At 42.3% G+C, this 144,179-nt stretch overlaps 3 protein-coding genes across 5 annotated transcripts in view; 1 reads left to right on the forward strand and 2 right to left on the reverse strand.

Moving 5' to 3' along the window:
• Positions 1-14,696, reverse strand: part of LOC127639439 (zinc finger and BTB domain-containing protein 44-like) — a 19,739-nt gene extending 5,043 nt beyond the window's left edge. The window contains exons 1-5 of one of the 3 annotated variants that reach the window (XM_052121488.1): positions 14,650-14,696; positions 2,648-3,765; positions 1,980-2,064; positions 928-1,079; positions 1-100 (exon numbers count right to left, since the gene is read on the reverse strand). The exon at positions 1-100 is cut by the window's left edge and continues 201 nt beyond it. In XM_052121488.1, coding sequence (XP_051977448.1) covers positions 1-100; positions 928-1,079; positions 1,980-2,064; positions 2,648-3,734 — 1,424 coding nt within the window. In that variant the 5' untranslated portion in view covers positions 3,735-3,765; positions 14,650-14,696. The other 2 variants (XM_052121476.1, XM_052121497.1) reach the window with 2 other exon arrangements.
• Positions 14,697-31,661: 16,965 nt separating this feature from the next.
• LOC127639412 (A disintegrin and metalloproteinase with thrombospondin motifs 8-like) lies at positions 31,662-49,773 on the reverse strand. The gene is made up of 9 exons (XM_052121428.1): positions 48,780-49,773; positions 46,934-47,173; positions 45,380-45,512; positions 41,689-41,856; positions 38,470-38,768; positions 36,131-36,317; positions 35,800-35,972; positions 34,711-34,886; positions 31,662-34,154 (listed from the first exon to the last, which is right to left on the reverse strand). Exons 1-9 carry the CDS (start codon positions 49,494-49,496, stop codon positions 33,419-33,421), a joined length of 2,829 nt encoding a protein of 942 aa, XP_051977388.1. The 5' UTR covers positions 49,497-49,773; the 3' UTR covers positions 31,662-33,418.
• An 8,533-nt stretch (positions 49,774-58,306) lies between these two features.
• LOC127639411 (A disintegrin and metalloproteinase with thrombospondin motifs 15-like) lies at positions 58,307-97,462 on the forward strand. The gene is made up of 8 exons (XM_052121427.1): positions 58,307-59,752; positions 67,287-67,419; positions 68,155-68,322; positions 88,608-88,894; positions 89,441-89,618; positions 89,927-90,102; positions 93,993-94,168; positions 94,487-97,462. Exons 1-8 carry the CDS (start codon positions 58,793-58,795, stop codon positions 95,301-95,303), a joined length of 2,895 nt encoding a protein of 964 aa, XP_051977387.1. The 5' UTR covers positions 58,307-58,792; the 3' UTR covers positions 95,304-97,462.
• The last annotated feature ends 46,717 nt before the right edge of the window (positions 97,463-144,179 follow it).

Consider the following 144,179-nt stretch of genomic DNA (forward strand, 5'->3'; position numbering starts at 1 on the left):
CGGAAACAGCGTTTACCTTCGTGCTTCAGCCGGTGCATCTTCAGCGAGTATGCCCGTGTAAACTTTTTCCCGCAGCGGTCACATTGGAATGGCTTAATACCTGCAGAGGAAACACACAAAAGATTCAAGTCTATCATATCAGAAAACAGAAGATATTTATCAAAAAGAGAAAATAATGAGACTGAAAAGAATGTAACTAGTATTTGCTTTTTATTATTAACCTGAGCAACACTGAGATCTTTTATGATAACCTACTCATGCTAATAACTTATAATGCTAATTGTGAAGGTTTCATTTGTTCAAAATCCCTTTCAAAAGTCTCTAATGCTACGTCTGGATACAATTGAAAACTGCGTTTTTGAGACGCTTTCTGTCCACATTGACATTTTCAAACGTTTTCCAAAAGTTGCTCAACCACACTGAAACATCTATAAATGCTAAAAATCCCCTTACTGCGCATGTGAAAAAACGGTCATGTACGGTCTGAAAAGCGGTTGTCCTTGTGTTCCGTCACCGAACACTAATTCGGAGTAATCTTCCCGTCATCTTTGAAGGAATGCAATGTGAATGCTGTACAAAGTAAACATTTTCTTTAACAATGCTATCAAAGTGAATCTCAGGGACAACAGTGTCACTATAACACTTTCTTGATTGTTTTGGTTGAATGGATCACATGGCAACAAATATGTAATTGTTTTCACATATATTTGTTTTCCCAGTGCACACTACAATGAGAAGATGGCATTTTCAAATTAATTCACATTCAAAAAGCTCAGTTTTCACAAACAAAAATGCCATCTCAGTGTGGACGCAGTCTTGATGTGAGGAAAAGGCAACAAAATACCATCAATATTTAAACTAACTGGCACATCAGTGAATCATGTTGTACTGTTTTGCAACATAAATTAATAACAAGAGCTCTCTCACCAGAGTGGATGAGCATGTGTTGCTTAAGGTTCTGTATTCGGGTGAAGCGGACGCCACATGTTGGGCACTGGAAGGGCCGTTCAGGGCCATCAAGTCCTGGGCGGGTGGAGGGGCTGATATACAGGTGGTATGGGTATTGGACATTTTCCAGCCTAGAGGAAGAGTGACAAGAGAAGAAAAAATGAGCTAATTGCACATCGACTCTTGGTAGTTTAAGAAAATTTTTTAACATACATCAGATGCCTGATACCACAAAGTATTCAACCGCTATTCATGTAATTTGTTCACAGACAGATCTTTGAATTAGTTTTTTTGTTTTTAATACAGATTATAAAATGTACAGATTTCTTTTCCATGAATATAAAGTAATTATTTTAAATAAATAATTCCATCAACCCAATATACCTGGGCTAGAAAATAAAAATCTGCTTGCCTAACCATTATGCATATTATTTTGATTCATATTATTTTATATTAACATGCCATTACCTTCTTTAATGTTAGTGCAACAGACCCATTTTTTTGTTTTGTCTTCACAAAATGTAAATATTATGTGCAATATTATTTTTAGATGGAATAGCGGTGTCATACTCATGCTACCAATACCATTTCCTCTAGTTACAGATCCACAAAGATCACCCCACAAAGGTTTAAGGCTAACATATAACACGTTTAGTCAGGCATATCAAGTTTTCATATAAAAGCGGACTCCTCTCCTGAGATGGACAGCAGTGTCTTTTTTTACCCCATTTGTTTTGCATCATACCATTTCCCTACTCTTCCAGTATTCCAAAAGGGAAATTTAGGTCCAAGAACTTTCCAGAAAGCCTGCCAACAAGCTTTTCTGGCCTCTTGGCAAGAAATCTTCATTCTAATAGCACAGAAGCCTCTGCTGCTTTTAAATAAGTATACATGAGGAAAGATGACGATGGAAAGCGTGAAAAATGATGTCCCTCCTAAGAGGGGCTCTTTTAGTTAAATCGTAAAAGTGAGACATCATAAAAGGATACTCTGTAAAAACAACACAGACACCTGACCCAAATGGGTCTTACCTTTCATCCTCCTCCATGTGGCCAGTAGCGTTTTGAGTACCCTGCATGGACTGGAGACACTCCGTCACCCCCTCATCCATGGAGCCTGAAGAGAGAGCAGAATATTCTTTTTAAACCTCTTAATCATAAAACAGTGTCTTAATAAGGCTTAAAAGCTCTTTGGCATCTATTTTAGTCTAGAAAGATAGTGCCTCAGAAACTTACAAAAGTTTTCAGCAGTGCATATTATGACCAGTGAGTAACAATTTTACTGAGAGAGGTGAATTTGGCTTGTAATACACCAATATATTGGCAAGGCCAATAAAGCAGCCATTATTTGGCAATGACAGCCAATTATTAAATTTTTTTTGCATGAATGTAAAAAAAATATATTTTCAAATAAAAAATTGCATAATTAAAATATACATTTGATTATATTTGCCTATATTAAAAATATCTGGATTATATTGGCCATCTTTATCTCTAGTTACTGGCATCAGCCAATGGAAAAACCCATATTGCTCAACCATTAAATAAAATGTGTTAAAATCCGTAATCATGAAGTCTTTTATTTTTTTATTTTTAATGGATAACAACAATTACATTAATTGATAATCTACTGATAGCTCACCAAGAACAGGTATTGCTATTATAAATGTGTGGATATCTGTGTTGTATCTGAGTCCTACCAATTGATGAGGACTGCGGGCTGATAAGTAGATCTTCTTGGGTGTGTTCATTGCCAGGGACAGTCTGCTGGTCACTCAGAGAACTGTGGGGAGCACTGATGGGTTGAGAAGCCCCTTCATGCACTTCTTCATCACTCAGCCTCTCCACTTTCACCCGCACATCCTCTTCTTCTTCCTCCTCTATACTAGCTGCCCCCCCGACACCCAGGCCACGTGGGCCCTCACAGGCAAGATACTCCACCAGGACGCGTCCGTTAGAGTCCTGCCCTGTGGCTCCGGATGGTTCCAGGAGACCTTCTGGTAGTTTTGATTTTTCTGGTGTAAAACGCCGGTCCATCCCAAAAGGGTATGTCCAGGAGAAGGCCAGGGATGGTTCCAGAGCCTGCGCCGAACTCTCTGGGTAGGAGGAAGAGGAAGGAGAGGGGTTGGGGACTTGTGGAGAGGTAGAGGTTGCTGGCTGTGGGCTAGCAAAGCCTTTGCGCTTACGCCTAGTCTCACGGCACACCGGGATGGGCCTCTCCCGAACGCTGCACTCTGATGAGACTGGGGATGGGGAGAGGGCATCTACATGGGCAAGGGTGCAGCTTGTATGGCCTTCAGGGTTCTCTTGGGGCCTTTGTAAAACAGGGGGCTGATTACTACCGGTACCTCCTGCTGCTGAGGATGCCGAGTTCCACAGGATACTCGACTTCATGAACTCGGAGCAAGTGTTGGCAACAGCAAACATCTGCATGTAGCTAGCTGCAGCTAGTACATCGATGATATTCTCTGTACTAATAGACAGGGTGGAAGTGTACGCATATTCCAGAAGAGGAGCAAAACCGGCAACTGTCACATGTTGAAGATCCAGCACGTGTTTGTTATCATCTCCGACAATTACAGTCTCTTCTTCAGCTGGCTTCCCAGACAGCTTTGCTCGAAGGAAGTCGCTACAGCAGGCTAGCACTACTTTGTGGGCAGAAAACAGCTGACCTTGTACACGAATTGTGATGTCACAGAAGTGGCCCTCACTGCGCAGGTTGTTGAGCTTATCCAAAAGCTCCTGACTGTGGCTAGGCGAGTTGTGAGTGAAGGTTTTCACACCCATCCTTCACAGTAGGTGGAGGATTTTGGGTTGCCTAGAAAGAAAAAGCTACATTAGTACAAAATGGATAAAGAGAGGTTTATTTTAATATTTCCAGCTTGCATCTTGACTTGGGTTAAAAGAACCTGCAGACCTAAACCATACATGTAATAAAAGAGTTAAAAGACAAACTCTAGAATGATCCATTACTTTTTCCTGGACATACCATTTGTGGACTTGATTGGAAGAGGACCAATGGCTTGTTCCAGAGAATCACAACAAAATAAAATATGGCCTTAATTCTTTATTAATCTTTACCTTTTTAAAAAAAAAACTTTAACAAAACCTAAATACTAGGGCTGTGAATCAGTTAAATTTTTTAAATGAATTAATCACACATTTTCTATTATTAATCCATAATAAATGATGGTACATCCCACATTACAACACACATTATTAAAACGAAATAAATCTCTACTTTAAACTTTGTCTCAATAGATTGGTTAAGAATTTGGCAAGAAATTGGTTAGTCTTTATTTTATAATTATTTAAAGATTTATATATATTAATATGTTTGTTTTTGTTTTTTGGAGTTAATTAGATACATTTTTAGAGTTATTAATCTTTGATACAAGTATATGTATACATGCCATAAAATCAGTGGACATGATGTAGTTACAATTTGGGCAAATTCTTCTAGCATTGTACAGTGGACTTTAAAAAAAATAATAGGATCAAATGGGCAGATAGTTCACATCAAACTTTATTGGCAAGAGAAACTAGGGATGCACCGATCACACTTTTTCTCTTCCGATCTGATTCCGATATCTGAAATCTCAGCCGATACCAGTGTTGTTTTTTCATAATCAGTGTGACGGCCCTATCAACCGCCAGCATCTAAAGTGGTGGCTCCTGCTGCTGAGTCATCTGCCAAAGGGAGAGCTGGAGTTTGAAACTGCCTTTTATGCTCCACCACAGGAAGTGGAAGGAACCAACTCCTGGCAGTGGGCAGGGGGACTCTGAACTACAAAATACTTAACACAGCAGCATGTGGATCATTTGTTTGGGTTAGATTAATATTGGGGTTTGGTAGTTTTGTTTGTGTAGTAATTTCTTATGGTTAGTTGTTGGGTTTATTTTGGGTCTTGGTAATTGTAGTAAGTTAAGTTTTCTCCCCTTTGTGTTTGGTGTAGGCTAGCCTTTGTGTATTACCCCTCCTACAATGTATCATTGTATCATTAAAGACCCACTTTAAGTACTTTTTGTTTAAACTTTAATTGACATAGTTGGCTAAATAAAGCCTAAACTTTCTTAACAACAACCGTGTGTCCTTGCCTTTACTGCTTGGTCCCTGACAATTGGTGGCAGTGGTGGGATCTTTCAGTAGAGGACACAAGAGTTTTTTTTTGTTTTTTTTCTTCTCTACACCACCCCTTCTTTGTTAGAAATGTGAAGAGAAGGGAATAGAACTGAAGGTGAATGAGGGCCGCAACCAGAAACTGAAGACCGAGCAAACAATGAGGCAGATGAAGGTGGAGGCACTGGCATGGAGGACAAGATGTAGCAGAATCAACCATCGCTGACCTGGTAAACCTCTTTCGGACTCACATGGGGCAGCAGCAAGCCTGTGAGACCCGATGGGATCAGGAGGCAACCAGGCAAGAGAAGAGGTTCAAGGCAGTTCAACACCAGTTCAGTCTTCTTCAATTGGAGGTTCAGGCAAGGACCTCACCTGAATCTGGATCCTCCTCTCCCCAGCAAAATCCCCAGAGTGACGAAGCCCAGGTCAGTTCACCATTTCAGGCGGCTTATCCACCAAGAGCCCTCCAGCAGGGTGAATCTTAGTATGGTCAGTCTCAGTAACGTTTTTTTAAAGAGCCTAAGCTTCAAAAATTAACCGATACAGATGATATTGAACATTTTCTTGTTACCTTTGAAAGGATAGCCGTGGCCTGTCAGTGGTCAAAAGAAGATTGGGGCTTTCGGCTTATTCCATTGTTGACTGGTAAGGCTCGAAGTGCCTATGTACACATGGATTTTGATGACTCTCTTGATTATGATAAAGTTAAATGTGCCATTCTCAAGAAATATAATATTAACTCTGAAGCATATCGGCAGAGATTTAGGTCTCTTAATATGGAGCCTGAGGAGACCCCAAAAGAGCTGTATGTAAGACTTAAGGAGCTTTATGAGAAGTGGTTTCAACCAAGGGATAAAACTGTTGATGAGATTGGTGAAATCGTAATTCGTGAGCAATACTTGTGTATGCTGTCCCCTGAGCTGCAGGTTTGGATTAAAGAGCATGACCCACAGACTGCGGCAGAGGCTGCTTCATTGGCAGATGTGTACATGGCTGCACCCAGTAAAAACGCCTCCTGGGTTTACAGGTCCTGGAATGCTTCAAAAGACGGACAGAAACCTGTCTTTACTCCGCATGGCCCACGATCGACAATGAGTAAGCCACCTGTGAAGGAGAATCAGCCACCTGCTCAAGGTTACGGTAAACATTTTAACAAAGTGGTTTGTTATTTATGTGGGCAAGAGGGACACACCAAACCAGCTTGTCCGCAGAATCCCGTAAAACTTACACAGATGTGCTATGCACCCCGGAAGACATATGAGCCTGGGCTGCAGGTTAGGCAATTACTTAAAGAGACATCAGTCGAAATAAATGGTCAGAACCTGAGGGCACTTATTGACACTGGAAGTAATCAAACACTGGTACACAGACGTCATGTTCCCCCTCAGGCTGTCTGTACCACTGAGACGGTCCCTATTTGTTGTGTCCATGGGGATGAAAAACGTTATCCAACTGCTGATGTGTATGTTAAAGTGCAAGGACAGACTTACCTGTTAAATGTTGGTGTCCCTGATAATCTGCCTTTTCCAGCGGTGTTAGGCCATGATTTGCCAGTGCTTCTTGATCTGATACAGCAGCGTCTGACCTGCAATATGGCCTTGACCAGGGCTCAGGCACAGGCATCAACACAGCAGCCAGGTGAGATAGATTGCACTCTGCGTTCCCTACCTTTTTATGAGGCCGAGGTTGAGGCAGAGCCAGGAAAGTCTTGTAAGTCTCGTAGGCAGAGACGGCAGGAAAAGTTCCATCATGCAGTGATAAAATCCCCTGTGATGTCAACTCCTGAGCTGCCAGTGGGTTTCCAATTACCTGTGAACATGATGCAACTGCAGCAAGAAGATGCTAGTTTAGCTGACTACAGACAAAGAGCAAAGGCAAATGAAGGGAGAGTTGATTTGGAGCATGGGTTTGAAGGCTTTACCTTACAGAATGGTCTTCTTTACTATCAACACAGGTCAAGAAAACAGCTGATGGTTCCTAAAGTAGCCAGAGTGTCAGTGCTAGCTTTAGGTCACTCCATTCCCTGGGCTGGCCACCTAGGGAAACATAAAACATCAGCTCGTATACACCGCTATTTTCATTGGCCTGGTTTACATAAGGATGTAGACCAATTCTGTCGGAGTTGCTCTCAGTGCCAGCAAACATCAGCAAAACGTACAACCAGAGCTCTCCTTCAGCCTCTACCAGTGATCACTACACCGTTTGAACGTCTTGGAATGGACGTTGTTGGCCCAGTGGAGCGAAGTAAGTCAGGAAACCGATTTATGCTTGTTGTTACGGATTACGCTACAAAGTACCCAGAAGTGTTTCCCCTAAAGTCCGTTAAAGCAAAGGCGGTAGCATCTTGCCTTGTCCAGTTTTTTTCAAGGGTTGGGTTTCCCCAGGAGATACTCACTGACCAAGGCGCCAACTTTATGTCTAAGCTGTTGAAGGATGTGTATCAGTTGCTGGGAATCCGAGGTTTAAGAACTACACAATACCATCCACAAACTGATGGACTAACTGAACGGTTTATTCAGACACTCAAAACAGATGCTCCGTAAGTTTGTTGATGATACTGGCTCTGATTGGGACCAGTGGCTTCCTTACCTGCTGTTTGCTTACAGAGAAGTGCCACAAGCTTCCACTGGGTTTTCACCATTCGAGTTGATATTTGGTCATGAGGTGAGGGGGCCTTTAACCCTCCTGTAAGAAATGTGGGAGGGACCCCCAAGTGGTAAAGAAGCTTTGAATGTTGTTTCTTATGTTCTTCAGATGAGAGAGAAACTGGAGAAATGACTGCGCTTGCACAGGAGCACATGACAGCTGCCCAGCTCAAGCAGAAGGACTGGTATGACTGGTTGGCGAGAGAAAGGAGTTTTGAGCTGGTGATGCTGCCTACAGAGGAGAGCAAGCTTCTGGCTAAATGGCAAGGACCCTATGAGGTAATTAGAAAGATCAGCACTACCACATATGCAATCTCCACTCCAGGTCGGAGGTGTCCTAGGGTTTTGCATATCAACCTGCTGAAAGAGTGGATGCCTAGGCAAGAGGAAAATGCTGTGGAGAGACCTAGTGTGCTGCTCATCAGGAGAGTAGGGGATGAGGAGGTGGAAGAGCAGTATTTGCCAGTGCCTGCCCCTTCAGTGCCGAATCTGGATCACCTCACTGAGGCCCAGCAGTCACAGGTGAGGTCTCTTTGTATACCAGAAGTCTTTCAGGAAAACCCTGGCCATACAACACTGGTAGAGCATGACATTGTTTTGAAGAGTGATGCCCTTGTTAGACGTAGGAGTTACAGGATTCCTGAACGCCTGCTGGGCCCACTGGAAAAGGAAATTGATCTGATGCTGTCTCTTGGAATAATTGAGCCCTCAAAAAGTGAGTGGTGCAACCCTGTTGTCTTGGTGCCCAAAAAGGAAGCCACAATCCGGTTTGCATTGATTTCAGATATCTGAATGCCATTTCCAAATTTGACTCCTAACCAACACCTCGCATTGAATGCTTGGGCAAGGCAAAGTACCTTACTACTATTGATCTGTGTAAAGGCTACTGGCAGGTCCCTTTGGCACAGTCATGCCGTAAGTTAACAGCCTTCAAAACCCCCTGGGGACTCTATCACTTTAAAGTTATGCCTTTTGGGTTGCATGGGGCCCCCGCTACGTTCCAGAGACTTGTTGATCGAGTTTGGGTGGCCTGTCACGTTTTGCCATGGCTTACCTGGATGACATTGCTGTTTATAGTAACACATGGGAAGAACATCTAAAACACCTTAAAGTGGTCTTTGAGTGTCTCCATGCTGCAGGACTTGCGGTTAATGCTGCCAAGTGTACCTTTGCTAAAGCAGAAACGGAGTACCTTGGCCATGTCATTGGAAGAGGGGTCATCAAACTACAGGTGCAGAAGGTACAGGCTCTCCAGTCGTGCCCACTCCCACAAACAAGAACCCAGCTCAAGTCCTTCCTTGGCATGTCAGGTTGGTACCACAAATGTATACCTAACTACTCTGCCAGAGCAGCTGTGCTTACAGATATGACCAGTCCCAAAAAGCCCAATCATCTCTGTTGGACAAAAGAGGGCGAAACGGCCTACAAGGACATCCAGCAGGCACTGAGCAGCGATCCTGTGTTGTACTGCCCTGACTTCAAACAACCATTCATCCTGTAGACTGACGCTTCAGACCGCAGGCTTGGTGCTGTGCTCCTTCAAGGCCCAGAAGGGTCCCGTCAGCCAGTGGTGTATGTGAGTAGAAAACTGTACCCAAGGGAGGTGCGCTACTCAACAGTAGAGAAGGAATGTTTAGTGATCAAATGGGCTTTGGACTCCCTCAAATACTACCTCTTGGGGAGGGAATTTAATCTTGAGGTGGACCATAAGGCGTTGACATGGCTGGGCAGGATGAAGGACACAAACAGCAGAATAACCCGTTGGTACCTGGCCATGCAACCTTATAATTTGAAGTGCATCACATCCCTGGTAGACTGAATGCTACAGCTGACTACCTTTCCTGCTGTTCCAGCGAGTCGCTAGAGGAGGGGGAGTGTGTGCCGGCCCTATCAACCGCCAGCATCTAAAGTGGTGGCTCCTGCTGCTGAGTCATCTGCCAAAGGGAGAGCTGGAGTTTGAAACTGCCTTTTATGCTCCACCACAGGAAGTGGAAGGAACCAACTCCTGGCAGTGGGCAGGGGGATTCTGAACTACAAAATACTTAAGTTTTGTTTGTGTAGTAATTTCTTATGGTTAGTTGTTGGGTTTATTTTGGGTCTTGGTAATTGTAGTAAGTTAAGTTTTCTCCCCTTTGTGTTTGGTCTAGGCTAGCCTTTGTGTATATATACCCCTCCTTTTGTATCATTTGGGAGGTCAGGTTTGTTATGTTAAAGGGGTCATATAATGGTACATGCACTTTTTCAAGTTGATTGTACTGAAATGTTTGTTGGCTGTGCCTGTACACAACCATCCTATTATGATAAAAATCCATCCAGTGTTTTTGTATTAATCTCCTTATATATTTTCCCCTGCCTCAAATCGAACCGTTCGACCGTGTGACGTCACACGGTCGGATGCCCCTCCCAGGATTGTTGATTGACAGCAGTGTTTCAACACAGACCCGCCCTCGCTCGTGAGCGAGCTGTCAATCATTTCCGTCATCATTGTTGATACACTGGAGCAGAATGGCGCCTAAGCGATTGTGGTTTTCTGTTCTTCGGTGTAATAACGAACACAGCAGTCATTTTGATGTTCCTAAATCTGAACCGCTGAAGACGCAGTGGCTGAGTTTTGTTTACGATGGGAATATTCACCACGAGCAACGTCAATGCGTTCATGTTTGCGTGAATCATTTTTCACCAGACTGCTTTATAAACGAGGGTCAGTATAAAGCTGGTTTTGCTAAGAAGCTGCTGCTGAAAAAAGATTCGGTACCAACTATTTATATTCCCTCTGCACCTCCAGAAGAAGTGTAACGTTTTATTAACGATTAAGCAAATCGCTAACCCTAACGGAGGGGCGGGCTGACCAAAGCTCATTATCATTTAAAGTCATATGCACTGAAATGGCGTGCTGAAAACAGAGCTGTTTCTGAGCAGGTAAAATTAGTGTTTTCTTAAAATACTAATGAGAATTTTTAATAAAAGTATATTACAAAGTTTTCATTTAGACCCTAAAGATTCATATTAACTTGTACAAAAATGGCATTATATGACCCCTTTAAGATGTATATTGTAGTCTTGTTATGTTGACCTCAGTTTTGTTAAAAGACCCACTTTAAGTACTCTAAGTTTTCAGGGGGGTTTTTTTGTTGCAAAAAACATTCAACTTGTATCTGGACTTCAAAGGATTCAGATCTCTTTTTTTGTTCAATTTAGTTGCAAGATATCAGTTCACTTTTCTTTTTTTAATTTGTAAACAAATAATAATAATAAATTATTAGTATTATTGACTTTGAATATTATTGAATTTTAAATACAATAGTACTATATTTCAATCGCGCACCTTTAACTTTAAAACCCTCTGGCTTTTATTTTGACATTCTGAACTCTCCAGGAAGTCTTGTAAGTGTCTGTTTGTAGGCAAGTTCACAGTAGTTTAATTCGCCTCTTATTCATATTCTGGTAAAATGCACCTCCGGAGCCATTCTAAATGCATATTATAAGTGAACCAAACTATTAAGCATCTACATCTGAGATGTTGTTTGTGAGTAGCGTTCAAATGTTGCGCAATGAGTGAAGACTAAAATAGCCGCGAGTGTGTGTCTGTGTCTGTGAAGCAAAAAGAGCAGTGCCATTCAATAACACACTGGTGTTTTAAGCGCATATTATACATTTACTTATTAAATATTTATAGGGCCTTTTGTGCTTAACAGAGCTATCGCACGTCTTCAAGTGGCTTTGAATAAAATGCACAAGTCATATGAACTGCTTTAATTGTCTTTTAATGGTTCTTTTATGTCATTTTTGGAGCTTGACAGGAATGAACATGACTAACACACAGTATCAGATTTCGATCGGGCTCGTTGGACTGACATCCGATCATCTGGGCATTCAGATGGTTTAAAATTTGTGCATTAGGATCAGTTGTCATTACAGATAGGACAGAGGACTAATCTAAGCGGCTCTGATTGGCTATTGCCGTTTCATTGGTCAACGGCCATGTTAGTGATTGGTTAGAATACTCAACCACTGCAAAAACACGTTGTAAATAGAAACCACTGACGCAACAGGAGCAGACTTAAATTGAACGCTGTAATCGTACATTTTCACAATTACATAATCGTGGCAGCAGTAATCGCGAAGTAAAATAAAAAAAAAAAAACAGATATTGCTTTAATTTCGTAATTGTTTTTAACGCGTTAAACAAACAAAATTAATTGCAGAAATTAAGTCGTACTAAATACATTTCCAAAAGGTTCTTTCCAGTTAGTTTAACATGCTCAATTTTGTCACTGCCTGCAAGCAGAAGGCAAAGGAAAATTTTGTCTCACTGATAATCTAGCAAAGGTACTTATACAGACTGAAGACATGAGCTTTACACCTTCAGCACTTTTTCGGTTCCAGTGATCTCATTGGAGACTTGGACCCAAACTGTTATCATTAAAGCACAAAGCACAAGTACATGCATAAAATGATTCAGAGCTGAATAATCCTGATATTGTACTTCTTCCAAGCACTAATAAACTCCTCAAACAATGTCCCAAGACAGAGATTGCTTCCAGGTTGGAGTATAAATTTAAGGTGTTCTATGGTCTAGGGTTCATAATAGTCCAAAAAACTAAAATCTGGATAAACATGGCACTCTTATTGCATATACATGTTAAATGCTATGAATTATACTGGACTGAACAAGGATTAGGATTTTAGTTATCTTCTATAATTTCGTTGTTATTTTTTGTGTAATAAGTGGTTGTATTTCTGTTCTTTTGTTTAGTTCATTATTTGTAATATTCCCTTTGAATAAGAAAACTAGTAACAATAGTGAATGCTTAACACTATGCGACTTACTAAATTACTGATATTACTCTCACTTGTTTGAAAGTTTGTTTGTTACTCTACCTGAGGAAGGCTCACACCGAAACATGTAGGAGAGCTGTTTTATTTTTGTATTAAGCCATGTGATAATAAAAGGCAAAATAAAAAACTTTTTGCACTGTACATAACATACTGTATTCTTGTACTTTATAAGACGGATTTGTTTTAGATTTACACTACGTATGTGTGTATGTATGAATGTATGAATGGTGTGTAACTGTGTGTGTGTATGTATGTACATGTATAATTATATAGATATTTTTTATAATCTATGTCTTGCTGTTTTTGTATTGTTTTTTATTGTTGTGCACTGGAAGCTCCTGTCACCAAGACAAATTCCTTGTATGTGTAAGCATACTTGGCAATAAAGCTGATTCTGATTCTGATTAGGGCCTAATTAAAAAGAGTGCCATGGTTATCAAGCTTTTTGCACTAATAAACTCCCTCTAAAAACATCTGCCAAAAAATAGTATAGCATTGCTGTGGATCCTGCTGACAACTAACTGAATAATGGACACTAGCAGATAGGCCTATGCCTAAACTCTACAGAAGTCCAAATTAGTCTTGGTTTGGAGAAAAAGTTCTTGACTCACATTATTAAAAATGTACAACTGCAGTGTCTGTTTAAATTAAGGGGTAAAATAATAACTAAGAAATACCTCTGAATTCTTAGAAATGTATGCTGCATTCCACAGTGACAGAGGTTTTACAAGATTTGGGGGGGAAATGAAAGGTTAGAGCTATAAAAGAGCTATAAAACTGCTTTACCTCTGCACATTTCTGATTTACTGCTCCAGCAGCAACTGGTCAATATGGCTGAAATCTTGATAGAAACAACACCCCTTGTTTGTAAAGTAAGAATTTTCCTAAGCTTTTACTAGTAGTAAGTGTTTTTTTGTCAATAAAGGGATTCCTAAAACATGCATGAAGAAAGTGAACGCAAAAGCCTAAAACAATTTTCTCTCAATCAAAACAACTTAACGCAAGTTATTATGTAAATATTAATGACCGTAAAAGTAAGCTGCAATTATGAAGATCTGTTACTATTATTATTAAAGTTCAACATTTATTTATTTTTAATCATTCTTTGCAGTCAGAAGATTAAGGCTTACATTTTCATAAACTTAATAAAATCTTTGAGAAAAGAAAGTTCAGGGAAAATGTTTTGAAAGAAGAAGCACTTCTTTCAAAACAAATCTTAACACACACACGCACGCACGAACGCGCACGCACACTAATATATATATATATATATATATATATTCCAAAAATATGACGAATTGTGGCAAGAAAGGCTACTACATATGGCTGTCAAACTCATCCTCAGACAGAGAAAGTTAAAGGGGCGTGGCTTTCCACACCAGTTGCTTTTGTTTATGTTATTAACTGGCGGGCATTTATTCTCAGTAACAAAGACAATGAAATTACCACTAACTCATGTTTCACACACAATTAAAACTTCGATTTATGCAATGAATGCTCACTGAATTGCTAACCACCAAAAATTGCGTATTTTGGCAGGTTGAATGTGGCCTGCTATTGTGCAGCGTTTGCAGTTTATTAAAGAGCTAGATTTGGAACAATATGTGAAAAAGTACTAATGAACAATGCGAGATTGCCAGCAGCCTACACGGACAACACCTTTAAGATTAGTAACACGTAATACTGATTAAAACGTCCCAAGAGCAATGTCTAGCTAACCTACAGAAATGACTTGCTAGCTCGCTAATCTCTGAGAATGACCGAAACTGGTCAATGTCAACACAACGTTAAACGTGTTAGATGAATGTCTGTGCCGCTCACCAGTAGGACTGGAGTATCGATGAATCCGTTGAAATGTTGAAGAACTATGACCGCAAGAATGAGATCCAGCTCTCAGTATCACAGCGAGCTAACTAGCTGCTAGCATTCTGACACTTGCACATATTGCCGCGTATTAAAAACATTACAGTCATATTCCGATAAAGACGAGTGTCCCTCGTTTGTATTAAAAGCCAAATTCATAAAACATATGCCTATTCAAAATGCACTACCCATAAAATTCCATGGCATCTCATCTTACTGATTTGAGGCTTACGTTTACATGATGTATCCCAGAATGCTTTTCTCGACGCACTAGAAATCCGTTGGGAGTTTTTGCGACTGATGACCTCAAAAGTTTTTTCTGTTTTGATGACGCAATGGCACAAAATAAACACACGTGCTTCGTTTTTGCATACTATTTCAGCGTTTTCTTTCACAATGCTGAATTAAATGTTACTGGGTCTAGACAACTTTCAGTGAACTGTTGCCAATGCCCAAGTTTTACTTAGGCTGTATATAATATATCCGAATTAACACTGACTGCTGCCTTTTTTAATGTTACTTATGACCTTGTGACAATTTCTTAACACATAGGCCTACAACTGTTAATTCTGACAACAACACTACAGTTTTATGAATGCACAATTCAGATGGGTTCATGCAGGGGCGGACTGGCCATCTGGAGAACCAGGACTTTTCCCGAAAAAAGTAATAATTTTATGGTGGCTAGGCATAGATCTACTAGGGTCAGAGACAAATTATAATATATCATCTGCGTAGAGTAAGATTATGCACCACATCTCCTGCTACAATCTCGGTTACTTTTCGTAACCTCCGTTCCCTGATGGAGGGAACAAGACGTTGTGTCGATATAGTGACACTAGGGGTAGCACTTGGGAGCCCCAAAACACCTCAGATCTTTTAGAAAAGGCCAATGAAAATTAGCGAGTGGAATTTGCATGTCACTCCCCCGGATATACGGGGATAAAAGGAGTTGGAATGCCCACTCTAATTCAGGTTTTGTGCTGAGGAGCTGAGACAAGGTCCCGGACATTTCAGCGGGTAGTACAGCATTGTGGCAAGAGGGACACAATATCTTGGTCCCAATCAGGGAACGAAGGTTACGAGAATAACCAAGACATTCCCCTTCTGTCACTCACTCGGCGTTGTGTCAATGTAGTGACACTAGGGGTCCCTATACAAAATGCCAAACAAATTACTGTGTTACATGAACTGCAGATGCAGGTGTAAACAGGCTACTGCGTGTGTAAAATCAGATGCACTCGGACTGCACGTAGCATTCCCCAATGCCCCAAAAAACATTGTATAGTTCCCCACATCCCTGGCGGTGTGGGGGGGGGAGACATATCTAGTATGGGAGCAATCTAGTACACCAGCCACAGGCTTTTCTCTCTATGTTTTTCTCTCCCCAGAGTATTAGGGCCATATAACGCTCATTATATGCATCGAGGAAGGTGTTCTTGTCCTTTCCTATTCTTTCAGGAGGCAAAGACGCCGCAGAGACCACATCCTACGACCAAGGCAGAGAGGGCTCTGCCTAAGGGAGTCTACCGAAGAGAGATTGTGCAGCGGAAAATACATCACAGGAGGTTACAGAGGTAACCGGCACCCATGGAGCACTTACCCCAGTACAGGGCATGTTAACGCACATACTTGGTCTGACTACGAATTCCTTTGCTGAATTCACAAACCAGAGGGTTAGAGAGGAAATACATCCAGGGTTCACGGTTCGTGAACTTGCATGGGAGAAAAGAGCGCACAACTTCACCTCCTGGAGGGGAAAGGCACTATTCGCAAGCGGTACACCTGGCAACTGTCCCGCATTATGAAACTTACCTGTTTGTACCTGATAGAACACGGGACGAAACCGGCTCAACCCGGAGATTGTCTAATTTTGCAAAAGTATTGGGTGTTGCCCAGCCTGCTGCTCTGCAGATGCCTGCTAGAGAGGTGCCATTGGCCAGTGCCCACAAGGATTTTGTACTCCTTGTAGAGTGTGCTCCAATCCCCAAAGGGGCAGGCATGGGCTGGGTCTGGTATGCCAATGTGATGGCATCCACGATCCAGTGGGCAAGCCTCTTTTTGGAGACAGTATTCCCTTTATGCTGTCCACAAAAGCAGACAAAGAGCTGCTCAGAGCATCTAAAGCTCTGCGTGTGATCCAAGAAGATTCGCAAAGCATGCACCGGACACAGCAACGATATGGCTGAGTCTGCCTCCTCCCAGGGCAGCACTTGCAGGCTCACCACCTGATCCCTAAAAGGGGTCATGGGAACCTCGGGCACATAGCCCGGTCAGGGTCTCAGGATCACGTGAAAGTCTTCCGGATTGAACTCCAGGCACATTTGGCTGACAGAGAAAGCTTGCAGGTCCCCAACCCTCTTGGTGGAAGTGAGCGCGGTCAGGAGGGAAATCTTTAATGAGATGACCCGACTGACTTTAGGGCCACAAACGGGGCTCTCCGAAGGCCCAGCAGGAACATGGAAAGGTCTCATGAGGGAAAGTGGCGTTGCCTACATTTACATTTACATTTATTCATTTGGTAGATGCTTTTATCCAAAGCGACTTACAAAAGAGGAAAACATAAGCAAATTATCTTAAGGAGACATTAGTACTAAAAGAGCCATACTACAAAGTTTTACTAGCATCAGAATAGCATTCAAAACAGATATAAGTGCAACAAATATGTATATTTATTTTGTTATTTTTTATTTTTTTTATTTTTAGTGACTGGTTAAGAGCTCTTGGAAAAGATGTGTTTTAGCCGTTTTTTTTAAGACAAAGAGTGAGTCAGCTTCACGGATGGAGTTGGGAAGGTCATTCCACCAATGTGGTATGATTAAACTGAGAGTCAGGGAAAGTGTTTTGGTGCCTCTTTGTGTTGGTACAACAAGGCGACATTCCTTAGCCGACCGAAGGCTTCTGGCAGGAGTGTAGATCTGCATAAATTATTTCAAGTATGCTGGAGCAGACCCAGTGACTGTTTTGTATGCCAGTATCAGAGCCTTGAATTTAATGTTTGCATCAACCGGCAGCCAGTGGAGAGAGACAAAGAGTGGTGTAACATGCGCTCTCTTTGGTTCATTAAAGACTAGATGTGCTGTTGCATTCTGTATCATTTGCAGAGGTCTAATTGCACATGCAGGAAGGCCTGCAATGAGAGAGTTACAGTAGTCCAGTCTAGTTATGACAAGTGACTGAACAAGCAGTTGTGTGGCATGTTCAGAGAGGAAAGGTCTTATTTTCCTGATATTGTAGAGTGTAAATCTACATGATCTTGCAGTCTTTGAGATGTGGTCTGTGAAATTTAGTTTGTTATCAATGGTTGCCCCTAGATTTCTAACCGTATCTGGAAGGCGATACTGTAGTTGAACCCAGCTACACGGTGATGTGTTCAACAGCAGGGTTGGCTGGAAAGACAAGGAGTTCGGTCTTGGCTGGGTTGAGTTTTCCCACTACATTTAAGCAGGCTCGAGTAACCCCACTGCTGAAAAAACCTGCACTTAACCCCACACAGATAGAACACTACAGACCAGTCTCTCTCATCCCATTCATGGCAAAAACACTTGAAAGGACAGTTTTCAATCAGATCTCTGCCTATCTCTCAAAGAACAAGCTACAGGATGACAATCAGTCAGGCTTCAAAAGTGGAGCTGAGACAGGCGAAAGCTGAATCCTAATCATCCGTTCTGATTCTGCTGGACCTTTCTGCAGCCTTTGACACAGCTGGACCACCTGGGGTGGAGTCTCTAATCTCCCTTGAGCGTCACCTGTCATGACAGCACATCTGCTCTTGCATTGAGGTCGCTGGGGATGTGAGTGGCCCGCGGCAACCTGAGTCCAGAGGAGGAGATGACTGGTGAGTTGTGACATGCCTCCACAGGGTGAGATGTACTGCCAGCAACTCGAGGCAGCTGATGTGCCAATGCAGTTGTGCAGTCATGTGCAGTCCTATGCACGTGGTCCTGTGCAGGAAGTGTGAACTGCAGGGTTGAAATGTGTGCCCATTGCACACTGCACCCCAGCCTGACCTGGAGGCATCTTTCGTAACCACGACATGCCTGGACACTTGCTGTAGGGAGACTCCTGCCCGCAGAAATGCAAGGTCTGTCCAAAGGCTGAAGAGGTGGCGGCAGAGTGGCGTGATAGTCACGCAATGTGTGTTGCGGCACCATGCTCACCTCGGGACTTGAGTCTGAAGCCAGTGCTGCAGCGGTCTCATATGCAGCAACCCAAGTGGCGTGACCAGCGCTGAGGATGCCATATGCCACAGGAGCCTATGAAAAATTTCAGTGGAACCTCTGTATAAGTTCAGGCAGTTCAGCACCGACTGTGCACGCTCACTTGTGAGGCGCTCTGTTATTGAGACTAAGTCTACCTCCATGCAGAGAAAAGAGATGCTCTGAACTGGGGAGAGCTTGCACTTTTCCTAGTTGACCCAAAGCCCTAGACGGCTGAGGTGTGAGAACCAGGTCCCTGTGTACACACAGTAACTCTTAGGAGTGCGCTAGAATCAGCCAGTCATTGAGGTAATTGAGTATGTGAACACCCACTTCCATTAATAGGGCAAGAGCTGCCTCTGCAACCTTTGTGAAGATGTGAGGGGACAGGGACAGGTTGAAGGGGAGGACCTTGTATTATACGCTCTGCCAAATAAATCAAACCGCAGGAAGGGTCTGTGTCAAATAAATTGAGACGTAAAAGTACGCATCGTTCAGGTCTACTGCCGTGAACTAATCTTGATGCCGGACACATGCCAAAATGTGCTTCTGCATCAGCATCTTGAACGGGAGTCTGTGCAAGGTCCGGTTCAGAATTCGCAGGTTCAGGATTAGCCGCAACCCATCACCTTTCTTCAGTACGATGTAGTAAGTGCTGTAAAACCCTTGCTTCATCTCGGCTGGAGGGACAGGCTCTATCGCGCCCTTCTGCAGAAGGACCGCGATTTCCGCATGGAGTACATCGGCATTCTGGCCTTTCACTTGCATGAATGGACGCCGCGGTACCGAGGCAGTTGCCTGGCGAACTGAATTGCATAGCCTAGTCGGATGGTTCTGGCCAACCAATGCGACAGTTTGGAGAGAATTAGCCATGCGTCCAAACTCCGGGCAAGGGACACTAATGGAACAATCACACCTGGCTTAACTGAGGGTGGGGCTTTGCAGCAGGGGGGAGCAGGAAATGCCACGGCTTCGACTCGAGGTGGCTTCGCTGAGGGAGCCCTCAAACCACTTACTTTGCTTTGCATACCCAGCGCAGGGTGGGTCGGTGACTGAGGAGGAGGGCCTGTTGGTCTGTCCTCGAGACTCGTCACCATCGGTAGCCCTGGCTGCAAGTGCTCAGTGGTAACGGTGGCCATGGGTCATGGGCCATGAGCCTCTGGAGAAGAAACTGCTCTTTTTTTAGAATATGGGTACCACAGCCTGTGCAGTATGCGGCAGACATTATCGAAAAGGGGAACAAAAGATTCTCCTCCCGGCCCTCCACTGGGGGACAGAGTGACATGGGGGGAGTCACTCTTGGGGGTCTTAGCGGCAGGCCATGAGGCGGGGGGCGTCAACCTCCTGCGGGGGGCTCTACGCCAGGGCCGAGAACTCAGGCTTTGGCTGCCAGAGACGACGTAGTCCTACAGGCCCGGGAAGGGAGTACCAGGTAACTCCGCCAGGTGGCGACGCTCAATGTGCACAAGTGCACTGCGATCTCATTAATTACCGGGGGAATCGCAGCATAACCCTCGGCTGCTCCGCCAACGAGAGTAGTGAGAGCGGACGAGCTGATGGATCAGGTTTGGACAGTGAAAGGTGTCCCCCACGACCTTGTCAGATCGTCGTGCACCTCTGGGAAAAAAGGGACCGGGGGGCATGGCCGTGCGCTGCGCCCGAACCCAGGAACCAATCGTCAAGCCGCGGGTGGAGGGTTCCAGTCCAGCCCGACACTTGTGGTGGCCCGGGCAAGCATGGTGGTCAGCTCTGTTTTGGCCTCAGACTGAGCCGGCACAATAGAAGGTGCTAGCCCAGTCGAGTCCTCTGCGTCCGAAGTCACCAAGACACTCTCTGACAGCAATCGACATCTCATCCAACCCGCGAGCTCTGAAAGAGACATTAGGCTGGCACTGAGGCGAGCTGCCTGCTCATCCCAGAACTGGACGGGAGCAAACAAGCGTGCTAGGGAATGAGAGCCAAAACCAAATACATTGAAGCCCCTGAATCACCTTCAGCCTCAACCGGGCCAGCCTCATACCCGTAGGTAGAAGGACCGGCACAGGGGACAGCAGAAGTGGCTTTCCCCCGGAAGAACGAAAGCCGTGACTGCAACGTTCTTGCAATGAGAACATGAACCATCCACGAACGCTTCCTCAATGTGATTACGGCCCAGACACGTAAGGCAGCGATCGTGGCCGTCAGAGGTGGAGAGGTAATGACCACACCCAGAATCTACACAGAGATGGAAAGTAATCTTTAAAAAGACACATCTTTTGCACATGTGTTTGCTCTAATAGAGGAAATATACTCTTTTGCTCAGAATATATACTATTTTAGTGCTGTCGAAGCACCCAGGGGCATACTCTGCACTACGAGTGCAGATGGAGAGAAAGCCACTGGAATGCGCCGTATATCCAACAGCAAAACGCTGTTGTAGAGGTGAATTGGAACAGCAGTGGGATTCAGCTTGCTGATTCACAACCGCTCAGCTCCGAAGAAAAAATCGGAATGAGAGTGGGCATTCTAGCTCCTTTTATACCCGCATGTCTGGGGGAGTGGCATGCAAATTCCTGATCAAAGAAGATCTGAGGTGTTTTAGGGCTCCCAAGAGTGACCCCTAGTGTCACTATATCGACACAACGTTGAGTGAGTGACAGAAGGGGAACCTCTTCTTTTCTTATTGCGGCTGCTAATGATTCCAGGGCAAGACAGAACAAAGAAGGGGGAAAGAGGACAACCATGACATAATCCTTTAGTTTACTCTGCTGCTAAATGTTGTTTATAAATTAACTTAATCCACCAAATAAAAGTGTTCACATACATTTCCAAAATCTTAAAAAGATTCCACCCAATCAAACGCATTTTCGGTATCAAGTGAGATAACAGCAATCGTGGTATGAACATCCACAACTGACCATTAATATTTATAAAGCATCTTATCTGATTAACTACGACCACAAATAAACCCCACTTGATCTATATGTATAATAGATGCAATTACTATGTTTAATCGATCAGTCAGAAATTTTAGACAATATTTGTGTATTTAACAGGATCAGGGAAATTAGATGATATTCATTTGGGTCCTTAGAATTTTTAAGAATGAGACTGATCAAGGCTTTTATCATGGTTGGTGGTAGTTCACCTTTCTTTAATGAAACTTCTAACATAAGTGGAGCCAGTTCTGTGACATTAGATCTAAAAAATTCTGTGGCAAAACCATCTGGCCCTGGTGCCTTAATGTTGGCAAGGCTTTAATTTCCTCAACAAGCTCCTCCAAAGGGATATCTGAGTCAAGAATGTCTTTTTGATTACTCGTCAATTTAGGAAGTTCTAATGGCTCTACAAAGTTGTTAATATCATTATCGGTAGATGAAGATGTGGAGCTATAAAGAACTAAATAGAATTCTTCAAAGGCCTAATTAATATATGTGGCTGAAGTAAATATATTGCCTCCAGAAGACTTCACTGAAGGAATGGTTGAAAAAAAGAAAATGTTTTATGTATCTGGCAAAAACTTTTCCCTGTTTTGTCACCAAACTCAAAATATGTCTGTCTTGCCCTGAATACCAAAACTCAACATTCTGTGACAGAATATTTATGTACCTATATTTTAGCTGTATCAACTCTCTAAGACCATAAGATGACGCTTCAGCACTGTTTTAGCTCTTGTAATACTCTTTTCCAATTCTATGAATTCTTATGCTTTGATCTTTTTGATAAATTTAGCATATTGTATGATCTGCCCCTAAGAACTGCCTTCAGCACCTCCCATGCCACACCCGCAGAGGACACGGGGGATCAGTTGGTCTTTAACATTTCTTGAAATGCTGGATCCTAAGGAAGAGGTGCATTAAAGCGCCATCTATATGATTTTCTTTTCTCTATATGCGGCAACATCTCTAAACACACCAAAGCATGATCTGAAACTAAAATTTTCCCAATTGAGCAGTCAGTGGTAGATGGAATAAGTGACTTAGATATATATATAAAAAATCTATTCTAGAGTAAATCTTATAATGTGATGAAAAAAAGGTGTAGTCCCTCCCAGAGGGATTCAGAAGTCTCCAAATGTCTGTAAGACAAATATTTTTACACATCTTCTGAAGTGTGAACATTACTCTAAAGAAGTGGTTCCCAAAATTTTTACAATGGCGTACCGCTCCAAACTTTCAATATCGTTTTGTGTACCCCCTCTCTAATGCATAGATAACATTCACATAATAAACTTTGTAAAACAACTCCCTTATATTAAACATGATATATGTGTACATGTTTTAAACATGCTATATTAATCATATATACTGTATATATATATATTTATTAAAGATAAAATTATAAATTTTATCTTTAGTAAATGGCTTACCGATTGAGATGGGTATGCTAGATAAGATATAACTGCATAATTTGAAACCTCACCCCTCATCGTGTCACGGTACGCAAGAATAGCGGTCGGTTCTGTGCCTGGTCGTATAAATCATGGACGACCTGCATGTGCGAGTCTGGTAAAACAGTGATGTATCAATTTTACTTGCCATCACTAAGGTATGTCACCTAGCAGTGTGCTGGGCTGACGAAAAAAGATACTTGTGTGATGCATAACACATGAGTAGATGCATTTTTTATTTCATTAAATATTTATCTGACCTTTACGACACAACCATTTTGGTGTTTCTACTCTAGATGCCACACAAAATTATTTTTTCCAGTGAGAAATACATGAACTGGGTTTTTAATGTTATTTATTTTATTTATTTATTTATTTACAGGGGCAATGCACATTAATAAACATAAATGTAAACGTGCCAGAATTAGCCCAAAAGGCTATTTTTCATCTGTAGACCCTTTACAGAATGTTAAACGGTCACCCTTAAAACAGAGACAGAGCATCACACATATACACATCATATGAAAAAATAAATAAAAATAAAAATAAATACAAAATAAACGTGAATTATCTAAAACAAAGTAAACATGAGAGAAAGGAATGAGAGAGACAAAGATGGCAACAGAAGAGAGCAACATAGCCAAGAACAATTAGTACAAAGAAGTCTATTGTCAAGAATACAATACTAATGTTGACAGTGCTGAATTGTCAGTAACCATTTTTTTAAGATGAGACTGAAAAGAACCAAAAGCATGTAATCGTCTAATTGTTGATGGGACGGAGTTCCATTCCCTTGCAGCTTTGACTGAAAATACAGACTGGCTAAAGTTACTTCTTTTGAGAGGGATAATACAGTCCCCTCTTTCCCCACCCCTTGTAGATCGGTGAGCAGTTCTAATGTTCACAAACTGTTTTAGTGGTGAAGACAGGCTATGTATAGTCTTAAACAGCAAACAGATATGTACATATTTGATCAAGTTATCCCAGCTTAGCAAGTTGTATTTTTTTTAATATTGAGCAGTGATGAAACCAAACTGATTTCTTATCAAGAGTTTTTAGTGATTGTTTATACAAAGACTAGTGGTTTCAGAGTAGTACTAGCTTGCGACCAAGTAGTTAAACAGTAGGTAATATGAGAAATGATCATGGAATGCATATACATCAGAGCGGCTTCAGACGACATATAATCATGAATAAATCTAAAATTTGATAAACTAAATCTGACCCGGTTACAGACCTTTTTAACCTGCGCCTTAAATGAAAGTTTGGAATCAATCAGAATACCAAGGTACTTATATTCAGATACAACTTGTAATCTTTCCCCTGATGCAAATACATCTGGAACTATACTTAAATTCTTAGTTTTGGTGATAAACATACACACTGTTTTAGAGATGTTTAACTGTAAGTAGCATTGTTTTAGCCAAGCCGCAACATGAGCCAGAGATTCTGTAAGTTAATTTGCAACTTGTGACACACTACTTCCGTGTATATAAATAACAGTGTCTTCTGCATACATTTAAATGTTAGTATTAGGACAAACAGATGGAAGATCATTGATGTACAACATAAAAAGTAAAGGACCCAAAATAGATCCTTGTGGAACACCAGTGGATATACTTAGAGGAGCTGACTTATAATTCTGTATACTAACAAACTGTGTGCGACCTGACAAGTATGATTCGATCCATCTCAACGTATGTAGAGAGAAATTAAAACTTAATAATTTAGACAACAGAATTCTGTGATTTACGGTGTCAAAGGCCTTCCTGAAATCAAGAAACACAGCCCCGACAACCCCTCCTTTATCTAATAGAGACTTAACTTTCTCAGTGAAATAGCAATTTGCCATCTCAGTTGAATAGTTTGCTCTGAAGCCAACTTGCATTGGATGTAAAACAAAAGATCTGTTATTCAAATAATTAGTGATTTGTGCAGCCATCAATTTCTCTGCAACCTTTGAGACTATAGGTAGAATACTAATAGGTCTGTAATTACTAGCAGAGTGAAGAACACCGCTTTTGAATATAGGCACAATAACAGATGACTTCCAAGCACATGGGAACATCCCCTGAGAAATTGAAAGATTGATAATTTTAGTGATAGGATTAACTAACGACTCACTAAGCTCTTTAAGCATTACCACATCCATACCAAATATGTCCTTTGCTCTGGATTGTTCTTATGATGTCTAATTCAGAGACTGCCCTTAGAGTAAGGGCTTGTTCACCTGTATTAACTGTATACATTTCTGTATACTTAGGGGAAAAACATTGTGTAATTGTGACTACCGAGTCAACAAAATAATAATTTAGTGCTTCGGCTACATCAGCTGGATTGTTAGTCAGCTTCCCATTAACCATCAATTCAAGTGAAGACCTATCTTTTCTTTTGTCACCTTTTAAGTAGCTCAACTTATTCCAGATTGTTTTTGAATTACCTCTCGCCTCATTAATTATCCTCAGAAAAAAATCAGCCTTTGCTTTTCTCAACGACTTTACCACCTTGTTCCGTAACATAGCAAAATGTTGTCTATCATGACTAAACTTTGATCTGTTTGCTGTTTTTAAAGCAAGATCACGTTTTTTCATTAATTTTAATATATCTGAATTAATCCAAGGGACAGTATATTTTTTATTTTTAGGATTAAGTTTACAGCTGAAATCATTAATAGTGCTCTCTAATTTTTTGGAAAATATTTGACTGTCTTCGTCCTGATCTTTGAACTGCATTTCTGAAATCATCTAGTTTACGTTTTGGAATGCCATAAGAGTCATATTGAATGAATTGAATCTCTTGCTAGATAATTTTCTGGCCACTAGAATCAAATTGTGATCAGAAAGGCCTGTTAACATATTAAAAGTTTAAAAAATTCTCTCTGCTCGGTTACTAAAAATTAAATCAATTTCAGAACTTGTTGAATTAGTTATTCTTGTAGGCCCATTAATCATTTGCTTCAGATGAAAGTGATCAGTTATCTGTTTGAGATGCTTTCTTACGGTTTTATCTTCCCAATTGATATTAAAGTCTCCCATTATAATAACTTCTTTGTTAAAATCACACTGTTTTAGTAATTGTTTAAAATTTTCATAAAAACTAATATTAGAAGATGGTGGGCGATAAATTACGATTAATACAAAAGATATTTGTGGTGATAATATAAGGTTCAGACCAATACATTCCAAGTCCATACAATTTGCCCAGGCAATTTCATTACACTGGATGGTAGTTTTCACATAAATCATAACACCACCTCCCTTAGAACCAACCCTATCTGTCCTATACAATTTAAAACCAGGTACCTCTAATGCTGCAGATGGAGAATTTTCATGAAGCCATGTCTCAGATAAACAAAGAAAATCTAAGTTAGAGTCTAGTAAAAGATCACTTTTTGATATAATACTTCGTATGTTAAAATGCCCACATAAGAGACCCTTTGGCTTGACTTTAGGATCCCAAATTGTTCTAGATTGATTTACTGTCTGAAAGAATCCCAATTTCTTATGCGTACCCCAGTTTGGGAAACACTGCTCTAAAGGGTCTACACACCTTCGCATCACTATGATCAAGGACCGGATCCATTAAAAGATTGAAGTCTCCACCCAAAACCATATCATGAGGGATCCCAGCTGCTTGATGCTTTCCCTCAAGAGCTATAAAAATAAGCTCTGATCATCAGCATTGGGTGCATAAATATTATCCAAAATAAGGGTTTGCCCCTGTATTTCAGCCAAAACAGTAATAACTCTTCCTAAATTATCTTTGATCTGTTTGAGACATTTTAATTTTAAATGCTTACTTATCAATGTGATGACTCCCCTGCTCTTACTCGAACCAGCACTGCAAAACAAATGCCCACCCCATGCCCTACCAAGATTTTCAGCTTCCTGTGAAGAAAGCTGTGTTACTTGAAGGAACACTATCTCATATTTTTTATGCTTAAGGAAAGATACAACCTTCCTTCTTTTTATGGGGTGCCCCAGCCCATTAACATTCCTCGTGGAGAGAAAATTTAACCTAAATTTAAGTGTGACATATTGACATATAAAGATAAACTGTGTACCCAAGGCATAAATTATATAGACCACTTTCCAACATTGAAGTAACAATCAAATCCAGAATGTGAAAAAAATGTGCTTCAATCCCACGCACAACAGTTCCAACTGGCATCCATCCCACGGAAATCAGATGGTCCATGCCCGCTCACGAGATTTTCTGCAACACTATTGCTACCCGATTGTTGAAGTCCGGTGGGGGGTTTTTCTTTCTTTTTTCCCCTTGTTTTATTTTTGTTTTTTAAAACATAATTCGTGCCATTAAATTGCACAAAAATGTATTCCATAAAATAAGCTCCAGTAAATAACCACATCGAACCTACAAAATGAACAAATGGACTCAACAAGAAAAATAAGAAAAGAGTACAGCGAGAGTCCGTGGGCAGCCAACAGAATAACATACCCTCTCAGGCAGCATCAGTAAAATGCAAAATGTGTAGTCTGTATTGTTGACTGAGTGCAGGCAAATTTACACACTCACACCATTGATTTTATGAAGGCCACAGCTTGTCGTTGGCATATTAATGTCTTACGCTCACCCTTGGCGTTAAATCTCAGCTTATAAGGAAAAAGCCCACCTTCTGTTGGTGAAGGAGTTTTTTACACTCTTTCAAACCGTCATGCTTCGCTTGTGTCGCACTGCATCAAAAACCAGAAAAACCATGATGTTGTTGTCCTCCCAGCACAACGTGCCTTTATTCATCGCTACTCATAGAACAATGTCTCTGTCAGCTGTCCACATGTATCTTGCCAGGATAGATCGTTGTCTGTAACACATTGCAGGAAGTTGACCGAAAAGTCTGTGGGCGCACTCAATTTCGAGATGGCAGTCCACTGTGTCGATCAAATTTGGAATGAGCCCATCCAAAAACTTCACCTTATCTTGAACTTCCTGTCCCTCAGGGATTCCAAAGAAAAGAAAATTATTACCCCCCACTCTGATTTTCCATATCCTCTAGTTTTTCCCACATGCATTCCACAACAGCCTTGGTAGCAGGCGGGTTAGCCTATAGCTTTCCTTCAGCAAACTCCAGAAATTCAAACCATTTTTCAACATCATCCATTCTTGTGATCAGGGTGGAATGTTTCGCCTCCATAGATGTTATCGCTATATGTACTTCTACGAGGTCTTCTAAGTCGGTCGAGATTTTCGTCAGTGCCGCGTAAATGTTAGGTATGTTCGATTCTGACTTTTTTGGAGTTGACTCCAAACTCTAGACATAAGAGTCGATGGAATCGACTCCTCGACTCTATTTAGGATGGGTGGCAATAGGGGGCAGTGCCTTACAAAGTGACACAATGTGGCCCTTAAAAATAGCTTGTCAGGCATGAGGGGCAAATTAATTGAATAAATAAAAATCCCTAAGAGTTTTCACTCATATTAGGTTGTTTAATCCACTAATTTAGATTGCTGGTCCATAATAATTCTGCAGTTTTTCTGTAAATGCTGATCAGTGTCTCTCACCCAAACCCAAACTATTAGTGGTGCAGGAAAGAAGACTATAGTCAGTGGCTACAGTCAACTGATAATACATCGCTTGCTGTGTATCTGCAGAGATACACAGCAAGACCTTTATATATACATTTAATGTATATATAATTATGCATTTATAACCAATTTTAAATAAAAGTAATGCACTTCAGGAGTAAAACATAAATTATGGTAGCATTATCATAGAGTTCATCCCTAATTACATAGCAAGTGTTATTTATAATCAAATCAAGAAAAAATTATTTCACAAGATATAACCCTTGAAGATGTGACACATTGCCTACTGGATTATATTTCAGCTCTTCAAGTTGATGCTGATATTGTTGGTAAGACAGCAAGATCTTCAAGATATGCCAGGTGCAAGTTTGATTTTGCTGCATTCAGTGGTTAGGCCTATATATTTTTCAAATTGGCTTGCATGCCGACGGAAAACAAATCATGCATATCGTTGCTGTCTGATGAATAGCATGATTCTTTAAAAAAAATTTAAATCAATATCTCGGTTACTGTCGTAACCTCCGTTCCCTGATGAGGGAACGAGACGTTGTGTCGAATAGTGACACTAGGGGTCACTCTTGGGAGCCTGATCCACCTTCAGATCTTTGAGATAAGGCCAATGAGAAGTTGGCTAGTTGAAATTGCATGCCACTCCTCCTGGCATACGGGTATAAAAGGGAGATCAGGATGCGGATTCAGTCAGGTTTTGCACTGAGGAGCCGAGACAAGTTCCCAGACTTTACAGTGGTACAGTTCAGCCTGTGGCAAGAGGGACACAACATCTCGTTCCCTCCATCAGGGAATGGAGGTTACGACAGTAACCAAGACGTACCCCTTCTGTCACTCACTTCTACATTGTGTCGAATAGTGACACTAAGCCTCTCAATATGAAACGCCACAAAGGCTGAACGGTCACATGAACTGCCGATGCAGGTCTAGGCAAGCTACTACGAGCATAAGAACAGATGCATTCGGGCTGTACGGCGCCTCCCCAGATGCCCCAAATCATTGGGTACTTCCCCATAACCCTGAGGTGGGGGAAGGAGACATGTCCAACATGGGAGCAGGCCGCGCCAGCCGCTGCCTTTTTTCTCTATGTTTTTCTTTCTACTTAGGAATTAAATTCGGCTGGGGCCCTTAATGCTCATAAAATGCACCGGGTAAGGTGTTCTTTTCCGTTTCTATTCTTTCAGGAAGAAAAGACCCCGCCGATGCCATACCCTGCCCTTCTTTTGGCGGAGGGTATGAAAGTGGCAGATACATCATATGGGACCACAGGGGCCACACATGGGAAAGGTGCTGTGGTAGGTACTACCCATCGTGGGGGAGGAGTTTCTCCAAACATAGAAACCGGGCAGACTCTGCCAAGGGAGACGCAGGTCTATCGAAACAGAGAAGGGAGACGTGGAAAATACACACAGGAGGCCACTAGGGTAGCCGAGACCTGTGGAGCACTTAACCCAGTACAAGGCCTGTCAGCATACATATTTGGTCTGACTACGGATTCCTCTGCTGAATTCGTGAGTCAGAGGGCTAGGAGGAAGAGCATCCAGGGTTCAAAAGTCGAGAACACGCATGGGAGAAAGAGTGCACGGCTTCACCTACCTTGGAGGGGAAAGGCGCTATGCACAACTGATACACCCGGCCAGCTGTCCGTGTAACAAAACTTACCTGATCGTACCTCAAAGACCGGCTCAACCCGGAGATTTTAGAATCTCGCGAAGGCATTGGGTGTTGCTCAGCCCGCAGCCCTACAGATGTCTTGTAGAGAGGTGCCATTGGCCAATGCCCACGAGGATACCACACTTCTCATGGAGTGTGCACGAACCCGCAAGGGGGCTGGCACGGACTGGACCTGGTATGTTAGTGCTATGGTGTCCACGATCCAGTGGGCAAGCCTCTGTTTGGAAAGAGTATTCTCTTTCCGCTGTCTGCCAAAGCAGACAAAGAGCTGCTCATAGTGTCTAAAGCTCTGCATGCAGTCCAAGTAGATGCACAAAGCACGGACCGGACACAGCAACGGTAAGGCTGGGTCTGCCTCCTCCGGGGGCAGCACTTACAGGTTCACCACCTGATCCCTAAACGGGGTCGTGGGAACCTTGGGCACATAGCCCGGTCGGGGTCTCAGGATCACGTGAGAGTTACCCGGACCGAACGGCGACCAAACCCAGGAACCAGTCATCCAGTCGCGATTGTTGGAGGGTGGGTGGAATATTCCAATCCAGCCAAACACCCGCAGCATCCGGGGAAAGCATGGCGGTCAGCTCCAATTTGTTCTATTGTAGACAAATTTTTTATTTATTTAAATTCACACATAAATGCACCTTATATCCAACCGCAGAATGCTCTTGAAGAGTCAGGTGAATGGGAAACGGCAGTGGTATTCAGCTGGCTGTAATACAACCGCTCGGCTCCGAAGAAAAGTCTGACTGAATACGCATCCTGTTCTCCCTTTTATACCCGTATGTCGGGGGGAGTGGCATGCAAATTCAAATTGCCAATTCGCCACATTCTCATTGGCCTTTTCTCAAAGATCTGAAGGTGGATTGGGCTCCCAAGAGCGACCCTTAGTGTTACTATTCGACACAACGACAGAAGGGGAACTCCTTTTCTCATAAAAAATCTTTAAAAATTATATGAAAATAACATAATTAGTCACATTTAGCACCATAAATACAATACTCTCATTTCAAATCTGTTAGTGAACGGTTCGATATAGTAATTGGACTCCGCATGGATTTCCGTTAGCAAACGTGGACATACATGGTTTTCTTATCATGGGTTCCAATGGCGATTCCCAGTTAGCAAAATTTGTCTGTTCTGGCCCAGTATACGCCTGGGTCTTGGCCCTGATCTTGGCCCACACAATGTAAACTGAGCAGAACGTTAATTTATGTGTATACCTGTATTTGCTGAAATCTTTTAAATGTATGTATGTATTATTATTATTTAACTTCCAGACAGTTTATATACATTTTCTTTTTTACACACCATGTTTTCAAATATCTCACACATTTAAGACCACAGGCTACTTAATAATAACTGTTTTGAGATGGAGGCCTTATAAATGAGTCAAATTTGTTTTATTGTAGACAATTTTTTTATTTATTTAAATTCATACATCAATCATGTAGGACAGACAGCAGGATTAAGAAACAAAATTGGTGTTAAAGGTAGAAAAAATAAATAGCTTAATAAAAGGAAGCTATAACAAAAGCATTGTGCAGACCTTCACTGAAGGGATAGAATGCTTTTGTTTCAAATATGCACCATTTCAAAACTTGCATACTTTTGACTCAAAATGGAATGCAAATCTTTGTCTCCTGTATTTATCTGTATTTTATAGGTCCTATTGAATTAAATTATATCTAACGTAATTGTTAAACAACTTAACACATTTACTCTAATTGCATTTAACCATATGTAAAATCACTCTTGCATTTAGTAAAATATAAAATTCAGTGCTCTTCTGGCTAGAGGGAAAATTTCAGTAATATTAGCCTTGTCTGCTCAGCACTTCTGTAATTGAACAAACTCTTAACCTATCTCATTAAATAAAAGCTTACTTTTATTAAGAACATTTGAAAAATTGCATATCATGAAGCTCAAGTTTACTCTTCATTCAAGGGCAACCGATAATGTGTTTGTGGATTTTAGATTATTGACATTTACATTAAATGCACTGTATGTACAGTGTCAACTAAAGCTTGGAACAGTAAAGAAAAGTAAACAGATTGTAAAAATATATATTGCAATCTATCTCAATGTTTGTTTTTTGTTTTTTCTTCACAGGAAACACTTTTTCTCTTTTTTTGAGTCTTAATCATCATAATTATCTTGAGGGCACAAGTGTGTCCTATAATATACAGTAAGTATCCACTTTTAGCAATAAATAATTATCTCATTTAAACTCACATTTTCCTATATTGGTAATATTGTATGATCCCTTTTATGTACACTGTACCAGTGGATGCAAATAGAAAATGTATTAAAGGCACACTTTGTAGTCTTCTCACCGTTGCTCTCAAACTGGAATAGCTTATTACCAAATGGCTGTATTTATATAAAAATATCCACAGTATGTGAGAGAAGGCAATTCTACTTGGATTCTTCATAACAAAATTAATTCATTAAAAATACAAAACTAAACTCATTCATCCAATTTGTTGTCCCAAAAGTGGAAACACTTTACAGATAAAATGTTGTTGTATGTTGTTCACATTCAGCTATTATTTGGTCAGTAATGGATTGTACTTCCAAATTCAGTTTCTTCCAGTAAATCTGACAGCCCTGGAGGGTAATACCAGTAAAACAAACAAAGTAGTAGATATTAATAGGAAACAGGCTCATTGCTAACATAAGTTGGCAAATTAATATGTGTGAAATCAATTAGTCTAGCATGCAAAAAAGATACTAAAATGCAGCCTGTTGCGGACACTCTTACTTGAAAAATGTGTATGACCACCTTTCAGGAACCTCCTTAATTTGTACTCATTTAGATGCAGAGTAAACTGCATTGTATTATGGAGGTATGTGACAGATTTATTAACAGAATTTCAGCAGGTTTGTGCATTAGTTTTCTTTTTTTTTTTTTTTGTCCAAAGGAATCCTCTCTAAACAACTGTGAAGCTTGTATTGATTGAGGTAGATCTCCATAGGAGGTTACCTTTGTGATTGAAACTGAGCAAAATATAAACATCACAGAGAAGTAGGTTAATCCATGATATTGATCATATTTAATATAAAATGCCCTTATTATGCTTAATAAGTGATATCCAATCTAACATTCTATTCCAAAGAGCTCCTTTGCGTGTTTCTGAAGCATGGTTTAGGCTTTCTCAGTCACTATCCACTACAATGGATCCCACCACCTCCCCATTCTCTAAGCCTTAGCAGTCTTGGTAAAAGCATTCTCCTACAACTACCTCTGGTCTCTTATCTGGGTTGCATTTCTCATGTTCTAGAAACTTGCCTGTGTAGTCCATGCACACTACAGTACGGTGGCGCTCTCCTGGTCCGCAAGTCCGTGAGCATGCGGACCACGTCCCCATCTGCCACATCGGACAGGGCAGATCCCCACAGGGCCGGATGTCTGCAGGTCGCAGGTCAGCATCACAGAGGAAGGACAGGGACCCCTCCCCATCTCTACACTCCACGCTCCTCCTGGACCATCCAGCACCACAGCTCTTGGAGCACTCAGACCACTCACCCAATACCCAGTCAGTCCCACCAAAAGGCAAGATCACATGTGGTGAAATCCTGCTCTCTGTGCTAGGCTTGCTAAAAGGTACATCCCTTGGCAAAAAAAAGATGTACTTGATCCTGGGGGGTGAGGCATCTCCAGCTGTGGACAACAGCTGGACAGTGATGGATTCCTGAAGCTTGTGAAAGCTAAGAAGTCGCTCCAAGGTTGTTGAAGAGCCACTGTAGCGTAGCATGGCTCCAGGCACTGGTATGTCCTGCTCTGCCATGGACACTGACAAATTTCCATTCAGGATGTAGGTTCCATCTTCTGCCTTCACTGCCAAGTAATTACCATCATGTGTGATACCTCGATGGCTGCGTTGTTTTATGTCAATATTAGTGGCCCCAGCAGGTATGGTAACAATATCATTGTAACCAAAACTGTGAAAATATTATAAAAAAAAAGCGTGTTTACAGCGTGTTGTTATTTTCTAACATTTTAAATGTCATTAGTAATGCTTAAATTAATAGTTTGTCAAAAAAAGAAAATTCTGTCATTATTTATTACTCTAATGTCTCCACAAACCTGTATGACTTTAATAGAACCAAAGAGGTTTGATGTTATAGACATCCAACCTGCGCCATAGTTGCCATTTGTAATTTGGGCACAGCATATTCAGCTCATGAATGGTTTGATTTAATTTGAGAATGAATAAAGACTTCATTTTTGTTCTGTTCATCACACATACTGGTCTCATGGCTTCAGAATTCTTGCAATGTTGTTTGAATGTTGAATGGTGAAAGGATGTTTAGATATTTTTGCCAGAGAATAAGATACTAATTATTGTTATAATTGTAAGAAATTAAGAAAATAATTGTTTTACATTGTGTGGGTTTAAATCAACATTTAGATGAGTAAATGACAGAATTGTAATTTTTTGGTTAACTATACCTTTAAATATACTCAATGTACAAATTTACTCAGTATCCTACTTACGTAGCTTTATTTAGCGAGCCACCTATTTTCCTACAGGTTGTACCATCACCTCCGCAGACTCCACACTTATCCAGTCTTTGGTTGGAGCCTATCACCAGGTCACAACCAGCTTTGATGCACTGGCCCTGAATACAGATAGATGTGGTGTCTGGCCCACAGGTGGTGCCATCCACAACCTGCCCGGCACACAGCAAAACACATACAAAAGTTCAGTGTTAAAGGGTTAGGATAGCCAGAAACCTGACAATTGAAACAAGACATAATGTGCATTTATATTTCAATGGCAGCCTAAGTGCTCAAGTGAGAGGAAAATGTAAGCAGTTGGAGCTCAAGCAAAGGAAAAACAGTTAAACTGAACAGTTTAACAACATAAAGAGGAATAACAAAAACATTGGGCTGATGACGCAAAACTAACTACATTTCAACTATATCTGAAATATCTGTTTCAGAGAGATGCACACAAGAGCTTATGCAAGTAGCTGTACTGTGGGTTTAGGGTACTCAGGTTTCACATTTTACAACAGGGAAAATATTTCATGCATGAGAGTTTAGTGGGAGTGTAAAGACATCAATGGGGCTGTGACAAGAGAAAAGTTTAAGAAAGAGGCCAGACATCTCACTAAAGCTGCAGAGCAGTGCTTCTCAAACTATTCAGGCCAAGTACCACCTTCAATCAAATCAGAAGATTCAAGTAACAAGTAGTAACCACCAATGTTCAGCACTATGCAAAAATAAATTTTTGAGCACAGTCTTGAGGATTGTGAGAGACACACACAATGCCATATTTGATTGATACCAATATTCCTGCAGTTCACACAATCAATTAGAGTGTGTTTCTGAAATAAACACATACAATGTTAACATTTAGAAGCTTAAAATATAGATAAAATCAATAATTTATTATTTTTAATGCTAATATCCCGGGTCGTGCCGCACACCACTTGAGGGCACTAACATTCAGACTCACACACAGTTTGAGAACCACTGCTTTAGAGCATATACACGGAGGAGAGTAAAATATATTTTGCTTCTTGAGATTATTACTAATCAAACTGGTTTAAAAGAAAAACGTTTTCAATGCATGTGCACCTTAGCTTCAAAAACTTTGAATTCGTTGGTCCTTTTGGCTCGGCAGACAAGCTTACAGCGGTCTCGTGAAGAGACACCAGAATATTTTGGGATCCACTGCTTTATATTCCCATGAATGTCCAAGTAACGGTCAGTGTTATACTTTTCACATTGCTCCTCTCTGAAGCTTTTTCCTGTGGATAAAAATGGTCATTATGAATAAAGTGATCATAACGATCGCATGGTCTTAAAAAGCAGAGAATCTTTCGACCTCAATCCTTCTCTAGCCCTCAATAATGTGACCTATGCCACCCAAAGTCTGTATGGAGAGAGTTTATTTATAAAATGTTACCATGGTCTCCTAGGCATGTCTGAGTATTGCAGGATTGGTATTTGACCCTCTGTCCCACACAGTACAATCCTCCATTCTGTGGCACTGGAGCAGTGCACTCACGGTAAGAAAACTCCACACCCCCACCACATGTCCGTGAGCATGGCCCCCAAGGGCCCCATTCACCCCACCCACCATTGACTTGCACCTGGAACAAAAATAGAGGCTGTTAGATATACATTTCACTCTTAATATGTAGCACCTAGTACAAAAATAATGTTTGCATTATGCCAGGTCAAACTTCAAATGCCTCTATAACAAATTATTGTATAAATCCACTTGTATAATGCACTTGCATAAATTGTAAATTGACAGAGTGCCATTTTCAATTAAAATGCATAACAAAATGCACATTGATATGGCCATGCATGTAAAGGGCTCCTAACCACCACTTCCTCTAAGCGTAGTGCTGACAGAATGTGAACATACCACACTGCATTTCTTTCAGAGTTTTTTATGAGTTGGCTGAAGGATGTCTTCTCACAGCCAGGTCGTCTGGGATCACTAGCTGGGTTTTCTTTTTTAACACACTGCACTAAATATAATCATACATTTTTAAGGGGCTTTGCTGAATACATTGCAACTGCATCTTAAATGGGTGGCCCAAAAATTATTGAGCTTTTTTAGGCTAACTCTACTATATATAAACTCTAAATCTCTCACTTTTTCTCCCCTCACTTTCTCTTTGGCATTTAAAAGATGGATTTAAAGTAGACTGATTATTTTAAGCTGCTCAGAGACAGGGCTCAGTTAGGATCCTAGAGGAGGAATGGGTTTTATTTCTGAAAATAAATAAATAAATACATAAATAAATAAAGTCTGACTTTGAGTGACTCTAAGGACTCTTTCAAACATGTAAACAGCATGGTGAATAGAATGTGTCATCTTGAGCAGACACTAGTATAAGGAAGGGAAATAGCCTAAAAAAAAAAAAAAAAGTTGCCGTTTGGATTTACATAAGCAGATACTTTAGAGCCTATGATTAGATCATTATTGCAGTGATTAATATGTTTCAGCTGGCAACAATTCTTTTAACCCTAACTGATGCAGTGTGTAGCTTCTTATTTCTTAAACAACCATGTCGGTCATTGTATCCTGTGGTCGTGGAAAAGATGTTACTGTGTTTCAGAAGGGACAAATTAGTGGCCTGCCTCAAGCAAAGAAAACAAAAAGGAGATTGCTGAAATCACTGGAATTGGTCCAAGAACTGGTCAATGCATTATTAAAATCTGGAAGGATAGTGGTGAACCATCAGCTTCAAGAAATTTGGTTGAAAAAAAATCTTAAATGATCATAATCGGAGATCACTAAAAACTTGGTGAAGTAACAGCTGTGTGGCCACAAGAAAGCCACTTGTTAGTGAGGCTAATTGGAAAAAGCAACTTCAATTTGCTAGGGAGCATAAAGATTGGACTGTGGAGTAATGGAAAAGGGTCATGTGGTCTGATGAGTCCAGACTTACCCTATTCCAAATTGACGGGCGAGTCAGGTTAAGAAGGGAAGCGCATGAAGCGATGAACCTGTCATGCATAGTGCCCACTATTCAAGCCTCTTGAGGCAGTGTTATGATCTGGGTTTGCTTAAATTGGTCAGGTCTAGGCTCAGCAAAGTTATGAGGAAATAAAATGAAGTTAGCTGGCTACCTGCATTTACTGAATGGCCAGGTTATCCCATCAATGGTGTTGTTTAACCCCTGATAGCACGGATAGGACGACAATGCCAAGATTCATCAGGATCAAATTGTGAAAGAGTGGTTCAGGGAGCATGAGGAATCATTTTTACAAATGAATTAGCCACCACAGAGTCCTGACCTTAACACCATTGAAAGTCATTGGGATGTGCTGGAGAAGACTTTACAGAGTGGTTAAACTCTCCCGTCAACAATACAAGATCTCAGCCAAATATTAATTCAAATCTGGACAGAAATATTGTGACGTTGCATAAGGTTGTCGAAACAATGCCACAACAAAATGTGTGTCGTAATCCAAGCTTATTCAGCCCAACTAAATATTAGAGTATGCTACTTTTTTTTGAGCCAGGCAGTGTATATTAAAATTTAGATTTTAAGAGAGACAGAGGAGATAATTGAGACAGTATGCGTTTACAATATTTAAAGGAAGGGCCATAAGCAAGGCCAAAGTGGCAGTTTTAAAAAAAAATAAAATTAATTTTGGTGCCCATAAATCTGTGCTTGGGCATTTCCAGACATTTTTTTCTCACTATAGATGTAGACGTGCTGACAGGTAAAGTGCGATAAAACAGAATGATGCAGATACACACATCCTGCACGCTATACAAACCTTCTCTGCTCCCACCTCCTTCAGTGCACTTGACACGCACAAACCCTCACGACATCTCCTGTCCTCCCCACAGGGAGTGCCGTCAGCCCAGGGCAGGCTTCCATTCCGAGTGGTGCATTGCATCTTTCCATCCTCTCGACACCACAGCTGAGCACAGACTTGATCTTCAGGGGCATTGGGGCAACGGGTATACTCCTCCCCGAAAGCCTGCTGACACTGCCTGTCTAGTCCATATGTGTGGCCAGGGAGCTCGGCAGGTAAAGGGAGGGTATTCTCAGGTGGATCCAGCATGCAGTCACCTGTGAATTGGAAAAGGAGTGCACATGCAGAGAGATTGTTAAAGGAATAGTTAATCCAAAATTTATTTTTGCAGATAATTTACTCACCCTCAGAACATCCGAGATCTATCGGAGTTCCTTTGATCAAAACAGAATTTAAGATTTTTAGGATTTTATTTCAGGCCTCCTCTTTTAAACAGTACAAGTGAATGTACTAAATTTTTTATACTTTTTAAATACAAATGTTTGCTTCCGTACATCTCTGTGATGTGCATTCATGAGATGACGTGACATAAGCTCGTTGGTAAGGTCACGCGTGGAGGAGGAGGTAGGAAGCACATCATTGTTTACAAGAGAAACTTGCTCAGACCACAGACCAAGCGCCATTCACAAACCAAAACAATTTCAAACACGATGTCAGAGGATTTGGATTTTATAAGAAAATAGGAGATGGAGTTATTCACCCAACCCTACCTATTTGAGCCTGAATACACCGATGAGGAACTGAGGGAGATGGAGGAGGCTGCAGCAGTGGCACAATCACAAGTCTCGGGGAGGCAGAGATCTATGGAGACATGGTGGTGCACATGTAGTAAATACCAACCAATGCCAACAGAGGCAGAGAGCCTGTGCTGCCACAATTGGATCATAGCAATCCCACCGTTGGAAACAATTAGCGAGGCAGCCGGTGAGAACACATATAGTCCTAGCTGTATTACCGTACATAATGGTTTTCCACCATTACTGAGCCCCAGTGTTTTAGAGGGGTTTTTCTCCTGCCTCCTCCTCCATGCGTGACCTTACTAATGAGCTTACCTCATCCCTCTCATGAGCGCGCATCACAGATATGTACAGAAGCAAACATTTGTAGTTAAAAAGTATATAAGTATTATCTTGTTTCTAAAAATATTCAATCGTTTGGGTTCAGAAGAACTTTATGTTTTATTTAGAGTCATGTGGATTATTTTGATGCATCATAGATATGCATTATGGACCATCAAAAAAAATGGAGTACATTCACTTGCATTGTTTAAAGGATGAGGCCTGAAATGAAATCCTAAAAATCTTGATGAAGAAAGAAACTCCAAATCTTGGATGGCCTAAGTGTGAGTAAATTATTAGCTAATTTTCATTTTTGGGTTAACTATTCCTTTAAGGACACGTGCAATAAATGCAGTTGTGATTGTTTATTATATCACCATTATTTATTATCTATTTACTGTTAAATTGTTTTCCCCTTATACTTTTTGTCATTTTTTTTCATAAACTGATAGTTAGATAAATTGCAATATGGCTCAGAAGGTAGGGGAAAGTGGATGTGGGGTAAACCGGTTCTTAGATGATAAAGCCTTAGAGGATACATTTATCTTTTTTTTTAAATGAAGTACACTAGTACCATATCCTCAAAATATAATACCTAATTTGGCAATATTGCAATAAGCAGTTGAGCTGCAGAAAACTGTCAACACTGTTCCATTTTTATGTGTAATTTAGCTGTATTTTTTTGCTTTAGAATTCATTCCTGCTTCTGTAATGTTGTTTATGAAGTTGCATTGTTATTCTCTTTCAGCCAGTTGCTTTTGACTGAGCCTTTGCATGTTTACTTCAGCTAAACCAATCACTTATATTCACTAAGTCTAAACCAGGTGTGCACTCAGGCTTGAGGGGATTTTTTTCATTGCAGAGAGATCTAACTGCGTAAGACATAACAGTCTCCCATTTGGAGCTTTCCATTATGTAATCTATTATTGTGGAGCTTTAGTTAGCTCACTCTGGTCCAAAATATTGAATTGGGAACAAAAGAAAGTTTAATTTTACTGTAAGGAATGTCTGCTCTGAGTCCTTCCTAAATTTAGTTTTATCCATATGGATCAGAGAGGATATGGAGACAATATAACACCTTTAAACATTCATGCAGACTTCTCGACTCCCATTGTGTTGATAATTGATACTGTGAAATCTAATTAGCCTTTAAGTATCTGTTGCAAACACCTTAATTTCTGAAGTATTAAATACCGTGAAATGAAACCCTTTTCTGTTTACACACGTAAAACAATTTACTGTATGAATGCTCAGTAATGAAAGGCTTTTGTTAAAATGGAAACAAGCTTAACAACAATAGAAAATAACAGCCTAGAAATTGTATCAGTTCTTAGTCTACCTGCGGCAACACTGCGACCAGTAAAGACAGCATGTGCTTGGCTACGCATAGTGTCTCTTTGAGGGAAAACAGTTGTTAAACCTGGAATGTGTGAGTCACTGAAGATGAGTCTGAGATATCGACGGAGATAAATCAACAACTGAAGCAAAAATCTACCACATTTCTTGAGCTGTCACTTTCTTTTATCTGAACTCATCATATTGTGAATTGTTCTGTTATCTTTGAACCGAAGTAGGCATTAGATATCCTCCTAAAAGATAACCTTAATTTAACAACCTTGGTAGTGGGGTCAATTCTTTCAGATATCTCAAAGTCCTCTTTGAGATGCCTTTCACTTGATGAAGTTACACCCCAAATTGGTAGGCAAAGCACAGCTTCATAGATAGAAATATATATATATATATATATATATATATATATATATATATATATATATATATATATATATATATATGAGAAATGCTTCCATTAACTTCAAAATGACATATGGACAATGCAGGCAAAATGTCTCAAAAACATCACTGAATGTTATTGTGTTTTTGTTTTAGTTTTTTTTCTAGGAAATATGCAGAATTCAAATCTAAAGACAAAAACAAATGGAAACTGAAAACCTTATGTTGAACAAGAGATAACCAGCTGTAAAATAATTACCCAGAAAACAAGGGAAAACAAATACATGAGTACTACTGCTTTTCAGTGAGTTCTTTTTCACTGACATTAAATGTATTGAAAAAGTTAAATGAGTAAAACAGTATTCTGACATACAGAGAGGGAACATACCGTGGCCATTGTCGAAGAACTCTGTGATGTACTGAGCACTACACGGGGACCAGGGAAGAGTTTTGTTGAGGTGGACAAAGAAAGGAGCCATCATATGGTGTCCATGGAGATGCCCGAACCATTTCTCACAGTTTTTAGAGTCATCATGTGGCATGCTGAGTACATGACCTGAAAAAACAAAGAAACAAAGAGAAAGATGCAAAGTGAGAAAGAAAAATAAGGAAAGTAGAGGAAAACAGAGCGTTGTACAATATCTGTATAGTTTAACACATTTTCCATGTCACTGTTCTTCTCCAGATGACTGTAGTCGATATATCTTTCATTGATGTTTATCAATGCATCTCAGTGTGTACTTACAACCAAATATTCCCACAAGAATCCTGCAGCTACTACTACTGCAACTGCCCTTTGTACTTATTTAATGGACAAACCATAAATGTCCTATAAAACTTCTCGTTTACTGTCGTAACCTCCATTCCCTGATGGAGGGAACGAGACATTGTGTCGATGTAGTGACACTAGGGGTTGCTCTAGGGAGCCCCAAAACACCTTAAAATCTTTGAGAAAAGGCCAATGAAAATGAGAATTTACCTGCCACACCCCGATCATATGGGTATAAAAGGGAGTTGGAATGCAGGATTCATACACGTTTTGTGCTGAGGAGCCGAGACAAGGACCCTGACATTTCAGCAGGTAGTACAGCATTGTGGCAAAAGGGACACAACATCTCATTACCTCCATCAGGGAACGGAGGTTACGACAGTAACCGAGACTTTCTCCTCCTGTCACTCACTCAACGTTGTGTCGATGTAGTGACACTAGGGGACCCTATACGAAATGCCACAACAGCTGAACTGTGTTGCGTGAACTGCAGACGCAGGTGTAAGCAGACTACTGCGAGCATAAGAACAGATGCACTGGGGCTGAACGTAGCCTCCCCCAACGCCCCAAAAAACATTGTGTAGTTCCCCACATCCCTGGGGGGGAGACGTATCTAGTATGGGAACAGGCCACACCAGCAGTGGCCTTTAATCTCTAAGTTTTCTCTCCACAGAGTATTAGATTCGGCTGGGGCCTTTTAATGCTCATTAAATTGCTGCACATGAAAGGGGCACGGCAATAGGTCCTGCCCTTCGAAGGTGAGGAGCTCTATAAACACAGCGGATGGGGCAGAGAGGGCTCTGCACAAGGGAGACATGCCGTGGAAGATACATTACAGGAGTTTACCGTGGTAACCGACACCTTTGGAGCACTTACCCCAGTACACGGCACGTTAGCACACAAACTGTGTCTGACTACTAATTCCTCAGCTGAATTTACGAGCCAGAGGGCTTGGGAGGAAGGACATCCAGGGTTCACAGTTTGTGAACTTGCATGGGAGAGAAGAGTGCACAGCTTCACCTCCTGGAGGGGAAAGGCACTATATGCAAGTGGCACACCCGGACAGCTACCCCGCATTACAAAACTTACCTGTTCGTACCTGAAAGAACACAGGACGAAACCGGCTCCACCCGGAGTTTGTAAAATCTCATGAAGGTATTGGGTGTTGCCCAGCCCACTGCTCTGCAGATGTCTGCTAGAGAGGTGCCATTGGCTAGTGCCCACAAGGATGCTAGACTCCTTGTAGAGTGTGCTTGTATTACCTGAAGGGGCAGGCACAGCCTGGACCTGGTAAGCCAGCACAATGGCGTTCATGACCCAGTGGGCAAGCCTCTGTTTGGGGACAGCATTTCCTTTCCGCTGTCTGCCAAAGCAGACAAAGAGCTGGTCAGAGCATCTAGAGTTCTGCATGCAATCCAAGCAGATGCGCAAAGCATGCACCGGAAATAGCAACGATAAGGCTAGGTCTGCCTCCTCCTGGGAACCTTGGGTAGATAACTCGGTCGGGGTCTCAGTATCACGTGAGAGTCTTCCGGACCGAACTCCAGGCACGTTTCTCTGACAGAGAACGCTTGCAGTTCCCCGACCTTCTTGATGGAAGTGAGCGCGGTCAGGGTGGTTTTTAATGAAACGGCCTTTAACTCGACTGACTCTAGGCCTTGAACGGGGCCCTCCAAAGGCCCAGATGACCAAGGAAAGTCCCATGAGGGAAGAGGCATGGCCTAGGAGGATTCAACCTCCTCATGCCTCTCTGGAACCTGATGATCAAGTCGTGCTTCTCTAAAAACTTACCATCTACTGCATCTTGGTGTGCCGATGTAGCGGCAAAAAACACCTTCAAGATTCCTCTCGTGCAGGAAGGAAAGCACTGATCTGACTGCATCTCTGGGGTTCTTAGCGTCAGGAAGAACATCACTTAGTGAACACATGCCACTTCAGGGTATACAGATGCCTTGTAGAATGAACCCTGGCCTGAGTGATCTTGTTTACCACTGCGGACGGTAGACCACTTGTGTCTTCCGCATCCCGTCCAGGGACCAGATGTGGAAATTTCAAGAGGCCCGAGAACCAAGTCTGGGAGGGCCAATATGGTGTCATGAGGGTAACTTGCTCCTCGTCCTCCCTGACCTTGCACAAGGTCTGTGCAAGTAGGCTCACTGGGGGGAACGCGTATTTGCGCAGCCTGTGTGCCAGCACATCCATTCCGAGGGGAGCTCCCATCAGGGTATACCAGAGTGGGCAGTGGGAGGATTCTTGGAAAGCGAACAGGTCTACCTGTGCTTTGCCGAACCGACTCCAAATTAGCTGGACCACCCCGGCGTGATAGCCAGGCAATATGTGCCGTGGCACCATGCGTACCTTGGGACTCCAGTCTGAAGCCAGTGCTGTAGCGGTCTCATAGGCATCAACCCGAGCAGTGTGACTGCCGCTGAGGATGCCATATGCCCCAGGAGCCTCTGAAAGTACTTCAGTGGGACCGCTGTTCTCCACATGGATAAGTTCAGGCAGTTCAGCACTGACTGCACACACTCGCTTGTGAGGCACTGATACTGAGTCTAACTCCATGCTGAGAAAAGAGATGCTCTGAACCTGGGAGAGCTTGCTCTTTTCCCAGTTGACCCGAAGCCCAATACGGCTGAGGTGCTTGAGCACTGGGTCCCTGTGTGCACAGTAACTCTCGAGAGTGCACTATATTCAGCCAGTCATCGAGTTAATTGAGTATGCAAACACCCACAACATCGAGTGAGTGACAGAAGGGGAACACACTTTACTTATCTTTTGAACGCATACTGTATTTGTGTGTGCACATTCTGTATGATCTTTATAAGCTTAGTACCGAGAGTAGAGTGTGACTGGGAAAATGTTTAAATCAAGGTGACATAGTAACGCAGTAACTCAGACATAGTAACTCAGTGTATTGTGTGTGTGTGTGTGTGTGTGTGTGTGTGTGTTTTGTGATATACCAGGACAATTTTGTAAGTTATAAACTGGTAATCACAAGGTTATTATGCTATAAATGTGCTTTATGAGGACATAGACTAGTGTCCCCATATTTCAAATCGCTTAAAAATCATACTAAACAATGTTTTATTGAAAATGTAAAAATGCAGAAAGTTTCCTGTGATGATTAGGGTTAGGGGTTATGTTAGGTTTAGGGGATAGAATCTATAGTTTGCACGGTATAAAAATCATTATGTCTATGGAAAGTCCTCATAAGGATAGGAAAACAAACATGTGTGTGTGTGTGTGTGTGTGTGTGTGTGTGTGTGTGTGTGTGTGTGTGTGTGTGTGTGTGTGTGCCTGAACATACCAAGTTCATGTGACACAGTGAAAGCTGCCTGAAGGCCATTGTCCTCAATAACGGAGCAGCTTCTTTTGGGGTCACACATAGTGCCAATATCAGCTACACCCAGAGTGTCACAATCCTTATATCCACAAATATCCTGAGGTCAAAAAGAGAGAGAGACAATGATTGGAGAGAGGACAGGAGACGAGAGGAGATGGGGACACATTTGAAACATTGATATCCAGACATCGCTCCATTAGTTCTAGGCAGACCGATTTCCTTAAGCAGGCTCTTGCCAGCAAAACATATTTGTCAGTGTTCCCATCATAAAATGAATCAAATACATGGTAGACTCTGTATTAGAAAAAAACAAGAGGGAGAAAATTAACTGCAAGATTGTCGGACCACCCAGCATATCTAGACCAAACAGCTTGTCCTGCACTTTTCTGTCCAGGCTGGGATAACCTTGACTGGAGAAGATATCTCAGTGGTAGCCATGAACCAGAGACACACAGACCTCCACTAAACAAAACCACCTGTTTCTCCATCTAGCCCCAGCAGAGCTGAGACCACCATTCCATTCTATTGCTCTCAGCTGGAAGTATAGCCAAAATGTTGTTTCTCCTCCACCTACTATATACAGTGTTAACCCTCTGGTTTTGGAAGAGCAACAATATCATGCTTGCTGTTTCCAAGATTGGACATTAAAGGGTTCCCTGCTGAACAATAAGATCATGACCCTGTCTCTGACAGAATGAAATTACTTCTTGTTTTGGAGAATTGGTAGCCAAGTAAGTAAATCAAAGGTGGAATGTAATTATGTCTGTAAAATGTGTTAAATGTGCTGTTGTGTTCTGATGTGGACCGGAAATGTTGGGGAGTTGGAGTTGCCATCTTTCCCAATAGGAAAATGAATAAAATTACCTACATGTTTCAAATTTTTACAAGAAAATCTGGTATTAAAAGTCCAATCCTGCTAAAAATGTAATAATCCTGATCCAACATCAGTGTGATTGCTTCCATTATTGGTTACTTCCTTGCTCGAGAAGAACTTACAAGCTGAAAGAAGCATCTTTTTAGAACATCTCCATTTATTTTCTTCGATCCTCAGTAATGCAGATTCTCTCTTTGGATTAATTCTTCCATTTTCACAGTCCTTTTATTCCTTTATTTATTTGTTTTATTGATTTCTCCAATTTCTCAAATATCGATATTTTTTTTTTCATACCTTGAATTTCGATAAGCATTTTGGAGTTTGGCTAATTGTTGACAGCATCTTGGTTAGATGCATGATTGTCATCTTATTGATTCCCATTAGGGTTTTGTCTACCTTGCCACCTCTTAGCTATTTAAGCTAATTTGTATATTGAGAGCCCAATAAAGAGAGCCCAATTGTTGCATTCTGAAATCGATGAAATCGATGACTGGGGTAGGTCAAGGCCTACTTGTTAGGTGAAGAGCTCTGCAGAAGTGCAGCCATCTCAAGGGGAAGCTTCCTCTATTTATATTGATTTTGTTATGAACATTTTGACTACTTTATTCAGATTTTTTTTAATGGCATCTATTTGTGTTTCTCACCTCTCTTGTGAACAAGATGGCAGTATCATAGTGTTCTGGATGCCTCTGGCTACCTGGGTTGAAAAGTTGTTGCCACATGCAGAAGTTTCGCAGGGCAACACCACCGTTGCTAGAAAGCTCAGGCCCCACTTCCTCATCGTCCACAATCAACATCTTCACTACCACCAAACTAACTGAATTTTTCAGGCTAGGGTGCGCATAGATTTGCGCTGCCATGGACATCACAGTCAGTAGGTAGTGCTGCAGAAAGAACAGAGAGAAAATAGAAACCCAGAAGTGAGACAAAAGTCTGTTGATATATTACACAAGGCACCCCCCCCCCCCATTCCACACACACAAACAAAAAACTCAAAAAGCTGTAAAATTACGCCCTTGAAAATACAAAAGACTTAGTGCTTATTATGACGTACCATGAGCTCTAAAGTTTCAAACATTAGGAGACTATGACTTGACAAGTTTCAGGTCAGCCTAATTTGTCCTGTTATACATTATCATCAGATTTTATGGTTATCTGAACTTATGCAGATGTTATTTAGAAATGTCTTAATCCAAACATAAGTGTGTATTCTCTTCAACTTGACTCTTCATTCTCTGTGAAAAAAAAGGGAATGGTCCAAATCTGTAGGCTTGCGAGACCTAAATATTTAAACATTTGTTCTTCTTTTTAACAATAAAATGGGTCAAAACAACTCCTGGCCATCCTTCTTTTCCAGATGGTTCTTTAACTCATTCTTTCTTTTTTCTTCCACAAGCACATACTGATTCACAAGTTTCATATTTTGTTACACTCTGTATAACCAACCTCACAGTCACCCACAAACCACAAGTTTAAGTGGTTTGCCTTATTTATATTACTATTCATATCTTAAGCCACTGACTGATCATTGAGCTAACCTTCAATGTGTAGTCCTCATTGCGCAATGACCTTTCCTGTGATATAGTAGGACTTGGGAATACAGCAGCAGTTGCATGAGAATGAGGAGTTACTCTTCTGAAAATTAGCTCCTGAATGATAGTTTTGTAATTAAATACTTGAAAATATCTTACGCCATTCAACCATTTTGTTTGATGATTGTTAAATAGCTGAAAAAACAAACAAACAAACAAACAAACAAACAAACAAAAAATATTGGTCCAGATTCGAAGACACATCGCTGTTCTTAAAGTGAAAGTTCACACAAAAATTAAAATTATTTTGACATTTACTAGGCATGTGCCAGAAGCCGAATACCTTATTCGGAAAGGCACGGATAATGACTTCAAAACGAATAACGGATTCATCCGAATAATATAATAAATATTCGTATACTGATTATCCAAGAGGCACAAGGATAAAGGGACATTCTAAATAAACATATAAAAAATGACAACAAACTTAATTGGGTGGTCTGTTTAATCCTTCACTGTCAGAAAAGAATGTGCAAAAAATTTACCTTTAGGGGTACAATAGCTCGTCACTGGGGCAGTACCCTAAAGGTACCCCCACTGTACCCTTGAAGTGTTTTCGGAACATATTTGTATCTTACCTATCCCGAAAGGTTAGCCTACATATTAGTACCTTAAGGTGAAATGAAGGTACAGTGGGTGTGCATTTGATGGTAACGCCCCAGTAAATAGGTGTTGTACACCTAAAGGTAAAATGTTTGCCAAAAAAAAAAATATTTCTGACAGTGTTTCGAATGAGTGGAGAAACGTCTTCTACGTGGATAACCAGTAGTTGACTTTTACATGTTTTTTTTATTTTTACGTTCGACAATGTAAAGACTGTAAAGTTGCATTAATCGTTGCGCATGGTTTAGCTATTTAAACAAAAGAAATTCACTTCACAATTTGTGACCCGACCCACCTTGATCTCGTCTCCATAGAAACGTGCCATTGAAGCGTCAGCAACTATCAGTGTCTCGATGTATCTCGCGGATGACACGAATCTTTTTGCACGTCTCAGTTTGCCGTCTACGTCTTCAATAGAGTTCAAATTGGTCTCTGTCACAAAATTGTCTATTTTCACTTGATCAAATAGCATTTTTGAAGCTGTTTGACTGTTGGAAAAAACTCGCCTTTTGACGACGTGCACCTGAGGAATGTTCCCGGTGGTCTTGTCACTTGCTTTGGGCTGAATAAAGTACTCGTCTCCTTGCGTTATGAAAGTACCCCGAATGCCGTGACACAGACTGACAGCAACTACCGATTCCTTTTCAGAGTTGACTGTTCCTGTGTAGAAACAGTTTCTGAGGTCCACACCGCTGTCCTCGTACTTGGTGACATCCCTGAGAGCACCTTCGCTCCTGGAACCGTGCAGAACTGCGGGGAGATTCTTTGCTTTAATGCGTTGAACATTTAATGCAGGAGCCACAAACCTGCTATCCGGTGCCAGGTCAAGCAGGAAAAGTTGGCCAAACGCATTGATCTTAAAACGCTGTCTCTCCCCATTCCAAAAAACACATCTTCTAAGGGTAAGGTTTACTGGCACGGTCTCCTCTTTCTCGTTTACCTCACCCAGAGCAATCTGAGACATTATGAGATTCACTAAGACAAATTTATAACAACTAATTATGGAGACCATTTTATGGGTTAATAAATGAAAGTATTCTAATAAGTATTTAAATTCGGAAATAGCGCTGTATGGATAAAAATATGAAAACTTCGAAAATTAATACGGAACGCACAGATGCAGACTCCAACGGTAAATAAAATAAAATAAAAAATAATAATATTGCAGACAGTCAAAAAATAAATGTTAACCGCTTCTTTCAAAGTCTCGAGAAAGTAATACAATAAACTTAATCCTATGAAAAAATCATCATCCAGCTCGCACTGTAGGCTATACGCGATGAATGCTCGTGCCGCTGGTAGCCTATTTATACAGTAGTACGCATAGCCTATGCGGTTTATTTTGATATTCATTCTCTCTCTCCTCCCCTTCGTGCAACAAAGCAAAGAAGAAGAAAAATCGGTTTGATCCAATGGTGCTACCGGGACGCCCCCTTTCTGCTTTTACTGTGGGATTTGCTTACAGCTATTACTATAACAGCGGGCTGGAATTCAAAATATGTGTAAGTGTAATACATTTACATATAATGCATTTGGTAGACGCTTTTATCCAAAGCGACTTACAGTGCACTTATTATAGGGACAATTCCCCTGGAGCAACCTGGAGTTACGTGCCTTGCTCAAGGACACAATGGTGGCGGCTGTGTGGATCGAACCAATAACATTCTGATTAACAGTTATGTGCTTTAGCCCACTACGCCACCACCACTCCGATGTGTAAAAGAAGTGTAAAAGTGTAAAGAAGCAGCAGGCCCATTACACAAAGGCTATAAAGCCTATACACTGCAATCTCCTAAAACCCTAAAGAACAAAACAGAAGAACATAACCAAGTTGTGTGCAATACACACAGTAAGACCGAATGATTCAGCCAGATCATTATCTTGGCACAGTGCAACGGCGAACTGATTGCAGGTTGATTTCCAAACCACCGCTGAGAGGCAGCATTGTAACATTTATAGAATTAATCTGTAAACTACACGCCTTTATGCAGAGGTTACCATTTAACAAGATATCGTATGAGATTCTACAGTACCACCAAGGGGGGAAAAATCTGCCCAACACTATAATAATTTGTTTGTGTGACATAGAAAGGTGGTCTTTATTCGTAGTTTGATAGCGTTTAGATATGAATGATTAAGTTGTCCTGTCATGTTTTTACCACAAGATGTCGCTCTTACACCTGTGCATTGAGCAAGGAAACTTTTATTTAACATCTTTTAGTTTCAGCCAGCCTTGACAGAAAGAAACACATTAAAATAAAAACAGTGAAATATATATTTTTAATATTTTAATAGTTAATAATAGTCTAGTAACAGGCTTTCATCCTTGTAAACGTGCAATAGCAGTGCTGTTTCTGTGTCTCCACTAGCGGAATCAACATTTTATGGGATGGCATCTTACGTTTTGGTGCCTCTGGGTTTTGTGACACATCCGCAACTTTTGATACCGTCTATCATCCGTTTTGGAACGCAATCGTCTAAAGAAACACTTGAGGAGAAGTCGGCAACACTTTCACAAAACATTATTGTGCTGACTAATTTAACTAATAGGGTTAGATGTTAGCTAAAGAAAGGATATCGTTGGATAATAGTGCACCCTTGATGCACCCACAAATTATGTGTTATTTAACACCGTTGTAAATTTAAAGTTACATCTTTTATTTGAGTATTTCGTGGTAATACTTAATTTATTCTTTATTATTTAAATTACATTAAACCTGAAGGCACTATGGATTTTTCCTTGACGTGTGAGTCAGGATGAAAGCCCTGAGCCTGGCTGGGGATCACTTCATATTGTGGTAAGTGTCAAATATTGATATATTACAGTTGGGTTTGAAATGTTTGGTATATAGTTTAGTCTGGCTCTTATGTTGTTTTTGTTTTATATCCATGAATCAAAAATTCAGATGGGTTGGGGCTTTTAGAAAGTCATACCAGAGCGTTACATGGATTTACTAGTTGTATTGCTGTTGCACATTCTATTGTATGTTCATATAAAGCAGTTGAATGTAAATAAACTTTAATTATTGAATGTGTATCACTTGTAATAGTATCTGTAAGCTCATTAACCTTTAACAGTTTACCTCATAGGGCATGAAGAAACTGGGAAAACTCATTAAAGTGCATCACTGGTGAATGTCATGCATTCTGTTTCTAGAAAGTGGGCCAAGAATAGGCCTTGTTCATTTTAAACCACTCTAAGATATTAAAGTAATTCAAGTTTAACTATTTTTTTATTTTTTTTAATTATTTTTTATAACACAATAACAGGTTATTGTATCCAAGTGCTGCAAGGATGTAGTGGGTACAGTGTGATGTGTGTTTGAGTTGGCTGCACACTGAGTCTACAGGAGTTACTGACAGTAAGATGCAACCTTACACTTCTGATGGGTAAGTTTTAGTGTAAAGCATTGGTTTAGTTCATGGTCTAGCTCAGAAATCTTAAAATATGCCAATATCCTGCCAAAGTTCTTAATAGATTTTAACCAGACAAAACATAAATGCATGCAAAGAATGCAGTATTGACCAAAATGTATTTACAATAAACTCTCTTCTAGTCACTAGTTGAGCTTTAAAGGACTAATGAAACTTTCAGTCTGTATGGAACATCCAGACACACCACTAAATTCAGTGCAAATCTGTTGATAATCTGTTCTTTCAGTTTCTGGATCCATACAGTATTTTCATTAGTCCCTCTTTAAAGCTTGACTAATGACTAGACAATTTTTTGTAAATAAATTTTGGTCTGCAGCATTCTTTGCATGCATTTATGTTTACCTTACTAAGCCAAAGCGTTGTGTTTAAAAACCGAATGTACCAACTTTCAGTAGCATGTGCAAATGGCAGTAGAATGTAAGACTTTGTCTCCACCTGGTGTTTAGATGCGTCTCGGGTGATCCGCCCACATAGGTGAGACACAATACTGTTTACACATGGTCGCTTAAATGCGTCTTCTGTGACCACTTTTGATCGGATTTGAAGGAGAGGGACTCTGTTTCATGACGACATTCATCAATCACTATGTCTGTGTATAACTGTATGATAATAAACTGCAACAAAATCAGAAAAGACAACATTCATATGTGGTACATCCAGTAGCAACTGACATATGCCACAGTATTTTGAGGTACTTCGGAGACACTTGTGGAGTCGGCAGCTTACACAGGCAATTTTGTTAGAAAAAAAAGAGCTAAGTGGCTTGTTTGAGATCACGTGGGTGTGTGTGACGCTCATCATGATCCAAGATGGCGGCGCGGTAGCACGCAGCGGCCACTCCGGATCCACAATGGTGCTATTTTTGTTAAAAAAGCCCGACTTTTGCAACACATGGACATCGGAGCAACCAGTGTTCGTGTCTACCATCGCCAGACACTACTCAAATATAAGACTCATGCAAAAACCAAGCTGCATGATGACCTGCAGGAGGCGCTACGCGTACTCGGCTTGCTGCGGAGACCAGGCCTCCAGCCCTCGGCGTCGCCTGATGCCGGTGGCCGGGGAGAGGACGTTGTAAGCGGTGTGCGAGAAGCGAAGCGCGAAAGAGGGCGGGGTCCATGCTAGGCTAAAACAAACCCTAGCCGGCCGGCTCTCCCGTCTATCCTGCTCTCAAATGTTTGCTCCTGGACAATAAACTGGACTATATCCGACTCCAGCAGGCTACGCAGCGTGAGTTTAGAGACTGCTGCGTCTTTGTTTTCACGGAGACGTGGCTCAGCGACAGAGTTCGGATGCCGCCATTCAGCTAGACGGGCTCGCCTCGTTTCGTGCCGACAGAAATACAGCTCTCTGCGGTAAGACTCGCGGTGGTGGCTTGTGTGTTTACATCAACACGGAATGGTGCAAGAACTCTATGCTAGTCTCTAGTTACTGTTCATCGCTGTTGGAGCTTGTGACTGTTAGATGCAGACCTTTTTATCTACCACGGAATTCACCACTGTTTGCATAACCGAGTTTACATTCCCCAGCGCTAACGCTAAGGAAGCTCTGTGAACTGTATGGGGCTATGAGCTGAACTGCAGAACGCTCACCCCGACGGACTGTTTATTGTCGCCGGAGATTTCAACCATGCAAATCTCAAGACAGTGCTCCCTAAATTCCATCAGTATGTGGACTTTGCAACGAGAGGGCTGAACGCGCTTGATCTTGTTTACACAAACACCCCAGGAGCTGCCCGCCCCCACCTCGGCTACTCAGACCACATCTCTGTTATGTTAATTCCAGCATACAGACCGCTCAGTCAGACGCACAAAACCGCTTCAGAAGCAGGTGAAAACCTGGCCAGCAGGAGCCATCTCTGCTCTTCAGGACTGTTTTGAGTGTACTGACTGGCACATGTTCAGGGAGGCTGCAACATATGGCTGATTCTACCAACTTGGAGGAATACACAGCATCAGTGACCAGCTACATCAGCAAGTGCATTGATGATGTCACTTTCTCAAGACCATCACCACACGCTCCAACCAGAAGCCGTGGATGACTGCGGAGGTGCGCACGCTGCTGAGGTCCCGAGACTCTGCCTTCAGAGCAGGCGATAAGGCAGCCCTAAGAACAGCTAGGGCCAAACTGTCACGGGCAATCAGAGAGGCAAAGCGTGCACACGCCCAGAGAATCCACAGTCACTTCCAGGACAGCGGTGACACGCGCGCATGTGGCAGGGCATCCAGGCCATCACCAACTACAGGACAACATCAGTTGCCTGTGACAAAGATGCCTCCCTTCCAGATGCGCTGAACGACTTCTACGCCGGTTTGAAGTGCAGAACGACGTGATGGCGAGGAAGTCCACCCCTCCTCCCAACGACCAGGTGCTCTGTCTTACCACGGCAGATGTGAGGAAAACTCTACGTAGAGTCAACCCACGGAAGGCTGCTGGACCAGACAACATTCCTGGCAGAGTGCTCAGAGGATGTGCAGACCAGCTAGCAGATGTTCTTACCGACATCTTCAACATCTCTCTGAGCAGCGCCGTTGTTCCAACGTGCTTCAAGGCCACCACCATCATCCCCATGCCAAAGAAGTCTTCAGTGTCCTGCCTCAATGACTACCGTCCCGTCGCACTTACACCCATCATCATGAAGTGCTTCGAGAGGCTCGTCATGAGGCAGATTAAGACCCAGCTGCCCCCTCACTAGACCCACTGCAGTTTGCATATCGTTCAAACCGTTCAACGGACGATGCCATCACCACAACCCTCCATCTGGCCCTCACCCACCTAGACAATAAGGACTCATACGTTCGAATGCTGTTCATAGATTTCAGCTCAGCATTCAACACAATCATTCCCCAGCACCTGATTGGAAAGCTGAACCTGCTGGGCCTGGACACCTCCCTCTGCAACTGGATCCTGGACTTCCTGACTGGGAGACCTCAGTCAGTCCGGATCGGGAACAGCATCTCCACCACCACCACACTGAGCACTGGGGCCCCCAGGGCTGTGTGCTCAGTCCACTTCTGTTCACTCTGCTGACTCACGACTGTGCAGCAATGCACAGCTCGAATCACATCATCAAGTTCGCCGATGACACGACCGTGGTGGGTCTCATCAGCAAGAACAACGAGTCAGCATACAGAGAGGAGGTGCAGCGGCTGACGAACTGGTGTAGAGCCAACAACCTGTCCCTGAATGTCGACAAAACAAAGGAGATGGTTGTTGACTTTAGGAGAGCACAAGGTGAACACACTCCGCTGAACATCGACGGCTCCTCTGTGGAGATCGTCAAGAGCACCAAATTCCTTGGTGTTCACCTGGCGGAGAACCTCACCTGGTCCCTCAACACCAGCTCTATCACCAAGAAAGCCCAGCAGCGTCTCTACTTTCTTCGAAGGCTGAGGAAAGCACATCTCCCAACCCCCATCCTCACTACATTCTATAGAGGGACTATTGAGAGCATCCTAAGCAGCTGCATCACTGCCTGGTTTGGGACTTGCACCGTTTCGGACCGCAAAGCCCTGCAGAGGATAGTGAGAACAGCTGAGAAGATCATTGGGGTCTCTCTTCCCTCCATCAAAGACATTTACAAAAAACACTGTATCCGCAAAGCAACCAGCATTGTGGACGACCCCACACACCCCTCACACAAACTCTTTACCCTCCTCCCGTCTGGCAAGAGGTACCGAAGCATTCGGGCCCTCACGGCCAGACTGTGTAACAGCTTTTTCCCCCAAGCCATCAGACTCCTCAATACTCTGAGACTGGTTTGACACACACGTGTCCTGAGTTGCACTTTAATAACTGTCACTTTATAACTGTCTGCTACCTCAATAACTGCTATGTGCATAGAACATTATCTCATAGAATGTTATGTTTACATTTTTAGAAACTGTCATCTTTTTGCACTACTGAGTACTGGTCGGCGCTGCACTGTCTATTGTCCTGTTCATTGTCAGTAATTTGTTGTACTGTCCTGTACTTTTTGCACATGTTTGCACGTGCACTTTATATAGGTATATATAGGTAGTTTATATAGGTATTTTATTTCGTTGTGTAGTCTCATGTGGTCCTATGTTGGTCCTTTGTTGTTTTTATGTAGCACCATGGTCCTGGAGGAACGTTGTCTCGTTTTGCTCTGTACTGTACTAACTGTATATGGTTGAAACGACAATAAAAACCACTTGACTTGACTTGACTCATAGAGGTACATTCTAATGGTTTATGGAATTAATGTCTGAGACCAAACACCTACTTCATAGGCTATACTGTACTGCATGGCTCTACAAATTGAAAGAACATACAGTTCCGTTATTTGTAAAACGAATAAAGTAATGGTTTTAACCTGAAAGAAACTTAAACTTAATTCACTTTAAAACATAAAGTCTCTTCACGTTCACTGCTTTTGAAAGTGTATAAAGAAGAAGGATAGGATGTGAAAGGTTATAATTTGTTGAATACGTATGCAATGAAATGTCAACTTTCAACATATATAATTCTTTGAGTTAGGTTTGTTTTATCTAAGGACATGCTTTGATCTATGAGACACAGAAAGTGGCCTTACTCACACAAAGATCTGGTGTCAACTTTCAAGGCTTCTTCTAGAAGCAGGTATGTCCAATAATGTTCAAAGTATCAGTGATGCTCCCATGTGCATTGTATGTATTAAATTTTTTTTAAATTTTCTTTTATTTATCTGTATTTTTAGGGTACGACTTTAAGACATCCACTGGCACGAACATGATGGCATTTTGTTTTCCTTTTGTAGAGAACACTGTGTTTAATGTTGTGTTCTTGGTTTAGACACTGCTCGCAGTTTGGGAGAGGTGAAAGTTACAGCTCTGTATTTGGAAAGGCACTAATGTCTTCCTGTAACAATGTTAACAAGTCTGCCTTGTATGTACAATGCATGTTTCTGCAGCAGTATGCATAAAACTCTGTATTTAAGCACTCATTCTCTCTTAATCATTTGACAAAGGTGCACTCATAACATCTCTATGTGTGAACTTGAAGACACATAATCTCTCTTTGTGTGATTTGATGAAGATAAATAAACGCATGTGACCCAAACTTTATTCCAAACAAAGAACAAAAGGTGCCACTGTATAATCTTACATATTTCACATTGCTAGTCTACAAACTATCTAAGACAAACCTGTTTATAAATTCTTGGTGGTAATTGGCAAATATCCCTTTTCTCTCTCTAAATTTGACAGTTGTACGCACCACTCTACATAGACTCGATCACACATCGGTGATCACAGTGACATATTAACCATACAAATATAATGAAAAGTAATGCAGTTTAAATGCTGTCAGAGCACAGTGACTATAAAATGCCTAAGTTGACTAATGACTTTATTACAAGAAAACAAAATACATTTCATGCACATCGTGTATTACAACGGAACACAAGACAGACCTAAACTATAGTATAAAACAACCATTTTTGGCTTTGTGTGGTTAGCCTGCTAAAAGCTAATGCCAGGAAGCAATATCATTTATACAATATGTCCACGCGCCATCACTACCGTTAAATAAATTGGGCGTGTATCATTGACAACATCTAAAATATGCCTTAAAATACAGTGGCATGTGTCCCACAATTTCCGTGGCACATGCCTGTAATAACCAGAAATGCAACAAAATTCAGTGGAACCTGCCACTAAAAAACGGATATGCCACTGTGACAGAAAAGTGGATTCACAAGCGGATATGCCACCGGATGTGCCACAACTTCCAAGGGCATGTGCCAGAGGCACCAAAACAGAAGATGCCATACCACAAAATGTTAATAACCTACCCCTTCTCTGTGTATCTCTACACTAAAGGAGACTGTCTAACCATATTATTGCATTATCATCATCTCACTAAATGAAATGTAACAGAAAAATATGTCAGGAAACAGTAACATAAAGTAACTAGATATTCTCCACTGAATCGTTTTTTAACATAAACCGCTGGAAAATTTTAAACTGCTATTATAACCTCCCACTAAATGACAATGATAACACTAAGCCTGATGGTACAAATAGATGCAAAGCGTGCCCTTTCAGAGTAAAACAAGTAACCCATCACCAAATGACAGCAAACGTAGCCTAATGCGCTTTCTTGCTCTAGTTTCAGTGTCATCATACAAAAACTAAACAAAAACAATAAAAAATACAACAACTTTAGCCTATTTTAAACATTTACGCATTTCAGTTTCATAACAAAATCCTATAATATATATATATATATATATATATATATATATATATATATATATATATATATATATATATATATATATATATATAAACATTTTATAAACAATTACTCAATTCCTACTTGAGATTAAATATAAACTGTTCAAGCCAGATTAGAAAATATAATTAAAAACTCGTCAACACTGAACAAATACGCGTTTACAGAACATAAACATACAACTGATCTATAAAACATCAGTGGTCGTCCTCCCTAAAGTCACTGTTTGGCTGCTGCAAAGCTAAACGAGCTGGGAGGGAAACCCGGCTCGCAGAGCGCTCCAGGCTGATTATGTGAAAGCTCACAGAGCCATAAGTGGTTGCGGGTTTAACAGTAAAGAGGCATACCCAATGAGCGCACTCGAGCACCTCCCCAAAATGTTCTGATTACAGGCGCTAGATGTTTACATATTACGCGCGCATAAGGCGACAGAAGGGGAGAGCCGCTACAGTATACAAGTAGAAAACAGGGATGGATCACAGACCGGCGGATTTCGCACTTTGTGGACGCGCAAAAGCAGCCTTTTAGTGCACCGCATCCTGGAATATTCACATCTCATTCTTTTTCGCAATTTGCCATTTAAAGATCAAACAAGTTTCTGGTGCACCAAAAGTGTTTTGCATATTGCGCATAATCATGTTTTTGTTGCTAAGGTCAGTTCTTCTTGTTAATGTGTTATATGTTCAATGGAAAATTGTTGGTTCAATGCAGAGTCAGTTGTGCAAACCCGTCAGACTGGACCACCAGAGATTTGTAAAGAACAGTTTAGTCGGTGTTGAAGAGAACGCGTTGCCGCAAAGAGTTGTATTCAGAATAAGTGCATTCGAACACGATTTTGTGCTCGAATTGCAGTCGGACTTCAGTTTCATTGCCCCAGGGTTTTCTGCACACACAGACGCAACTACTCAAAATTCAGCTCAGAGTGAAGATTTGAGCCGGTGTTTCTATGCCGGCGAGGTGAATTCTGACCCCTTGTCCTATGCAGCGCTGAGTTTATGCAAAGGCTTGCAGGGCGCTTTCGGCTACGATGGCTGGGAATACTTCATCAAGCCTGCTTTCAACGACGCCACCCCAGCAACCGATTGGGAAAATGTGGATGCGCATCTTATCAGACGCCGGTTTAACGCAAATCTGAATGGAACTTCCACTTCAAGGTGCGGTGTGGACAGCGGAGTTACCCACACCGTTGCAGAGTCTTTGGCAAAGTTTAAACACCTGAAGGAGCAACACATTAGTAACCTGACTATGTCAGTCCTGAGAAATCGCTCGAAAAGGTTTGTCTCCACTCCGCGTTATGTTGAGACATTAGTGGTGGCCGATGAGTCCATGGCTAAATTCCACGGTGACGACCTGAAGCATTACGTTCTGACTTTAATGTCGGTGGCAGCAAAGCTTTACAAACACCCCACCATTCTCAACTCTATCAACATCGTGGTCGTCAAGTTTATGGTGATTAACGAGGAAGAGAAAGGACCCAAGGTGTCCGGGAACGCAGCGTTGACCCTGCGTAATTTCTGCACCTGGCAAAAGAAGCTGAACAAAAACAACGACACGCACCCGGAGTATTGGGATACGGCCATCCTATTCACAAAAGAGGTAAGGCTAGTCCACGTTTCGTCAACAGGGGGCAGTCTGCTCGAATCCTAGAATGATCCCGCGAATGCAGTAGGCCTATATTGTGGTAATTATATCAAGATGTCTTGCAACATGAAACAAAACGGAACACAACACAGGCGTTTGCAATTTACTTACCCAATAATAAAACCATTTTAGACATGATTAATGATGGCATTGTAACCGCACCTTTTAAGACAAAAGTTGCATTGGTAACGTTTTACAAAAAGTTTCCATATGTTAACATTAGTCAACAACATTAGTTTACATTAGCTAACAATACAGAATTTTTTTACAGCATTTATTAATCTTGGTTGAAGTTGATTTCAACATATATTTACTAATACATTTTTAAAATGAAAAGTTTTATTTGTTAACATTAGTTAATGCACTATGAACTAACATAAACTAACAATGTACAATTGTTTTTTTTTATATCTAACATGAACAAAGATTAATAAATGCTGTTAACATGTATATTGTTAACGAATAGAACCTTTCCGGTGCACAACACATCCATAAATTGGGCAATATGTTGTTCTAATCATGTTCTGCTTGAAAAAGCACGTATTTGGATGCAGTTCAAAAAGTAATATTTTAAACACATATTGGCATATAAGCCTTTTTTTAGACTCTGAAATGTGTTTTGTATCTTACAAAGCAATGGGCAGGCTGCAACAAGAAAAGCCTCCAAAGTTAACCTACAGTCGCCATGGGGCTCCCATCATATTTATGAGTGTAGTTAAGGTCAAGGGTCAGGCCTGTCTTGGGGCTACTGCCCTCTGTTGGCACTGCAAGTATTAATCTGTGCACTGAATCAGTAGAGACACAATTCATGTATTCAGAATGCTTAGAAAGTGACAAAATAATGTAATTATTAATCTAATTTAACTTGCAGTATTCTGGCAGATTATGGTAGATCAGAGTAGAATTTTCAGAGCTATCGTATAGCTTAAGATGATTTTGAATATAGCAAACAAATAGTTTCAATCACTTTTATGATACCAAAGTGGTCCTTTTTTGTCATTGTGGAGCTTGACAGCCAGACTAATCTCACTGTGAATTTTGCAACAGTAGGTTAAAAGTTCTGCCTCTAAAATCAGTCTGTGCTTACCCAAATTCAAACCCCAGTGACCAAAGCTGAAAGTGTTGTTGAACGTATGGACATGTGTGAGCTCTAGTTACTTGGGTGAAATGTCCACAGAGTGGCTCCATAAGCAAGTTGTAAAGTGCGTTGTATTTTTGTTATAAATGATAAAACATGTCAGCAGGAATGCATATTTTATTAACCATACGCCTAAACCCATTCCCTAAATCTAACTGTCAGTAGAGTAAAAATAAAATTTTAAAGGGAAAATGCAACCTCTGAATTGCACTCATCATTGTTAATGTGAAAGCAATTACTTTCTGGTCTCCATGAGACCAGAACCCGAGTCTCTAGTCTAAAGGTTGCTCGTGTGCCATGCTGTCAGTAGTGCCACAGGAAAAGGTAAACGTGTACATCCGTAACTGCATGTAAATTTAGCCAAGTCCGGAAGACGCTTTTGTTTTGTGACATTATTTTATGTTGCTTCATAAAAGCCTATACTGCAAACGATTGTGTAGATAAATAGGTTTAGATGGCTATCCATGTGGGTTTTTTTTGTTCAGCATGTCCTGTACAGCACTGATCAAAGCTCAACTTCTCTTGTGCATCTGGACACAGCACCGTAAATTGCATACAATCTGAACTTACCATGCAGTGGTTCAGCAGGTCTATGAAAACTAGATATCATGTTTTTTTAAGTGCTGTTGCATTGCTGAAGTGATGTTATGTTTTTTTAGGTTCTGCATAGTTTTTTTTAAATCTAAAGTGAAGCGCTCTCACACAGCTGACACCTCTTGTAGTTATGTTATAGCACCCTCTTTGGTGGACTGCATTATTCCACCTTATTTTCTACTTGACTATTTTTAATCGAATTATCGACTTAAATCAAGTAATCGTGACAGCTTTTGTGTTCCACAGAAGAAAGTCATATTTACATTTACATTTATGCATTTGGCAGACACTTTTATCCAAAGCGACTTAGACTTACAGAGCCCTTATTACAGGGACAATCCCCCCGGAGCAACCTGGAGTTAAGTGCCTTGCTCAAGGACACAATGGTGGTGGGGCTCGAACCAGCATCCTTCTGATTACCAGATTACCAGTTATGTGCTTAGACCACTACACCACCACCACTCATATGGGTTTGGAACAACATGAGGGTTTGTATGATGACAGAATTTCCATTTTTGGGTAAATTATTCCTTTAATTAAATTAACTGAAGTGTGAAGTGACTGACCGACTTTAATTGCCAAAACTGTGTAATGATCTGGTCAATACGGTCTGTAACCTGAACATCTTCTTGCCCTCATTTAACACCATAACCTTATTTGTCCTGGCTCTATTGGGGAACTGACACTTGAAATATTATGTCTCGAAGTGTTATCAGCAATTTATCAGACAAAAGGCCAGTGCAATAATAAGGAATGGTCACACAAAGGTTGGCATTGCTTTTACTCACAGATAAACTCCTACTTTGAACCGATTCACCCTTACTAAGCCACGTGGACTCATTATATGTGAAAACATTGCCAGCTCCAAACATGCCAGATGAGCAAAACCTTTGTATCCTCTGTTAATCTGCTGTAGTTACACTTGAGCTGAGCTGACCATCCGAACCAGTCATATCTGCCTAGTCTGGATGACAGAGGCCAGCTGTGGTTAATCATTCTGTGGGGAGTAAATGTTTTATTGTTTCTTCTCCAAAGGGAACTCATGAAGCATTTTAGCAAGAGTGCTCAGTTACTCCTTACATTCTTCCACTCATTATGTTCATTACTCCCTGTGGACAGAGGGAGATTGTTGAGTTGAGTTTCTCCATGGCCTTGGATGAATCAAGAAAAGCTGGAGAGGGGTTAGAGAATCTGCTAACCTACATTACAAAAAAAATTATGCATTAAATCAGGGCAGGGGGTGATTATTGAGGTCTTCATAAATTACACAAAATAAGATGAATGATGGGAATGGATAGATAGAGGAATGAAGGAATTGAATAAATTATCTGTGCATCTATCCACCTTTTTCCTGAACACGGAAGTATTCCATGATTCATAACTGATGCTTGTTTTAATTATGTTTATATAATTTAAGATGTTATGATACCAACAAATGCACAAGTTGAGTCTCCCAACTAACATTTAATTGTTTGTTGTTCTCTGTCTGAATTGCTTGTTTGGGAGTTTTTACATTGCTTCTTGAGACCAGAAACAGAATGAAGAATGTAGAATTAAACTCCTCTGGGATTTAAAGAGGACTGCAGAAATAAAAATTTCACAAAGCAATATAGATATCTATCAAATGTCTGGGAGAATTATCTATTAATCTCTTCCACATTCATGTGATGACATACACATTTCCATTTAATTTGTTTCATTCAGCAAAGCCAATGTATACAAAAGAGGTAAAGGGGATTTCATGCAGGACTATGGGACATACACTAACGGGAAGTGTCCAGTTTCCCGAGGAGCTTCTCCTAACCACACTTCCAGCTGGGAGCGATCTGATCCTTTACCCCTCTTTCTCCTCCCACCCACTATCAGATAGTCTGTTTCTCATTACTGATATTTAATGAGAGAGATACTGAGGATGGTGAAAAAACAGAAAGACAGAAAGATAGAGAGAAAAAACCCCTGTGCCTGCTGTGTCAAGGCCCACCTGCTGCAGTGCTCCAACCCCAGCTGCAGCTTTGTGAATATTTAATTCCAAATTAAACTAGATATCTCTCAAGATAGACACTTCGGCTGTGACCTCATTAAATAATTTTCTGTCAAATGATGCAGTGTCACCAAAACCAACAGTGGATTGTTGAGGATATTTATTGGTCTCCAATTAAATGATATGGAAACAAATGGTTATTAAACATTTGTAGTTCTTAGTAGTTCAAGGAAAGTCTGAAAATTAGTCATTGCTGGCCTGTCATGTGAAACTGTAACCGTTCAAGTTTAATACAAACAAAAGCAAGAACTGTAACTAGGCCACTGCTGCAAGTGGGGTTTCAAGAGAGAGAGAGAGAGACCATGTTATTAAAACATGAAAATTTGGCCATTATAATGGTGACTCAAGATGGATTTACAGATCTTTACAGTCCATGTAACTACAGTGGAACTACAATTTTCAGTGTATGTAGGTTAAGCTATATAGAGCATGGGTTCATGGTTCAATATATATACCTTGTTGTACATCCCAGATAGTTCCTTAGCATTATTAAGTTCTGCAAATTTGATATCTGTTCCAAAGAATCAGACACATTGTTAACTGCTCTGAAGATGTGCTGCCTTCATTCAGTTGAACAAGGTGATTAAATTCAATCGATTACTTACAGTATATTTTAATGTTTGCCTTTTACATATACTTCACCAATGCACTGTCCAGTGAGTCTGCCTTTCAGTGCAGATCACTTTGTTCCCAAGTTAGTCAGGTGGTACAATTCAAGAGATACTTTTTTATTGAGCTCATTGGGTAGTAGAGGACTGGAACAGAAAATAAATAACATGGCAGCACATTGTGATTTGGGAATTTATAATAGAATCAGGAGGTTGAACATTAAACGTGACAAAATCATTCGGAAAAGCATTCTCAATTTGCTATGTTTAGATATTGCAATTTCAAATAGCTATGTTGCCTGTATTGAATTATGTACTTGTTTTGCTGCCACTGGAATGTACTGTATATGTTCCTAAATGGCTAAACATACAATTCACTACTCCCCTGCAGGGGCAGCATAAATTTATCAGAGAACGTAAAGCAATAGATACGAAGAGAAGGAAGGCAAGAGGGAAGAGTGAGAGAGGGAAAAAGGGAGTTTGTGAGCAAGAGAGGGAGAAAAATGCACATATGGAACAGTTTGGATTTTATAAAGGAATGATGAAAGTCGTATGTTTGCAATGCTGGATGCCAATTGGGTCAGCACTGCTTGTGGAGAGTATGGGTGAGTTCCACATCCCCACAACATAGAGAAGATGCTTGAAAAGAAACAATGGATAGATAAGGTACCAGAAATTACATGGAAGTCACTACTTTCGTTGCTTATCTAACCTCTAATTTTGAGGGTGCACCAGCCCACAAGCTATATCAGGACCTCAAGATTCAAATTAATTTACCATCAGGCAGATAGCTTGATTCCAGTAAAAAGGACCGTTTATATGTCAGGACAGGGATATGGTTTACAATTGAATCGACAATGAAATTCTCTAAAACACCTGGAGGGGACTTTTTCAGTGGGCAGACAGAAAAGAGCTGCTTGGAAAAAATTACCCACTAGTTAAAAATGTATTTTCTGTTATGGGGCGGACAGGCAGAATGAGATCGGCCGCAATCCCATCAAAATTGTCATGAATGAGCTATTTAGATAAGTGGAGTACAGGATCCACTGTTGGTTATAATTTAATTGACATAGTGATTTTGTGAGGAATTTTAATAAGGATTAATGTTTAGGGCTGTAATAGATTAATAGTGCCAAATAATTGTGTATGCTTTGCATAGTATGCATTGTACTTTATATATATGTCTTGCAGCTTGGGGCAATCCAGAAAAACATTAAGGCTACAGCTCCTTGACACCCCTGACACATACGTGAGTGGTATGTAAATAATACACATGAAATACCATGCACAACTGTGGCACAACTGTTTAGTAAATTTGCCCCTGAATGTTTGCATGAAGTGGTTTGTGTGTGTCCAGTAGTTTCTGGAGTACATATGGCCATATGACCAATGTGAAATATTACATACTGTAGAGTAAATGCCACAGTTGTGCAACCACAACTGTTCATGTGCTTTAGTAATACAATTAGCAAATTGTCTGCTTTTGAATTGTTTGTATATACTTGTAACTACAGCAGAGTGACTTATTTAAGCACTAATGTAAAGTTGATGTTAGGAAAAACCAGCTGGTGCTGTGGTAGTGGTGGATGAAGTGATTTGAGAAAGAGGTCACACCTTTCCTGTAACATGCATTTGTGGAAAGAAGCCATATTACATGACAAAATTTTAAAACAGGCAACAGAATAATTTCTTTTTAACATTGCTGTACTTTCCTGTCAAGTTTTAACTTGTCATTGCATAGCAAAATGCATTTTCTGGTGTCTGAAACAGTGAAATTGGAAACAGAAGGTTGACTTTTCTTAAGCTAAAATCTGTCTGTACTTACCAAAATTCCAAACACTGCCCTCAGTGGTCAAAGTGTTGTTAGGTGTATGGCAAATGTGAGCTCCATTTTCTGGGTGTAATGTCCATGCAGGGAACCCAAACGCGAGTTATAAAGTGAGTTGTTTTCAGCTGTACAAGCTGAAATGCAAAGAAGAGGAATGCATTTTCTATAAACTGCACCCCCCAACCCAAAAACCAAACCTAAACCTAACCAACAGTGGAGTAAAAAGTTTATGTTAGAAAGAAAAATGCAAACTCATAATCGTGCTTGTTACTGTTTATGAGAATGCAATTTTGGTCATGTCACAAGGGAAGGTAAACAAACTGGAGCCGAAGCAAAAATGTCTTGATGGTGACTTGTCATGAGTCGGAATAATGTGGCCGATCCTAGGGTACTGGAACTCTCTGAAACATCATGTGACTTTTTATGTGATCATGTTGCATATGTTCACACTGGTGTTCAGCTGGATTCACACAAATCAATGTTGAGCAGATGTGTGAATTAGGTCAAATTAAAAATTAGCTAACCAAGTGAAAAAATAAATAAAGTTGGAATATACCCCCTTCCCTCTTAACTAATAGCCTTTCTTTCTCTCACATTCATACATCTGGAGTGTTCAACAGCCAGCAACGGGAATGTATAAGTAATTTGTTAATTATAAGAACACTGATTAGGACAATAGCTTTGATACAATTTTATACGATTAAATCTGTATGAGCTTTCAGGTTTAAATGTTCATAACTTTTTTCTTCATGTTTTTGAGCATTTAAGGAGTTTTACTGTTTATAAACATTTGCTCTCTTTTGCTCTGGTTTCTGTGCCCTTTAATGGTTAGACATAAACTACTACTAAAGTTACAACCACAGTCAATCTTAGTCCTTTTTTGGGAGTTGGTAGGCCTGGGTTTTGCACCATGGAATGAGGTTGTCAAGCAAACATGCTATTATGATGTTAAGTCAGTAGGGCTCAACAGATATTTCAAGCAAATCCATTTAAAACTGTGTGGTAACAAAACATAGGTCAGTTGAAAACTCTTTTGGATTGAGATGTCACACATTACACCAATAAGTAGCTCATGTAATGGCAAAAATGAAACATACTTATCTAATATGCTTATATATACTAATATATCATGTCAATCAAAAACACATGGGACAGTTCCACCTTAATTTAATTGGTTTGTACTCACATTGTCTTGCTATTACACTATTAATCCCCATCTAGAATATGTTAAAAATGGCATTTTGGGGTGATGACAACCATTTGATCTTTTTCTGATCTAGGACCTGTGTGGATCCTCAACTTGTGACACACTGGGTATGGCAGATGTAGGCACTATGTGTGATCCCAAGAGAAGCTGCTCTGTAATTGAAGATGATGGGTTGCCATCTGCCTTCACTACTGCCCATGAGCTTGGTAAGTGAAAACAATTGTATTGCTGATGTTATGCTTAGTCATGTGTGACAGTTTAACTTCACTGTTTTAAACCAATGTATTTTTGGAAATGAGAGCACAAGACAGAGTCACAAAGTACAGCAAATGCGAATATATTTCATAACTGACATTTTTTTTAACTTGCATTAATATTATCTCACCCAGTACAAAAAAGATGCTCCAAATATAAGCCTGTTGTAGTGATTAGAAATGTATCATGTTCAGAGTTGCTGTATGCCAGCCAACCCTGATCAATATCTGGGTACCAGTCTTTTCTGCATCCTAATCTTCAGGAGGAAATTCATAACATTGTCCAAGAGAGGATGTTCATTCTGTTACACTAATTTCCTCAGACATTTCTTTAGGGTTTAGTTAAGCAGCTGAGGGAAGTTCATTGCTTATTTCCATGTGGGAAGCCTCATTGGTGGTTTTGGTCAAGTTTCCTGGCCAGGGAGGAAATGTGGGAAGCTATTGTAGATATAGTAGAAGTGATTCAGTATAGCTGTGGCTTGATTGTTGGAATTGTGTTTTAAAAGGCAAAAAAAAAATAAAAAATAAAATACAAAAAACATTGGAGACGGTTAATTTACATATGGTGATAGAGTGCTGACATGCATTGCACTTTATTTTTTGTCTTTTACATCTTTCCTTATTCCATTCCTCTTGTGTTCGCATCATTTCTCACTTATTTTCTCCTAAACTGTTTCCCCTCTACAGGACACGTCTTTAATATGCCACATGATAATGTTAAGGCATGTGAGGAGGTGTTTGGCAAGCTGCAGGACAATCACATGATGTCTCCCACTCTGATCCGTATCAATCGCACCAGTCCCTGGTCCCCATGCAGTGCTGCCATTATCACTGATTACCTGGACAGTGGACATGGTATGTCAAAAAATACAATGTTGTACATTTCCTTTAGGTCTAGACCTAACCTGCCTGGGACTAGAGTTTTGTTTGTACATAAATGATATAGGTCATATTCATGTGGAAACAAAAAAACAAAAAATATTTTTAGAGTAGCATTTAATTCCCTAACACAAATTTCCATGAACTCATGCTTAATATATTGCACCTTTAACATTTAAGGCTTACTTTTTACAGGCAGGAAATAGTCACTTGTTGCCTCTATCCATTGATAATATACAGGGTTAATGTATAATCAACCTTTCACTAAGCCAGAGTTTCTCAACTTTTTTCAGCCACGGCACACTTTTTATGAATAAAAAATACCATGGCACACCACTATGAAGTCATGATGTGTAATGAGGTCACAGGTGGCAAGAGCACTAAATGGGTAATACAAAATAACAATATTGCTTCTTTTCTAATTTGTTGATTTGTTCTTGCAAATTAATGCTTGAAATGCTGCAGCAAATTACAGGAAAGCAAACTCATGAAGGGCAAAAAAGGTGAGAGAATCACTGGTCCACAAAAGTTTTTACTGGGCATTACAATTTTTCTTGAAGAATTAGCTAAAAACAACAATTCCAGTGATTTTAATGATACAAGTAGAGCAAATTAACTGCACAATTGTACAGAATCAGCTGCAAAAATAAAGGGTATTTTTGATGTGGCTTGCTTCTATAACACAAATGTGTTAAATTTTATTAACTTATTATTTCAGTGTCCCTTTCTGGATATGTCACTAGGTGGTGACAAATGAGTGTCTTATGTGGTATGAGCAAGTCATTGAATAATTTTCGTTCATGACCGAAATCTGCCAAGAGAATTTAGTGTTTAAGCATTAAAAGAACAAAGCAGATCTATAGTTTTCCTTCAGTTAGAGCATTATTTTTCATCCAAAAAGATAACAATAATAGTCCTATAATATTGAGTTTCAATAACGTTCTTCTCCATAAAACTTAGATGACTACAAATCCCCGGAGGGGCGATTTTACGAGTTTGCCACGCAAGGAAGTGGGAGATTTGCACAATAAACATTAAAAACAAGCATTTGGAAGAGAGAGAGAGAGAGAAAAAAACTGTCAGTTTCTTTGATAGCAGAAAGTAATAAAAGGACTCATTTATGTTAAGATCTGAATTTTAATTAGTTCAATAAATGTGGTCTCTCATACTTGGGAAACAACAAGGTAATATTTAATTAAAAGAAATGAGACATTCAATATCTCTTCACACATTTAGACAGTTTTTAAATATTACTTGTTGCTTTGCACTCTCAAAGACATTATTTGTGAACCAAAAACGTGTGCGTCACCTCATAGACTTCAATATATTCTGCAGCGTTGGCATGAGTCATGTGAAAGCCCCTTAACATGTATAAAAATCAGCCACTTTTACACATTAATCGTAGCTCTTCCACCCCTTTCTCTCCTTGATGAACAAGGAAGAAAAAAGATGCCGAAGTGAATGAACAACATGCTCCTCTCATTCAGACAGTCGGTACATGTACCAGGTTATTCAGCTTGTTTACAAATGAGAATTTTCAAGAGTGCCTCCTCTTCAGAGTTCAAGATACATTCCTGTCAGACACAGATTCACTGTGCATGCGCTGCTGTAGCCAAGCATGCGATTGACTACTGCTGTAATCTATCAAGTGGGAGTCCGACCCCTGATTATTTTGTTTATTTTTTATTTATGCTTTTATATATTTTGTGGAATTTTATAATTTTACATGGCACACATGACAATTTTTGAAATACTGCACTAAGCTCCATCCCCTTGGTTACCGTTGTGCACTCTGGCAAGCTTTGTAGAACTTTCCATAGGAATGAATGGGAGATTGACGTGAACTGCCAGTTTATGGGAAAAATATTCTCATAAATGAAATTGACAATATTCTTACATGGACTGGAATGAAGAGTGACATTGTAACGCATATTTATCTGATATTTTTTGTAAAAGAAATGGTTAAATTACACATTAATTTGATTGAAAACATCTAGTGTACTGTTGTAACCTCCATTCCCTGATGGAGGGATGAGATGTTGTGTCGAATGAAGCGACACTAGGGGACTATCTTAAAGGCCTCGGTTACCTCTGAACTTGAGAAAAGGCCAATGAGAAATGGGCAGACAGAATTTGCATGTCCCTCACCTGGACATACGGGTATAAAAGGAGGGAATCATGCATCTATTCATTCAGATTTTGCACTGAGGAGCCAAGAATAAGGTTCGCCGTTACAGTGGCTCGGTCAGCGTCGTGGCTGGGGGGACACAATGTCTCATTCCCTCCATCAGGGAACAGAGGTTACAACAGTAACCGAGACGTTCCCCATCTGTTGCTCACTCAAGGTTGATGTTGTGTTGAATGAAGAGACACTAGGGGTCCCTATTCAATCACGCCACGCACTAAACCATGTACGTGAGCTGCTGAAACAGGTGCGGGCAGGCACTTGCGTGCCAAAGCAACAGGCTGTGTCAGACTGCATGTACCCCATAAACAACGTTCTTTTACAACTCCTATTCTTTCAGGGGGAAAAGATCCCTCGGAGACCACAACCTGCCCAGACTGGGGGAGGTAAAATGTGGCAAAATCCGTCACATGGGTTTTCAGGCCACATGTGTAAGTGGCGCAGTGGTAGATCCTACCTGCAGAGAGGGAGGAGTTGGGCATGAAGGCCCATCCTGTGGATCACCTATTCCAGTACAGAGTAATTAGTACCCAAAGTGAGTCTGGTCGGGGACTCCGCTGAATTTGCGGACCAGAGGGCTAGGGAGCCTCTGTTTAGAGACAGCGTTCCCTTTCCGCTGTCCAACAAAGCAGACAAAGAGCTGCTCAGAACATCTAAAGCTCTGTGTGCGGTCCACATAGGTACGCAAAGCATGCACCGGACACAGCAAAGATAAGGATGGGTCTGCCTCCTCCCGAGGGGGTTGTAGGACTTGGGGGACGTTCGCAGGTCCCCAACCCTCTTGATGGATGCGAGCGCAATCAGGAGGGCCATCTTCAAGGAGAGGGCTCTAAGCTTGACTGACTCTAGAGGTCCAAAGGTGGGGTCTCTGAAAGCCCGAAAGGACCACAGAGAGAACCCATGAGGGGAACTTGCATGGCCTGGGAGGGTTCAACCTACGGATGCCGCTAAGGAACCTGGTGATCAGGTCGTGCTTCCCTAGGACTGCATTGTGGTAAGCCGACATGGTGGCTACATAGACCTTCAAAGTGGGGGCAGCCTCCTCCAGCCTCTCCTGCAGACATGAGAGCACTGACCCGACTGCGCATCTCTGCAGGTCTTCAGATCGGAAAGAACACCAATTCGCGAACAAGCACCACTTCGGGGCGTAAAGCTGCCTGGTAGAGGGAGCTCTGGCTTGGTTGATCGTGTCTACTACAGCAGGTGGAGGGAGACATCAGACTGGCCATGGGGCAAGCCGGTCTTGTGTCGGACCCGGACGGAAGCAAACAAGCGTGCTGGGGGGCGGGTGGTTCGTGGGGATTTACGCGACGAAACCGAGCCTGCTGCACTCCCCAAATCACCTTCATTGCCAGCTGCGCCGGCCCCAATCGCGTAAGAAGTAGGTGCAGCATGGGAGGTGGCTGAAGTGGCTTTCTCTCTGAGAAAAAATAGCCGTGACCACTACGTTGCAATGGTTATGGGAGACTGTGAATCAGAACTGAGGCAAACGATCATCACAGTCATTTAAAAAGAGAAAAGAATCATTTGATGGTGATTACACACCTGATAAGATTAGCGTAAGTGAACAGAACTGCTCACAACGGCTCATAACACAATAACTATAATCCTGTGAACTGTTATATACTATCATCTTTACTCAGACATGAATCAAAACATAAATGTATTAATGTTAAGTTCTTAGCTTTAATTTACCTTGGAGCAAATGTAGATGTCCTCGCTAAATTTATACAGTACATATTGATTTGGGAATGGGAAATGACAGTTTAATCCATGGTCTTTTCGAGATTTATAAAAAGAAAAAAAAGAAAGAAAAAACAATGTGTGCATCCTCTCCTGGTACCTCTTATGACTGTTACAATTGACCCAACAACATTGTGGGATAATTTCTGAAAAATTCAGCTTAAAACTGCTCAAACACACATAACAACTGTAGACTCTCACTGGAAAAATCAAGCACGTTCCACAGAAATAGTGCAAAGCAACAGTTGCTAAGATAGGATTGGTCAAACAGTAAATTGGAAACACTTTACAATAAGTTTCCATTTGTTAACATAATTAATGCATTAGGTATCATGAACAAACAATTAACAATATTTATATTTTACAGAATTTATTAATCTTTGTTAATGTTTCTTTCTTCAGTTGTTCATTGTTAGTTCATAGTGCATTAACTAATACAACTTTTGATTTTAAAATGTATTAGGATATATTGAAAATAACATGAACTAAGATGAATTTTGTTGTTAAAGTATTTTTTATTGTTAGTTCATGTTAACTAATTGTAACCAGGTGTTGGGTAGGGTCCTTTATGCTTTTAATTTGAATAAGAGACATATCTGTAGAATATGTACTATATGTATTGAAGGGTCCTTTAAGAGGCATCGGGTGACGTCATTGCGTATGAACAAATGAACGTGAACGCACGATGAGGAAGTCGCAGAGTTAGGCTGCCCATGTGTGTATGACTGCTGTTCGAGTCTAATTTGTCATCATTCAGGGAGTTGGATGTTTACGCAGGATTGCGTGAATGTGTGAGTGTGGCTGAGCTGACGCGCCGCATGTACAGACGAGGCCTGTTTGCGTTGAAGAAGTGATTTTAACAGTGTGTAACGTGAGAAACACGGGAAAAAGTGAGTAATATACATACTATGTCATTTCAGGTGTATTTTGTGAGTGTTATTTTAACCTAACTGTTCATGCAGTTCTAAGATTTTATGTTTCTTTCTAGAGAGTACCACTACCGTATTATTGTCACTGGTGTTCCAGTATTTGCATTGTCTTTTTGATTATTGCACCCAAAAAGAGGTGACACGTTGTACTTTCTTTTACATTTTCCTTTATTTTTTGGGAAACAATCTGCTGTGTGATTTAAAGATACACTGGCACTGTATTTTGTGTTATTGTGAGTTTTCTGCCTGTAACTGCCAGAAGAGAAACAGAAACTCCTAACTAATTATAAGGAATAAAATAAGAACCCCATTTGTATTTGTTGGTCCTGTGTCATTTTCCTGTGGCCACAATTTTGGTACCAGAAGTGGGGTCTTCCAAGAGAGTTAGGAAAATCAGTTTTTATTGGGGTGTGCAATAAAAAAATAAATAAAAAAAAAAGTACAGTGCAGTAATACGGTAGTGGTGAAGAGGAGACTGAAGATTTCTGCAGGCGAGGAGGAACGGCTGTGGCGAGTAAAGAGACGGATCGTCGTGGATGATCGCCAGGGCCCAGCTGGATCTCATCGCCAGGGGCTAAAAGAGACTGTTCGACAGTGTTGCATCAGATTGGAAGGACTTCAACAAGCACTTATCCTTTTCAGAGTTTTACATAGAGACATTTAAGGACGTGAGATTTTACAATGTCAGACCCAGATGATGACCCTAGCTGAGCTAATTTAACAGAGCAAATTAGAGAGTTGCAAAGTAAACATGATCAAGCAATGGCTGCGATTTCCTCACTGAATCAGAAGTCTTATGTGTATGTCCCGAGAGAAAGACACATATTACCATATTGCGGTGATATGGAGAAAGATGGCAGGTCAGTCGATGATTTTATAGAGGAAGTCGAGCGGGTGCTGCGTGTTAGGCACCAGTCTGACCAAGATCAGTATGATTTTGTTATGTCTCTGTTAAGGGGTACAGCCTTGGAAGAGGTACGTCTTCGCAGTGTTACTGATGATGGGGTTGACGATTTGTTTGAGTACCTCAGGGAGGCGTTTAGAGATAGACGTAGCACACCTCAGCTCCTCCACAGTTTTTACAGCCGAAGACAACTAGAGGGGGAAAACATTAGAGACTTTTCTCATGCCCTGTCACAAGCCCTTGGCTTAGTTTCGAAATGTTCTCCCAATGCTATTGCGAATGAAAGGGTGGCATTGAGAGATCAATTTGTTGAAGGAGTCCGCGATCCATCTCTGCGAAGAGAGCTTCTCAAATTTGTGAGAGACCACCCTAGGTGTACGATGATAGAGGTGCGAGATGAAGCACGGCTGTGGTTCGTAGAAGAGCCCCCAGCAAAAACAACTAAGTCTCGGTGTAGTACTAACATGACGCAGTGTTCAATTCTCAGGGTGCAAGAGAAAAAGAGTGTCACCTTAGAGGATGTTCTCGAAGTGGTGGCCGAACAAGGCAAAGCAATTAGTGAACTCACTCAAGCCGTCAAAAATCTGACTGTAAGGGGTGGTAGTACAAGGGTAGAAACCTTTAGGCCTAGATCACAGCCAAAATTCACTGAGGATGGACAACCAATATGTTTCAAGTGTCAAGTCGCTGGACATGTGGCAAAGAATTGCCCTCAGAAGCAGAGCTCTAGAACAGCTAGGTCCGTATCTTCTGACTCCCAGGGAAACGGGAGCCCTCGGTTGTTGTGAGTCAGGCAATTCGGGGGAGACATATCGACTCAAAAGATACACCTCCAACCTGTGATCAGTTATTGCAATGTGCTGTTGGTACATGTCCTGTAGTAGACCTTTCAATTTGTGGCATCACTACTAAAGGCCTATTGGACACAGGAAGTCAGGTTAGCACCATAAATGAGCAGTTTTTCAGAGACCATTTGAGTGGTAAAGATGACGACATTCTCTGCATGGCTGGTTGGCTAAAGCTCACAGCGGCCAATGGTCTGGATATACCCTACCTGGGTTATTTAGAGCTTGAGGTGGAGGCAGAGGGAATTAACCAAATTGTCGAATTGTGGTTTCCTAGTGGTCAAAGACATCTCCAGCTCTGGCAACACAGTACCATGCATCATAGGAATGAATATAATCAGCCAATGTGGACAGCTGGTCCAAGCAGAATTTGATACCACCTTAGGAGGAAAATTAGATCCTGAGTGGAGACATGTTTTCCAGAAAGTCCAGACATGTACTGTGAACAGAAAATCCGTTGTGTGTGTTGCTGGAAAATGGACAGAGCACATACCTGCAGAATCGGTGGTGACAATAACAACGACGGGTTTCAATAGGGGTGGTGGTCAAGGAAGTCCTATGTTGTTAGAACCGCTCCGTACTCCATTGCCAGGAGGTCTGATAGTCATATCCACCCTCGTTAACTCGCATGGTCCCTGTATCCCTGTAAAAATTCTGAATTTGTCTCGGGAGGATGTGTGGTTGTCACCAAGGACCAGTCTGGGTATCCTGTCAAAAGTAGAGTGTGTGGACGGCTCGCCACGGTGTGAAGTAAAATTTCAACGGATCTCGGCGGACCTTGAACAGGTGACTTTAAACATGAGGGATGGGCAAGACCGAGACCGGGTGCAGGTTATCTTGGATAAGATTGAAGTAGGAGGAAGTGAGTCTGAGCAAGCTTAGCTCAGGTCATTGTTGACGAAATACATCGATATATTTGCCCTAGAGGATGAAGACCTAGGTTACACAGACAAGATCAGACATGAAATTCACTTAACTGACGATGAGCCCGTCACACAGCCCTATCGTCGAATTCCTCCTAATCAGTATAAAGAAGTGAAGGATCACATCTCACAACTGGTAAGGAAAAGAGTCATACAAGATAGTAATAGTGCCTATGCATTGCCAATCGTGCTGGTACGTAAAGCAGACGGCAGTATCAGGCTATGTGTAGATTACCGTAAACTAAATCAGAAAACAAAAAAAGACGCATTTCCCTTACCTCGAATCGATGAGAGCTTTGATGCTCTGCAGGGGGCTTGTTTCTTCTCGACAATTGATTTAGCAAGCGGCTATCATCAGGTGGCCATGGCAGAAGAAGACAGGCACAAGACGGCTTTCTCAACCCCTTTTGGCCTCTTTGAATTCTTGCGTATGCCGTTCGGGGTCTGCAATGGACCTGCAACCTTCCAAAGACTGATGCAGGCTACCATGAATGATCTTGTTTTCCAGATTCTGTTAGTTTACCTAGATGATATCCTGGTGTATTCTTCAACATTCCGGGAGCATTTGGTAAGGCTGGAAACTGTATTGAGCAGGCTGCAGGACACTGGTCTCAAGGTCAAGTTAGAAAAATGTCACTTTCTTCAGTCGGAGGTTGTGTTTCTGGGACATCAGATATCTGGCGATGGTATTGGCACAGACCCTCAGAAAGTGGCAGTTATAAAACAGTGGCCGGTTCCGTCTACACTGAAGGAATTGAGATCATTCCTTGGGCTCTGTAGTTACTACAGACGGTTTATTCAGGGGTTCTCCAAGATAGCTGGCCCACTTCATGATGTGGTGAATTCATGTCTGACCACTGAAAGCTCCAACAGAACTAATGTCTTGTTGGGGAGTCTATGGACTGAACAATGTCAAACCGCTTTTGACACCCTCAAAGATCGGCTTACTAGTGCGCCTGTCTTAGGGGTGGCTGATTATTCGAAACCCTTTATTGTGGAGACAGATGCCAGTAATCAGGGGCTAGGTGCCATTTTATATCAGAAACAAGGAGATCTAAAACGTGTTATTGCCTTTGCTAGTAGACGGCTGAGAGACGCAGAAAAAAATGACAGAAATTATAGCAGCATGAAGCTCGAGCTCCTTGCTCTCAAATGGGCGATCGTTGAGAAGTTTCGGGGGTATTTGCTGGGGTCCAAATTTACTGTGATAACTGACAATAATCCTCTGTGCCACTTGAAAACAGCAAAGTTTGGAGCGATTGAACAAAGATGGGTTTCACAACTATCCGTCTTTGATTTCGATGTCCAGTATCGTCCGGGGTATCGGAACACAGTGGCTGACACACTATCTAGGCAGCCATTTGCAGGGGAGCCTGAGCCAGCCTCAGAGGATGCAGAGTACGATGGATGTGTGGCCGTCTGCGGTTGGATTCACAGAGGTTCCGACCTGGATTCAGCACTTGTGGCTGCTGGGATGCACAGCTGTCAAGTGAGGCAAATGCGGGCTGTAGTGCCAAACTCCCTGAATGATGGTAATGGATTGGGTCAAGGAAATACACCCACCTTTCCAGGTTATTCAAATGATGAATTGATCCGCTTTCAACAGCAAGACCCTGTGATTGGCGGATTCAGGAAGTTTTGGGATCAAAAGAGAAGACCCTATGGTAAAGAACTAAAAGCTCTACCAAAACCTGTTCGGTCAATGCTGAAGCACTGGAACAGCATGAAGGAGTGCCAGGGTCTACTGTACCGTGTCTTTGAGGATGTGAGACACGGGGAATGTTATCAGCTCTTGTTACCTCTCAATTTGAAGAAGCCTGTTCTGGAGTATGTGCATGATTCTATGGGACACCAAGGTATCGAGCGCACCCTCCACTTGCTGAGGCGACGGTGTTTTTGGGTAGGAATGCACCACGATGTGGACAAATGGATTAAAGATTGTCAACGTTGTGTGATGACCAAGATGCCGCAGCCGAGGGTCCACCCTCCCATGAAATCGTTCTTGGCTTCTGGACCCCTTGAGGTGATTGCTGTGGATTTTACGGTGTTGGAACCCGCAACCAATGGTCAGGAGAATGTTCTGGTTGTCACTGACATCTTTACGAAGTTCACTCAGGCCTTCCCCACTCGAGATCAAAATTTCAGATACCACAGCCAAGGTGCTGCTTCGGGAATGGTTTATGAAGTATGGTATTCCTGCACGTCTGCATTCTGATCAGGGGCGTAATTTTGAGAGCGAGGTTGTGGCTGAACTTTGTAAGCTCTATGGGGTGAAAAAGAGCCGCACCACACCATATCACCCCAGTGGCAACGCTCAGTGTGAGCGGTTCAACAGGACACTACATGACCTGTTGAGAACACTGCCACCTGAAAAGAAACGACGGTGGCCTGAATACCTACCAGAGTTGGTTTTTGCGTACAATGCAACGCCTCACGCGACTACTGGATATTCTCCATATTATTTATTGTTTGGGGTTGATCCTTACCTGCCTGCGGATGCCCTTCTAGGACAAGAGCGAGGTTTTGACCAGAAACACGACTGGCTGTTGGTTCACCAAAGGCGTCTGAATGATGCTCATGCCAGGGCAAGAGAATATTCTGAACAGAAGGCTGCTGAGCGCAAAAGGATAGAGTCTATTGCCCAAAGATCGAGGTCGGGGCACTCGTGTACCTGAGGAGCAGACCCGTAGGCCATCACAAGATCCAGGATGCCTGGGGGCCAATTGTATATCAAGTAATAGGAATCGTGGACAACACCTACACAGTGGAGCCGTTGGAAGGAGGGCCTACAAAGAGAGTTAACAGAGTAGACATCAGGTCCTGTGTGAGTCCGCCTATTCCCGCCCCTAGGAGACTGCCTAAGGTGTGGGAGGAGATGTCTGAGTCCCTTAGTGAAGTGGAGTCTGAGGATTCAGAGGAGGGTGTCATTTTGAGAGAGGAGAGATCTCTTACGCCTACAGTAAGAGGTCTTAGCACCCAGTCCGTTGACCAACAAGAGCCTGCTGAGGCCTTGGAGACTGCGGAAAGGCTGGATGCAGCTACTAGTGTGTTAACTCTCCCTGTTGCGGCACCACGCAGATGTAGTAGGAGGTCAAATGCTGGACGGCATTCAAATGTGCACCATGAGCCAAAGTCTGTCTTAGATTGTACGTCTATAAGTCCGGCAGCAGTTTCACAGATATTGGCTGATTTGAGTTCCGTTCTGTTCCGGGAAGCAGTTAAGGAGGTTAAGAATACTCTGACCTTTAATGAGTAATCGAGGCCGCTTACTCTGATGCAGGGGAGAATGTAACCAGGTGTTGGGTAGGGTCCTTTATGCTTTTAATTTGAATAAGAGACATATCTGTAGAATATGTACTATATGTATTGAAGGGTCCTTTAAGAGGCATCGGGTGACGTCATTGCATATGCGCATGAACAAATGAACGTGAACGCACGATGAGGAAGTCGCAGAGTTAGGCTGCCCATGTGTGTATGACTGCTGTTCGAGTCTAATTTGTCATCATTCAGGGAGTTGGATGTTTACGCAGGATTGCGTGAATGTGTGAGTGTGGCTGAGCTGACGCGCCGCATGTACAGACGAGGCCTGTTTGCGTTGAAGAAGTGATTTTAACAGTGTGTAACGTGAGAAACACGGGAAAAAGTGAGTAATATACATACTATGTCATTTCAGGTGTATTTTGTGAGTGTTATTTTAGCCTAACTGTTCATGCAGTTCTAAGCTTTTATGTTTCTTTCTAGAAAGTACCACTACCGTATTATTGTCACTGGTGTTCCAGTATTTGCATTGTCTTTTTGATTATTGCACCCAAAAAGAGGTGACACGTTGTACTTTCTTTTACATTTTCCTTTATTTTTTGGGAAACAATCTGCTGTGTGATTTAAAGATACACTGGCACTGTATTTTGTGTTATTGTGAGTTTTCTGCCTGTAACTGCCAGAAGAGAAACAGAAACTCCTAACTAATTATAAGGAATAAAATAAGAACCCCATTTGTATTTGTTGGTCCTGTGTCATTTTCCTGTGGCCACATAATGTTGCTAACTACTGTTATCAAATGGGACCTTATTGTAAAGTTGTAAAGTAAAATAAATAGTTTAAACAAAAATATTTGACCACAGAATACCACAGTAACCCCCCAATAATCTAACCTATCAAGTACAACCCCCCAAATATTTGCCAAGTAACACCAAGTATTTTGAAACAAATGTGTGTTCAGATGCTGTTTGGCACAATCATGGAATATCGTGAGTAAGTGCTCCTCAGAGCCCTTTCAGAATAGAACTGCTCAGGTTGTAGTCCAAAAACCTTGAAAAGAATGAGCATTTTCAAACCATGGGTTCCCTAAAGCTTTACCTGTGGGTTTTTATAATGGCAGTTTTGGATTTAGGAGTAAAATAAGTTCCCTGTCAAAAAGCTACACTTTGATGCTGCGCTGATTTAGCACTTTGGGAACAACTTTAGGTGTGACCAGCTGTGATTATGTGTGCAACACGTCAATTAAATTGACCAGAATTTATAGCCTCTGCTGGTGACATCATTGGACGTCACAGGTGCTTCAGATCATTCTGTGTGTGTTGTGCTTCTTGACTGTCAGAACGTTCTACTTTCCTCTGTTAGGAGTTAGAATTGTTAGGCAGTGCGCCGAAACCTTTCTCTTTCTCTTTTCTTTAAAAAAAAATAAGAAAAAGAATGACTGATAAACAAAGCAAGTGGTGTGTGTTCCCATGTTTATGCTCTATGGCTGAAACGGACACACACCAGTTTTGTTTTGTGTGTTTGGGGGAAGAGCATTCTGCTCTTGCGTTGGGGCAGGGCGGGTGCGAGTATTGCGATCTGTTTACAGTCCAAATGCTTTGCACTCGTCTCGCTTACTTCCAAGAGCCAGCGCCCACTCTTTCATCGTGGGACTCTCGCATAGATCTGGCTGAGGAGCGAGAGACGGGTCCGTCCCACTCGCTCTCTCCCCAGATCCATCTGATCATTTTTGCCCTGGTCTACGAGGCGAAGCTTCACCAGTAGGTATCAGGGCTCACTCTACCAGAGGGGTCGCCTCCTTTAAAGCCTTGGCTAGAGCTGTCCCTCTGCAGCATGTTTGTGATGCGGCAGGCTGGTCCTCTCCGTGCACATTCATATGATTTTATAGTTTGGATGTTCATGCCACTCCGAGCTCTTATGTTCTTGAGTCAACATCACAAGCTCATGTCTGAGACCTCTCGCGCTCTTGTGAGCAAAACTATACAACTGTAAGGGGTCCGGACATCCACAGTGCGGCGGCGTGGGTATTCTCGTTCCCAAAGCACTAAATCAGCACAGCATCAAAGTGTAGCTTTTTGACAGTGAATGTCTCTGGTTACTTAACTGTACTTAACTCTTTCCCCGCCAAACACGGAATTTTCCGTGTTTTATGAAAAAAACGCTTCCCCGCCAAACATGGAATTTTCCGGGTTTCCGTGTTTTAGGTGTTATACGGTAAGGAAGACCCCTGCGCATGTTTTGAAAGAGTACGCAACTCTTTGATCAAAGAAACAGACTGCGATCGTCTCAAACATGAAGAAGTGGAGTATGAGAAGCTCAAAATATCAGACATAAACATGCCTTTTTCTCAGCTTTTTGTCTGAAATGTTGTTTTTTGACAAAACCTACCTCTGTTCAAGTCGCAATAAAAAAAGAACACATGAAGATAAAATAAAATTGTTTTTTTTTGCCTAAAAGCAGAGGCCCAGGTCTTTATTTTGATATATAGCATCTTCATATATTCATGGAAGAAAATATTCTGCGGGCCATTAAATTTTAGCGAAAATCGTCAAAAACCCTGACGGTGGCTGGCAACTTTTTTTTAAAAACGCTGGCAGGGAAAGAGTTAACAGAGCACATATTCACTATGATTTGAGCAGTGCCCGCAGAATATATATTTATGTAATTAAGTCACACTATTTTGTGCTTTTAAAATTTCACTGGGCCAATCGCATTTCCGGACATGTGACGCTACCGTCAAAAAAAAAAATGAAACTGAAAAGCCTACATGTCAAAATAAAAGCCCAAATTTAATTGAAACAGAAATATATGACTACTGCAAAGTAAAATGTTATATTCACTGTAATAATAAAAGGAATAATAATAAATAAATAATAAAAATGTCATATTTAAGCAATATCTCACTAAAAATATAGTGCTATTAATGTTTTAAATAAGCTAAAAGAGTGTATTTAATAGCTTATTACCCATTTTAGCTTTGGTATCAAGAATTGTAAATTTTTCTTGTATCTGTACCAAATACTGATATTCTGGTATTGTGACAACCCTAATAATGCTAATATATTGTATGTACTGTATGTACTGTATATAGTATGTGTAATACAGGCCATGTGTTCAATGGAAATGTTAAAGGTTGTTTTAGAAATGATTAGTTGTTTTTTTTCTGGCTTGTGAATGTGGATATATCATGCTGTGGGACAGGGTAAGGACAACAGACAGGTAGAATTCAAATGTTCTAATAGGGAACAGTGTTTTATATGATACTTATATATTTGGATATTGCGAATGCTATGAAAGTGAATTTTAATTTATCTGTGCATCAATTTGTAATTATGAAATTATGTACAGTGTAATGTATTTTAATGAAACTAATGAAAAAATGTTTGGAGACTCATACACCCCTGTTTTTATTATTAAAACCTGATGCTTATTTACACTTACACTATTTCCTAAAGTTTACGGAATGATCATTATTGTTATAATAAAATCTAATACTTATGAAGAAATATATAAGACCCTTGCTGTAGATGCCCATTTGTGTGTATAGATGTGCACGAGGCTAAACAGAGTGATGGATGAGTCTAGAATATCAGTGTTGGTGCTCTCGTCAAAGAAATACGCATCACAAGGTCAAATTAAGTAACTGTCTGAAACAATAGACCATTATCGCACTTCCTGTTTCCGGAATGTTAGAAATCAAAGCAGTGCACTGGAATATCTGGTTTATCCTGGTTACCAAGAGAAGCTATGTTCGCATCCTCCCGCAGCTGTTTTTGCAGCGTACCGGGCTGTTCTAACATAGTGTCTAAACATAGACAGCCGTACATTAGTTTCCATGATTTCCCAAAAGATGAACAGCTGCTGAGAACATGGTTGAAATTAGGGACGCACGAGGGACGAAGGTCCGTCTTTTAATATACTTCGTGGTAGCACGTTTGTGCACTTCGAAAGCGATCATGTTTACATCTCAAATAGTGGCAGGAAAAGACTGAAAACCGGTGCTACACCATAACGATTTCCCTGGAATAACTGGGGGGAGGCTCACATGTCTCGACAGTCAGTTTTTGACCGGGTTAGTGCTAGGAGTAGACGTTTATGAAGATGGTGCTTCTCAGGCTAGCAAATTTTCTGCTGTGGATAAACAACCCACAGTTTCTGCTGTGGAGGAAGAACAACCCACAACAGATCACAACTACATGTACGACCCCGCAGGTGGAATGGATGTAGTTGTAGCTGCTGCTGAAACAATCAGAAAACTGGAAGCCAAGGTCAGAAAATTTGAATGTCAGCTGAGGGACCTATCTTGCACTACACTACACATTAACAGATACTGTGCAACAGATGATGAATTCAGGTTCCACACTTGTTTTCCATCTGAGAAAGTATTTTGGTTATTTTAGGAATCAGTTGCCCCTTCAGCATCCAGGTTGGTGTACTGGAGCAGAGCCCAGAGGACAAGCAATGTCATGACATTTGAAAAACCAAGTCCAAACCGTAGATTGGCACAAGTTGATGAACTGTTCCTGTACTGCTGTCGTGTTGTGGTCGGCCTGAAAGAGAAGGTAATAGCAGATATCTTTGGCATCAGCACCACAGTTGTGAGCAGAGTGATCATTACATGGGCCAACTACTTATACCTTGTCTTGGGGTCAGTACCAATTTGGATATCAACTGAACAGGTCCAAGCAAAAATGCAGACAAAGTTCACACTGTACTGTGCAAACGTGAGAGTGATTCTGGACTGTATGGAAATTAGATGCGAGTCTCCATCATCGCTTACACTCCAGTCTGAAACCTTTTTCACATACAAAAACCACAACACTTTCAAAGCTCTGATCAGTATTGCCCTGTGTGGCATAATCAGCTTCATTTCAAAGCTCTTCACAGGATATATCTGTCAATATCTGATGAGAAATAACAAGGCAGTCTGGAATTCTCAACTTATTAGAGTCTGGAGATGCATGCATGGCTGATAAAGGCTTTGTCATTGATCAGATGCTGTCTGATGTTGGTGCAAGTCTCATTATACCTCCATTCAAGAAAGGTACTTGCTTCAGCAAAGAAGACACAGAAAAAACACAGAGCATCGCTCGGCTCAGAATCCTGGTGGAGAGAGCCATCAGGAGAGTAAAAGAGTATCATATTTGGGACACAACCATTCCTATGACCCTTTCAGGTTACGTCAATCAGCTATAGACAACCTGCTGCTTAATGTCCAACTACCAAGGCCCTCTGGATGTGAATGGTAATGTACCGGTGTGAAACACTGGAAACAGGCCAATTTGTTAAGAATTTTTATTGAATGTTCATTGCCAACAATTTGACAGTTTTTACATTTTGTATTATATAAGCCTATTGAAAATAGAATTTTGAATAAAAAGAATACAATTATATGTATGTAATTATAAAATATTATGTAAATAAATACAATAATATGTATATAGTAATATATATAAAAAAAGTAATAGCAATAATAAAAAAGTAAAAAAGAGATGCTACCAGTGTATTTAGTGTGTGTATGTGTCTTTGCAGCTTGCAGCTATATTTGCATTTTCAGGTAGGTTTCCATATACGTGTTTAAAAAGAACAGGTCAATGTTCTTAATTTCTATGATCAGGGAGTCATCTAGCCAAATGTTTATTGAATGTTCATTGCCAAAAATGTTACAGTTATTACATTTTTACATTTAGTATTATATAGGCCTATTGGAAATAGCATTTTGAATGAAAAAGAATACAATGATATGTATGTAATAATACAATGATATGTATATAAATACAATAATATGTATTTAGTACAATGTACATTAGGCTATAGTAAAAAAGAAGTAATAGCAATAATACAAAATAATAACAAATCATATAATAAAGAAAATAATAAAAAAAGTAAAATAAGACCAGTGTATTTAGTGTATTTAGTGTGTGTATGTGTATTTGCATTTCAGGTAGGTTTCCATATATGTGTTATAAAGAACAGGTCAAGTTTATCCTTCATTTCTATGATCAGGGAGTCATCTAGCCAAATTATCTCAACTGTGAGGTCACTTTTTGTAGATGTGATGAAATCACACCAGGGTAAACCAGTTAATGCCAACTGGCCCTGGACTTGCCAGAAATACATGTGGTTTCTTTTCAGTTTAGCCTGACCACCGATGAACTTAATATGAGTCACATCCATTACACTGTGAACATTTGGGCAAAGGGAGGATTTGCAGCTGGGTCATATACCTTAGCATCAGGGCTAGCACCAAGGTAAGGGGCATCAGGATGTACAACAAATCCAGAAGGCGATACATTTACATTACGTAGGTCACTGTACTGCAGTAAGACTTCTGGCTCAAGGTCAATACCCCTTTTCATGGCAAGAGTTTGCCGTACCCCCTTCAGAATCCTGACGGCCAGAGCCTGAGAAGGCGACTCCCCTGTTACATTGCATACTTCCCCAAATCTACTAGAAGTGAAGCGGGGCTGACAAACTTGCTTCCACAAAGGATTCTCTGACTGCCCTCTTGTATCCTTCTCAGCGATATGAGGCTCCTCGTTCTTTCTCATTGACCGGTATCAGCTTGCCTGTACATTCTCACACCATTATATGTAAGATATTTGGTATGCTAAATTTAGAAGGGAATTTAGGGTCTTGAAATATGTGAGCTATGGACTAAATTAAACTGTCCTTATTGTACCTTATTAGGTAATGAAATGTATAACGGAATTAGTCGTGTTCGACAACCATTATAAAATAGATAAATGACAAATAGTTAGATTATTTGTCTAAATAGATTCTCCACCATTGAAATTGTAGTACAACGTCTAGTTGTATCAGCTCACAATTTCAACTGTAAGGAATTAGCTGTAATAAGTGAATTATGATTGATTCACTTATTGGAGTGATATTATCCTCATGGCTTATTGAAAATAATATCACACGTATTTAGGTACCGCTTTGAAGCGACTTTTTTTTTTTGAAGCGAGATTATTTATCAAAATTTACCACAGTCACATCATCTTTGAACATAGACTAACTTTATTACTATTCTAAACATAAATATATAAACACATATATACATAAGACAGGTTGGTGAAAAGAGTGACAGAATGTGAAATAAATGATCAGTACAGTGAAAATGAACTTTATGGAGTCCTGTTGACCATACCTTAAGAACCATTTATCCTTCTTTGAGTCTACATCGATTTGCTATTACCCAAATTATTTAATTAATACACCAGCACTTTGAGCACAATATTGGAGATGTACTTGCATGTCTTTGTGGTGTTTCCTTGTGTTATTTCTGTTGCTTGGTTCCTGGCGCTTGGTCGAATGTTCGTTTCGTCTATGTTTTTGACCTCTGTATGATCTAAGTTATTGTCTGTATGAATGATGTGGTTAGCTTTGAAGTGAGGCCTTTTCATGGGTGTGTGAACCATAGAGAGTGATGAGCTTTCTCGGGATGTCGAGCAAGGCTAGATTAAGATGAAATGTCTTAGAGTTGTGCAAATCTGATGGTCCTTGTAACTTACACAGAACAGCCTGGTTTAACTTAAACATTCCCAACAGAAAAGATGGGTTTTTCCTAGATTAAAATCATGTTGCTGGAATTCTTCTGCATATATAATCTTACAGTCATGTTGGAGAGGATCGATAAGATCTTGCAAATTCCAGGTTGTGCTTTAAGGTCTTGAAAGTTGGCTCCAATTGATAACACCGCTGGGTCAGGAAGGTGCCCTAAAAACACAAGTACCAGAGGAACTATCATTCTTGGCAACATACTGCCTAGAATTTACAAGTGACAAAATAATTAATAAGATATTAAGAGCCTATTTCATGTTCTCATGTCTAGAAGCAAACCATTGCTATACCTCACAAAAATACTTACCTGGGTAAAATCGATAGAGAGTAGATTTAACGCTACTTTGTCCTTTTGCCTTTGGCTTCCGTACCACAAGTTAATCTGTGGGTTCTGGACAAATCCCCTAGACCAGAATTATTACACAAAACAAATACAGAATATCAAACATAGCATTGTTACAAAGGATAAGTTAGCTTATATCTGGTTCACTGATACAGTACCATGTGAGTATTTATATGGATGAGGTATAGAGGGGGATAGATACACTGTCCAGAGAACTGACTGTAGCTATAGCAAGGAAGTAAAGGTATGCAAACATTGTGCATTTTCAACCTTTAAACTATATCACACACAACTTGGTTCAGACATCATACCAGTGTCCTCGGTCTGTGCCATGTTTGAAGTGCACTGGCTCATGACAGTGGTGGAAGCACTGTCTTCAGCCCCATAGTGCTGTAATGTGCCATTTGAAAAAGCTGTGCAACCACATGTTTACACAGAGCTGTTCCAGCAGCACACGAACAGCAAAATCCATTTAGTAAAACAGGTTGCTTGCATTACATCCTTGAAGTGAAGAATATGTACTTTAGAGGAAGGTTACATAGTAAGAAGCATTTACTTAACACTAGAATAGTTATGGTGAAACTAGACTGAACAAAATTAACAAAATGAACATAACTAAAATGGACAAAAACATCTGCAACTGCAGTGGAAAAGATAAAAACATAATGAACATATAAACTTGAACTTGTTTAGGTTTGAAACCATACCCTATTCAATACACGTTACCAGTTTTGAGATTTTTTGCTATTGTATTGTATACCATGTCTGGAACCACAGTGTAAATCTAACTGGATAAATCTAAATCTGGATATCCAACAGGGCTCTGAAATATTACTTTCAAAATGATGTACACCAGAGAGCACAGAACACCAATAAAGAATGTTGATGTTGATGTTTTTAAAGAGTAGGGAGCATGATTTCGGACTCAGGCCTTGACTTCCTGTACTACTACTTCCTCACTCACTAAATCTGACACTGCAGTAAAGGGGAGAGGTTATCACAACTGAATCACTGATAACTTGCAACTTAGCCTACTGAAAGCAAATCAGTCTTACTTAATAGCATTAATATCAGACAAATTGTTTGTAGGTTCTGGATACAGTTGTTGGTAGTTAACATAAACAAACAAGCTAACATAACTAGCCACCAGATTACTTTAAGTTTGCAAGTCACTTACCTCTGTAATTGAAGATAAAATGTTCAAAAAACAACTTATAGCCTTTATCCAGCTTAGAGGTTCTGACTTGTGAATGCTCATATATATATACTGTAAAAAAGGCCATTGATATTAGTTCAATAATGTGTTTTTATTAGTCCTATTTTCACAGCACCATCCATATCATATATATATATATATATATATATATATATATATATATATATATATATATATATATATATATATATATATATATATATGATATGGATGGTGCTGTATGCAGACCAGTGTAGAACTGTGAAAATAGGACTAATAAAAACACATTATTGAATTAATATCAATAATGGCCACATGGCCACATGCCAATCATAGTGAAATTTAATTTCAGTTTTTGGCATCTATGCAGGTGATTGTCTCTTGGACCAACCTCAGAAACCTTTAACTCTGCCAGAAGTACTCCCTGGTGCATCATATGTTTTAGAGCGGCAGTGCGAGCTTGCCTTCGGAGCTAGTTCAAAGCCATGCCTGTTCATGCAGGCACCATGTCAGCGCTTATGGTGCACAGGGAAGACCCGTGGGCAACTGGTGTGCCAGACAAGACACTTTCCATGGGCAGATGGAACTAGCTGTGGGGATGGACAGCTCTGCATGCGGGGTACCTGTGTAGAGAAACAAGAGATCTCCAAAACTAAGGTAACTTAACACAGCAAACACGCATATTAAAGCTGTAGGTTGATACTGTGAAAAGAACAAAAGAAAAAATAGAGATTGTTTGCCTTGCCTGATCTTGTCGACAGGGCACGCAACCTTGATAGCCACGGACCCTGTCAAACAATGCCTTGACTCATGCTGACTCCTGAACCTGGTATTAAAATCTTGAATGATATGATCACATGTGGACAGGACTAAATGCATGTGTAAACAGTGTTCAAAATATTTTGTGATCCGATCACAAAACCACATTCTGTGAAAACACATGACCACATCGAATATGTATTGTTGTGTAAATTCTCAAGTATTCTAATGCACATATTGATGGCAATCTTTAAAAAATTCTCCACTTGACTTGTTCCTTTGGTAATATTATATATTTGCTTTGTTACATAGTAATCTTGAACATGAGCTGTGGACGTGTTAATCTCAATGGAGTTTAGAAGTAAAATATTGTGTCCATATTAAAGGCAAAATTTTAAATGGTCAAGTAAATTGTGAACTCCCTCTTCCTGTACTTTCTCTTAGTTGGATGGCAGATGGGGTAAATGGGGACCATTTGGAACATGCTCCAGAACTTGTGGAGGTGGAGTGCAGCTGTCAAAAAGAGAGTGTGACAACCCAGTGCCAGTTAATGGGGGCAAATACTGCCAAGGAGTGAGGGTCAAATACCGTTCCTGCAACCTCACCCCATGCCTCGACACAGGTTTTAAATCCCTTTAAAAAGATTATACATTCATTCAAGGATTATTTATAATTTGGAATTACTGTTTTGATGCATTTTGGCATACTTGTGGAGTATGACCAATAGACATAAAATACTTAAATGGGCATTTAAATTATTTGGGAATTCAAATGATTTGGGGCTTAGAGTCTTACAAGCTTCTTTCTGTGTGGTTAGAATTAAAATTCTGTTTTGGAGAAGCACTGTAAATGAGGTAAAAGATAAAAGTTAATTTATACATCCCCTCTTACATTTGTTTCTGTTTCTATCTCCATTACTTTTTCCTGTAGGAACGAGCTATCGTGAGAAACAGTGTGAAGCTTACAATGGGTTTAATCTAAACACTAACCGGCTTACCCCCTCTGTTGTATGGGTACCCAAATATTCCGGAATTTCCATCAAAGATATGTGCAAGCTGATTTGCAGGGCAAATGGAACAGGCTACTTCTATGTTCTTGCCCCAAAGGTGAGCACTTTGGGGCAGTGAGTTACTCACTGTGTACCACTTTTAGACATGTTTTATAATCCAAACGTTTCAAAATGTTTGGGTTTGAATGCATCAAAATACCTTGTGATGTAGATCTAGAGTATGTGAAATATATTTAAAGGGATAGATAAACCACATTTTTAATTTCAATCATCATTTACTCACCCTCATATTGTTCCAAAGCTTTTTCTTTCTTTATTACATGGAATGCAAAAGGAGATGTAAGGCAGAATGACAGCCTCATTATACCATTCACTTTCATTGAATGGAAATGCAATAAAAATGAATGGTGAATTAAACTAAATCCAGCATCACACTAGCAGACTCAAAACAACTCAATTTTGGCTGAGGGTGTCACACTTGCTGACTGATTTGCTGAGATCTCACTCTCTTCAGTCTGAGGTATGACACACTTGCTGATTAAGAATGGTGATTCTCTCTGATTTCCTGTCATGTGGAGCTTGCTGAAATAACAACAGAAGTACTGCATGAACAATTGTAAAAGATCTATGTAGGATTTGATTCATGGAATAACTTTACCTTATGAAAGTGTGTTATAGTGTATTTATCCCTCGAGGCTTGTCGTCGAATGTGTATGTCCATATGCAGCTTGCAGTGAGTATTATTTTAAATGAAAACAGCCTGTTGTGCCTTTGCTAGTGTAGGAGAAAGACACAGAAAAACACTTGGTGACAGAATCATTATGGATTACAATCCATAGGATTGCTAAGCAACAAGGCAAATAAAACAAAGGAACAGATCCAGTGGACTATTTTTGAAATATGTCATATCTTTGTGATGATATGCAGCTAAGTGATGAAAACGTTCAGATCAGCTTGACGTCTTATCAGTTCTTCAGTAAAAGAAGAAGCTCATTTGTCACTTGAAGATAACACAAAAGCCAGCCCTGGCAAAATATTTTCTGTCATGTTGGATAATTTTTCCATTGCTGTAAACATTAACTCAGCAGGGACTCCCGACGATCAAGGGATTAATGACCTCCCACTGTCAGATGCTAATGAGGGCATCGTCTCCCTCCACCTTGTTATTGTTTATGCAGCTCACTACTGAAAATCTCTGGAAAAATCGGCTAGTGTGGTTGGCTTCACATACCACCGAATATCTTCTTTTGCTTTCCACAGAAGAAAAAAATGTCAAATGGGTTGGAACAACATGAGGCATTGGGGCAAAAGGAAATTGTTAGTACAGTTCTGTGATGACAATATCTATCCAGTTGACAATGCTCACTGAAAAACATATTTGTGCATTGGTCGAAGTGCTTCATTTACCTAATTTGTGTTTTATGAATGAGAGCGTCAATCCCTGGAGATTACAAAGCTTGAGCACTTTATGGGGATGAGGAGAACTAATTTATTTATTGGGTATAAAACACATATATAACCTGTCAGTGAGTTCATGGTGTTTTGAATATCTAGCATTCAAGCTTCACTCAAGTGTCCACACTGCCCTCCTTGCAATACTAATTTATCGGCCTCCTAAAAATCTGCCCTCAATTTCACTCAATTTCACTCGTACAGCATATCTCTCCTCAGCAGGGGAGGGTTTAAAATTTTTGATGCACCAAGCACCCTTGGCCTTGGATCATTCTGATTTGAACAACTTTAGGCCTGTTTCTAATCACCCATTTGTATCAATAATATGGGAAAATGCTGGTTTTCTAATCTTGTTGGACCTGAGCACTGCATTTGATACAGTTTGTTATGACACTTCTCTCTCGACTCTCTTCTATTGGAGTCTATGACACGCCTTCTCTTGGTTTAAGTTTTAAGTCCTAGTTTTAAGTCCTAGCTCACCGATAGACAAAGTTTTATTTTTATTAAGAAATTTCAATCTCACAGCGTCCCTGTTAATTAAGTCCTGCAAGGCACATTTCTTGGCCCTTTTCTTTTCAATATTTGTATGCTGCCCCATGGTCATATTATCCGTTGTTATGGCTTTAACTATCACTGTTACGCGAATGATCAGCAAATCTATATTTCGGCTCGTTCTGAAGCTGCGCTCCCACGATGTTCACTTAATGATTGTCTCGATGAAATTAATACCTGTTTACAAACCAGTTGTCTTAAATTCATAATTGAAAGACTGAGGTTATGTTATCTGGTTTACCAGCTCTGATAAAAAAAAAAATCTAATATGAGTATTTCCGTTGATGGTGTGCTTTTTAAACCTTCAGAAACCATCCGTAATTTGGGTATCACTTTTTGCCCATCCTTATAGTTTCAACTTCACATTAGTTCCCTTATTAAGGCTGCCCACTGTGAAGTCTGTGAAGACACTGAAACTAAGGTCCATGCTTTTATATCCACTCGCCTTGATTATTGTAATTCCCTTTTGATTGACTTTCCTGCAAAACTCATTGTCAGACTGCAGTATGCAGCATGCATTGTATCTCACACCAATCATATTGCCCATATTACTCCTATTCTCCGTGACTTACACTGGTTGGTGGTTTCTTCTCAACATCATTGCAAGATCATTCTATTAACCTTTAAATGCATCAATGGCCTTGTATCCCACTGTCTCTCTGAATTACTGTAGCGTTACCGACCAATGTGTTCCCTCAGGTCCTATGGTTCTCAACTTCTTGCTCTCCCTAGATTTCGTCTTTCCTCTATGGTTGGAAGATCCTTCAATGTCATGGCACTGAAACTCTAGAACTCACTCCTTTTAGAGCTCCCTATCATTTATTCCATCGTGGCTTTCAAGTCTCTGTTGCGCACCCGCAAACCGTACTCGGGTCCGCTTAAAAAGGTGGTCTGGGGTACGGTTCATGTGAACTCCAGTACGGTTCGCTGCTGATATGAATGCAATCGAACCAAACCGCGGAAGTGAACCGCTATTGATGACGTATAATGTGGTCATCAGTCTCACACGCGTCACTTTCAAAATGATTGGAAAGGGTTTACTTTGGTCTTCCGATGAAATTGAAACCTTGTTAGCTGTATGGGCTGATGAAAATATTCAAACGCAACTGGAAAACACACATAAAAATGCTGACATTATGTATTATAATATCAGTACATATTTTACATTTCATCAAAGTGAAAACTAAACACAAGTAAACATCAAAACAGTTTTTAAAAATGTTCCTATCCTAACACTTAACTCTACAAAATATTTGATAAACGTTAGCTCTTTCGTGCATGTGTGCGTGTGTGTGTGTTTGTGTGTATACACTTACCTTGACGAAAAGCGGGATTGACGCACACGCACTGCAAGCAGAGAGATGATTTCTGCTTGCCTTCACAAAAATTGTCTTCGGCGGACAGCCCGCTGTCTTTTGAACGATTTCAGTATTTTTCGGCAGACAGACGCAAGTGTGTTTCTGTATCTTGATGTTGAAAACAAAACCAAAGGTTAAAAAAAAGAAGAACAAATGTGAACCGAGCAAGTCTATTCATAGAATTTTGACGTCTTTTCATTTCGCGGTTATCAAGCAACACGATTACGCACCAGCTGCAGCTTGATGACGCAAGCATACCGCGGTTCGGATACAAATATATAATGTGAACACAGTCCATCGGGGGCAGGGGGGGAGGGGGGAGCAATCGAACTCGGGTTCGGAACAGGCAATCGAACCAAGTGTGAAAGCCCCCTAAGAATGTATATTACTATAGGAATTTTACAAAAGAAGAAAGCTCCATGCCTGCTTAACACTTACCTCAGATGTAAAGAGTAGAGCATTAGGAAGGAATAATTAAAGTGAGTGAAGAGATAAGGATGGTAAAAGGGTTTATTTGGTCTGAAACGGCCTTGCAAGAATGGTCTTTATCACCATAAAATGCTCCAAAAGAACAGAGACTCTCAAGATTGCATGCATTTAATTTTCTTTTCTCTGCTTTTTAAAGGTTGTTGATGGAACACCATGTTCTCCTGACTCCTCATCTGTCTGTGTCCAAGGTAAATGCATCAAGGCAGGTTGTGATGGAAAACTACACTCCAATAAGAAATTCAACAAGTGTGGTGTCTGTGGAGGAGATAACAAGAATTGCAAGAAGATCTCAGGCCTTTTCACCAAGCCCATGTGAGTAAACTGGGGTCATAAATAATTTTATAAGAATTAATGCATTTCTTATGCTTTTGGTGCACCTTATATGCACTGACCTAATCATCAAGGCATCCTGAACTGGAGTTTACATCTCTGCAAAGAACTAGGATCATTATCTAATTTAAATTCCTTTAAAAAGTTGACTTGTAAGTGAGCATGTCCATGAGGTGCTTGGTCTGCTTCAGATTATTTTAAAATAGCTTTTGGTACAGATTGGTCTATTGAAAAATTAAGGTAGAAATGATATCTGAAAACATTCTAATCTTTTTTTCTGACCTTTCAATCTCTCATCAGACATGGTTACAATTTTGTGGTCATGCTTCCCATTGGAGCCTCCAACATCGACATCAGGCAGCGTGGCTACAAGGGCATTTTGAGTGATGACAACTATCTAGCCGTCAAGAACAGCCAGGGAAAGTACCTGCTAAATGGAAACTATGTGGTGTCTGCAATGGAGAAGGACATTCTAGTAAATGGAAGCTTGCTTCGTTACAGTGGAACCATCGGTTCCTCTGAGACTCTCCAGACAGTGAAGCCTCTTGGTGAGGCCCTGATAATTGAAGTGTTGTCTGTGGGCCAGATGACACCTCCACGCATCCGCTATTCCTTCTACTTACCACGGGAGAGCAAAGATACCAAGGTGCAAAAGAAGCATGAAAATACACATGCCGAAAACAGTGTGCTTGGGGAAGATGGAGGAATCAATAAAGGTGGAAAAGACTCAGATCTGCTCAAGGACATAATCTCACCATCTTACATCAAAGATAGCCTAAAAGTTGGAAAGTGGGTGGCAGCAGGGTGGGATGTGTGCTCAGTTACCTGCGGTAATGGGCTCCAGAGGAGAATGGTGCAGTGTCTCATTGCAGATGGTGGGCCTGGGGTGGACTGTGACCCCAACCATAAGCCTAGTACTATTCAGGTATGTGGAGACCCTTGCCCCATGTGGGAAGTGAGTGACTGGTCCCCCTGCTCCAAAACCTGTGGGAAGGGATTCAAACGGCGCCTGCTTCGCTGTGCTACAAATACAGGAAAGCTGCTACCCAGAGAGCACTGTGCAGGCAAGAAGAAGCCACAGGAGCTGGACTTCTGTTCACTAACTCCTTGTAAATAATCCTTACCTTCCTTTCCTCCCATCATTAATTCCATACATGGTCCTTCCATTTTTTTCAAATTACTTATTCAGAGAACAGAGAAAAGAACAAACAAAAAGACTGGTTCATATTTTGTATTGCCTCATCTGCCTGAAAATGGAAAAGATTAAATGAACATCCATAGAAAAATTATGAGGCAGACAACTGAGGTCATTTGATAGATAGGCTTGAACACAAATGCAAAAGTAGTCTACCTCGAACTGTAACCAAACTGTTTATTGATATAATACATGCAATATATACCATGTCTTCTGAAGCGATACAACCACTTTGTGTGATGAACAGCATACAATTTAAGTAGTTTTTTACTGTGAAATCTTACAACCAAACATGGAATATGACACCATGTGATTTGGTCACGAAACTCGATGAAAACCAATGAGGTTTGATGTTATCGATGTAGCTGCCATATTTTTGTAAATGCTTTATTAATGATTTGATTTGAGAGTTAAAGGCTTCAATTTTGTTCTGTTCATTGCATAAAGTTATTGTACCTCTTCAGACAACCTGGAACGTAGTCAAGTTTATATATATATATATATATATATATATATATATATATATATATACAGAATACATATTATTTTTAAGAGAGAAAGTCATGCCTGTTTGTAGCGAATAAAGTTAGGGTGAGTAAATAATAACACAATTTTGAACTATCCCTTTAACTGAATGGACACTTTTTCCACAAACATCATTGTAAAAAATCTCTATTTGTGTGAGCAACTTATGTTTAAAATGACCTTTGATGAATGCTTGGAGTGAAAGCTATCCAAAACTCTGATATGCCCCATCTGAGTTAACAGAAACATTCCTCTGGGTATATAGTAAACTAACCTAGAAAATGCCCTTGTGCTGCATGGAACTGGTTGCATCTATATACACTTTGATTCTCTCTTTTAAATAGTGAATATTGTACTGGGAAAATTAACTGTGTCAAGACCAACATCCAAGGACGAGACCGGAGTATTTTAATAGGATGTTAATATTTGAAAAAATGGTTTACTGGTTTATTTGTTTTTCAATTTTTTTAAAATCTTGCTATACTACAAAGCCAACAACATCCTAGCAGCTCTCTCCTGTTTTTGCTTGAGGAATTTAAATTATTTGTCAACAAACAGACTTAAGTAGAGCAAGGAAGCAGGTTATCCCTATGCTTTACATCAAGGAAGCAGGTTATCCCTATGCTTTACATCATGTAGATAAATTAATGTCATGTCACTAGAAGTCTACTTTTCCAAGCACAACTAAATTCCACCAAGTCCTTTCATGCAATCCAAGGGTCAACCTTTACTCACATGTTTACACAGTAACTCAAGATGGGCCATTTTGACAAAGTGCAGATCATGGAAATATTTCAAATTTAAAAGATGTAATAGCCTCTTAAAATAAAACAGCCAGGAGAAAGCCTTACATATACAAGGCCTGTGTTTTATCATTAAGCATGTTTTAGCATGTTTGACTTCTGTCCTTAGACATTTTTGCATGTCCTTTCATCACCTTCAAGCCCTCACTGTTTTTTATCTCAACAAACCTAGTTTTTCTGGCCAGCATATTTCTGGCTGTCAACCATGTTCTGCACTGCCAAACACATACACTCCTCATCCTGTTTTCAGCCAGAGATCTTTTTTGTTTGTTATAATGCTGTTTAGCAAACATGTCCTCCTCTCCTCTCCTCTACCTATCACAGAGTCAGAGGTGCAGCTGCTATAATCATGCCCTGTCTGGTACAGTTGCCATTATAACTAAGTTATTATGACTATTAAAATGAATATTGAGTGCTGGTAGCACAAGGCTGTGTTGTGACCTGTTCTTTAGTGGTAAGTAATTCATTGTATACAGTATGTGAAAATCCCTGTAATACACTAAACATTTTACATTTGTGATAAAGGTTCTTCAGAGTGACCATATTGTCCATCTAAAAGATGGTTTTTTATTACAATTTGTTTTCTTTAGCATTTTGTACAGCAAAAGATTTGAATGTCCTTCATGGGCTTGTATACCATGTATACATCCATCTGGCTGTGCACAAACAAGTCATGTAAATACCTATTATGTCTTGTTATACATAAATAACAATTTTCCCCCCTCATCAATGCTTCAAGGTATTTATTCCAAATTAAACATATAGAAATATTTGTTGTACAGTTTGTATCCTTTCTCCAGATGTTTCTTGATAGTTGTCTCAAATGTACCATTTGTCCCAGTAGCTAACTTAACTTGACAACATGTCTTGCCTATATATATATATATATATATATGTATATATATATATATATATATATGTATGTATATATATATATATATATATATATATATATATATATATATATATATATATATATAATTTATTATTTTTAACTCCTGAGACAGTGAGAGAAAGATGGAAAAGAGGTTGTATTTCTCATGCTTCTCATCTCATCAGTAAGGAGTATATAACTTGGAGAACTGTGTTAGGGCTATCTATTGTGGGAAATAAGGCAGACTAGGTCCATTACATCAAGCATAAAGCATTGTTATGTCAGTGGCCAACAACCTGATTTCAACTGACCTACATAAGACCTGCATGGAATATAAAATAAGACTGATTAACAATGAAATATGCTTTACTTACATCTTCCATGCTCCAAATTCTTCCTTCTAATTTTTCTTACTGCCACTAACAATCATGATATGAAATACTGGATGAAGTCCTCTCTTAAAGGTTGCAGTTATCAAATGCTCTATTCTTCACTCTTTTTTTTTTTTACATAACAGTACATTATGGAGCTGAATTGTTACCTTGTTCTACAACATTTTGGGAAGGCTGGAGGATAAGTTATGGTATTCTCTCACTATTTGTTACCATTTTGGCTTACCGCCTGGTGCTCTGTGTGCGGTCCAGGTAAATACGTAAGGCACGTACTGGACACAGCAGTGAAAGGGCTGGGTCTGCCTCCTCCCGGGCAGCGCTTGCAGGTTCACCACCTGATCCCTGAAGGGTGTGGTAGGAACCTTGGGCACGTAGCCCGGTCGCGGTCTTAGGATCACAAAAGTGTCCGCCGGACCGAACTCCAGGCAAGCGTCACTAACAGAGAACGCATGCAGGTCCCTGACCCTCTTGATGGAAGCAAGCGCGATCAGCAGGGCGGTCTTGAGAGAGAGGGCCCTGAGTCCAACTGAGTCAAGCGGCTCGAAGGGGGGTCTCCGGAGTCCCATAAGGACGACCAAGAGATCCCAGGAGGGAAAAAGGTTAGGCCGGGAGGGAGTCATCCTCCGGGCACCTTTTAGGAACCTGATGATTAAGTCGTGCTTACCAAGAGACTTGCCGTCTACCGTGTCGTGGTGGGCCGCGATAGCGGCAACATACACCTTGAGGGTGGAGGGGGACAGCCTCCTCTCCAGCCTCTCCTGAAGAAACACGAGCACTGACCTAAATGCGCACTTCTGCGGGTCTTCGGCTCGGGAAGAACACCAGTCCGCGAACAGACGCCACTTCAGGGCGTAAAGATGCCTGGTCGAAGGGGCTCTGGCTTGGTTAATAGTGTCTATGACGGCCGAAGGTAGGCCGGCTAGATCCTCCGCGTCCCATCCAGGGACCAGACGTGGAGATTCCAGAGGTCTGGATGCGGATGTCAGAGCGTGCCCTGTCCCTGAGAAAGAAGGTCCTTCCTCAGGGGAATTCGCCAGGGAGGGGCTGTCATGAGGAGCATGAGATCTGAAAACCACGTCCGGTTGGGCCAGTAGGGGGCCACCAGAGTGATCCTCCCTGACCTTGCATAGCACCTGTGCAAGAAGGCTCACTGGGGAAAAGCGTGACTTAGCGCAGCCCCGCGGGCCAGCTGTGCGCCAGAGCATCTGTCCCAAGGGGAGCCTCTGTGAGGGCATACCAGAGCGGACAGTGGGAGGTTTCCTGGGAGGCAAACAGGTCTACCTGGGCCTTGCCGAACCTGTCCCAAATCAGCTGGACCGATTGGGGGTGGAGCCTTCACTCTCCGCCGGGCAAGTTTTGCCTTGACAGCGCGTCCGCTATCACATTGAGGTTGCCGGGGATGTGAGTGGCGTGCAGTGACTCCACTCGCTGCTGACTCCAATGGAGGAGACGACGGGCGAGCTGTGACATGTGGAGGGAGCATACTCCGCCTTGGCGGTTTATGTAGGCCACCACCGTGGTGCTGTCTGTCCTGACTAGGACATGCTTGCCACGAATCAACGGAAGAAATTTCTTCAGGGCAAGAAAAACGGCCAGCAGCTCTAGGCAGTTGATGTGCCAGCGCAGCGGGCCTCGGTTCCACCGGCCTGCGGCTGCGCGCCCGTTGCACACGGTGCCCCAACCCAATTTGGAGGCGTCGGTTGTAACCAGAACGCGACGGGACACCTGCTGCAAGGGTACTCCTGCCCGTAGAAAGCAGAGGTCTGTCCAGGGTTTGAAGGTTTGGCGGCAGGCGGGGGTAACTTCCACGCCGTGCGTGCCGTGGCGCCATGCTCGTCTCAGGACTCGAGTCTGGAGCCAATGCTGAAGTGGTCTCATATGCATCAACCCCAGTGGCGCAGCCGCTGCGGAGGATGCCATATGCCCCAGGAGCCGTTGGAAACGTTTCAAAGGGACCACGGTGCCTGGTTCGAAAGAAGCGAGGCATTCCAGCACTGACTGAGCACGCCGTTGGAGAGACGTGCTGTCATTGAGACTGAGTCTAACTCCAAACCGAGAAAAGAGATGCTCTGGACCGGGTGAGCTTGCTCTTTTCCCAGTTGACCTGAAACCCTAAACGGCCGAGGTGCTCGAGCACCTGGTCTCTGTGTGCGCATAGTAATTCCTGCGAGGAGGCCAAAATGAGCCAATCGTTGAGGTAATTGAGTATGCGTATGCCCGCCCTCGTAGCGGGAAAGAGCCGCCTCTGCGACCTTCATGAAGACACGAGGGACAGAGACAGGCCGAGGGGAGGACCTTGTACTGATACGCCTGGCCGTCGAACGCGAACCGTAGAAAGGGTCGATGTCGAGGGCGAATTGAGACGTGGAAGTACGCGTCCTTCAGGTCTACCGCTGCGAACCAATCTAGATGCCGGACACCAGATAGAATTTGTTTCTGGGTAAGCATTTTGAACGGGAGTTTGGACAAGGACGATTGAAAACGCGCAGGTCCAAGATCGGTCGTATGTCGCCGCCTTTCTTGGGTACAACGAAGTAAGGGCTGTAGAAACCCTTCTTCATTTCGGTCGGAGGGACAGACTCTATCGCGTCCTTGATTAGAAGGGAGGCAATTTCCTCGCGCAGGGAGTGGGCATGTTCGCCGTGCACTGCGGAGGAACGAACGCCCACGAAGGGGGGCGGAGACCTGGCAAACTGAATTGCGTAACCGAGTCGGATTGTCCGGTGCAGCCACCGTGACGAGCTGGGCAGTAAAAGCCATGCCTCTAAGCTCCGTGCTAGGGGCACCAAGGGGACGAGTATTTTGGACGTATCCGGGCGGGCTTCGCAGCGGTGCGGAACAGGTAACGCGGCGCCGGAGGCGCTGTGGCGTCCCGAGGCTCTGGTGCTGAGAATAAACTCAAAGCACTTACCTTGTTCCGCGCACCCGGAGGGGGCGGGTTCATGACTGAGGAGGAGGTCTGATGCTGGCGTCCTCTGGACTCGTCTGAACCGGCCGGCTGGGGAACAGTCGTGGGGCTGAGGGCGGAAGCACCGCATCCTGGGCGCCGAGCCTGAAAGCAAAGTGCTGTGAGAACGGCATTTGCGGGCCATGTGACCCAGAGGTAAAGGAAATAGCTCTTTTATTGAGAATTTGGGTACCGCAGCCCCCGTCAGGGGGTGCGGCAAATGAAAAAACAAAAGATTCTCCTCCCGGCCCTCCACCGGGGGACGGAGTGGTCTTACCACCTCCGGAGCTAACTTCTCGTCCTCTGGGTCCGCTGTCTCAGGGATGCTTGGGAGCCCTCCGTGTCCTCGAAGGGGTCCGTGAGGCAGGGGGCGTACGCTTCCTGCAGTTTGCTCGACGTCGGGGCTGAGAGCTGGGCCCAGGTTGGGGTGGAGCAGAAGGTCTTCTGGCCGCGGGAGGACGCCCTCGGCGAGCAGGTGGGGCCTGGGCCGTGGCGGCAAGCTTGCGGCGCGGCATGATGTACGAAATGGCCTCCATCTGCTTCTTCACCAGGGAGAACTGCTGGGCAAAGTCCTCAACGGTGTCGCCGAAGAGGCCGAACTGGGAGACAGGGGCGTTGAGGAAGCGAGTCTTGTCAGCTTCACGCATCTCAACCAAGTCCAGCCATTGCTGACGTTCCTGGACCACCAGAGTGGCCATCGCCTGCCCGAGTGCCTGCGCTGTGACCTTCGTCGCTCTCAGGGCGAGGTCGGTCGCTGAGCGCAGTTCCTGCAGCGTGTCGGGATCAGGGCCACCCCGTGCATGTTGGCGAGCGCCTTGGCTTGGTGGACCTGCAGGAGAGCCATGGCATGCAGGGCGGAAGCAGCGCGTCCGGTAGCGCTGTAGGCCTTCGCAGTGAGCGAGGATGTTGCTCTACAGGACCGGGAAGGGAGTACAGGGCGGCCCCGCCAGGTGGTAATGCTTCCGGGACATAAGTGGAGCGCAACAGCTCTATCCACCTGGGGGATCTCCGTGTACCCGTGGCGCGCTCCGCCGTCGAGGGTGGCGAGGGCGGATGAGGAGGTGGCGGTGCGATGAGTGGAGAGGGGTGCTCTCCACGAAGACGCCAGCTCATCATGCACCTCCAGGAAGAAAGGAACTGGGGGCGAGGCTGTGAGCGGCGCCCACGCCAAGAACCAATCGTCCAGCCGTGATGGCTGTGGGGAGGATGGAGGGTTCCAATCCAGGCCCACGCTGTTGGCTGCCCGGAAAGCATATCGGACATCTGTGCGCCGGCCTCCTCCTGGGCGTGCAAGCCCAGGCGGCAGCCCAGAGGAGCCCTCAGCATCAGAGCCCACGCCTCCGATGTCGCGGCGAACTAATCTGCTTCCATCGCAAGAGGGTAGGCAGACTGGCTGTGAGGCGAGTCGCCACCTCGAGCGGGACGGAGTCAACGAGCATGCCGGGCGCGGTGGTCCGAGGGGCGATCGGCGAGCTGCACCCGCTGCCATCCCCGAATTGCCTCCATCGCCAGCCGCATCATCCTCAATCCCGTGGGAAGAAGGAGCGACGCTGGGGCGGCTAGTGGCTTGCTTACGGTTGTAAGCGCGCGATCGCTAACGTTGTCATGGTCATGTTCTCGCAATGAGAACATGAACCATCCACAAATGCAGCCTCAGTGTGATCACTGCCCAGACACACGAGACAACGCCTGTGGCCATCGGAAGCGGAGAGTACTCTACCGCGATCCAGGAACAACACAGGGGCGGAAAGGCATCTTTATAAAGACGCCGCCCTTAAAAGGACGCTCAACGCCGCTGTGTTTTTTGCTCTTTTAGAGGAAATTACTCTTTTAAATAAAATCACTCTTTTATGAATGAAAGAACTCGTGAGAGATCTTTCTCATCTGCAACTGTCGATGCGCTCAGGGGCAGGAAGTGCACAGCCGTGCAAACAGGAGAAAGCCGCTGTTGTGCGCTGTAGAATCCAACAGCATGCAGCAGAGGATAGCAGGAACTCGGTGTGTAAAACGCAGCAGTCTGCAAACACGACCATCGGCTCCGAAGAAATTTTCTGAATGAACTCCCGTATTTGCGCCGCTTAAATACCCGTATGTCCGGGGGCGGGACATGCAAATACTGGTTGCCAACTCTCATTGGCCTTTCTTCATAGTTCAGAGGTGAATATCGGCGCTCAAGAGAGACCCCAAGTGTCGCTTCTCTGACACAACGTGGAGAGAGCGACAGAAGGGGAACCATTTTTTCCTACTCCGTAGGAATGAAACTATTTTACTTAATACACAATAGATGGACAGATTTTTGTAAAGCTTTGCAACATATCTGCACTGATGAGCAGTTCTTATTTTTTTCAGCTGTGTGGTTCAAGCTTTCTTGTAACTTTGTCAACTAGTTTGAGCAGTTGAAAGATCAAAAGGGAGCTTCCTTAAAAGTTTGTATGATCCTTTTCTTTTGAATATTAGGTGGCCAACAGTAAGGGGTTTTCTTCTGGTTTGACCAGTAGAAAAAAAAGATGCATTTTATTTCTAGTAATGTATTTTTGTATATGTGCCAGGGATATTTTATATTGACTTTTTCATTGCATGTCACATATATATATTTTTTTTTAATAAACTAGCTTTGCTGGATAATTATGATTTACAATGATTTTTCAACTCTTTCTTATCGATTCCCCCAAGACTACAGTATCACTTCATACAATTTTGACAAAATCGTATGTATGTCAGCCAGCTAGATAATGTTACCTGATATGTTCAGATTAGTAGAATTTACAACAACAACAATAATACGTCACAGCAATCCAAATGTTTAAGTTTGTGAGACAAAAATAAATTTACAAGATCAACAAATATAACATTAAGCAACAATGCAGCACAATGCAGCACAAGTTATTTGGCAAGTGGAAGTTCTGTCAACTCTCCTGAAACACTCTCACACTGACTCTGGGCCATTCTTAAGCCTATATTTAATTCCTTCTCTCACTCCGTAGGAAAGATACAATTTGATTTAATACACAAGAGATAACAGATTTTTGTAAAGTTTTGCAACATTTCTGCACAGACTGCAGTTCTTCTTATTTATCTATTATAATATATTAATATGATGATTATTATATATATAATTTTTTTCTAGCTGTGTGGTTCAAGCTTTCTTGCAACTTTGTCAACTAATTTGGGCAGGAAAGATCAAAAGAGAGCTTCCCTGATCAATTTCTGTATAACATTGGGAGGCCAAATGTTTGAGACATTTTCATGAATTCCATGAGTTCTAACGTCTAGGTTCCTATTGTAACCCCCATTCCCTGATGGATGGAACAAGATGTTGTGTCGACTTTAGTGACACTAGGGGCTTCTTTCAAGAGGCTCGGTTATCTCTGAAAAAGGCCAATGAAAAATTGACGAACAGAATTTGCATGTCCTGCCCAAGGACATACGGGTATAAAGGCGAGGATCATGCATCTGTTCAGTCAGGTTCTGCAATGAGGAACCGAGAATAAGGTTTGGCCATTACAGTGGCTTGGTACAGTATTGTGGCAAGGGGGACAAAACATATCGTTCCCTCCATCAGGGAACGTGTGTTACAATAGTAACCTAGACGTTCCCCATCTGTCACTCACTCGACGTTGTGTCGATTGTAGTGACACTAGGGGTTCCTTTAAATAAACCCACATACACTGAACCATGTTACATGATCTGCTGATGCCGGTGCAAGCAAGCTGTTGCGTGCCACAGGAGCAGGAGCATCAGGCTGCACGTAACCTTCCCCAATGGCCCACTAAGACGTCATATTGTTTTTATTAGGTTCCCGGAATCCGACTAAGGTTTTTCCTTGAGGGGTGGGAACAAGCGACGTGACAAGCATGGGAGCAAGCCGCGCTAGTCGTGGCCTCTTCTCTCTCTATGATGTGTACTCATCATAGAGTGTTAGATGTGGCTGGGTCCATCTAGCTATAACACGAATCGGGGAAGGTGTTCTTTTCCAGTCCTATTCTTTCAGGGGGAAAAGACCCCGCGGAGACCACATCCTGCCCAGTTTGGGGAGGGGAATATATGGCAAAATAGGTTACATGGGCCTGTTACACCACACATAGAAGTGGCGCGGTGGTAGGTCCTGTCTAATGAAGGAGCTGATCAACAAACATGGCGACCGGGGCAAGGGGGGGGGGCTGCCCGAGGGGAATGCGGGTCTGCCTGACAGGGGGACAGTATAGCAGAAATACATCACAGAGGGTTACCGTGATAACCAGCACCTATGGAGCACCTTTTCCAGTACAGAGTAATTAGTACCCATAGTTGGTCTGGTCGGGAATTTCTCAGCTAAATTCATGAGCTAGAGGGCTGGGGAGGAAGAACATCCAGAGAGTGCAAGTTTGAGGGCTCCCTGGGAGTAAAAGCGCACGTGTTCGTCTTAGTGGAGGGGAAAGGCACTATGTGCAAGCAGTACACCCGGTTAGCTGTACCGTATTACTATTGCTAGGACCTGACAAAACATAGGACGAGACCGACTCAATGCGGATATTGTAGAATCTCGCAAAGGTAATGGTGTTGCCCAGCCCGCTTCTCTACAGATGTCTGCTAGGGAGGTGCCATTGGCCAGTGCCCACGAGGGTGCCACAGTCCTTGTAGAGTGTGCTCGAACCCGCAAGGGGACAAAGAGCTGCTCAGAGAGTCTAACAAAGCTCTGTGTGCAGTCCAAATAGGTATGCAAAGCATGTAATGGACACAGCGACAATAAGGTTGGGTCTGCCTTCTCCCGGGGTAGCGCTTGCAGGTTCACTACCTCGTCCCTGAAAGGGGTTGTAGGAACCTGGGGCACATAGCCCAGTCGAGGTCTTAGGATGACATGAGGATCTGCCGGACCAAACTCCAGGCAAGTGTCGCTGACAGAGAACACTTGCAGGCCTCCAACCCTCTTGATGGAAGTGAGCGCAATCAGTAGGGCCATCTGGGTGAGGGCACTTAGCTTGACTGACTCTAGCGGCTTGAAGGGGGCTCTCTGAAGGCCCGTGAGGACCACAGAGAGATCCCATGAGGGGAACAGGCATGACCTGGGGGATTCAACTTCTGGGCACCTCTTAGAAACCTGGTAATCAAGTCATGCTTCCATAGGGACTTACCATCCACTGCGTCGTGGTGGGCCGCTATAGTGGCTACATACACCTTGAGACGTGGAGGTTCTAGAGGTCTGGGCGCGGATGCCAGAGGGTGCCCCGTCGTGAGAAAGAAGGTCTTTCCTCAGGGGAATTTGCCAGGGAGTAGCTTTCATTAGGACCATGAGATCTGACAGCCAAGTCTGAATGGGCCAGTAGGGGGCCACTAGAATTACTTGTTGCTCATTCTCCCTGACCTTGTCTAGCACCTGTGCAAGTAGGCTCACTGGGGAAAATGCATACTTGCGCAGCCCCCGGGGCCAGCTGTGTGCCAGCGCATCTGTCCCGAGAGGAGCCTGTGACTTGAGTGATTACTAGAGCGGACAATGGGAGTTCTCTTGGGAAGCGAACAGGTCTAACTGTTGGTCCCAAATCAGCTGAACCACCTGGAAGTGGAGCCTCCATTCTCCGTTGAGCGAAGCCTGTTGCGGCAGCATGTCCACTGTTGTGTTGAGGCTGCCCAGGATGTGAGTGGCATGCAGCGACCTCAGTTGGTGCTGACTCCAAAGGAGGAGATGCCGGGCGAGTTGTGACATGTAACGAGAGCACACGGCACCTTGGCGATTTATGTACGCTACCGTCGCGGTGCTGTATGAACGGAACAAGCCAGAAACTCTAGGCAGTTGATGTGCCAACGTAACCATGGGCCTGTCCAGGAACCGGTGGCTGCGTGCCATTTGCACATGGCACCAACCCTGTTTGTAGGCATCTGTGGTGACCATGATGCATCTGTATACCTGCTGTAGGGGGACTCCTGTCCACAGAAAACAGAGGTCTGTCCAAGGGTTGAATAACTGATGGCAGAGGGGGGTGAAGATCACACGATATGTGCAGTGACACCATGCCCATCTCACGACTCGAGTCTAAAGCAAGTGCTGAAGCGGTCTAATATGCATCAACCCTAGCGGCATCAACTGTTTTAGAGGGACCGCGGTGCATATTTTGAATAATGAAAGGCAATTCAGCACTGACTACACACACTTGTTAGTGAGGCACGCTATCATTGAAAATGAGTCTTGCTGAGAAAAGAGATGCTCTGAACCGGGGAGTGCTTGCTCTTTTTCCAGCTGACCTGAAGCCCTAAACAGCTGAGGTGCCTGAGCACCTGGTCCTTGTGAGTGCATAGTGCCTCTCAAGAGTGAGCTAAGATCAGCCAGTCATCAAGGTAGTTGAGTATGCAGATGCCCACTTCTCAAGGGCGGCCTCTGCGACCTTTCGTGAAGATGCCAGTGGACAGGGATATTCCGAAAAACCCTTTTGAAAAAGGGTAGCAATTTCTGCATGCAGGGTGCTGGCATTTTCGCTGTGACAGAAGAGGGGAGGATGCCGTTGAAACGGGGCAGGCGCCTGGCGAACTGAATCGAGGAGCCGAGTCGGATTGTCCTGACCACCCAGCATGATGGATTGGAAAGCATAAGCCACGCGTCATGAGGGGCACTAAGGGGACGATCACTTTTTACATACCTGGTAGGGCTTCACTGCGGCGGTAGTGTTGCATCGGGAGGCAAAGTTGCTGAGAAAAACTCAAACCAGGTACCTTGCTCTGCGTACCTGGTAGGGTGCAGGTTAGTGACTGAGGAGGAGGTCCTAGTGAGGCGTCCTCTGGACTCATCAGAACCGGCCAGCTGGGGTTGTTTATGTTGTACAGTTGTGTGTGGAAATTTCTACGTCCATAATTCCACTTTGACTGTAAGAGTTTGATGCTGAGGCACCATGAGAACAGCATTTGTAACAACCAGTTATGTGACCCAAGGAATGAGGAAATCGCTCTCTTATTGACATTGTGGGAACCGCAGCCCGAAGGGGGTGCGGCAAATGAAAACAAGGAAAACAAGGATTTTCCTCCCAGCCCTCCACCGGGGGAAGGAGTGGTCTGGCTACCCGCTCCTGTGCGAACATCTCGTCCCTTGGGTGGTACGTCTCAGGAACACTTGGGAGCTTTACAGGGTCCTCGAAGAGGTTCATGAGATGGGGGGTGTCCGGTTCATGCGGGTAGCTCTACGCTGGGGCTGAGAGCTGGGCCCTGGTTGAGGTCGAGCTACCTGTTGGTTCCTTGTTGCCACAGGGGATCACCCTTTGCGAGCAGACGGGGCTCGGCTAAGTATAGTACGGCACCGAGGCATGATGTGTTGAATGGCTGAAAACTGCGGAACCAATTTTCTAGTCGTGAGGGTTGAGGGGAGGACAGAGGGTTCCAGTCTAGCCTCACACTCACGGCAGCCCAGGCAAGAATATCGGACATCTGTGCATCAGCCTCAAACTGGGCGGTCAGACCCGAAGGTGGCAGCTCAGTTGAGTCCTCAGAGACATCAGACTGTCTCACTTCGAGCCCGGACGGAAGCAATCGAGTGTAATGGGGGGGTGGGTGGTTTGTGGGGATTTACTCCGTGAAACCACGCCCGCTGAACTCCCCAAATCGCCTCTATCGCCAGCCGGGTCATACTCAATCCCGTGAGAAGAAAGAGCAACGTGGGCTGGAGTGGCGTTTCCTTTAAGGAAGGAAAGACGTGACCGCAACAATGCCATGGTCAAGTTCTCGCAATGAGTACATGAACCATCCACAAATGCTGGCTCGGTGTGATCGTGACTCAGACACACAAGGCAATGCCTTTGGCCGTCAGAAGAGATATCTGCTGCATCCAGGAACAACACAAAGGCGGAAAGGCATCTTGAAAAAGACATGTCTTTTAAAAGACATTCAACACCAATGTGTTTACTCTTTTAGAGAAATTAGTACTCTTTTAGGAATGCTGTCGAAGTGCCCAGTGGTGTGGACTGCACTGGTGTGCAGAGAAGGGAGAAAGCCGCTGGTAATGTGCCGTAGAATCCAACAGCAATGCTCTAGAGGTGAGTTGAACAGTAGTGAATTTCTCAGCTCGCTGATCACACAACCGCTCGGCTCCGAAGAAAGAATCTGAATGAACAGATGCACGATCCCCACATTTACACCCGTATTTACGGGGGATGGACATGCAAATTCTGTTCGGCAATTTTTCATTGGTCTTTTCTCATATTCAGAGATAAGAAAGAAGCCCCTAGTGTCACTACAATCGACACAACGTCGAGTGATTACAGACAGGGAACAACCTTATCTCCCTCTAATGCTATATTACCACAGAGTTCTGCAGCAGCTCAGAGGCTTTCGATAGTGCCATGTTAGCAGGCTCGCAGATGATTATAATTCTTCAGCAGTCTCTCAGTTGCAAGACTGCTAGTGATCGCATGACCATTTCCCCCAAGCAGAATTGAATAATAACTGCCTTCTTTGTCTGCAAGTTTGCCTATACTCCCTCTCTCTGGCTGTCCCTCTGTCTTGGCTGTTCTGCTTAAGCATTCACCCTGTGGCCTATGACTCATTTGAATGAGTGCTGCTTAAAACATGAAGGAAACTCAGTATACCCCAACTTAACACACAACACACTTTCTCAAATTATAAAGCAAATCTGTGTTTACAGTGAAGAATATTTTTCCTGGTATAACAACAGCAGTGCTATTCATTTGGCAGTAGTCCAAGTCTTCTTAAACTTACCTGGTACCAAAATCTCAAACGCATTAAAAAGAGACCACCTGTGTGAAACTGCAACTACCATCTCTGTATGTGCTGGAACACCATTTGTCTGTAATTTATTAAAACGTTCTATCATCTTTACACACAGTTCACATCACAGTTACAGTTTCTTTTCCCACTGTGGTGCAGTGAAATCAGAAAAATGTACATCAGATCCATCTTTTTCCAGTTTTTAGGACTGCAATTTACCTGGATTTACTCTGCTAATACACAGGAAAGACACAGCCCATGTTGCAAAATGAAAGCAAAGAGAAAAAGGCGAGAGGTTTATTTGCTGAGGGCTTGTGTATGCCACGGGACACAAACACAAAGGTAAAAGTTCCCAATCAAGCTAAATAAATATATATATTCGAAACATTATTATAAAAGTATTATATGTAAATAGTTTATGATAATTTATTGATACATATTGAGTTTTAATGAACTAATAAACTAGTAAAAATAAATGTAGGCTACAAAACTAATTAAACCATCATCATAAAATCCACTAAACCTATAATATACACTAAACATACACTATTATTTATTAACATTTATGAACTTCCCCCTAATATTAGTGAAGTTGGCAAGCTAGAAACAAGTAGCAGAAGTTACCTTGGCGTTGGCAAATTGACAATCGTGAGTCGCCACTAAAGTCATTCCACCAGCACGGTTGAGTACGGTTAGCTAACTGCCAAGAATTCTGGGACGAAAACGGTTTGTAATTGTGCCATGGCGAACCGTGCTCAAGTGGAAATGCTACTGTAACCATTCCGGATTGTTTTTTTTACATGTTTTTTATTATATTATTAATAACACTGAATTAACGCATTAAATAGACATTCATACTTTTTAAAGCTACAATAGCTATCCTGCCAAACGCAGGATATGGAGTGGTTTTCTCATTGTTGTTTGATTATTATTAACTACGTAACAGACAGCAGCAAAATTCACATTATTTGTGTAGGTTTTTTTTATTTGTATTTTTATTTTTTTACATTATTTGTGTAGGTTCTCTCTCTATTATGTCTGATAAAATGGTCCGCTGCACCTCCAGGATGGCTCCCTACTTCCATTTGCTTTTAAATACAACTATCCACCAAAAAGAGTGTATTAGTTCTTTCCATTTTGTTCTACTGAATTAAACCCTGATCTGAACTGTTAATGGATTATTATTGCCTTCTTCAAATTAAGCAATGAAAATGGAGTGTGTACTATTTTGTATGCAGGTCTTCACTAGCAAGCTAAAACTCGGGAGTCATTAGATGTTTTGCACCATGGCCCCTGCAGACACTGTATTGCATTTTGTCTAAACTCAGCAGGAGAGAGACGACAATAAACTTTTCTTTTTAATAGTCATGTTTAATTAAGGACTTACCACTAATCTAAAAATGTTTGCAAGAACTTTGGTCAAAAGTTGAGATCAAGGGCATAGCCAGGAAATAACTTTTGAGTGGGCCCAATAAAAATGGATGGGCCAAGTTATTTTTTATTTTTACATAAATGTCCTTAACAACAGAGAACTGACATATTCAATCAGTACTTTCACACTTTCAGAAATCTGAATGTTTGCATTTTATTTGAAGTCAAAGAGTAATCTCTAATATTCTATGTGGGCCTGGGTCTAATTTGGATGGGCCAAGGCCAACCCTGGCCCACCCTTGGCCATACCACTGGTTGAGATAAGTTAAATAGCTCTACATCTCTATTTAAAGTTTTGAGTATTTCCAAATTAAAATTATAAAGAGAGTGTGTAATAATTATTTATAGGATTAACATCAAAGTGACATAACAAAGAGAAGGAATGATAGGAAGAATCAGAGAAGAAGAGGGACATGGAAGGCTCAGAGGGATCTGCTGAGGTTAAGATGAGTCAGAGCAATGAGGTGTGATTCCAGTTGGCCCTCACCTGCTACTTGAGTACGAGGAGCCAGTCAATGACAACATTTCTCAGAACTCTGGGAACTAGACCAAAACATTCATATTCAGGCCACCTCGCTAGAGAGCTGACTTCAGATCAGAATAGAAATATGCTGAAGTCATCTAAACATATCCATAACATCTGTCCATGTGCCCAATGTTTCTTGAAGTACTTTGTTTGTTTACATTTCAGTTTACTGACTTTCTGAAAGAAATGTGAGCCGATACTGTACTAACATCTAAATGTTCATTTGTGCTCTGGGTTTTGCCTCATAACTTGGCTTTCTTTAGCTTGTGGTTTGAGAGCAATTGGGCCATGTCAGTCAGCCTGCCAGACCTTGGAGTCTGGCTTCATTGATCACCATGCAGGACATCTTAAGTGAAGTGAACAGTGAAATAAAGAGATGAAGTCATACCTCTGTGCTATAAATCCCTATAAGTAGAGCTCGCTGCAGGAGTGATGTTCATTACAACCCACCACAGTAAGGGGGAATTCTTGCTTTTTAAATTTCTCTCAGATGGAAAACTAGACTCCAAACACAAACATGCAGTTTTTATTTTGAAGTCAAGCAGTTTTATGGCAAGCAACAACAAGCTAGACTTAATATACCTGAGCCTGGGGCTGTTCTAACAAAAGGTAAAAAATGTTTACACTGATTTAATGTTGACTGATAAAGGTCCCAAAGGTCCATAACTTCAAGATAATAAAGGAGTGAGAGACATTCAGCTACAAAAGTCTGGAAAGCAAAGGGCAACATGAGATTTCTGGTGACATGAGCAACCGTTGTCAATGTTACAGTTGGTAAATGAGGCAATTGAGCAGTTCCACGATGCAGCAACTATCAATGTGAGTGAAGACAGTGAGGGTGTTAACATGACCGATCATACACCGGGTATGCTTAATAAGTTGACAATTTAAAAAGCCATGTAAATCCTTTTTTGTATTTTTTTTTTTTTATTGGAGTAAGATCATAAACAGTTTAATCATAAACAGATGAACTCACATAGATTTTGCCCATTACCCAGTGATAGGCAGTAGCTATTAGCTTAACTACATTTCTTTGCAGCGAGGTGGTAGCTTCACTAGTTTTTAAATGAAGTAGCTTTTCAGAAGCAAAGTAGTATTTTTGATTAGGTAGCGGCGTTGCTGTGAAAAATCGGTTCACAGTCGGTTCTTTACAATGAATTGGTCACACGTGATAGCAAAGCGGTTTGAATCGGTTCACGATTCAATCTGAATGATTAGAAAGCTCACGCACACGCTGCTGAATCATTTGGTGAATCAATCATCATGTTGGTACTCATATCATTACGAGGACTCTTCATAGACAAGTTAAGTGCCAAGCAAAGCATTGTAAGCTATGCCTTCGAGACACCGTCTCTTATGTTCTGGGTTGTCCAAGACTCAAGATACTTCTTGCAAGCCTCACATTTAGGTAAAGTCTTCTCCTTTGTGATGTTTTGCTCAAAGTGCTTCATTACTGATTTGACCTCTAAAATGGCCCACTGTCTTTATATAGGCTTTTTTTTATTTTCCTGTCTTTATAAATAAAGACTGTTAATATCAATGTTCAGTATAGTTAAAGGAAAAGGAAAAATGTCATTTAAATTGTGCAAATATAAAGTTGTTTGAACAAAACACCAGTCATACTGTTAACTTTAGTGGATGAAGTAACTTCTGTGCAGTCTTTTTCTGCATTTTTACCTTATAATTGTTTAATTATTTTCTAATTTCATGGCATAGAGTATTCAGCATTATTCAGGCAGTGCAAAACAGTGCATCTAATCACCATACAGACAAAAGTTACATACTGAGGTTTTAGAACTTTTTAAGCAATGACATTGATGGGTCTGCAGATTGGTGGATGAAAAAATGGCACCAAGATTAGAGAGAGTAACATTTATTTAGCAATTTCTCAGTCTAGGCTTTCGTAAGCTGTCAAACCACAAAAAGACAAACTTGTGACTAAAAATATATTGTGTAGGCTATATGAAAGATACATTCACAATGCATATTTTTGTCATAGCTATAGTCAATCTATTTCTATAGATAATGATTTGGGTGAAATTTTAATGAAAAATAAATGCGTTGCGCGCAGTGGTGTGGAAACATTTTTAGTACAATCGTCTAGGTTACTAGTATAACCCCCGTTCCCTGATGGAGGGAACGAGACATTGTCTCGATTGTAGTGACACAAGGGGCTTCTTTCGGGAGCCTCGTATACCTCTGAATATGAAATTTTGCCAAATTGCCGAAAATAATTAGCATGTCCTGCCCCTGGATATACGGGTATAAAAGGCAGGGATCATGCATCTATTCAGTCAGGTTCTGCACTGAGGAGCCGAGAATAATACAGTGGTTTGGTACAGTGTTGTGGCAAGGGGGACACAACATCTTGTTCCATCCATCAGACGTTCCCCTTCTGGCACTCGCTCAAAAAATGTTGGCCAGTGCCCCCATGTTGTGTCAATTGTAGTGACACAAGGGGTCCCTATTCAGTAGCGCCAACTACACTGGACCGCATTACGTGATCTGCTGACGCTGGTGCAGAAAGCTGTAACGTGTCAAAGGAGCATGGTCATCAGACTGCACGTAAACTTCCCTAATGCCCCACTAAGATGTCATATTGTTTTTAATAGGTTCCCGGCATCCAATCAAAGTTTTCCCTTGAGGGGTGGGAACAATGATGTGACAAGCATGAAAGCAGGCTGCACCTCATAGAGTGTTAGATGCGGCTGGGGCCATCTAGCTATAAAATGCATGGGGATCATGGGGAAGGTGTTCTTTACAGAGGAGACCACATCCTGCCCAGGCTGGGGAGGTGAATATGTGGCAAATACATCACATGTGTCTGTTATGCCACACATGGAAGTGGCGCGGTGGTAGGTCCTGCCTAATGAGTGAGGAGCTCTACAAACATGGCGACCGGGGCAGTTGGGACTGCCCAAGGGAGACAAGGGTCCGCCTGATAGGGGGACCATACCGCAGAAAATACATCACACGTGGTTACTGTGATAACTGTCACCTATGGAGCACCTATTCCAGTAAGGAGTAGTTAGTACCCATAGTGGGTACCAGTAGCGAGCCAAAGGGCTGGGGAGGAAGAGCATCCAGGGGACTCAACTGGGAGTAAAAAGTGCACGTGTTCACCTAAGTGGAGGGGAAAGGCGCTAGCAGAAGAGGTATACCCAAGGAGGTATATCAGTGGTCCCGTGTTACCGAGTTCTACATGCTCGGACCTGACAAAACAAGTGACAAAACCGACTCAACCCGGAGATTGTAGAATCTCGCAAATGTATTGGGTGTTGCCCAGACCACTGCTCTACAGATGTCTGCTAGAGAGGTGCCGTTGGCCAGTGCCCATGAGGATGCCACACTCCTTGTAGAGTGTGGCAACATTGGGCACATAGCCCTGTCGAGATCTTAGGATTTCATGAGCATCTGCCGGACCGAACTCCAGGCAAGTGTCGCTGACAGAGAACACTTGCAGCTCTCCAACCTTACCGTCCACTGCATCGTGGTGCTGCTCTAGTGGCTACATACACCTTCAAGGTAGAGTGACTTGTTTCTCGTCCTCCCTGACCGTGCACAGCACCTGTGCAAGTAGGCTCACTGGGGGAAATGCGTACTTGCAGCCAGGGCCAGGGCCAGTTGTGTGCCAGCACATCTGTCCCGAGGGGACTTACCTCCGACCTGAGGGAGTACCAGAGCGGGCAATGGGAGTTCTCTTGGGAAGCGAACATGTCTACCTGTGCTTTGCCATAATGGTCCCAGATCAGCTGAACCACCTGGGGGTGGAGCCTCCACTCCCCGTTGAGTGGAGCCTGTCATGACAGCGCATCTGCTGTCGTGTTGAAGCTGCCCGGGATATGAGTGGCATGCAGTGACAATTTAAACCGACCTAACAATTTAAGTTTAGTGTCATAACCAAAAATTGTAATCTAGGCAAAAACTGCAATTAAAAATAAACTGTTAAAAAAGCTAATAGAGGAGATTATTTCAATACACAAGAAAGGCCATGGCTAAAAGTACATTTCCAAGGCACTTCAATTTCCAACAGACAAAGTTTGCAGCACCATTCGTACATTTTTAAAACAGCAACATTCTTGGGTCTGGAATCAATCAAAACTTCATCAAGGGAAATGTTGACATTTGGAAACATATTTGGAAAGACCTATGGATACTGGAAAAGGGTTTTATGGACCTCTGACACTTAACTGAATATGTGTTTTAGACCCATGGGTTACTAGTATATCTGGAGTAAGAAAGGCAAGGTGATGACAAGAATGACACCATCCCCACGGTCAAGCATGGAGGTGGGTCAGTAATGTAATGTTGGTGTTTTGTGGCTGCAGGAAATGGGTATCCTGACATTGTGACTGATGCCATGTAAACTAAGGATACATCCAATTTGTCCAAAACCTGGATCAGGGATGGGTCTTGGAATGTCCTTGAATTGCCCTTTCAGTCCATCATTAAAATCTTTGTTGGGATTCAAGGAAGCAGTGGCAGCACAGAAACCAAAAAATTGCAATGATTCAAATAGAGAGGTGTCCGATGCCTGAGAATACTTACCCAAAACATTTATTTGATGTTATTAAGGGTTAAGGATGCTCCGCATATGACTGATTTTGGGGGTTGAATATTTTTGACATGGCATTTGTGGAGAGAATTAGTTATTGTTTATTTAAAAATTTGGGTAAACTGAACTCTATGTTCTGTGTATGTCAAAGTCACTCAAATATGTATTAAAAATGTCTAGGTTACGGATGTAACCTCCGTTCCCTGATGGAGGAAATGAGACGTTGTGTCGAAGAAGACACTAGGGGTCTCTCTTGAGTGTCGAATATGCCTCTGATCTATGAAAAAAGGCCAATGGGAATTAGGCAGACAGTATTTGCATACCCCGCCCCCGGACATACGGGTATAAAAGCATGCAAATACGTCGAGTTCATTCAGGAATTTTCTGAGGAGCCGGAAATGGTCCGGCCACTACAGTGTCTCGGCTCAGCGACGTGGCCGGGAGGACACAACTTCTCATTCCCTCCATCAGAGAATGGAGGTTACATCCATAACCTAGACGTTCCCCATCTGTGTCTGACTTTGTGTCGAAGAAGCGACACTAGGGGTCCAATTCAAATTACGCCATGCACTGAGCCGTGTACTTGTACTGCTGACACAAGAGCGGGCAGGTATATTTACGTGCAAAGGTGACCAGTTGTGTCAGACGTGCACGTACCCTTCCTCAATGCTCCATAAAAAGACGTCAGGGCCCTTTTGGTTACCCTAAGCAGGGTAACAAGGCGACGCTTGCCAATCTGGGAACGGGCCGAGCCTAGCTGGGCCTCTTTTCTCTCTATGTTTCCCGCATAGAGCCAAAGCATCTGAGGTCCTTACATGCATCGTGGGAAGGGGGTCTTACCCAGTTTCCTATTCTTTCAGGGGGAAAAGACCCTGCGGAGACCACACCTAACCGGGAACTCAAGTGTTGCTAACAGAGAATGCTTGCAGGTCCCCAACCCTCTTGATGGAGGTGAGCGCGATCAGCAGGGCATTTTTTAGAGAGAGGGCCCTGAGTTCAACTGATTCTAGCGGCGGTCATGACCAGGACGCATCGGGAAAACTGGTGCAGGGGTACTCCTGCCTGTAAAAGGCAGAGGTTTCTCCAGGGTTTGAACGTTTGGCAGCAGGCAGGGGTGATTTTTACCCCAAGCCGTGGCGCCATGCTCGTCTCGGGACTCGAGTCTGAAGCCAGTGCTGAAGTGGTCTCATATGCATCGACCCCAACGGCGCGACCGCCGCGGAGGATGCCATATGCAACCAGGAGTGGGGCAAGAGCTGCCTCTGCGACTTTCGTGAAGACGTGAGGGGACAGAGACATGCCGAAGGGGAGGACTTTGTACTGATACGCCTGGCCATAGAAAGCGAACCATAGGAAGGCTCGGTCTCGAGGCAGAATTGAGACGTGAAAGTACGCGTCCTTCAGGTCTACTGCTGCGAACCAATCTAGATGCCGGACGCAAGTTAAGATGTGTTTTTGCGTGAGCATTTTGAATGGGAGTTTGTATAAGGCCCGGTGGAAAAGCACAAGTCCAAGAATGGTCGTAAGCCGCCGCCTTTCTTGGGTATGATGAAGTAAGGGCTGTAGAAACCCTTCTTCATCTCAGTTGGAGGGACAGGCTCTATCGCGTCTTTGAGTAGAACAGTAGCGATTTCCGCGCACAGAGATTTGGAACTTTGGAGAAGCGGACATCCATGAAGGAGGGCAGGGGCCTGGCAAACTGAATTGCGTATCCGAGTCGGATGGTCCGGGCCAGCGTGACGGGTTGGGAAGTGAAAGCCACGCATCCAAGCTCCGTGCTATGGGCACCAAAGGGACGGTTATTTTTGACATACCCGGCGGGGCTTCGCAGCGGGGCGGCACAGGTAGTATGGCGCTGGGAGGCACGGATGTGTCCCGAGGCTCTAGTGCTGAGAAAAGACTCAAAGCACTTACCTCAAAGCCTTGGCCTTGTGGACTTGCAGGAGGGCCATGGCATGCAGGGTGGAAGCGGCATGATGGGCGGCGCTGTAGGCTTTGGCCTTCAGTGACGACGTTGTCCTACAGGCCTTGGAGGGGAGTACAGGGCAATCCCACCAGGTGGTAGGGTTTTCGGGGCATAGGTGGAGCGCAACAGCCCTATCCACCTGAGGAATCACTGTGTACCTGTGGACTGCTCCGCCATCGTGGGTAGCGAGAGCGGATGAGCGAATGGCTTTGTGACGTGTGGAGAGGGGTGCCCTCCATGCAGACGTCAGCTCATCGTGCAATTCCGGGGAAAACGGGACAGTGGGGGCGCGGCTTTGAGCGGCGCGGAGCCCCCAGGAACCAGTCATCCAACCGCGATGGCTGTGGGGAGGACGGAGGGTTCCAGTCCAGCCTCACGCTGGCGGCGGCCCGGGCAAGCATATCGGACATCTACGCATCGGCCTCAGCCTGGGCATGCAGGCCCGAAGGCGGCAGCCCAGGGGAGTCCTCAGTGTCAGATGCAGCGGCAAGCTCATCCACCTCGAGCTCTAGAGGATAGGCAGACTGGCTTTGTGGCGAGCCGCTGTTGCCTCGAGCATGCCGGGGGGTCCGAGGGGGCTTACCCGGTGGTAAAATACTGTCTGACTAATTCCCATTGGCCTTTTTTCATAGATCAGAGGCATATTGGGCACTCAAGAGAGACCCCTAGTGTCAATTCTTCAACACAACGTCGAAGTGAGCGACAGACGGGGAACTACACAAACTATTTACATACATTTTTACACTAAATATTTACAAACAATTATAACATTTACGGGTTTCTAGCAACATGCCAGTCATTGTAGCAGTCACGTTTGGCAACAAAGCACAAAGGCACATCACATGAGGAGCACTTCACTTGTGTCTTTTCATGACACTACCTGCACTTCAGACGACCAGTGATGCTATATTCAGTGATATGCACTGGCCTGTGACGTGCTCTGCGTGGAGTAGGAAATGTGGGTCTGGCTGTGGAGTTAGACCCCAACTCCGCCAGGTCCTCAGCAAGGGTCTCTCTGAATGCCTTCTGGTTCATAGGGACCTCTCCTTTACCTTTTGTGATGTCTTTGTGGAGGAGGAAGGCGTACACAATTGCAATGTCCACTTGCAGAGTGGGGGAGAAGTATCCAGCTTCAAATCGCTATCTGATTCTACATCAGATAAATGCCTATAGTGAAAATTAAGAAAAAAACTATCATTTACAAAGCTGGATAAAACTTTTCCATCTTTTCTGTATTCTAACTTTTTACAGCTTGCTGCCTCACATCTCAGCAATTCACACAATGAAACAAAGAGACACACACACCTCCCCCAAAGGTCAGCAGTAACACCTCAAGACACTAACAGTAAATACAGTATGCTTTGGCAATGTAAAAAATCTTTATACCATGCCAATAGAGCTATATCTGAAACAAACAATGAAATAAAAACTTTCACATATGCACAAACAAATACAAACACCTCCTGCAAACAGTTCAACAGACTCACTGGGGAAACACATGACAAAAGGCAATCTACATAATGTGTATTCATTATTCAAACTAAAGCTTATTTATGTGGAATATACAGTAATATATGTTATATAATACAAGAAAACACTTGTCGATAGTAATATCCCTCCCTCCATAAACATTTTCTCTGCCTCGGAGTCAATATATGATGAATCATCCATATTTATTTCTGATACTTCATCCCCAGACTCATCACTTTCATGCCGAGTGCACTCTTCTACCACACCAAGTAGCGAATATCCTGTTTTCATTCTCAGTTTCAAGCTCCAAAAGTGTCAACAGTTCCAAGAATATACTCTTCAACTTTTACGCACAGACGCACAAAATACTTGGTAATGGCAAGCCAGCTTTACACACTGACTTCTTAGATGCATCTTTAAAACTTCCCACTAAAGCAGGATAACATAGTTTACAGAATTCCATTGGCTATATTATGTGCCAGTCATCCACACATTCAGCTGCAATTGGCTCGATCTTTACACAAACGAAAGGGGGGAGGCACTTCCATTCGACACAGACTCTGTTTGGCTATTGAAGGCTATTGACAGGACATGGAAGCTCCTATTGGGTCAAATGAGGTGTCAATCAAAAGGTCAGATTGCAGCATCCATTTTGATACTGGATATAGGAAATGTTTACATCTGAACTGTAGTTATGACCGAGAATATGTGAAAGATTAGGCACAGCTGCCGGGTACTTTGAAACGATGCAACAAGGGTCTGTGGATATTTATTGATGTATTGTGATTTGGATTAAATATTTTACTTGATTGGATTGTTTGGACCTTTGCTAATGTAACAAGAGTGTTTTTGTCAGGATGTTATGGATCAGTGGATTAATATGAGGCTTCATAGGTGAGTTGCCTCAATTTTGTTATTGATTGTTTAGATGTTGGTGGTCTGACAAAGACGTTGATTGTACCTGCTGATGTGATTGTGTCTTAAAATGGTTTACATCAATAGAATCACAAGAATCTTAGCTTTCCAAAGATATGAGACATGTGTGCCAATGTATACACAGCATTTGTCTACATCGCATAGTATATCTACTTAACAAGTTTTAATCAAGTCCAGGGTAAAACAAATGTAGGGGAAATAGCCCATCTACAGATTCTGTCAATATCATACCTCCATATACCTCCAGTTTGACTAAACAAGTGACAGAACACTTCTAGTTAAATGAATTGAGGTAAATATGTGAAAGTCTTGTTTGGAAATAAAAGGAGGGACATAATATTTAATTTGGGGTTTTTGTGTGAACGCTAAAAGTCATACACCATCCAGAAATAACCCATTTTGAGTTGTTATCTGAAATATCAAATAGAAGAGCAGGATGTTCAGACATTAATTATCTAAAGGGATGCTGACACAGACTATCATGGAGGTCTCAGTCAGTGAACTCACTGAGCCTTATCAGTATTTACACAGAGTTTCTTGGCTCAGGAATTTATTTGTTCCAGACATTGTAGATGCAAATAAGCCACTTCTCTGTGAGAGTTCTTTAAAAGATGTTGTGGCTTTTGCAAGATCACCCAAAATGCAAATGCTAACAACAACAGTTAACTCACCCGTCATCACATGAGAGACCGGCCCTGTGGTATGAGGGAATATCGTGCATTCCTCTCAGGTCGAATTGCATTCTCACATCAGCTTTTAACGGTGAGGTACACTCTTGAGCAGAATCAAATAAACAAGTAATAAACAGATCCATATGAGTCAGCTTTGTCTCCAAAGTTTTAGCCAATGGAACGATAAATTACTTATTGAAGAATAACACTGACTTATCAAAGACTTAAAAGGTATAAGGTAAGGCAGCCAGAATGAAATTCAGCCCAATCAGTGAAGGACCAGACCATCATAATGTTATAAAGATCCCAGCTTAAATATCTTAAATATGTTCTAATACAGGCTTTAGGTAGTGTATATGTCACGATTGTCTCAGGGAAGAAGGGCCCAGTTGCAGAGATGAGGCCAAAATGAGCTTTATTAAGGAAAAAATATAAATACAAACAAAACTCACAATGGAGAAAAAGGTAAACTGACAACAGAACTAGCAAAATACTAGAACTTTTGAACCGAAGCTTCAAAAGCTAACTTATAGACTCAGGAAACAGGCCAACAAACACACAAAACAATTCAGCACAGGACTAGAGACAAAGGGATCTGATATAGGGAGAGGTAATTGGGAGAGCAGGTGCCATGGATGAGTGTCTGATTTGAGTAATGATCGTTGCCAAGGCAATTAGAGCTGGCCAACTCAACTTGGCACCTGCATCACACAAGAAGGCATGAGAGGCAAGGCAAACACAGGAAAAATATTCAGATGAGACAAACAGATAGTCAGGGGAGGTACAGTCTGGCCTGACTGGATCTGGACACTCATGCTCCACTTGTCTTTTTTCCTCTCTCCCTGGTCAGTTCCTTTTGTTTTGGTCTGTCTCTTGTGGACGCCAGGAGGCATCCGTCAGGGGACAGGTACTGTCACAGTCTGGCCTGGGAGAGAAGGAAAAAAGACAAGTGGAGCATGAGTGTCCAGCTCCCGACACCAGAACTGAAACAAACCAGACAGGAGAATCAGGATCATGACCAGACATCATGCTCCGAACATGAAACACAAATCCAACCAAAGAGCGCATGGCAAGGAAACTGCGATAGAAGCTGTTCACCGACATGGAGACAAAACAAAGAATGAAAGAGGACATGGGCAGGCAAATAACACTGAGCCATGTGCTCAACACAGACCCAGACTAGACAGACACAAAACATGAGTGTCAGAGTTCAGCCACAAAGACAATAAAAAAGCAACCAACAGAAGTGGCTGAACCCTGCAACTACCCCCTCCCAAAGGATGAATATGCCAGAGAAAGGCAGAGAGAGAATGACACCAGAGTGCAGTGACTGGCATGCCTTATGGTGTGCTTTATTATTATTATTGTTCAGAAGCTAAAGAGTTTGAGAAGTTATTAAGAGTATTTTTTGCTTAGAACTGACAAATTAGAAAGCCCTGAAGAAGGCAGTATTCAAATAAACTGAAGGCAGAGAATAAAAGCTACTTGAAGCGTGTCACTGCTCCCCATCTCCTCCTTTTCCATATGTGAACCTGAAGATCCATTACGGTAGGGATGGGAGGGAAACCAGGGAGGAAATGTAAGGAAGGGAAAAGGGTATGTTGGCCAGGAAGGAGGTCTCAGGAACGTTACATGGAGCCAAGACCGGTCTGGTGGGTGGTTAGAGCAAGAAAAAGTTGGGCGGACAGCCAGGGAACCAGGCTAGACAGGGCGAAGTCGGCAGGAAAAACCAGGGTGGATCTGAACAGGGAGCGGGGTCTGGCACTTGGTGGATTAGTGGAGAGGCAGGCTGATGTCAGGAATAGGATAAGGGTAGGAAAGTCTCAGTCTTGGAGAGGAAGGTGTGTAAAGTGGCTGAGGAAAGGACAGCCCAAGCAGTGGCAGGATAGACATTGGTGTGAGCAACAGACCGGTGACTGGTGTCTGATGGGTTCTGGTTACTGGCTGAGCAACAGACTGGTGACTGGTGTCTGATAGGAGCTTGGTTACTAGGGTGATCAAAGGGCTGGTCGACGGCCATTAGGGACTGGACAGGATAGTTGATGGTCACCAGGGACTGGACAGTCTCATCGAAGGCCACAGGGAACAGGACAGGCTTTTCAACAGCCTCAGGGAACTGGACAGACTCGATGACCACAGGAAACAGCATAGGCTGTGTGGTAACTGGCGTGGTCGGGAGTGTTGGCAGTGACTGGGGAACGGCCTCCATAGCTGGGAGCAATAGTAGCATCTGGGGAATGCCTCAGTGGCTGGGAGCGTTGGCAGCAGCAGGGTTGTGGCCTTCATGGCCATGGACGCTGGCAGCGGGAGGGGAATGGCCCCCGTGGCTGTGGACGCTGGCAGCGAGGGAACTGCCTCCATGGCCATGGAAGCTGGCAATGACTGGGGAATGGCATCCGTGGCCATGGGCGTTGATAGCGGTAGGGAACAGCCTCCATGGCTGTGAGCGCTGGCAGTGACTGGGGAGCAGGGGCCCTTCTTCTCCTCCTCTCCCGAACAGTCAGAATCACTGCAGCAGGAATGGCTGCCACCTTCTGGTGGTCGGCGGTGGGCTCCACTGCGTCCTGGTGGTCTGCAGCAAATCTCTGCCTCCTACAATGGCGTGAAGCCCGAGAAGAGCCCTGGGCAGGACAGAGCACTTGTTGAGAGGAGTCCTTGGGTCTTGAACACCATGCCTGAAGCATGAGCTCCACCTCAGCAAGTCTGCTGATGTGATCCGCGAGATCCCAAAATGGCCAATCTCACCCAGCTCCTCTACACTGAAATGAACATTAGGGACTACAACTGTGCATTTTATTCACACATATCACGACTACAACATCTGATTATGACTTTATAAACACACATTTTTCGCACAATTACTCACACACTGTTACGTTATGATATTGAAACACTTTTACTCGATACATTTAAAACGATACAGTTTAACGATTGTATTATGGACTCACATTTAGACACTCATTTCTAAGTGATTTGATTCTGCGGTAGCTCACCTCATAGAGGGTTTAATTTTGATCTCAGAAGACTGTGGTTCGCAACCAGTTAAACACGCAAGCTGAAAGGAGAGACAAGAGTATCATAGAAGTGTCACAAAATGATTTTACTTCAGAAAAAGTGCTTTTCATTTCTCATTTTGATTTTGGACACTATTGGTTAGGTTCAGGCATTGGTTAAGGAGTAAGTATGTCTGTTTTGGTAACTCACATTTTATTTTAGATCACTATTGGTCAAGTTCAGGTTAAAGATTTAGTTTAGGGAGATACGTTTTACTCATTAAAACCTCCACCTAATATTCACACTAAAAGAAAATTTCTCTCATCATTTACTCACCCTCATGCCATCCCAGATGTGTATGACTTTCATTCTTCAGAAGATCACAAGGTAAGGTTTTTAGAAGAATATCTCAGCTCTGTAGGTCCATAAAAAGTGGATGGTGATCAGCAATTTAAAGCTTCAAAAAACGAATTTAATTTAAATTAATGTCTTCTAAAGTGATCCAGTTGATTTGGGTGAGAAACAGATCAACATTCAAATCCTTTTCACTATATTTGTTTACTTTCGGTCGCTCTCCAATGAGCGGTGATGAGTGGACCCAGTTCACATTGATTGAAATAAGAGCATTGGCATGTTCAAATGAAAGCAAAACCAATGAGGTTTGAGGTTTTTCTGGTAGAGTATCGTGGTTGGAGGAAAAGATGGCGCCAGTGTGTGTGGCTTGCCGTCTGCTCCCCTCTCTGTCTTCATTTCTTTTACTTTTTATTTTATTTATGTGTAGTTATTGTAGCATGTAGCGCACAATGTAACTGATGTGCTACACCCAGTAATGATATTCAATATGGGCCACTATGATCAGAAGTAAGGAACGTCTACTGGAGGGAGGAAATGACAAATGCAGGTGAGTGAATAGTTGAGAATTTTGCTCTCTTTGTATTTTGTTTCATTTGTGATCAATTACATATGCACATCAATCAATGGCATTAAGTAAATAAAAGAAAACACTGTTAACACTCTTCTATTACGTTCTTCTAGGCTAAAAGATTCAACAACTCAACAGCTTCAATTCAATGAGGTTTCATATTTTTCACTCAATGTGTAAATAAAGTGGACTCTCAAAACTCAACACTTTGTCTGTCTCTTTCACATTAACCAAAGTAAATTACAATAATAAAATAAAATATTACATTCAAAATGTACAAAACCCAATGTACAAAAAATGTGATTATACTAATTTGACCCAAAATAAATTCAGATATAGAAGTTCTTCCAATAATTCACTTTTCTTTTCAAAACAAAACAGTAATTGGAAATACAGAACCCAACAATTTGACTCAGCTAAACAAATGATCAAACGACTCAATTGATCGGAGCTTGCGAATCATATGGCTCAGTTCAGAGAGTCATGTAACTCTCTTCCGATTGGTTTGAGTTCCAAAAAATAAAGTCTCTCCTTTCAAGGGCAAAAGTCAAACAAATCCGAGGAAATAGTCTTTCGTGTCCGAAAAAACAAGGAAAATCAGAATTGTCCTACCATTTGACGGTCACAAAGCACAGATCAAAATAGAAATGGTCCGAGGGCAGCTAGCTCGCCATTTGTGCACGTATAACCATGTCGTTCAACCAGACGATTCCCCTCCAGGAGATTATACTCGGCACAAAACAGGAATTCTCACAGGAATCACGTTCACATGGATAGAACAGAACACACAAACAAAAAAAAAACCCAGCCTTGCAAAAGACAAGGCAATGGAAAAATAATTAATCTCAGATTCAAACATTCTTGTAACAAATCATATACATGTCCAAAATAACACATCAATCTAACTTCTTGACATTTGTTAAACTCCTCAATGCTTATAAATCAATCGCTCACATTTTATGACACAATTTGCATTTATTTCTTTACGTGTGGTAGCTTTAGCCCACGTGTTACTCAATTCAGCTCACGCGTTGCACGCGGCCATCTCAAACTCAACTATTATCTTTTAATCATATCTTTTATATGAATCAGATTAATATCTGAATTTTCACTCACCAAAACGAAATAGAACCACTATTTCACAAAAGGAAGTTTATCACATCACTTCACTCTCAAATCCGTTCCATCTATTCTCCTCCGATATACGCTTCACTTCTTCTCTCTTTTCCAACAACACTACTTCAGGCTGATGCATCTGAAATCCAACTTTCCAGGCGCTCTTAATATTTAATGCAAGGAGTTTCTGAAGAAATACTCCACGCTGCTGTTTCTAATCTGTTCTCATCTCCCGTCTTTCTCATCTGCTGAAAAACAGCGCCCACAGAAGTTGGCTCACAGAAGTGTCAGTCACTACAGCACGATGTGTGATTGGATACATGTCTTTTCCATCTAGAACACTTTCTCCTTTAACCCTTTACTGGTAACTAATGTTATCTGGGTTACACTCTCCCCGCTTCGAAGATATGCAGGTCCCTCTGCATCCTTTGGGTTGTGAAATCACTGTAGAAGAATATCCATCATGTATATCAAGACGGGTTGCTCCAAGGGAATCAGGCTTCTCAAATGATACAGCAAAAGCTGTGCTGAGCCCCTGCAGCAATGACTGTACATCTAGAGAAAGGGGGTTACCTAACCTAGGGTACTGCAGTCTCTTTGGTGGTTCACACAGTCTTTGCGAACGTCTAGGAACATCTGCCAGGCTCTGGCCAGTCCCAAACGGGCTGTCTCGGGAATGAACTGTTCCATCCTGTATCAGTGTATCATCCCTTTTATTCTCTTCACTGAGGCTTCCAGACAAGGGCTCATCCGACTCCCTGTCCTGCTGTTCATCCTGCACAGGTGTGTCACTCAACACATCCACTTCTGTAGGTTTCACAATCTGTGGACCCTTTACTCCAGGAACATCAAGCGAACTCCCAATTCCAGTATCAGGTAAGTTAGGTAAATTCCCTTGTGACTTCTCTAAAACAGGATGCTCAGTGTTTGTACTATTATCAGCTCTCACTCCTGGACACCTTCTTGCAGTCACTTTGCCTCCTGACTGCACTTCGGGTCTAGAATTGGAGAGAATCCTACTTTCAACACTTGGTAAGTATCTTGGTGCGTAGTAACTTGCAGAGTCATCTTCAGATTCAGAAGAGTTGCTTTCAGACTCTCTTGGACCAGGGTTTGCTCGAGTTCTGGGCTTGCAGGGCTTTTCCGGTCTTACTGACTCAACTCTGTCTTCCTCTTGCAGAAATCCACAAGGTAGTAGCAAATCGCGATGGAGCGTACGGAGCGGCCCAACCTTGCACTCGGGTCGAACAGTATAAACTGGTAAGTCACCAGCTCTCTTGACCAAGACGTAGATTTCCTTCTCCCACTTATCCGCTAATTTATTCTTCCCTCTCAACCTGACGTTCTTCACTAGAACACGGTCGCCAACTTCAAGGGATGAAGCGACTACCCGCTCGTCGAATCTCCGCTTGTTTCGCCCTGCTACTTTCGCAGCATTATCTCTTGCTACCCTGTAGCTCTCCTCCAAACGATCCTTCAAATTCCTCACATAGCTCGAATGAGATTGGGGTGGCTCACCAACAGGCAGACCGAAGGCCAGATCAATCAGCAGTCGGGGCTGTCTGCCGAACATCAACTCATATGGTGAGAATCCCGAGAATCCCGAGTCGTTGTGGGTGCAATTATAGGCGTGGACTAACGGCTTCACAAAGTCCTTCCAGCAGGTCTTTCTTTTCTCATCCAGGGTCCCTAACATCTGGAGTAGCGTCCTGTTAAAACGCTCCACGGGGTTACCTCTGGGGTGATAAGGTGTTGTTCTCACTTTGTGGATTCCCGCTACGCTGCAGAGCTCCTTGATCAACTTTGACTCAAAGTCAGGCCCCTGATCACTGTGGAGTTTCTCCGGAAACCCGTAGTGAACGAAAAAGTTTTCCCACAGGCTTTTGGCCACGGTTTGAGCCTTCTGGTTCCTGGTAGGTATCGCTACGGCATATCTGGTGAAATGATCGGTCACCACTAAGATATCCTTCCTGTTACTCTGATCAGGTTCAAGCAACAGAAAGTCCATGCAGACTAGCTCAAGGGGGCTGCTCGTCACTATATTCACCAGAGGATCAGCTCACTCAGGAGGGGTTTTTCGCCTTACACAGCGATTGCAGGCCTTTATCTTCTCCTCCACGGACTTTGCCATCTTTGGCCAATAAAACCGGGACCTAGCCAGGTTCAGAGTCCTCTCAATTCCTAGATGGCCCATGTCGTCGTGCAGGCTTGTTAAGGCCATCCCTTGGAGGTCTACTGGTAATGCCAGTTGATATGACACACTTCCTCGATCCAGTCTCCTCCTATATAGTATGCCATTCTTGAACACCAACCTGTTCCACTCTCTCAGCCACAAGGCTATATTCACAGGCTCAGCCTTCACAACAGGTCTCTTCCCAGACTCCAGGTACTTGATGACTACTTTAAGCTCTGGATCAACTCTTTGTTGCTCCTTCAGTCAGTCTGAACAGTCGGGGAAGAACCGGAAGACCATGCCCGTTCTCATGCTGGAACTCTTGGGGTATCGCACCCAGACAAAGAGACAAAGACTCAAACACTGTAGGTTGGAAGCATGAAAAGTCAGAATCATCACAGCTCTGATACACTTGGTGTCTCTCACAGAGGGCTTTCACCGCTGCGGGCAGAATTGTTGGTTGTTCTGATTCTGCTAAATGGTGGATGGTGAATTGCTTGATTCTTTCCCACTCTTTTTGTGACACGAAATCATCCAAGGGTCTGTCATGAGGACGTCTCGAGAGTCCGTCTGCATCTTGGTTTTGCTTGCCAGCATGATATTAGATCTTGAAATTAAATGTCGACAGGCTGGACAACCACCTATAGCTGGTCGCATCGAGCTTTGCGGATGTTAAGATATAGGTAAGCGGGTTGCTGTCTGTTACTACAGTGAAGTCTACTCCGTACAGGTAATCACTGAACTTCGCAGTAACAGCCCACTTAAGCGCTAGGAACTCCAACTTGTGTGCTGGATATTTAATCTCACTTTTTGTTAGTCCTCTGCTTGCGAATGCAACCACTCTCATTCGTCCCTCTTGCTCTTGATATAGGGCGGCCCCAAGGCCGGTGGTACTAGCATCTGTGGTAAGAAAGTAAGGAATACTAGGGTCGGCAAACCCAAGGACCAGAGCTGAAGTCAGCTTTTCAATGATGGTGTCGAATGCTCGCTGACACTCTTGGGTCCACCGGTCCCCAAACTGTTCTTTAGGGTTCCGGTACTGCATGGTGTTCTTCGGGTCTCGCTTCTGGTTTTTCTGTGCGGGGGGATATCCTACAGTAAGGTCATTAAGGGGTCTAGTAATCTTGGAAAAGTCTTGGACAAACCTTCTGTAATACCCAGCGAATCCAAGAAAAGATTTGAGCTCTTTAAGGTTTCCAGGTCTTGGCCAGGTCTTAAGGGCTTCAACCTTAGCCGGATCTGTCTCGACTCCATCTTGGGACACTATATGGCCCAAGTATCTGACCGACGTTTGGAAAAACTTGCACTTGTTAGGAGAGAGTTTCAGTCCGTATTCCCTCAGTCGTTTCAGAACTTGCTTCAGCCGAGCCTCGTGTTCTTCTAGAGTCTTAGAGAAGACTATAAGATCGTCAATGAAGACCAATACTTCTCTTCTATTAAGATCTCCCATGCATCGCTCCATGAGTCGCTGAAATGTACTTGGTGCATTTGTGACCCCTTGTGGCATACGGTTGAACTCCCAGAATCCCAAAGGGCACACAAACGCTGTTTTCTGTTTGTCAGCCTCTTCCATTTCAATCTGATAAAACCCTGATTTTAAGTCGAGGACTGAAAACCATTTGGAACCAGTTAGGACTGAGAAAGCCTCCTCCAAGTTTGGCAGAGCATATGCATCCTTAATGGTCTGGGAATTCAACTTCCTGAAGTCAATGCACAGGCGCACCTCATTGTTCTTCTTCCTCACTACCACTATAGGAGAAGCAAAGGGAGATTCCGATTCCCTGATGACACCTGCATCTAGGAGTTCCTTGAGATGTCTCCTTACAGCATCGACGTCTTGGGGATGGATAGGCCTAGCCCTCTGCTTGAAAGGCGTGTTGTCACTGAGGTTGATGCGATGTTTTACCTTAGCAGTGTGGCCGTAATCCAAATCATGTAGAGCGAAAACATCAGGCATGGAGCCCAGCAAATCTATTATCCTCCTCTTCCAGTCACAAGGTAGAGGGGAATCACCAAAGTCAATGGGGATCTCGGCTCTCTCAGGATTCATGTCCTTACACAAGGTCGTATGCATGGGATCCCCTCCCTCAACTACATTTTGTACAGTGTGTACGTCAGCTAGCACTGCCCCTGGAGGAATCATTAAATCAGTCTCATTCTTCAACACTACCAGTATCTGGACTTTACGCTTTGGTGGCAGGGAGTGCAGACAACTTGCTACTAACAGTCCACCAGGTAAGGGAGACAACGCTGATGGCTCTACTGTTGCCCAGGTCTCTGTCAGTGGTCCGACGATGTTGACCTACCCATCGAGAACTACTGTACTTCCAGCCAAAACCACTTCAGGCAGGCTTCCTTTTACCTTTACTTGTCCCAAGACACTTGTTCCCGCTCTTCGTCGTCTTACTTCCAGGACTCTTATTACAGCTTTGTACCCATGATAGCGTGAACTAAACCTGGGTATGACTCCTTGCACATGATTGGCATACAAGACATCCAGGGTATTGGTGCCAATGAGGATTTGAGGCACATGTGTCAAGTCCGGGACTACTAAAGCCAACGTTGGAACTTCTGCCTCCACTCCTAGAAACTCCCGAGGGAACTTCAGAGTCAACTCGACATATCCCAGGTAGGGAACAGCCTGTCCATTTGCTCCTTCAACTTCCAACAGATGATTCAATGGCTGCATAGTATGTTGTGACAGGTGATTTTTGTAGAAAGACAGAGGAATTGTCGTAACCTGTGATCCCGTGTCTAGCAGGCAGTTCACCTCCTTCCCTTCGACTTTAACTCGAGCAGTGTATCTCATTCCAACTAGTCCAGCTGGTAGCTTCAAAGAGTTTCCTGTGTTAGCATGACTGTTAAACACTTGTCGATGTTTTGGGCTTTGTTTCTTTCTCCCAGTCCCTGTCTGCCCAGCGACAGAGACCACTTTTAATTTAAAGGCACCGTGGTGGTTCCATTTTGGAGGTCCCACTCAGCTTGTCTTTCTTTCAATTTACGTCTTTTCTCTTCAACTCTAGACGGGTTCAGGGGATTTTCACAGCTGACCGCTAAGTGACCATCTTCTCCACAGTGAAAGCAATACCATGGACGAGGCCGGTTGGTGCTTGCTTCCATATACTTTGGCCTCGCACTACTTTCGCCATCGACTCTTCTGACATTGGATCTACTCTGATGGTCTCTCCAATGAGGGGATCTCTCAGATTGGTACCTCTGCGTGCCAGATGTAGCGACTTGGGTTTTCAGTTCCGCTATCTGCCCTTTTAACTCCTGAAGTTCACTTTCTTGAGCTCGCCCTCTCACATCTTGATTAGCAGCTGCTCTGATGGCCACAACCTGGCTTTGGAGAACAGCAATCTCCTTCTTCAGAGTGTTAACTTCGAATGTTTCAGGGCATTGAGCTTTACTATTCTGCTTAGGGGCTTTTTGCTTAAGGGTGGCGGGGCTGGAGGGTCGTTAGCGTCCTCCAATGCACTACAGGGATGAGCAGACTGCTGGTGTGCTGCTGCTCGCAGTTTGAACGGGGTCGATGGGTGCTTACTTGTACTCAAGTGCTTCCTCATTCTTTCCTCCTTTGATGTCTGCTTATCCTCAGCTGTACGGATAAGTATTGCTAGTTCAGAAAAAGGGGGTGGATCCGCCTTTCTCCTTTCGAGCTGCAGGTCGGCTATCAAAGCGTTGTCCCAGCAGCCACGGCAGAACTGCCTCAACAGACAACGGTCTCGTTCACTCTCTGCAACACCACACCGTCTGATGGTAGCACTGAGGATTACATGAATCTGTGGAGGTAGGTAGATGACTTTTCACTAGGGTTCTGCAGGGTACTTATGAATTTAGCTAATAATTCGTCTCCATCCTCCACCGACCCATAGACTGACTCTAGTAACCTAAGGCACTCTGACGATAGAGTTCAAGTTCACATGCTTGATAATGTCTGAAACAGGCAGCAACAAGCTATCCAGAATTTTCCGTGTCTTATGCGACTCAGGAAGGGACGGATCAGTTAACAGGTAATCAACACTTGCTCGCCAGGTGTCGAAGTCAGGCTCGTTACATGGGCGGGGGCTCCTTCCAGAGAAAGCTTTTAGGCGAAATGGGGCACCCTGTGAGGACGTGGAGTCACTTGTTCTCACAATGTGTTCCATCACCACCCTCTGAATTCCTGGAGGGTGCATAGCAGACATGGGAGATTTCACAGATATCATCTCGGCAGAATCGGCATCAGCATCATTTGAACAGTGAGGCGGCACTGCGCCTATATTCACTTTAACTGGGTTTTCAGTCTCTACTCTCAAGAAAGAGGGTGTCTTGAACCCCTCCAACCGCGGGGGAGTGCTAGTTGCACATGTCAAGAGGTTTGTCTCTAGAAGGGGGTGCTCTAACCTAAGCTCTGTTCTAGGGGCGCATCATCTACGGTCCTTACTCCGCCCATTTTGGTTAGTTCTCATTGGAGTACATCTCGCAGGCATTCTCCATTGGCATTAGCTATCTCTTGCAATCTCTCCAAGCATTCTGCGGTGGCACTCTTGACAGTGGGGGTGTAAACACTACTCAGAGTGCGCACACGAAACACAGTGTCTGCATCAGTGGGACTTACTATGGTTAGTGGCAGCTGAGGCTCAAGGTCACACATGGCAGAGTTGTGTGTGAACTCCACTACTGCATTTCGATGAAACTCAGAGCGTGGATCATCAATTAATAAATTGTGCTGTATGGGGCCGAATTTCATAAGGTATGCTTCTAGAACTTGATCCAATTCAGTCAGCGTTATACCATTGACAATCACTGCATTTTTCACATTAACGTCTTCACGTTCCAGAACGTCCATTTTGCCAAGTTCACTAGGAATGATTTTCTCAGTTATTGTTCACCTCAATCACTGTCGTTACCTCCCTCCTGGCTGGCTCGCCAAGTTGTAGCATGTAGCGCACAACGTAACTGATGTGCTACACCCAGTAATGATATTCAATATGGGCCACTATGATCAGAAGTAAGGAACGTCTACTGGAGGGAGGAAATGACAAATGCAGGTGAGTGAATAGTTGAGAATTTTGCTCTCTTTGTATTTTGTTTCATTTGTGATCAATTACATATGCACATCAATCAATGGCATTAAGTAAATAAAAGAAAACACTGTTAACACTCTTCTATTACTTTCTTCTAGGCTAAAAGATTCAACAACTCAACAGCTTCAATTCAATGAGGTTTCATATTTTTCACTCAATGTGTAAATAAAGTGGACTCTCAAAACTCAACACTTTGTCTGTCTCTTTCACATTAACCAAAGTAAATTACAATAATAAAATAAAATATTACACTCAAAATGTACAAAACCCAATGTACAAAAAATGTGATTATACTAATTTGACCCAAAATAAATTCAGATATAGAAGTTCTTCCAATAATTCACTTTTCTTTTCAAAACAAAACAGTAATTGGAAATACAGAACCCAACAATTTGACTCAGCTAAACAAATGATCAAACGACTCAATTGATCGGAGCTTGCGAATCATATGGCTCAGTTCAGAGAGTCATGTAACTCTCTTCCGAATGGTTTGTGTTCCAAAAAATACAGTCTCTCCTTTCAAGGGCAAAAGTCAATCAAATCCGAGGAAATAGTCTTTCGTGTCCGAAAAAACAAGGAAAATCAGAATTGTCCTACCATTTGACGGTCACAAAGCACAGATCAAAATGGAAATGGTCCGAGGGCAGCTAGCTCGCCATTTGTGCACGTATAACCATGTCGTTCAACCAGACGATTCCCCTCCAGGAGATTATACTCGGCACAAAACAGGAATTCTCACAGGAATCACGTTCACATGGATAGAACAGAACACACAAACAAACAAAAAAAACCCAGCCTTGCAAAAGACAAGGCAATGGAACAATAATTAATCTCAGATTCAAACATTCTTGTAACAAATCATATACATGTCCAAAATAACACATCAATCTAACTTCTTGACATTTATTAAACTCCTCAATGCTTATAAATCAATTGCTCACATATTATGACACAATTTGCATTTTTTTTCTTTACATGTGGTAGCTTTAGCCCACGTGTTACTCAATTCAGCTCACGCGTTGCACACGGCCATCTCAAACTCAGCTATTATCTTTTAATCATATCTTTTATATGAATCAGATTAATATCTGAATTTGCACTCACCAAAACGAAATAGAACCACTATTTCACAAAAGGAAGTTTATCACATCACTTCACTCTCAAATCCGTTCCATCTATTCTCCTCCGATATACGCTTCACTTCTTCTCTCTTTGCCAACAACACTACTTCAGGCTGATGCATCCGAAATCCAACTTTCCAGGCGCTCTTAATATTTAATGCAAGGAGTTTCTGAAGAAATACTCCACGCTGCTGTTTCTAATCTGTTCACATCTCCCGTCTTTCTCATCTGCTGAAAAACAGCGCCCACAGAAGTTGGCTCACAGAAGTGTCAGTCACTACAGCACGATGTGTGATTGGATACATGTCTTTTCCATCTAGAACACTTTCTCCTTTAACCCTTTACTGGTAACTAATGTTATCTGGGTTACATTATTCTTCACTGGTTTACGATTGCCAAACTCTGCTTGATATATGCAACTCAGTTGCTAAGATTTCCATGCTTAATCTGAGTGGACCTCGCTTGTTTTGTGTTCTTCCCCCCCAAACATCCTGATTACCTGCGCTGGAGGGATTTTGATCTTCCGAGGAAGAAGCGCCGCAGGAGAAGTGGCAAGCGAGCAGGTGTCACGGTTAGGTGGAAGTACGGCCGGGCTTCGGAGCTTGGCCCTTCCAACACCAGATCTCTATTCCTACAGCACGTTGTGTGGAGCTCACTGGAGATACCTCATCGGTGGATTCGATTTCCCCTGACTCGCCTGTTTGGACCCCACAGTGCATTTCACCCAGGGCACATCGAGGAGGAGTGAACCACCTTAATCTCTGCACCATCAGCTGTGTAACAGTTACTGCTAGTGAACCATTACCACTCTGGATTGCACTAACTAACACACAGATTTTGGTAAACAAAATATTATATTACATGACATTTTAATTCACAAATCTTAGATCTTCTCTTTGTCTCTTAAGTCCGTTTTCTCAACTAGTCCCTCCGGACTGCTCATTCTTTAATTCCCCTTGGACCACTAGTTGCAGCGGAGGTCTGGCTTCTGTTATAAAAAACACTAGGGTTGCACCAAAATTGAGGCCACCGAAAATTGAATTTTTTGTTTTTGCCGAAAGAGAAAAAAGGACGAAAATATGAGCCGAAAAGATATGCCTCCCTGGCCCTCAGTGCTCAGTTTTCACTCTCGATCAATCTAGCCATAATCACGCCGCTACCAAGCAAAGGCTGATGTCAGCGGTGCGGAAATATTTCAAAGCAGTACCGCCGCTCCCTATACGCATACTACACTGTCCGTGTAGGGCACCAACTCCCTAGGGGGGCACCATCTTAACCTAGGAGGGCACCAGAAAGTCCACCGGGTGCCCTTCCTCGCACATTATACGTTATTCAAGGACCCGAAAGCAGTTGCAGAACACAGATGATCGCTTCACGCTCATATCACGCAAACGCGACAATCCTCTTGACTACTGGTACATGAACAAAGATCGCTTTCCATTGCTTGCGTGGTATTTATCTGCCCCAAGCACCAGCACAGAGAGTGAGAGATTATTCATCTGTCGTTTACAGTTTGAGGTTGGTTTTAATTCTATTACTTCTGTTTTGCACTGTTGCTTTGCACAATCATTTTATATTAAAGTGGGAATACGTTTACATAAACAGAATAGAGGCCCTCTGCCGTTCTCTGTTTTGCCTCTTGTTTTCATTAAAATGACTGTGTAGCATATTTAAACTTTTTTATTTGCAAGATGCTAGCCTAGAGCTGCTATGTTCATTACTTGACTGCTGTTTTGCATATCATTATAGTTTTATTGAACGTTACATTATTTGGATAACTGGCAAAAAAACCAAATCTGTTAAATTTGAATGTTAAAGAACTGAATAAAGAATAATATATTTAATATTGTTTTAATATATTTTCTGCCCAATTTTGGTGCATTACTTTCAATAAAAGTGTGATAATTTTATTGGTTTGAAGTTTTTCAATTCAGATGAATTCAATTCATGAAATGAATTAAAAAGTATAATATTAATACAATTATATACTGTGTGTGTGTATATATATATATATATATATATTAAGTAGGTATAAAAAAAACAAGTCAGTTTCAGTTTTCGGCCAAGTGCATCCTGAATTTTCGGTTTCTGCCCTGAATTTTCATTTCGGTGCATCGCTAAAAAACACACTTCACTGCTACTCCATACCTACAGCCATAAATCATTGCTTTGAGGTTTTGTTGCTCCATATGAAACTTGGTAATCCTGTGTTCTTCATTTTGATCTACCAACCTCCACAACCAAACAAGGATTTTATCAATGAATTAGCTGATTTTCTGGGGGGATTGTGACAAACTTTGATAGCATTATAGTTTTGGGTGATTTTAACGTTCACTTATGCTATGCTTCTAATCCAAGATTCTAATCTAAGGAGTTTTCAACCCCTATTGACACCTTGGATTTTGTTCAGTGGGTAAATGGCCCCACTCATTCACATGGTCATACCCTTGACTTGGTATTAACACATGGAATATCTGTTGACAGCATTGAATATCTGAGTGACAACCCCCTTTTTTTTTTATCACAATCCGATCCTATTTTCAACCTCTCTCTCTGACTTATGTTTTTTGTATCACTGGCCCTAAACTGTGGAAAAGCTTACCGGATTACCTCAGGACCACCTCCTCTGTATCTGTTTTTTAATTTTGCTTAAAATTTTCTTAATTTTGTTTGCTTTCAATTTACCTTAAAATCATGTTTAAGCTGTGAAATTGCCCTATTCACTATGTTCCTGTGATACCAATATACAGCACTTTTGTCAATCATGGTTGTTTTTAAATGTTCTATACAAATAAATGTGATTTGAACATTGTTGTAAAGGGATCAATGGAAAGGATGAGGCGAGAACTGGCTTGACAATATAAATAATAGTTTAATAATAAACTGAAACTTAACAGACAAACTCACACATGATGGACATGTCCGTAACTATCTCTGTCTCCCGCACGATCCTCTGCAGTCGAACTTTATCCCTCTCGGAGGCTTGATTAGCCTAATACGGGACCGGGTGTGTTGGATCACGACCCGGCCCCGCCCTCCGCCCTGCCACATTCCTCCCTCGTTCTCTCAGGCTGGGGAGCCCTAAGCATGACGTATACCCCCCCCCTCTTTCCCTGGGGGAGGGCATGCCCTAAGCCCTGTCTGCCGTCAGCTCATCCCCGTCTACCTGGACGAGGGAGGGGACAAGCGGAGGGAAACAGAAATAATTAAACTGGGGGGGTACTTCCTGTAACAGTGTAGTACCCCCCAAAACACTGTAAAATTTAAAAGAGAGGAAAAGGCTAACGCAGAGCGGCAGTGAGAGAGAGAGAGGAGAGAGAGATGAAAAAAAAACCTCTACTCGCCAGTTCTCCGATACGCCGCAGCTTGTTCCTCGGCCACTCCTCCACCCTCTATCGGATGACAGCAGCACCTCTCCGGGTGGATCAGAGGTAGACCTCCAGCTCCTGGCGGACTGAAAGCCCCGCCGTGTTCTCGGGGAACAGAAGGGGTCTCCCCCGCCCCTGGTTCTCCCGCTCCAGGTGGTCGGCAGCGAGCCCCTCCCCGCTCGCGGTCGGTGGTCTCAAACCCCGCCGCGTTTCAGCGGCCAGTAGGCGACTCCTGCGCCCCTGGCAGCAGCCCTGACTGCCCCAGGCAGTCGGCTAGGATGCCCTTCTCCCCTCACGGTCGGCGGCCATCATCCTCTTCCAGGCGGCTGGGCTCCTCGTCCCCCGGCAGATGGCCGCGGCTGCTCCGTTGGGGTGGACGGTAGTGGCGAGAGCTCTACTACGGCGTATCCCTCCTCCTTCCCTAATTTTGGCACCAGTGTAAAGGGATCAATGGAAAGGAGGAGGCGAGAACCAGCTTGACAATATAAATAATTGTTTAATAATAAACTGAAACTTAACAGACAAACACACACGACGGACATATCCGTAAACTATCTCTCTCTCCCGCATAATCCTCTGCAGTCGACCTTTATCCCTCTCGGAGGATTGATTAGACTAATACGGGACCGGGTGTGTAGGATCACGACCCGACCCCACCCTCCGCCCTGCCACAATTGTAAACAGCATTCTCTTGTAAATAAATAAAGCAGCACTTCTGGTTGTATCACGCTTACATAATGCAAGAGGCTGCATGAAATCGGTCCCCTCCTATTGATCTGTTTCTCACCAAAATAAATCATATCACTTAAGAAGACATAAATTTAACCACTGGAGTCATATGGATTACTTTTACTATGATTGTCTGTGGTTTTTGGAGCTTTAAGGTGCTGATCACTATCCACTTGCATTGTATGGCCCTACAGAGCTGAGATATTCTGTTTGCCTGTGTTCAGCAGAAGAAAGAAAGTCATCCACATCTGGGATGGTATGAGGGTGAGTAAATTATGAGAGAATTAAAATTTTGGGGTAAACTATTCCTTTAAACTATTCCTTTACAACAACATTTAACAGGCTTTTGGTGCCCCCCACTGGATATTTCACTGGGAAACTGCAGCCAAACCTGTAATGAAGCATGCCATTTTGTTTTTGCACAAATGCTGCCATGGCCACCTAATGTTCATGAGACCATGCTCTAGAAATCAATAACAATCTTATTAATTGTCCTTTTATATTGAAGTCGGTAAAATAAGGTTACTATCTTCAGTAAAATCTGTTTGTTCATGTCCTAAGTCAGCATAAGGATGTTGATGTCTTATGCCTGTTGGGTCATTGTAAAAAATTACAAATAAAAATTATATATATATATATATATATATATATATATATATATATATATATATATATATATATATATATATATATATCTATAGGATCAGTGGTAATACAGTTTATGACAGTTTCTTTTATACATGCATGTTATCTCCATGCTGATGACAGAATAAAATTGTAGCTTAAATAACAAACCAAAGAAAGCTTGTTTCAAAACTGAATTGGGGTCCCGTTGCAAAACCACTGCACCTGCTGTCCTGCTCAAGCCAACTGCAAATTTTGATCTCACCACATTTCGCTCAACTGACAAGACCTTGGCTGATCTCTCTTGATGTGGTCTGGAGACTAAGAAAGTAAGGAATTTCTAGATTTTTTTAGTTTCATGTTGTTTTCCACAAAATCCAGACATACTGCTATGTGCATGAAGCTCAATTATTAACATTATTTGTTTTTTGAGTTTGAGATATAAAGTGAATGTAAACACTACATTTATGTGGTTTAAACTAAGACATGAAACTCACTTCATGAGACTGAGAATGGACCCATTTTGGATGGGAAATTTGGTTTTAATTAAGCTATCCAGACAGATTTAGTTTTTGACATTAAACCTAACAACTAAATGCTGTAATTTAGCTTAAATAAAAGGAACCATATAAATGCTGAAAGAGAACAAATCAAATTGAGAAAAATACTCCACCCCATTGTTTAACCTTAAAGAATCATTCTATCCCAGCATCTGCAGCAAAACAGATTTAAACCCAATTGACCTCTGTCAGGCAGTCCCACCCTTCACTGTAACCATTAAGAGCCTTCAATTTTGAAGCCTTCCCTCGATGCAAAGATTCAATTGCACCTAAATGGAGTTGAATGTATTGCTGAATTCCCAACTCTTTCCCAGTTGTGAAGGGAACAAAGTCCTATAGAAATCTGTCAGAATAAATTCACAAAATAAATAAATTATTCAAACTTTAATGGTCCAAAATGAGTTTTATTAGAAACATCTGAACCCAAACAAAGTGCTCATAAAATCATCATCTCCCTGATTGTAAATTCTGATTACTCTCTGCTATTAGTAAATTATTGCCTTGTGAATTAAGGTGCCCTGTTGGTTACATTAGGTTCAGATATCTTAATAGCCATGCACACTTTGTTATTTGACTGATTGCTTCTTACAAGTTACACACTATACACTTAAAACAATACAAACCCTCAAGAATTCTGAGCATTAATAGCTGTATGACATCAGAATCCTGTTTAATAAACAAATTATAGAGCATGTTGAGCTCAATGTTCTTTCTCAGATGAGAAATGTGTTAGGGTGAATATTAACTTAAACATTGCTTGATTAATGAGGGAGGATAGTCAATGGGAGGGAATTATATAGAAGCATATAAATAACCAAGTAATGCAATTTGGTAATGCTGCTTTCGGAAGCAGAAAGGGATCAAGGAACGTCTGAATCCAATGTCACATCCTGTCTCCTGAGGTACCTTCATCTGATCAATCTTTGAAGGCAGCATAAATGTATCAGAGATTCTTTTAATTACTGAGATAACATCATCCATGGTTCTATCACACGAGAGAGTGTATCGGTAAACTTACATTTTACGACAGTAAGTCACCATTTTCAATACCTGACAACTATCTGTAGTAAAATCATCTGTGCCTTCACTTATAAAACAGCAATTTTATCATGGTAAACTCCACACATAGTTAATTCCAAAAGGATTGTTTAGTGTAAATGTTGACGATTAGCAGACAGGTGGTCAGTTCAATAAGTGATGAACTGTTTCCTCACAAAATCAGTTTATTCAGCACACTAAAATATCTCATCTGTAGACACCCATTTATAGAAATGGCCTCTGTTCTCCTCTCGTTATGCTATTTTATGCTAAGCTTGTAGGCTCACCCTATTAGAAGGGTTCTCGATGTATCCCTTGCTGCCTGTGAAATCCCACAATCCCTTTTGTGCCGATCTACAGCGTTTGAGCTTAAAGGCTAATTTATACTTACTGGGCGAACAGGCTTCTTTTTCTGCAAAAGTGTTAATTTGTTTATATTTCTTATGTTCAATTACATCTCTGAAATTATTGTTTGAAAACTTGGCTGGTCAAAGAGCAATGGTTTGGAAGTGATTTTTTTTATTTACAACTGTGCAGCAGTTGTTACCTAACTCTGAAGCCCGTTTCTCAGAGATTATGCAGAAGTATACTTTTTTGTTGGTGCCAGATGGGCTGGTTTGAGTATTTCTGCAACTGCTGATCTCCTAGAATTTTCACACTCAACAGTCTATAGGATTTACTCAGAATGGTGCCAAAAAACATCCATTGAGTGGCAGTTCTGTGGATAGAAATGACTTGTTGATGAGAGAGGTCAACAGAGAATGGCCAGACTGGTTCAAACTGATAAAGTCTATGCTCTGTACTGCTCTGTACAATTGTGGTGAGAAGAATATCATCTCAGAATGCTATTCTGATGTGTAGGTTGGTGCTATTTTGGCGGCACGAAGGGGACCTACACAATATTATGCAGGTGGTTTTAATGTTGTGGCTGATCGGTGTATATAATTTTAATTAAGTGTTTATGAAGCTGAAACTTTTTTCAGTCTTACAGAATTTTCCTTGCTTTGAGATTTACAGCTCCTCAGAAGCCCCAACCCCCATAACACAGTGCTGGTTTGAAAAATATCCCACATAAACTAGCATCCTGCTCTATGCTAACCTTGCACTCTTATTTCTATTAATTTCAGACAGGAGTGAGTCAGACAGTCCGACAGGAAGTTCCTGTCGCCGGCACCACAAGCATAAACAAAGATAGGGTAAGCGGGGTGCGTTAAAGCTCAACCCACATCGCTCAGCACTTCCTCGCTAATGTACGGTCTCTGGCAAATAAAATGGAGGAACTATGGCTCCTAATTACTCAGCAAATTTTTTGGGACTGCAACGTTATGGTTTTTACAGAAACGTCCTGGTTACTTTCGTAACCTCTGTTCCCTGATGGAGGGAACGAGACGTTGTGTCGATGAAGTGACACTAGGGGCACTCTTGAGAGCCCAGAAACACCTCTGATCTTTGATAAAAGGCCAGTGGGAATTGATGAGTGGTATTTGCAAGGTCCTTCCTCAGGGGAATTCCCCAGGGAGGGGCTGACGCAAGGAGCATGAGGTCTGAGAACCAAGTCTGTGTGGGCCAGCAGGGAGCCACTAGGGTGACCTGCTCCTCATCCTTCCTGACCTTGCACAGGGTCTGTGCAAGTAGGCTCACTGGGGGGAATGCACACTTGCATAGTCCAGGTGGCCAGCTGTGTGCCAACGCATCTATTCCGAGGGGGGCCTCGGTCAGGGCGTACCAGAGCGGGCAATGGGAGGATTCTGGGGAGGTGAACAGGTCTACCTGTGCCTCCCTGTATCGACTCCAAATTAGCTGGACCACAGAGTCTCCACTCTCCCTTGCGGGTGACCGGATGTGACAGTGTGTCCCCGTGGTGTTGAGGTCGCCCGGGATGTGAGTGGCTTACAGCGATTTGAAGTGCTGCTGACTCCAGAGGAGAAGACGGTGGGCGAGTTGTGACTTGCGAGGGGAGCGTAACCCGTCTGGGCAGTTGATGTAAGTGACCGTCGTCATGTTGTCTGTTCGAACCAACAAGTACTTGCCCTGGATCAATGGCCAAAACCTCTGCAGGGTGAGCAATATTCGATGCATTATTCTGTTATCGCGATTCAACTGCATGCATTTTCCATGTGCATCTGCTTTCTATTTTTATCATGATTAAACTGTGTGCATTTTTCAGCACGCAGACGTTTTTCTCCTCTGTTTTACACAGATTATTGCATCGATCTAAAAAAAACGCTTATCAAGAATAACCTACAACAACATACAATTGCATGAGGGATTCACATCAATCTCATACCCTCACCGCTCAGGAACAACCAACAACAACAAACAACAGCGGTAAGTCATGGCATCCGCTTATGTTATTTCTTTCTGCATTGCATGTCACATGTTTACAATAGCCTCCAGCAGTGAGGGATTCACATGTGATAAATGTAAGGAATTAGTCAGGCTTACGGAGAAGGTTAATGAGTTAGAGACACGCATCCATAGTGGAGGTCAGAGAGAAAGAGAAGCTGGTAGATACTGTTTCAGATGCGAGTATTACAGAGTGCAACACACACACACTTTGGTGTTTGGGTGACGTCTCAGTGGCATTCTTGCTCAGCAAAGAGACACCAATCTCCCATTCCTGTTAGGGTTTCCAATCGATTCTCTCCACTCAGTGATGCACCCACTGGGAATCATGTTGAAAAAGCCCTTGTTATTGGCAATTCTATTGTAAGGAATGTGGAAATAGAGACTCCAGCCACTATTGTTAATTGCATTTCAGGTGTCAGAGCATCTGACATCAAATCAAATTTAATGTGCTGGCTAATGCTAAACATAGATTTTCTAAAATTGGTATTCATATCAGCACTAACGATAACTAATAACTAAAGATAATGTTAAAGTGGTGTGTGAATTTGCAAAAACGATGTCAGACACTGTAATATGCTCTAGTCCCCTCCCTGCACATCATGGTAACAAGGTTTATAGTAGATTAGTGTCTCTGAACAACTGGATGTCTGAGTGGTATCTGGAGAATAGACTAGGATTTATAGACAATTGGAAGATTTTTGGGGTAGACCTGGCCAGCTAAAGAAAGATGGACTCCATCACTCCAGGGAAGGTACCCCTCTCCTCTCTAGTAATTTGGATCATATTATTAATAATGATAGTATTTGATTAACTGGGGCCCAGGTCAGGAATCAGACAAACTGGTTAATCCGAACGTCTGCTAGCTGCCTTAAGATGCCACACAGGTCACATAAACAACAACACATAGGGACAGTATCACCTAGATATCTCATAGAGACTGTGTCTGTTCCCCAAACC

Source organism: Xyrauchen texanus, chromosome 4, assembly GCF_025860055.1.
Source record: "Xyrauchen texanus isolate HMW12.3.18 chromosome 4, RBS_HiC_50CHRs, whole genome shotgun sequence".
In the NCBI taxonomy this organism is placed as follows: domain Eukaryota; kingdom Metazoa; phylum Chordata; class Actinopteri; order Cypriniformes; family Catostomidae; genus Xyrauchen; species Xyrauchen texanus.

What these genes read in the sequence shown, in the direction of transcription:
- LOC127639412 (XM_052121428.1), bottom strand. Translation starts at nt 49,496, where the DNA reads ATGGTCTCCATAATTAGTTGTTATAAATTTGTCTTAGTGAATCTCATA. An exon ending in AGGAGGTGGGAGCAGAGAAG is followed by an intron (nt 36,318 to 38,469) that starts GTTTGTATAGCG and finishes TTTTTGTTCCAG; the next exon opens with GTGCAAGTCAATGGTGGGTG. An exon ending in TCAAAGTTTTTGAAGCTAAG is followed by an intron (nt 34,887 to 35,799) that starts GTGCACATGCAT and finishes TGTGCCGGGCAG; the next exon opens with GTTGTGGATGGCACCACCTG.
- LOC127639411 (XM_052121427.1), top strand. Translation starts at nt 58,793, where the DNA reads ATGTTTTTGTTGCTAAGGTCAGTTCTTCTTGTTAATGTGTTATATGTT. An exon ending in CCATCCTATTCACAAAAGAG is followed by an intron (nt 59,753 to 67,286) that starts GTAAGGCTAGTC and finishes TTTCTGATCTAG; the next exon opens with GACCTGTGTGGATCCTCAAC. An exon ending in TTACCTGGACAGTGGACATG is followed by an intron (nt 68,323 to 88,607) that starts GTATGTCAAAAA and finishes GCATCTATGCAG; the next exon opens with GTGATTGTCTCTTGGACCAA.